Here is a 144,179-nt window from a genome sequence, read left to right on the forward strand (position 1 = left end):
GAATTTTCACTTGAAGTTACTGTAGGTGGTATGTGTATTGTGTTGTTGCATGTTCTTAAGGTTATACTGATATTTATTAAGTTAAATGGATGGACTATACATGAACTAGTAAATAAAGATTCTAACTGAAGATAGTTGGAGTTGTGGATTGTTTCCTTTGTCATAAATATGTGGTATAAGGATGGAGTCAATGAATGACTTTATTATCATGTTAATGATACTGTTAAGTTGCAGTAAGAAGTCTATAAGGGGTGATAAGGGGTATACAGATTCCAATTGGAGCTTGCCGCTCGTCGTGAAGTAGTTGTGACTTGTTGTTGTTATATGGTGTCTTGTTATTGATAATTATGTATTGATGGATTGCTCCGGTCATTTTTGTTGGTATATGGTATTGGAGGAATCTCTTGCTACAGGGGAGATGCTGTCCAAATTTACATAAACGAGCTACTAGTTTAAGTTGGGGACATAGCCTTTACTCAATACTGCTTTTGAATCTCCTCATGCTATAGTAGATTGAGTTGAATTGTTTGAAGAATTACTTGGAAGGTATTAAGGACTCAATTGAGTTAAGGTATGTTTAGGCACTTCCTTCTTTCTTTTCGCATGATCTAAAGTGGAATGAACATAAACGAAACGCTAATTCATAATGCATCTACTTCTAGGAACTAAGGTTGTCCATGTTATTCTTTCCTTATAAAGTTATTCTATGAAAGTGTGTATGATCCTTGAATCCTACTGAGGTTCACATTGAGGGTATGGATGTCTATAATGTTAATCGAAGGTGCAGCGACCTTACATCACTCCGAAAGGATTAGAACGTGATTCCATCAGTTTACCATGCATTATATATAATATCTATTTTATTCTACCGTGTCGGGTACTGAACCTATTGTGCAAACACTGATCAGTTGGGTTTAACGAGCTCCACATGGCCGGGTATGATTCTACCGACCCTTATGATGGCTGGGTACATTTTTACCGAGTCCTCTTTTAGGTCGGGTACAATATGATGATGATGATGCCCACAAAGGCATATATTTTTAAAAGTTTATGTATATATATGTATTATGCATTTTATGTCAGTAGCCCCCAGAGGCACTCAGATGTTACAGGTTGTATCTCCTCTATCTCTCATTTACATTACTGTTCTTGTTTATGCTTTCCTACCTTACATACTCGGTACTTTATTCGTACTGACGTCCCTTTTGCTTGGGGACGCTGCGTTTCATGCCCGCAGGTTTCGATAGATAGGTTGACATTCCTTCTAGTAGGCTATCAGCTCAGCAAAAGGTGTTTTTGCACTCCACTTGCTCTGGAGTTGCCTATTTGATCAGTATGATTTGGACATGTATTGATTTGTATGACGGGGCCATGTACCGACCTTTATAATGTGTATGTACTCTTAGAGGCTTGTAGATGGATGTCATGTATATGAAAGATTGTATGGCCTTGTCGGCCTATGTTCAGTGTACGAGTGTTCATTTTGGTCTTATAGGACCGTATGCCACATGTATAAGTTTGTATTACTTGTTGGGTCGTCTTATGTCAAGTATTCTCTTATGTTTTATTTTGTTTATATCATGACGGCCCTTACGGACCATTTACTCATGATGGTATGATAAGAAAGATATATTATATTGGTACTTGGTTGGGCAAGGCATCGGGTGGCCATTGCGGCCCTCCAATTTGGGTTGTGACAGAAGTGGTATTAGAGTAGTTCTTTCCTAGGGAGTCTACAAGTCGTGTCTAGCAGAGTCTTGTTTATGGGTGTGTTGTGCACCACACTTATAAGTAGGAAGCTACAGGGCATTTAGGACTGTCACTCTTTCTTCTTATTCTAGATCATGTGGTAGAGCTCAATTGTAAGAATTTAAACTCCTAAATTTGACTTTAGTCGTAATATAATGATACTTACATACACAAAGACAGTTGGTAAGAGATTTAATGTGGTTCTGGAAGAGCTGAGTTAGAGGAACTCGATTTTGCATCATACTTATGATGAGTAAATGTAAGGTCTTCAGCAGATCATGTGTGTACTAAGATATGTGAGCTTCTTGATAAGGAGCCCCAAGGCATGGATATCTATCCACCCATATGGTAAAGAGAGACGAGAGAATCAGGAGGTGGATTCAAGTTTCAATAAGTAAAAGAAGCAACTTGAAAAAGAGTCTGAGGTACCTAGCTAATGAAAAGTATCAGTATTTGCAATTCAAGAAGAGTAATATAAGCCTTTTGAGTTACCTTCAATAGTAATAGAGGTATGTACAATTGGACACACCCATCTCAGTTACGCCCTATTGGAGTTGACAGATATAGTTTAAGAGCAGAAGGGGATAGCAAGTACTATCTGGGGTTAGAGTACCCCATAATGGTTGATGGATTGTTAGCGTTAGCTGACATTTCCAAAGGATATTGCAAATGTGGTAATAGTTCTCCTTGTGAGACACCCCGATGGTGCAATCTAGAATAGTACATTTAGATATGAATACTAGAATGTCTGGAAATATTTAGAAGATTGGCACTGGAATCCTAGAAGAGATAAATATTTACCTTTGTATGGCTCCCATCCTTAGCAAAGAGAGAATATTAGGTGACCCGAAAAGCTAGTGAATGAAGCAAGGGGAGCTAAAAGTGAAAGAATATTTTGTTGAAGTTATCAGAATAAAGTGATAGACATAAATATTAATCATGGAATAAGAAGAGAATAATTGAAACATTATGAGTAAGATGTGATAAATGGATGATAATGATAAATCAAAATATGACAGAATGACAGAGTCTATAGTCTAGTGAAGGAAAAGACAAGTGGTAAAAGGCCTTGAGACAATAAAAGAGTATAGGCCAAAGGCTATATCCTCATTCGAAAATTGAGTTTGTGACTCGAACGTGATTAGCATAAGGAAAAATTAGACCACCGTAGTAATAGAATTTAGTATGGGATAGTAAATAACATTAAAAAATCGAACATGAATTAGGGATCGAAGGAATTTTAATAGTTGGCATTGTGAGAATTTCAGAGCTCGTGTTCCAACAATAATAGAATAGACAACAGACAAATAACCTTTAAAGGTCATTTAGGAAGACGCTTCCCTAAAGCAAACACTCTGAGCAGAGTTAATCTTAAGGGACTAAGTGTGCCAATTACATTAGGTGTCACCTTCGTGCATAAGAAATTTAGGTATCCTTGGTATAGAAGGGTTACCATAAGGCAAGTAAGGGTTATTGATAATGTGAAAAGATGCCAAAGATGAAGAGGTAAAATATCTATAGGTAGATCTTTGTCGCACTAAGTCTTAGTACTCTCCTAAAGGGGGAAAATGGTGTGATATGGTATTAAGTTTGAGTTATTGGTTCAGATAACTATGGAATAATAAAGGAAGAATGTGGTAGAAAGGTGAAAGGAATATTGCATTTATTCAGACCCTATAGATATGTTACAACTCTAGAACATTATGCAAGCACGTTGCCGGGGAGAGACAATAAGGGTTCCCACACCAGATGCTATTGATAAATAAGTTTGAATGAACAATTGATACATAAAGAGCCAGTACGAGTGGTAAGTTAAGACAAATAAAATAACTCAAGAGAGATTACGCGGAATATAGATATGAGAATGGACCAACGACTAGTTAGAAGTTGATTCGGGAAGAGCCTAGTTATGGCTAGATAAGAGGATATAGACAAATCATGAAGATTGTGCAAGGTAAACGTAGTGAACCCCAACATAGTGAATTCTGTCTCGCAGATATAGTGACATCGTGATCCTTGAGAAATATTTGGATAATATTTGGGGTAGTTAAAAGTACTGTATACGTGTTATGGAGATAAAAGAAAGTGCCACCAACGAGATAGCCAAAATTTCAGTTCAGAAGTAACCATATGAGCACAAGGGCGCGGAGGTAGGTAACTAAGGATAATTATATGCAAGCAAGAACATCAAAAAACTCCTTCGGGTATACCACGTAATCAGCTTGCAGCTTTAACGAAAGACTAGCTGAGGAAAAAGGAAGAAGGCTTCAACCTAAGCATAGTAACTTGAAGAAGAAATAGTCTTGTAACAATAGTTTCACTATAACATTGTATACACACCATAAGAAAGTGGTACCTATCGTGGATAATGAATGGGAAGTAAAAATCAGAAGCTGATATTTGAGAACATATGAGTTACAGGAAATTCCAGTATTCGTGGGCACTAAGCTAAGCCAAGCTTCCTGTAGCAAGTGGCAGAACGACCAGGAAAAGTAATTGCCTATGTTTAAAGGCAACTGAGAAGGAAAGAAAGGAAATCTATTGTGCTAGCAAGTTAAAGGAAGGTTGCGAGTAATATAAATAGATATGTGCAGGTCGCAAGATAAAGTATCATAGAGCGACAAGGTTTTAGGTAGATAGGAGTGAGGATAAGAAAAAGGTGAGTGAGATGGTGACAAGAATAGGTAAGGCTTTGGGATTAAGCCCATCAAAACAAGAGAGCTGATGGCTTCCGTAAGTTATAGAAAACTTGGTATATCTTGAATAAACTCTGAGGAGTCTAAGACTAGGTGCATTTAGAAGAGATGGAATGCTGCCCTGGTAGTAGAATAAGGGTGTAATTGTGATAGATAAGAGGATGACACTTAGGCCTTTGATTGAGTAATGATTTAACGAGAAAGGGATTTCATGAATTGCATGGGATTAGAATACCCCCATAAGATGAATCGCGTCAGGATGCTATGAAATGCAGTTATTGAAGTATAGTATAATCCCTAGGTGGATTAGGAAAATACTTCAGATGTTTCCTGATGAGACGTGAGCCCTAGTGACAGTGTATTATGTAAGAGGTTACAAGTTATCAGTGGTAGATTATAGATCAATATTACGGTGAATCAACAATAGTTGGATAAAAGTTCCAAAGTATGTGATGAGATTAGGCTTTCATTCTTAATATGAACATTAATGAGGAAGCATTAAAGGACATAGATTTATACATGTAGGATAAGCAGCGCGAGAATAACCTAGAGTTAGGTAATAGACCTCGATAATAATAAAACAAAAGTAAGAGTTATGGTATAGTTTGAACTGCCTAGATGCAGCAAAACCACAAGGATAGATATTTGAGGCTATGAAACAAGATATATTAATAGCCGTGAGTTCAACAAAGTACCAAGCGTAGAACATCAGTACACCTATAGATGCCTAGAGGGATAGTTTGTCATAATTCTGTATATGTTCATAAAGTGAGGCTTAGAGATTGGCTAAAAGATGGAGGAAAAAGGGGAGAAGAGTCTCTAGGCGCTCCTACAAGGACACAGTTATACATACTGCATGACATAAGGTAGCAACAGTTATGAGATTTCAAGAATTCTTACCACATGTCATGGCGTGAGAAAGATGCCTAAAGGGGGGATGCCCCAACATTTGTATTTATTCAAAAAACAGTTGCCTAGATGGTAAGATGAGCATTAAGGTAATCATAAGAGCTATAGTTTATGAAACTGATAAGCACATCAGTCAACATTCGAGGATGAATGTTCCAAGGGAGGAATGATGTTACACCCATATTTTCATACGTGAGAGTACGTCGTAAGCCATTGATGTAAGCTCGTAAATGAGATTATATTTGGAAGCAAATAAATTAAGTTAATCATGTTATCTTGGAGGTTACAGATATTTAAGATCATGTATAACGAGTACCAAGAGGGTTGGAAAGCTTAGAAGCTAAACCAATTAAAGAAAATAAGTTTCGTCGAAAGTCGACAAGTTTGGAATGTTATAACATGCACTTTGGGGTGAGGATAGGGTTCTTAACATGATAAGGAGGTTATGATATGAGTTATTTTAGTCGTATGATAGTCATTTTCTACATTTTAAAGGCAAGCAAGTTGTAGAACAAGAGTTGGCAAAGGTCATCACAAGTTACATTCATAAATGTGTTGAACATTAGGTCAAATGTAGCTGAGGTTTTCTCCAAATATACTTGGAATTATGGGATTATCTAGCTACCAAATTGAATATCTATGAGTCTAGTTTCTAACGCATTAAACCGTTTGTCAATCGATATCAGACTGCGCCAAACAGCTCCCTATGGGACCTACATAGGCGGTTTAGACATATGGATGTATATAAAAAGCCTCAACTCCGTTTTAACTTATGATTTTACAGTATTTTTAGACCCTAGAAACCTAAAAACACTCTCTCAAGGTTCTCTCATGATCCAAGACCCAAACAAAGGGCAAACAACACAAATCAAGCGTCGGAAATCCCGTCGCGATAAGAAGTTTCTTGTTTTTCTTGTTGTTGCTGATTTTTTGGTGGTTCCAGCTCGTGTGGGAGGTTGTTTTAAGTGGTTTAAGTTCTTTAAACTACTCTCCCAAGGTTTTCATATCAACCCTAGGTTATTTCAAGTCTTGCAAATGGATTATACCATATTTCAACATCAAATAGTGAAGAACAACACCTCTTTGAGGTTGTGCTGTCATTGAGGATAGTTGTGGGTTGTGTTTGGATGAAATTTCAAGTTGTTTCTACTGGATAAGGTGAGTATAACAGACTAATAATTGTGATTAAGCTTTTATGTATGTTGGTTAAGGTGTTAGGATGATAAACTATAAGATCCTACTTGGATTAGCTTAAGTCACTTCTATGGTGTTGTATTGCCATTGAGGGTTGTTGTAAGCTAAATAAAACTTGGATTTTCTCTTGAAGTTACTGTAGGAGGAATGTGTACTGCGTTGTTGCATATGATTAAGGTTATATTGATGTTTAGTAAGTTATATGGATGGACTAGACATGAACTAGTAAATAAAGTTGCTAATTGAAGATTGTTGGATTTGTGGATTGTTTCCTTTGTCATGAATGTGTGGTATAAGGATGGAATCATTGATGAATTACTTCATTATCATGTTAATGATACTGTTAAGGGGAAACATGCTGAGGGGAATATCAATTCTTGAAATAGTACAGTAAAGAAATGCAGTAAATAACATGCCTTACACGTGTGAAAGTAATAACATAGAAAACAAGTGCACGACATCACCCGTCGTGCTTTTACTCTCATTCTCACTATAAGAAGCAACAGAAATGGCACGACATCACTCTTCGTGCATTATCTCGTTCATAACATGGCACGGCAACACCCTTCGTGCATTAACTCTCTCATAGCATGACACGGCATCTCCCTTCGTGCATTATCACACTCAAAATACGGCACGGCATCAACCTTCGTGCAGTATCACTCACTCACAATATATTGCATGGCATCACCCTTCGTGCAATACACTTTTCCTCACCCATAGAACAGAACAATAACAAACCAGCAAGGGAATCATCATTAACCAACCCCGTTTCAATATTTAACTTCGCAATATAAATCTCAACATGAGTTAATACTCAAACGATATCTAGTTCCAGGAAAAACATGATAAGACATCTTTAACAAGAAGAATAACCAGTTTAAGCATGAACAATACGAATAAAGAATACAATAGTCACGAGTATAAGACTCACTCGCATGATATGACTCGACGACAATGTATATGTACTCGTCACCTCACCTATATGTCGTACTCAACAACCAAACACATAGCAAATAAGGCAATAACACCTACTCTCTCAAGCTAAGGTTAGCCACAACACTTACCTCGATTCAACGACCGAACTCAAGCCTCAATCACCCCTTTTCTTTTAGTTCCACCTCTTAACCACTCGTATCTAGTCATAATTAACTTAATAATATCAATTATCTCTAAAGAAATCAATCCCAATGCACAATTACAAGTTTCCCAACATTTTTCCCAAAAAGTCAAAAATTGACCCCAGGCCCGCTTGGTCAAAACTCAAGGTTTGGACCAAAGCCCATTCACCCATTCATCCCTGAGCCCAAACATGTAATTAGTTTCGGAATCGGATCCCAAATCAAGGTCTAAATTCCGATTATACAAAAATCCCTAATTCTACCTAAACCCCCAATTTCCACCATGAAAACCCTAGATTTTAGGTTAAAAATTTATGAAATGCAATGGGTAATTGAAAGAAAGTAGTTTAGAATCACTTAACAACACTTTGAGGAAGAATTTTTCTCTAGAAAATCGCCTCTATGCCTTCTAGTTTTTTAAAATATGAAAAAATGGCCTAATCCCATTTTTTATTCTGCTTTTAAACACTGGACATGTCTTTTTCGTGTTCGCGAGAAGCCTGTCACGTTAGCGAAGCTTTGGACCTATTGGCATTTGTGTTCGCGAAGGCATATCCCCCACCAGCCTCCGTGTTCGCGATCCAAGTGTCGCCTTTGCGATGAGTTAACTTCCCCTCCCCAGGTCCCATGCTTCGCGTTCGCAGTAGAGGGGTCGCGTTCGGGAAGGGTAAAGCCCTCGCTGCTCTACGTTCGCGACCTGTCCTTCGTGTTCGCAAAGAAGAAATTTACCCCTGCCCCTCTTTACCTTTCGTGTTCGCGAGGCTACCCACGCGAAAGAGAAGAAGGGCATATCAGAACAACTGCTGCAGCAAAATACCAAATTTTTCTAAGTCTAAAACATCCCGTAGCCTATCCGAAACTCACCTGAGCCCTCGGAGCACCAAACCAAACATGCACACAAGTCTTAAAACATCTTAAGGACTTGCTCGCGCGATCAAATCGCAAAAATAACACATAGAACTATGAATTTAGCATCAAATTTCATGAAATTTATAAAAAAGTTCAAAATTTCTATTTTCTAAACCAAAGGTCCGAATCACGTTAAATCAATCCTGTGCCACAAAAAATTTCCCAGATAGTGTATAATTATCATGACGGACCTGTACCGGGCTCCGGAACCACAATACTGACCCAGTATCAACAAAATCACTTATTAATCAAATTCTTAAAATCTTTGTAATTCCAGTTTAATAATTTTCATCAAAAATTCATTTCTTGGGCTAAGGACCTCAGAATTTGATTCCGTGCATACGCCCAAGTACCATATTTTACTCTAGACCCTCTGGAACCGTCAAAATACGGGTCCGGGTTTGTTTACTTAAAATGTTGACCGAAGTCACCTAAAATCAACTTTTAAAGGCAAAAATTATACTTTTCTCAAATTTTCACATAAAGGCTTTTCGGAAATGCACCCAGACTGCGCACGCAAATCGGGGAGAAATAAGATGAGGTTTTGAAAGCCTTGGAACCCCATATTGGGTTATAAAACACAAGATGACCATTCTGGTCACACATTCTCCACCTCTAAAACAATCGTTTGTCCTCAAACGGACATAGAAAAGTACCTGAGCTAGGGAAAATATGGGGATATCTGCTCCGCATATCGGGCTTGGACTCCCAGATGGCTGCCTCGACAGGATGACCTCTCCAATGAAGATGAACCGAAGGATAACTCTTCGACCTCAACTGGCAAACCTACCGGTCTAGAATAGCTACCCCTCATAGGTCAAATCCTTGTCCAACTAGACTGTACTATAATCTAACACATGGGATGGATTGCCGTGATACTTCTGAAGCATGGACACATGAAACACTAAGTGTACCGCTGATAAGCCTAGTGGTAACGCAAGTCTGTAAGCCACCTCTCCCACTCGATCAAGAATCTCAAACGGCCCGATGAACCTAGGGCTCAACTTGCCATTCTTCCCAAACCGCATCACACCCTTCACGGGTGACACCCGAAGCCACACTCTCTCTCCGACCATGAATGCCACATCACAAACCTTACAGTCAGCATATCTCTTTTTCCTGGACTGAACTGTACGAAGTCTATCCCAAATTATCTTAACCTTACCCAAGGCATCCTGTACCGAATCGGTACCCAATAACCGAGCCTTTCCCGGCTCAAACCATCCAACCGGTGATCGATATCGTCACCATACAATGCCTCATAGGAAGCCATCTGGATGCTCGACTGATAACTATTATTGTAGGCAAACTCTATTAATGGAAATAATTGATCCCAAGAACCTCCAAAGTCAATAACACAGACGCAGAGCATATCCTCCAAAATCTAAATAGTACGTTCGGACTGTCCGCCCGTTTGAGAATGAAATGTTATGCTCAACTCGACCCATGTACCCAACTCATATTGTACCGCCTCCAGAAATGTGAGGTAAACTACATACCTCGATCATAAATGATAGACACGGGCAACCCATGGAGACGAACGATCTCATGAATATAAATCCCTTGCCAACCACTCCGAAGAATAGGAAACTGCCACAGGAATGAAATGCGCTGACTTGGTCAGCCTATCCATAATAACCCATACCGCATCGAACTTCCTCTGAGTCTGTGGGAGTCAAGAACTAAGTCCATAGTGATATGCTCCCATTTCCACTCAGGAATATCTATATTTTGAATTAAACCACCAGGTCTCTAATGCTCGTACTTTACCTGCTGAAAATTCAAACACCGAGCTACATATGCAACAATATCCTTCTTCATCATCCTCCACCAATAATGCTGCCGCAATTTCTGATACATCTTAGCGACGCCCAGATGAATAGAATACCGGGAGCTATGAGCCTCCTTTAGAATCAACTCAAGAAGTCCATCCACATTAGGCACACAAACACGTCCTTGCATCCTCAAAACTCCATTATCTCAAACTGTAACCTGTTTGGCATCTCCGTACCGCACTGTTTTCCTAAGGACAAGCAAATGAGGATCTAAATCAAGCGGTCTCTCACTGACTGAAATATACGCGAGACTACCTATACTAGCTGACTTCTTACTCAAAGCATCGGCCACTACATTGGCCTTCTTAGGATGATACAAGATGGTGATATCATAGTCTTCCAATAGCTCCAACCACCTCCTCTGCCTAAAATTGAGATGTTTTTGCTTGAACAAGTATTGCAAACTCTTGTGATCTGTGAACACCTCACACGACATGCCATATAAATAGTTCCTCCAAATCTTTAGCACATTAACAATGGCTGTTAGCTCCAAGTCATGAATTAGATAATTCTTCTCGTAAATCTTCAACTATCGCGAAGCATATGTAATAACCTTGCCACCCTGCATCAATACCACACCAAGTCCCATACGATATGTGTCACAATATACTGTATATAGCCCTGAACATGTGGGCAACACCAACACCACTGCCGTAGTCAAAGCTGTCTTGAGCTTTTGAATGCTCGCCTCGCACTTGTCCGACCACCTGAATGGAGCACCCTTCTAGGTCAACCTGGTCATCGGGGATACTATAGATGAAAACCCCTCCATAAACTGACGGTAAGAACCCCCCAAACCCAAGAAACTCCGGATCTCTGTAGCTGATGTGGGTCTAGGACATTCCTTGACTGCCTCAATCTTTTTAGGATCCACCTGAATACCCTCTACTGATACAACGTGACCCAAGAATGCAACTGAACTCAACCAAAACTCACATTTCAAAAACATAGCATATAATTGGTTGTCTCTCAGAGTTTGAAGAATGATCTAAAGATGCTGCTCATGCTCCTCTCGACTGCGGGAGTAGATCAAGATATCATCAATAAAAACAATCACTAAGGAATCTTGGTATGGCTTGAATACCCGGTTCATCAAATTCATAAATGTTGCTGCGCATTTGTCAACCCAAATGACATCACTAAAAATGCATAATGCCCATACTGAGCGCAAAAAGTTGTCTTAGGGACATCGGATGCCCTAATCCTCAACTGATGATAGACAGACCTCAAATCAATCTTTGAAAACACCTTGGCACCCTGAAACTGATCAAATAAGTCGTCAATCCTCAGAAATGGATACTTGTTCTTAATGGTGACTTTGTTGAACTGCTGATAAGCTATGCACATCCTCCTCGATCCATCCGTTTTCTTTACAAACAACATTGGCGCACCCCAAGGCGAGAACTGGGCCTAATGAAGCCCTTATCAAGCAAATGTTGCAATTGCTCCTTCAATTCTTTCAACTCTAGCGGTGTCATTCGGTATGGCAGAATAGAAATAGGCTGAGTACCCGAAGACAAAGCAATGCAAAAGTCAATATTCCCGTCGGGCGGCATCCCCGATAGGTTTGCAAGAAATACCTCTGGAAACTCACAAACAACTAGTAGGAAATCCATGTAAGGAACCTTCACACTAGAATCACGAACATAAGCCAAATAAGCCAAACACCCTTCTCGACCATACGTCGTGCCTTCATATAAGAAATAACCCTACTCGTATAATGACCAGGAGTCCCACTCCACTCTAATCGAGGCTACCCCGACAAGGCTAAGGTCATGGTCTTTGTGTGACAGTCCAATATAGCGTGATAAGGTGACAACCAATCCATCCCCAAAATAACATTGAAGTCAACCATATCGAGAAGTAGGAGATCTACGCTAGTCTCAGGACCCCCAATGATAACCACACACGAGCGATAGACACGATCTACAACAATAGAATCACCCACCGGTGTGGACACATATACAAGAGTACTCAAAGAATCGCGAGGCACAACCAAATATGTAGCAAAATAAGACGACACATAGGAGTATGTAGACCCTGGATCAAATAGAACTGAAGCATCTCTACTGCAAACTGAAACAGTACCTATGATGACATCATCAGATGACTCAACCTTAGGCTTGGCTAGGAAAGCATAACATCGGGGATGAGCCCCACCACACTGAACTACATCCCTGGGATGACCTCCTGCTGGCTGGCCTCCATCTCTAGCGGCCTGACCTCCACCTCTAATACCTCGACCTACACCTCTAGATGTCTGACCCTTACTTCTACCATACTGAGCGGGCGGTGGAACACCCGGTACCGGGACCATGGAACGAGAACACTGATGTTGAGAACTGCTCGATGCTCGAGGGCAATACCTAGCAATATGTCTTGGATCGCCACAAGCATAACAAGACCTCGGCTACTGAGACTGCTGACCCTGAATTTGACCCTGACGGCTTGGGTAGCCACCCTGAAAACTTTGGAGCGGAGGTGCACTGATAGGAGCTGGTGGTGGAATGTAGGCTAGCTTATTAGAATACTACATGTGAGAGCCACAACTACCTAAATCACTGTGAGAAGTCTGAAGTGCTGAATGAAATGACCTGGAGGATGGCCTCTACCAAAAGAATTCCTACCTCCATATGAGGCACCACTAAACCTACCAGAGTGATGAGGCCTCTTATCAGACCCCTAACCACTCCCCTGAGCTAAAACCGCCTCAACTCACCTGGCCACATTGGCTGCATCCTAGAAAGAAATCTTGCTCCATGTCTCCTTAGACATATGCAATCTAATAGGATGGGCGAGTCCCTCAATAAACCTCCTCACCCCCTCTCTCTCTCTCGGTAGGAAGTATAAGATAAGCATGATGGGCCAAATCAACAAACCTAATCTCGTATTGAGTGACAGTCATAGAACCCTACTAAAGATGCTCGAACTGCCTGCGATAGTCCTATCATGAGTGATAGGAAGGAACTTCTTGAGAAATAGCTGAGAGAACTGGTCCCAAGTCAAGGCAGGAGACCTATCTTGTCTAGTCAACACAAAATCATTCCACCATATCCAGGCAGACCCTATAATCTAGAATACAACAAAATTGACCCTATCAGTCTCCACTATCCCCATGTTCCGCAACACCTCATGGTAGCGGTAAGATAATCCCATGGGTCCTCAGAAGATGCCCCATTGTAATGAACCAGAAAAAGCTTGGTGAACTTGTCCAACCTCAACAAAGCATCAGAAGACATAGTTGATCCATGACCGGTCTGTGCTGCTACACCCGGCAGAACTACCCTAACTAGCTAAGCTGCTAGAGTTTGAAATTGAGGATCCATCTGCTCTGGAGTGTGGGTAGCAGGAGTCTGGGCTCCTACCCCGGCCTGAGAGACGGCTGGTGCCACAGGAAATGTGCCGGTCTGAGCTACGCTCTCCATAAGGCCCACTAGACAAACCAAAGCATCTTGAAGTACCGGGTAGCAATGAACCCCTCGGGAACCTGAGCTGGCCCTGACGAAACGGTCTGGGATGGAACCTCGTCATCAAACCCCACCTAAGGCTCCGCTACTGGTGTTGCTGCTCGAGCTCTAGGTTTAGCCCTTCCCCTACCTCGGCCTCCGGCACGACCTCGACCTCGTCCTATGTGCCTTATAAGAGCTTCCACTTGGGGCTTGGGCTACTGATTAGCTGATGAAGCAGTACGTGTTCTCGCCATCTTCGAAAGAACAAGAGTAGAAAGTCCAATTAGCATTGAGAAATCAAACTGCATGACAGAGAATAATGGAAGTGATGTTATTCCTTAACTATGTAGCCTCTGGGAGATAAGAATAGACTCTCCATACCGATCACTCAGACTCTACCTAGCTTGTTCGTGAATTGTGAAACCTAAGCAACCTAGTGCTCTGATACCAACTTGTCACAACCCGGATTTCCCACTGTCGGGATCGTGATGGCGCCTAACTCTTCAAAATGCTAGGCCAGCCAACACATAAAGATCTAATATGCTAACCGCTATCCAAAATAGTAAATAACAATAATTAAGCCAAAACAAAGTAAAGTAGAGCAGAAAATTAAAATAATCCAAAAACTACTACACGACTACCCAAAATCTGGTGTCACAATCCACGAACTTCTAAGAAACACTACAAATACTGGTTTTAAGAAAATACATTTTTGCTCGAAATAAAAGAAAAAAAGGGAAACTAGGATAACTGGAAGGGGAGTCCTGGGTCTGCGAACACCGGAAAATCTACCTTGGGTCTCCTGATGGACTGAAGGCAGCAACCCAACTCTGATCAATGCGGTTGAGTATTGGAATCTACACTGAAAGTGCAGTATCACTACAACCAACCCAATGTGCTGGTAAGTGTCGAGCATAACCTCGGTGAAGAAGTGACTAGGCTAGGACATGACAATAACATGAACTTGTGTAGTTAAATCATATACGAGAAGATAATAATAAATAGAAATTTAGCAGATAATAACGGGAAGGGGGATAAACATACTGAGGGGAATATCAATTCTTGAAATAGTACAGTAAATAAACGTAGTTAAAAACATGCCTTACACCTATGAAAGTAATAACACAGCAAACAAGTGCACGCCATCACCCGTCATGCTTTTACTCTCATTGTCACCATAAGAAGCAGCAAAAATGGCGCGGCATCAGCCTTCGTGCATTAGCTCGGTCATAACATGGCACGACAACACCCTTCGTGCATTAACTCTATCAAAGCATGGAACAACATCATCGTTCGTGCATTATCACTCTCAAAATACGGCACGACATCACCCTTCGTGCATTATCACTCACTCACAATACATTACACGGCATCACCCTTCGTGCTTTACACTCTTTCTCACACAAACAACAGAACAATAACAACCCGGCAAGGGAATCATCATTAACCAACCTCATTTCAATATTTAACTTCATAATATAAATCTCAACTTAAGTCAATACTCAACCATTATCTAGTTCCAGGAAAAACATGAAAAGATTTGTTTAACGTGAAGAAAAACTAGTTTAAGCATGAATAGTACGAAAAAAGAATACAACAGTCACAAGTATCAGAATCACTCACATGCTATGAATCGAGGACAATGTATAGGTACTCGTCACCTCAGCTATATGTCGTAATCAACAACCAAACACATAGAAAATAAAGCAACAACACATAGTCCCTCAAGATAAGGTTAGCCACAACACTTATCTCGATTCCACATCCGAAGTCAAGCCTCAATCACCACTTTTCCCTTAGTTTCCACCTCCGAACAACTCGTATCTAGTCATAATTAACTTAATAATATCAATTATTGCTAAAGAAATAAATCCCAATGCACAATTACATGTTTCCCAACATTTTCCCCAAAAATGACAAAAACCGACCCGGGGCCCGCTTGGTCAAAACTCAAGGTTCGGACCAAAACGCATTCACTCATTCATCCCCGAGCCCAAATATGTAATTAGATTCAGATATCAGACCCCAAATCGAGGTCTAAATTCTAATTATACAAAAATCCCTAATTCTACCCAAACCCCCAATTTTCACCATGAAACCCCTAGATTTTAGGTTGAAATTTGATGAAATGCAATGGGTAATTGAAAGAAAGTAGTTTAGAATCATTCACCATAACTTTGGGGAAGAAGTTGTCTCTTGAAAAGCGCCTCTATGCCTTCTAGTTTTTTAAAATATGAAAGAATGGCCTAATCCTATTTTTGATTCTGTTTTTAAAACTTTGGACAGGTCTTCTTCGCGTTCGCGAAGCTTTGGCCCTATTGGCCTTTGCGTTCGCGAAGCTTTGGCCCTATTGGCCTTTGCGTTCGCGAGTAACACATTGTGTTCACGAAGGCATATCCCCCTACCCTCCGCATTTGCGATCCAAGTGTCGCGTTCATGATGAGTTAACTTCCCCTCCCCAGGTTCCATGCTTCGCGTTCGTGGTAGATGGGTCGCGTTCGCGAAGGGTAAAGCCCGCGCTACTCCATGTTTGCAACTTGTCCTTCGTGTTTGTGAAGAAGAAATTTCCTCCTACCCCTCTTTACTTCATGTTCGAGAGACTACCTATGTGAACGTGAAGAAGGGCATATTAAAACAATTGTTGCAGCAAAATACCAGATTTTCTAAGTCTAAAACATCTTGTAGCCTATCTAAAATTCACCCGAGCTCTCAGGGCTCCAAACCAAACATGGACATATGTATTAAAACATCATACAGACTTGCTCGCATAATCAACTCGCCAAATAACACCTAGAACTATGAATTTAGCATCAAATTGCATGAAATTTTTAAAAAAATTCAAAAGTTCTATTTTCTCAACCAAAGATCCGAATCACGTCGAATCAGTCCCGCTCCTCACCAAATTTCACAGATATGGTATAATTATCATAACGGAACAGTACCGGGCTCCGGAACCACAATACATACCCGGTATAAAAAAACCACTTATTAATCAAATTCTTAAAACCTTTATACTTCCAGTTTATTAATTTTCACGAAAAATTCATTTCTCGGGCTAGGGACCTCGGAATTTAATTCCGGACATACGCATAAGTCCCATATTTTACTACGAAGCCTCCGAGAACATCAAAATAGGGGTCTGGATCCGTTTACTAAAAATGTTGACCAAAGTCAACTAAAATAAACTTTTAAAGGCAAAAATCATATTTTTCTCAAAATTTCACTTAAAGGCTTTCCGGAAATGCGTCCGGACTACGCAGGCAAATCGGGGAGAAATAAGATGAGGTTTGAAGTCCTCGGAACCGCAAATTGGGTTCTAAAATACAAGACGACCTTTCGGATCATCACTGTGAGCATGTGATATTTGCCCCACATAAATTACTCCTACAAAATCCCAAAGAATTAGATTTTTCTTTTAATTTGTTTGTTAATTTAGGAATTATTTTAGAATTTGCTTAATTATTTGTATTTTTCTGTGCACGTTTAATTTTATTGAATTCATGAAAAATACAAAATACATTGCATTTGCATTTAGAATTTATTTTTATATTTTTAGGTTAATTAGTAAATTAGTTATTTTACAAAAAATAGAAAAAATCACAAAAAATAACTCACTTTGCATTTTAACTTTTAATTTTTGAAGTTTATAGTTTTTTCTTCAATTTAGGAGTTATTTAATTTTTTATAAATACTTTGACTAGTAATTAGACTAATTTGTTAAGTTAATTTAGTTTAGGAATTAAGTTACGTTTTTATTTTAATTTGAAAAGAAAAAGGTTTGAAATTGAAAAGAAAGGAAAGGAAATAAAAGAAATCTGATGTTGGGTTGTTCCAATTAAATCTCCCTAGCCCAATTAAATTCCACCCATTACCCGTTCAATCAAGCCCAGTTCTATCCCAACCCGTTCCGCCCTTACTCGAACAACGTCGTTCAGAGTTCTTTGAGTTTAAAACGATTTGAGCCCTCCGTTCCATCATATCCAACTGCCCCAAATTATTTCCCCATTCCCTTTATATATGTTCGAACCCCCTCATTAACCTAGTACATTATACTACTTCACTTTATCTTCTCCGTCTGAGACCCAAACCCTAGCGCCGCCCCAAACCCCCCACCTTCTCTGGTGGCGGCTCCAACTCGAACCACCACCAAATTCACACCCCAAGATCCTCACAACCTCCCCTTTCCCAATCCCTAACCAGTTTCCCTCGAATCCCCCTAGAAGCTCTGGAATCTTCAATCGAAACAGTTACGCCCCAAACCCTAAAACCCTAAACCTCCTGAATCGGCAAGTTTCAGTAATGGATTGGGGTCGAGTTTTATTTTATTCGTGTGTTCTCGTTGAGAACATAAGACTAATATCAATTTCGGCTAAAATTGAAGGTGTTGAAGAGCTTTTCAACTTCCACTGTCCAACCGCCCTCTTAGGTACTTTTTTTATTACTTTTCTTTCCTTCATTTTTCATTTTATTTCTCATCTCATCTTCTTCTGTTTCTTTCCTTTTCTTTCTTGTTTTTCTGTTTCTTAAACCATCGCTGCATGCATGTTAATTTTAGTTTATTTCAATCAGCATCTCTATTAGCTTGTTTGATTCTTCTATTTTAGTTTTCACTCAAATTTCCCTCATGTTTTTGTGTTATTTGGAATCTTTGGTTCCACCAGTTCATATAACTCTGAGTTGCCCTTTTCTCGACTTTTTTTGTTGGGTTCTCGATTGAATTGAGGCTCTGTGAATCAGAGGCCTAAAGAGAGGGATAAATCCGGGTTTTGAAAGCCCATGTTTGGTTTGTCTTGGGTCAGACTTGACCCATATGGTCTGTTGAGGTAATTGGGAGGGGTTTAAAGGGTAGTTTAGGGAATTTAAGTAAGGGAATCTTTCATAACTAATTTAGGAAGTTGCTATGAATGTGGGTTTGGGACTGTTTTAACAAAATGATTTTAAAATTAAGGACATGTTAGCAAAAATAAAAATTAAATAAGGAATAAAGGGCAAAAACTGAAATCATTTCTGCTGCCCTTGAGCTTCTCTATAAAAGGTTGTTACTTCCTAATCAAGTGACATTTTTAGAGACTAATAAACACTGAAAATTTTAGAAGCGGCTGAGTTCTCTTTCAAATTCCAAAATACTAAAAATTGCTTGAATTGTGCTTGATTCTTTTGGTTCTCTGAGTCCCCTTGTTAGTTAGAATTTCTAAAAAAGCTCTAAAATCATGCACTTGGGTTTAAAAATGGCTTGAGTTGGTTTTAAAGTTTGGTTTGATTTGCTGTCTTAGCACTGTTTCATTGTTGTTGGAGTACTGTTGTTGTGATTGAACTCCTCATTTTGCTGACTCTTAAGCACAACTTCTTTTTTTGTTTTGATTGTTGTATCCGGGTATATATTCCTGGACTCTACTGAATGTGAAGATTTATTTGAAGTATGAAATGGAAAAATGGAGTTTAAAGCATAGCATCAATTCATCTGTTTATGATTCGGCTGTATTTTCTACATTACATTATGTTTTTATTGCCTGATTCATTGTATCTTAGCAGATTTCTGGTTTTGATAGTTGAACTCTTATCATTGTATTTAATCTTAGACTGTTATAATATGGATATAACTTAGTTGAATAACATCTAAGTCGTATGGTAGAGTTTTTGTTCGTGGTTAATTTCTATGGCTTTGTTTGTCTTGGTTTGGATTTTCGAATGACTTCAGGTTTATTTGTTTGATTTGTAAATGTCATAGGCAGAGTTTGAAAGCCTTTACTGTTTAGATATTCTATTGAAAGCGTCAATGATGAACCTTAAATCAGTTTTCTAGGTTTGATTTGGTTCTTTCTTTAATGAAATTAGCAAATATTTGTTTTATTTTCAATGTATGGAGTCAGACAGCTTTAAGTCCATGTTAATAAATGAAGTCTTTCTAAAATTATGATTGGCTTTTGCTGGAAATTCGAACTTGTGATGCTAAAACAATCTGTGTACGAGTTGTTATCACATTAGGAATTGTATATTCGTTGTAGAATGTATGTTGGCCTAAAAAATGTGCTTTGAATTTGCTTAAAGATTGTCAGTATTTGTTCAAAGTCTAGATTTTCATGAAAATGTAGTCTCCCTCAAGTGTTAGTACTGAATCACGAAACTGGGCGGTTAGCGTTAGCCCAGTTGTGCCCAGTTTTTCCCTTTGTCGATTTTGCTCTTGATTTGGGCTTCACGTTGGGCCAACTGCTTCATGTAATTGTCATAAGTAGCTTTGCACATGACAATTGGGCATGTTAGAAATTCCTTTAGTCATTTAATCAATTAACTAGGTCCTTTTAGAATTAGATTTGAGGCGTGCCATAATAAGCAAGCAATAATTTATGGCCCTCAAAAGATTAGTTCGAACATCCTTTAAAATTAGACTTGAGGTGTACCATAGTGCAAAATTAGATAACCCATGGCCCTCACTTAACTATTTTAACTCTTTAAAAATTGTGGTGTGCCATCAATTGAATTTTTCATGGCCCTCGCAAACCATGTTTTAAATTCCAAATTTTGTAGTTTCTTTAGGCGCGCTATTTAAATCAATTTATTAAATTCGGGTGTGCATTTCATGTGACCATATTCCAATTCTCAGCAACGTTAAATAAAATGTGTCGTGGACCGCGGGTGCATTTCATGTGACGCGGTTCATGATGTGTTTTAGATAATGTTGAATCTTCCTAAAATTAATTAAAAGGGGGTAATAAGTTAAAATATACCATAGGCTAAAATATGTATTAAAATCAGATAATAGGCCAATTATAATAGTTTAAGCGACCATGTTAGAACCACGCAATCCGAGAATGCCTAACACCTTCTCCCGGGTTAACAGAATTCCTTACTTAGAATTTCGGGTTCGCAGACTTCAGAAGGAAAGTCGATTTTCCTCGATTTGGTATTTTAAAATAAACCGGTAACTTGGGACACCAAATAAACTATTCCAAGTGGCAACTCTGAATTAAATAAATAATCCCATTTCGAATAATGTTACTTAAATTAGAAAAATTCCCTTATATACCCTCGGGTGTGTAAAAAAGGAGGTGTGACAGCTCTGGCGACTCTGCTGGGGAACCAAACCCAAAACTTCGGTTCAGGGTTTAAGAATTCGAGCTTAGAATAACTGTTATAGTTGACTTGTTTTATCTGCTTTTACATGTTGAGCCTAATGTGCTAAATGTCGCTTTTACCTCTTTGATATTATTTGGATTGTATATAAATTGCTACGAAACCCTCCTCTCTCTGAGTCTTCTAAATCATCTGGGAAGTGTGCACTTCGTGTAACTTCTTTTTTGTTAGAGTCTTATCCGAAATTTAGAATGAGGTTTAGACAAGTTGCAAAGCCGGTGAAGATTCTATTTTCTCGGTACGCTGCCCCCCCCCCCCCGGCTCGAGATATCCACCCAGGTAAGCCAGGTCTAGAACGATACATCCAGGTTTTAAACCTAGTATAACAAAGCCTCATGTCGGATACCTACTAGGAACGCTTGTTTGCATCACGTGCATTTAACTTTGGAGACTCAACACAGGGGTTGGGTCTGTCTAGGACAGGTGTACCCGAAATGAAAAAACCAACCTGATGCATTCTACTTGCTACTTGTGCATTTATTTGCTTCAAATTTGCATGTTGACCGGCTTATGAATAATAGGAGAAAAGTTGAAAAATGAATTTGAGGTCTAGAGAGATAATTACCCGTTTTTTAAAAAACCGATGTCCAAAAGGTACCGAAACTCTGTCGAATTTTTGAAAAAAAGTGAAAATTTTGTTTTTTTTAAAAAAAATAATATAGTATTATTTTATGTCAAATCTGCCCGAACTACGCCAGTTTGATTCTCACCGGATGTGGGATACGTAGGCAACCCCCATCGGGTCCAACTTCATTTTTTGCAAAAATAACCCAAAAAAACAAAAAACTTTATTGTTTTGTCATAAATAAGTAAGGTGATGCCATTCTTGCCTAAAATAGCCAAATGTACCCAAAAAGGCACCAGAAGGCTGCTTTTGCAAGAACAGCCACATATAGTCTCTTTTTCAAATTTTTGGCTGGTTAGCAAATACAACCCTAAAATCTTCTTTCCTGAAGTGCTGAAGGGCCGTATTTGCAAACTCGAGTTTTTTATTTTTCAAATGAATTTTTTTTTGAAAAAACAAATTGATAACTTTTTCTAGGGTCAAAATGAGTCATGATCTTCTTAACTGAATCGCCCTAATAAATGTGTAGGATGAGCACAAATGAAATTGAACCCTTCGTAGCTCTTGAGGAAATCCCCTTACAGCTCCATATGTGGTAGAACGACTTAGAAAAAGTCAGCAGAGGGACTGTGGTAAAAGTTTTGGGTGGTCTCGTGGGACTTCTGAAAATCAAGCCAAGATTGGATGTGATTGAGGCCTTGATACCTTTCTGGGACCCGACTCACAATGTGTTTCACTTTTCTGATTCTGAGCTCACCCTCATGCTAGAGGAAGTTTCAGCCTATGCCGGCCTTGGTAGAAATCTTAGAAGTCGGTACCCGGTGTCACCAAGAACAGTATCTCCTCACAAGTTCCTAGATATGTTGAGTATTAGTCGGGAGGTTCAGGATGAGAATTTATCTGAAGGATTTTGCACTTTCCAATTCTTGTACCAGTGCTATGGCAATCCCTACGGTTTTGAAGCACCGGATACTGGTCTGACCCATGCAGAAAACAAAGATAAATGGCAGGCACAACGATGTTTGGCCTTTATAGTAGCATTCTTGGGTGTCATAGAAAAGATGGCAACATAGAATTGGGTCTCGTACAAAATTGAGTGGACTTTCGGATGGCTCCTTGTCACCGAAATCATATACATGTTAGCCGAGGTATGCTATCTTCTTCTATTAGGTCTCCGGAGCATTCAGCCATATGGTCCTCACCGGGTTTTGCGCCAACTGGGAAGGTTTCAAACTTTTCCCCATGACAAAGATCTGAGCCGACAAGTCATAGAGTTAGGTCCAAAGGCTGTATTCCTACAAGGGAAAATTCGTCAAATTTGGAATGAGTGCAGATTTCTAGAACCAAAGACCTTGGTACGAAATTTAACTAAAGGCAAGTTAGACCCTAATTACATGAATTGGATCGTAAAAGTTTCAAATCCCTCGAGAGCCCGAAAGGAATGCTAAAAGACCTTATGTCCAGCAATTCACTAATGACTCACGGGAGCAATGGGACTGGTTGACGAAAGAAGCAAGCTATAGGGCCAAGATAAGTAAATTGGATGGACAAATCAGGAACCTCAAATTTGACAATAGTGTCCAAGATGTTGCCGATGAAGGGGAAAAGAAGAAGCTGGCTCAGGAAAACGAGGCCCTTAAAGCTCATATCCAAAAGATGAAAATAGCCGCTAAAAACCAGGAAAGAAGCCGAGAAGATGAAAGGCTTATAAGTGGTCTTCGAAAGAAAGTAATTGAGTGTCAAGATGACTTAGAAAAATCTGAGGCTAGTCTAGCAAGAGTCTGAGCACAACTGGCAAAGAATGCGGAAGTACGGAGAGAATTTGTGCGCCAGTTGAAGAGAAAATATGAGGGGACAGTCACTGATTTGAGGGGAAAGTTAACTACCCTTGAAAATGAGGTGGCCAAACAAGCTAGGAAATTTAAAGCGGAAAGGGAACGTTGCTATGCCTTGATGTCCTAGATGGAGGAAGATATGCAACAGTTGCAAAGTCAAAACCATCATGACACCTAAGTGTTAGAAGCTCGGAATCAGCAAATCGGGTGTTTGCTTCAAGAAAAGGGTATTATGAGGGAGAGGGTTAGAGAAATTGCGAATTACATCGTCATGAAATGCCACGAATGTGAGGACATGACTCAAACCACTTTCTTTGCTGCAGTAATGACATTTGTCCGCCAAATAATGAGTGATCTGGAGCGTCTTCAAGGGGATCTCGCACATAGGCCTGTGGCAAGACCGAATGATGTCCTACGGGCCCAGGAGTCGAAGCACTTATATACTCTTGATTTTTCATTTATCGATTTTGTATTTCAGTTTTTAGTTTAAAATTTTTTTTTGAGTCTGTTTGTAGTTTTAATTCTAAGAAATGAGTATGTTGGAGTTTTTTGTAATAGAAAAGTTTAGGAGTTTTATTAATGAAAATTGAAAATTCCCAAAAAAATTGTTTCCTTATTTTTCGTACTTATTTTCCTTGAACTACATAATGATCTGATTCACGCTGTGTCATGATACGTAGGCAATCCTCATCGGATCCGATCATGATTTTTGTAAATAACTCAAATAAAAGAGGTATGTGGAGGGAAAGAACCAAAAGAAAAACCAAAAAAAAGAGAAAAAGAGAGCCAAAGAAAAACCAAAAGAAAAACTAAAAAAAAGCAAGAAAGGAGAGGAAAGAAAAGAGAGAAAAATGGGAGTAAAAGAGAAGCACAAAGAGCCAAAGTGGAAAGAAAAGAAAATTGGGAAAATAAGCAAGAGCCACGATGAAACACGCAACCGTTGTGAAACATGTAGAAACACATTTAATTGTATAGGTGCATCACACCCCAACGTGCAATTACCTATGTGTTAACTGCTTCAAACTGACCGGTTTGTTATCTACTGTTAAGTACATGTTCTATATTAAGGTGGTTAGTTTTGTGGTAGTCTGGCTTCACATCTGTACTTCACAAGGTCGAAAGGAAGTGTTGAAATGTCTTCGGAAAGTCATCTTCCAACAGTTCCTATTCTGGAGGATAGCCCGATCTCGGCCATCCCAACTTCTGAGTCAGCAACTGCTGAGGAAAATAGAATTCTGCTTCTCCGCATGATGGAAATGTGGGACGCCTAGGCCAACGATAAGGAACCACCAAGTGCGATACCTGGAATCCCTGAGCTATTTCCCAGGGCAAGTGGGACTTCCAACAACCCCATAAGTTATCCAAACACCGCACTAGGATATCCTACCATCTCAGTCCATTTTGCTGGAACACCTTCTAAGGCTCGCCCCCAGGTGTCAATGGCAGGTGCTGCCTCAAACATATTCACTGCGCCACCTTGTTCAGCTACGGCACAACCCACTCTACCCAGACCTAGCTTTGATCCATCATCTTTCACCTTTGAAGCACCATCTTTCCCAATGGAACCAACCCAGTTCACTACTAATTCTTATCCTCAGCCACCCCGATACGAGTTTACCGCGGGGCAGGAGAAAACCACAAAAAACCCTGAAGAAGAGGAGATTACCAGAAAGATAAGGAGCATGGAGAAGAGTTTAAAAAATATATAGGGTTTGAGCGGGCAAAAGAGCGTGTCCAACGCTGACATGTGTATGTTCCCACACGTGCACTTACCCTTATGTTTCAAAATAGCAAAGTTTGAAAAGTATGACTGGCATGGGGATCCCATAGCCCACCTCAAGAGGTACTGTAACAAATTGCGAGGAGTACGTGAAAAAGAGAAACTTTTCATGGCTTTTTAAGGAAAACCTGGTCGGTATTGCTTTTGAATGGTACATGGATTAGGATATATCTTGGTGGCATATTTGGGACGACCTGGCTTGGGATTTTGTTAAGAAATTTCAATATAATATCGACATTTCCCCTGATAGGAATTCGTTGTCGAACCTCAAGAAGAAGTCCTCAGAAAGCTTCCGAGAGTATGCTGTCAAATGGCGCCAACAAGCAGCCAGAGTCAGACGTCCAATGGATGAAACAGAGATAGTTAGTGTTTTTCTTGAAGCCTAAGAGGCTAATTATTATCAGAATATGATTTATGCGATGGGGAAGTCGTTTGCCGAGGCCATCAAAATTGGTGAGATGGTCGAGAATGGTTTAAAGACAGGGCGCATCTTGAGTCAGTCTGCTATAAGGGCTACCTCCCAAGCAATTCAAGGTGGTTCTGGAGGTGTAGCAAACCGAAAGAAGAAGGAAGATGCGGCAATGGCAACTTCAAGTGTAAGAAAACCTCGTCCACCCAGACCTTATTTCCCTGGAAGAACCCCACAACATTAATATCCCCATCAGGATGTGGCCTATGCTATGGTTCCTCAGCCATATGTAGTGATGAATGCTTAACCCTACGTTAGGCCACAATAACAATTCAGTTAAAACCGAGCTCCATTTCGTAGAAATCAACCTCCTCACCAAGCTCAGTATAATCCCCGACCTCCACAAAACAACTTCCCCTACAATGCACGTGCCCAGGAACCACCTAAAATGGCAAACTTCACATCTATTGGTGAGTCATATTCCAGCCTTTTCCCCAAACTTGTCCAGATGGGTTCGTTGCAGCCTGTACTTAAACAAGGCAAAACCCAACGTCGCTCACTAACAGAGCCGGTACTCGATGTGCTTACCATTTAGGGACGGAAGGGAATGATATAGATGACTATTGGACACTGAAAAGGGATGTGGAAAATCTCATAGAACAGAAGCGAATAGTGCTAAAGGACGAAGACGTTCCTAATGTAACCAACAATCCATTATCGGCTTACAACAACGAGCCGGTTATTCGAATGATTTGTGAAGATAGAGAGTTTGACCCAGCTCTAAAATCCATCATTGCCATAGCCGATGTGAAAAAGAATCCAAAGGCCATCGCAAAACAAGACAAGGAGGAGAAAAGAGTAAACCCACCCCTCAAAATATAGAAAAGAAAGTGGAAATAGAAACTAGGGCAGTGCCATCAAAAGAAGTCGTTATCTATGTTCTCCGAGGCCACAAGAAAGAATATATTTCATTGAGCCCTCCAAGAAGGTTTGACCTAAACAAGGGGTCTAAAATGTATGTGCCTAAAGGTACCTACGTGGTGCGGGGCCAATAATTTCACCAAGGCTGAATGAGCCCATGGTTATTGGCCGCGCACTGTAGAGGCCTATGACAGATCCCACTGCCGTTCCATGGAATTACAACAAGGTGGTAGTAACTTACAGGGGTAAAGAGATCTGGGGAGAAGCAAAGGAAAGTAGCCCGGCTGAGAAATACTTCAATTTGGAGGAAGTGAATAATTCCACGAAGAAGCGTTTCCCACTCAAGAAGCCAGTGAGTGCTGAGGAAGCAGAAGAGTTCTTCTGAAAAATGAAAATGGCGAACTACGAGATAATTGACCAACTCTGGAAGTCTCCTGCTCAAGTCTCTTTGTTGTCTCTGCTAATGAATTCAACCGAACATCAAAAAATGTTGATCAAAACTCTCAACGAAGCATACGTACCCATTGAAACCACTATAAAATAGCTAGAGAGGATGGCAGAAAGGTTTTTTGCAGTCAATCAAATCTCTTTGAGAAAGAATGATTTTCCACCAGTTAAATGCGAGGGATATTATGTGAAAAGGGTCATGTTGGATGGTGGTTTCGGAGTAGATATTTGCCCTATCTCAACCGTGCAACAAATGGATATCGGTACTGAAAGAATCAGGCCCAACAATATCTGTGTGCGTGCCTTTGACGGCATCAAAAGAGATACCATAGGTGAGATTGATTTGGTTTTGACTATTGGTCCGGTAGATTTCGAGGTGACCTTTAAGGTCCTGGACATGGATACCTCCTACAATTTCCTCTTGGAAAGACCTTGGATTCACGCAGCTGGGGTTGTACCTTCTACTCTCCACTAGATGGTAAAATTTGAATATGATGATCAGGAGATTGTAGTCCATGGAGAAGACGAGCAGTCGATTTGCTGGGACCCGTCAGTCCCATGTCTTGAAGCTAGGGAAGGAAGTGAACACATAGTTTATCAAGCTTTCGAGGTTGTGGTCGTAAACCAATGTGAAGAAGGAAACCCTTGACCTCAACCTTTTCTCTCAAATGCATCAATTATGGTTGCCAAGGAAATGATCTAGCATGGTTATAAACCCAGGAAGGGGCTCGGGACGGCCTTGCAAGGAATCACTGAACCTATCATTCTGGCTGCTAGCGAGAAGTTCTTTGGGGTAGGTTTCCAACCCAAACAATACCGCTGAGGTGCTGTATATGAGGCCCAATGCCAAATTGCAAAATTGGAAGGCTACTCCATTCCCAATCAGGCGGGAATCCCAGTAGTCCAGTCCTGCCACTTTTTCTGTATCACGAGTTATTTCAGGGTGTAATTCGGATGTTTTCTTTAGTTTCTTATCTTTAATTTCCAATGTAAACCCTGTTATCTTCAAAATTCAATGAAATGAAATCAATATTTCATGGTTCATCTCTCTTTATTCTTTTTGATTTTGTTACTTTTTCTTATTTCTTCTTTCAGTTCTAATAATGCGATTTTAAATTACATGACATGCTTGCGGACTTCATGCCCAGATCCAAACACGTTGTCTAATTGTGAAATAATGAACCAAGACCCAGAATATGATGAAAAAGAGGCTTTTAGGGAAATAAATCGAGAATTGGAACAATTTGTCAATAAACCTAAGCCGAACTTAAATGATACCAAGCCAGTTAATTTAGGTAGTTCTGAAGAAGTCAAAGAAACCAAGATAAGCATTCACACAGATGAAAAAACCCGGGACGCATTGATCCAACTTTTGTTTGAATTCAAAGATGTGTTTGCTTGGTCATACGATGACATGCCAGGACTAAGTGTTGATTTAGTGGTTCACAAGTTGCCAACCTACCTCGATTATCCCCCCTATCCAGCAAAAGCAAAGGAAGTTCAAAACTGGTATCAGTGACAAGATTAAAGATGAGGTCACAAAACAGTTGAAAGCGGGGGTGATCCGAGTGGTTCGATACACCACTTGGTTAGCCAATGTATTTCCAGTGCCAAATAAAGACGGGAAAACACGAGTGTGTGTGGACTACAGACATCTGAACAAAGCAAGTCCCAAGGACAACTTCCCTTTACCGAACATCCACATACTTGTTGATAACTGCGCCAAACATGAGATAGAGTCCTTTGTGGATTGTTATGCAGGATATCACCTGGTGTTGATGGATGAAGAGGATGCGGAAAATACAGCTTTCACCATACCCTGGGGCACCTACTGTTATAGGGTCATGCCTTTTGGTCTGAAGAACGTTGGGGCAACCTATATGATGGCCATGACTGCCATTTTTCATGACATGATGCACCAAGAAATTGAGGTGTATGTAGACGATGTGATCATCAAATCCAGGACCCAGGATGACCATGTTCGGGACTTGAGAAAATTCTTTGAGCGACGGCATAAATATGATTTGAAGCTAAATCCACCCAAATGTGCATTTGGGGTTCCATCTGGTAAACTCTTGGGATTTATAGTCAGTCAAAGGGGCATCAAGTTAGATCCAACAAAGATAAAGTCTATTCGAGAGTTTCCTCCTCCAAGAGCCAAGAAAGAGGTTATGAGCCTGTTGGGAAGACTGAACTACATTAGCCGACTCATTGCTCAGTTGACTTCTACATGTGAACCCATCTTCAAGCTGTTAAAGAAAGATGCAGTAGTTAAATGGACGGATGAGTGTCAAGAAGCCTTTGACAAAATGAAAGAATATCTGTCGAACCCGCCAGTCTTGGTCCCACCTAAACCTGGGAGGCCTTTGTTCCTGTATTTGACAGTCTTGGAGAATTCTTTTGGATGTGTCCTAGGACAACATGACGTGATTGGGAAAAGAGAGCAGGCGATCTACTAGTTGACCAAAATGTTCACAAGCTATGAAGCCAAATATACCCTGCTAGAAAGGACTTGTTGTGCCCTAACTTGGGTCGCTTAGAAGCTTAGGCATTACCTGCTGGCCTATATCACTTACCTCATCACCAGGTTGGACCCTTTAAAGTACATATTCTAGAAGCCAATGTCCACAGGGAGTTTAGCAAAATGGCAGATCCTGCTCAGTGAATTTGACATAGTCTACGTCACCCGCACGATAATGAAAGTCGAGGCTTTAGTAGACCACTTGGCTGAAAACCCTGTTGACGATGAATACCAGCCTTTGAACACCTACTTCCCGGATGAAGAGGTAAATTTAGTGGAAATAACATCAGAAGACACCAATGCTTGGAAAATGTTCTTTGATGGAGCTGTGAACGCAAAAAGCCTTGGAATTGGGGCAATCTTGATCTCACCCACTGGTCAGCATTATCTAGCCACAGCCCGGCTTCGGTTTTTTTGCACAAACAACACTGCCGAGTATGAAGCTTGCATTATGGGTATGAATATGGAAATCAACCAAGATGTCGAAGAATTGTTAATCATGGGTGATTCAGATCTGATTATCCGACAAGCTCAGGGAGAATAGGAGACCCAGGATGTCAAGATTATTCCCTAAAGGAAACATATGGAAGATCTTAATAGACGGTTCAAGTCAGTAGAGTTCAGGTACATTCCTCGTTTTCATAATGAGTTAGCCGATGCGCTCGCTACTTTGGCCTTGATGCTGCCATACCCAAACAATGCCCACATTGACCCATTGGAAATCCAAATCCGAGAAAGGTGCGGTTACTACATCATAGTTGAGGCAGAACCGAATGTTCAGCCTTGGCAGCAGGATATCAAGAGATTTATGAAAACTAAAGAATATCCTGAGCAAGCCAGTGGAGACCAAAAGAGAACCATTAGACGGCTCGCAAGCGGTTTCTTCTTGAGCGGTGAGGTCTTATAAAAAAGGACTCCAGATCTCAACTTATTAAGATGTGTGGATGCCGAAGAGGCCGGAAGAATCATGTATGAAGTGCACGCAGGAGTGTATGGACCCCATATGAACGGGTATGTTTTCACAAAGAAGATCCTTAGAGCAGGCTATTATTGGATGACTAAAGAAAAAGATTGCTTCAGTTTTGTCTGGAAATGTCATCAGTGTCAGGTGCACGGCGATCTAATTCATGCACCACCTACAGAACTGCATCCCATGTCAGCACCTTGGTCATTTGTTGCCTGAGGTATGGTCGCCATTGGGCCAATTGAGCCAAAATCTTCAAATAGGCATAGATTCATATTTGTCGCTATTGACTACTTCACAAAGTGGGTTGAAGCAATTACTCTCAAGTTTGTCACCAAGAAAGCTGTGGTAGACTTCGTGCACTCCAATCTCATTTGTCGTTTCGGTATTCCTGCAACTATCATCACGGATAATGCTGCAAATTTGTAGTAATTTGATGAGGGAGATAAGTGAGCAGTTTAAGATCACGCATCGAAATTATACTCCTTATCGGTCCAAAGCCAATGGTGAGTCCAAACAGCAAAGAAGAACATCAAAACGATTTTGAGAAAGATGATTCAAAGTTCCAGGCAGTGGCATGAAAAGTTATCGTTTGCATTATTGTGATATCGCACTATTGTGCACACATCAGTCGGAGCAACCGTGTATCTTTTGGTTTATGGCACTGAAGCCGTGATACCCGCAGAGGTTGAAATCCCATCTCTTCAGATCATTGTTGAAGCTGAAATTGAAGACAGTGAGTGGGTCAAAACCCATTTGGAACAGTTAACCCTGATCGATGAAAAGTGAATGGCCGTAGTCTGCCACGGGCAGTTGTATCAACAAAGAATGGCCCGTGCCTACAACAAGAAAGTGCGGCCTAGAAACTTTTGATGTGGGGTAACTCTTTTTAAGGCATATTCTCCCCCATCATCAGGAAGCAAGAGGAAAGTTTGCTGCTAACTAGAAAAGACCATACATTATCAGAAAGTTATTGCCAAAAAGGGCGTTATACTTGGGAGACGTCGAACGGAATGACCCCGAAACAACTGTAAATGCAGACGTAATCAAAAGGTACTATGTTTAATCCTTCTGCAGCAACATCATTATATGATTGGAATGACAAAGTCTTTCATTCTCTCTACCCCAAACACTCCAATCCTTTGCTAACCTTTGAGCCGGTTACCTTTCTTTTATTACCCTATTTGGACCTTGAAGACGTTTACCAAAAAAGAAAAAAAAGAAAACAAAATGTTCCCTGAACTACGTTCGACTTGATTTCGAAAGGATACATAGGCAGCCTCTCTCTGGGGTTCAGTCACACCAAAACAAAAATCTAGTTTCCCCCAAAAAGTGAAACCGGGGCAAATGTTATAATGGTTCGACGATGATCCCTCCTGAACGATTCCAAAGTTGTAATTCGATCCAAGTTCTTATACCAAACCTTGTTCAAGTCCTTCCGATCAATTAGTGAATGGTTTTCAAAATTAGAGAACGTAGTTGTTTGGATCCGATGTAATCAAAGATGAGAGAAATAAAATGAGAGAGTCTTATTGGTGAAAACCTACGGGCACCGTAAGGCGATGGTGAGCAGAGAAACTGAAAAATGAGAGAGTCTTATTAGTGAAAAATTGTAAAGAGAACTATAAGGAAATGGTGAGAAGAGAAATGAGAGAGGTCGATTGGCGAAAACCCGCAAAGGGCGCCGTGCTCAAAAAGAAGAAATCCCTCACCACCGTTGGCACTGAAAGAGTCATGGTAAGGTTTCTCGGTTTTAAAACATGGGTCGCAATGGGTTTATGAGAAGTTGGATAGTTGTGCAGATCGGGTATCCAGTTCAAGAAGCATGTCATGTCTATTGAAGTCTGCATACACTCCAGATAAGTCTTTCATTCCTCCCCGAAAGGGACACTTCTCATTAAATTCACTTTCTTGTCTTTTTTTTACTTTTCTTTGAATCCCTTTCGGCCTAACTCTGTTCCGAAACTAATACAAAGAAAACGTGACAAGCTTGGTTTTATAGGGGTTCTGCTTAATAAAAGCCAAGTCCAAAGTAAAATACCCAGCCTTAGCAGGTGCATCAAATCGATCCCGACTAGCCATGATGGCAATTGCTCTGAAATCAAAGTTATTGAAAATTAAAATAAATCCAACGTTATAAGCTCCTAGAGGCAGAATAAGGTAAAAGGGCCAAAGACCCACACGGGTGGACCACCATGTGAAAGTTTGGAAAGTTGAGTTCCTAGATTTTAGGAGATAGATTAATCTTCAGAAAATCCAGGAAATAGGAGAGGTTTTTCACCAAAAGAGTTGGACCTAGATCAAGTGATCAAAAACAATCAAGGCCACAAAACCAACCACCATTTCAAACTAACAATTGTTCTTTGTTGGAAAATTTGAAACAGGTTCAATCCAAAGCAACAGTATAAGAAGCAGGTGCAACCCAAAAAGAAAAATGCGTAAGTGCTAGAAACAGCTTTGCAGCAACAATCCATAAAAAGGGAAGTCCACTCTAATGTTTCTTTCCAGCATTTACGTATTCCTTGAAATACTTTAAAAAAAAAAGAGAAAGGAAACAGATTGAAAAAGAGGCAAGAAGAAAAAAATGGTAGTATAGGGTCCCCAATCTCAATCATTTACATTTTTCCAACATATGGTCCCCACTCCCTAGTTGAGATTATTTTTAGACATAGGATCTTCACTCCCTAGTCGCCTTTTGCCAACATAGGGTCTCCAATCCCTAGTTGAGATTATTTTAGACATAGGTCTCCACTCCCTAGTCGCATTTTGCCAACATAGGATCTCCAATCCCTAATTGAGATTTTTAGACATATGGTCTTCATCCCCTAGTCGCCTTTTGCCAATATAGGGCATCCAATCCCTAGTTGAGATTATTTTTAGATATAGGGTCTTCATCCCCTAGTCGTCTTTTGCCAACATAGGGTCTCCAATCCCTAGATGAGATTATTTTTAGACATAGGGTCTCCATCCCCAAGTCGTATTTTGCCAACATAAGGCCTCCAATCCCTAGTTGAGATTATTTTTAGGCATAGGGTCTCTATCCCCTAGTCGTCTTTTGCTAACATAGGGCTTCCAATCCCTAGTTTAGATTATTTTTAGACATAGGGTCTCCATCCCCTAGTCGCCTTTTGCCAACATATGGTCTCCAATCCCTAGTTGAGATTATTTTTAGACATATGGTCTCCATCCCCAAGTCGCCTTTTGCCAACATAGGGTCTCCAATCCCTAGTTGAGATTTTTATTCTCCATCCCCTAGTCGCCTTTTGCCAACATACGGTCTCCAATACCTAGTTAAGATTATTTTTAGACGTAGGGTCTCCATCCTCTAGTCGCCTTTTGCCAACATAGGGTCTCCAATCCCTAGTTGAGATTATTTTTTGACATAGGGTCTCCATCCCCTAGTCGCCTTTTGCCAACATAGGGTCTCCACTCCCTAGTTGAGATTATTTTTAGACATAGGGTCTCCACTCCCTAGTCGCCTTTTACCAACATAGGGTCTCCAATCCCTAGTTGAGATTATTTTTAGACATAGGGTCTCCACTCCCTAGTTGAGATTATTTTTAGACATAGGGTCTCCATCCTCCAGTCGCTTTTAGACATAGGGTCTCCATCCCCCAGTCGCCTTTTGCCAACATAGGGTCTCCAATCACAAGTTGAGATTATTTTTAGACACAGGGTCTCCATCCCCTAGTCGCCTTTTGCCAACATAGGGTCTCCAAACCCTAGTTGAGATTATTTTTAGATATAGGGTCTCCATCCCCTAGTCGTCCTTTGCCAACATAGGGTCTCCAATCCCTAGTTGAGATTATTTTTAGACATAAGGTCTTCATCCCCTAGTTGCCTTTTGCCAATATTGGGTCTCCAATCCCTAGTTGAGATTACTTTAGACATAGGGTCTCCATCCCCTAGTCGCCTTTTGCCAACATAAGGTCTCCAATCCCTAGTTGAGATTTTAGACATAGGGTCTCCACTCCCTAGTCGCATTTTCCAACACAGGGTCTGCATTCCTTGGTTGAGTTTTTATAGATATAGGGCTCCATTCCCTAATCTCTTCCTCCTAAAGACACACAATGTTTATTTTATTATTTTCAATAGAGAATAGTGTAGGATTTGTTACACTAACTCACAAAATTTTCCTAGTGAAAACTGGGGCAGAAAAATTTTGTTCGTTTATTTGTTTTGGTGTTTTAGTAGGTTTGACCTCGGGGCACAGGGTTCGAGACGACCAAAAGAATGAGTCTCAATCCGTAATAAAGAAAAGCAGAAAAAGTGCAAAAAGAAGTGAACTCAAAGTGCTGAAGCGGATAAGATGCGGACTGCTTAAGATATGATTGAAGTCACAAGCTTCGCATGTCCCGCTTTGATCCGAAAAACTGAAGAAGAAAGAATCAGCACCTACATCTGATGACCATCAAGATTCAGATTGGAGTCTGCAGCAAGAACTAGCTAAGACTCAAGATCAAGCTCCAAGAGATTTATAGATAGGAATCTTGTAACTCGTAGTTGATAAGCTTAACTAGTTTAGCTTTTTACTTTCCATTTTGGTGTAATAAGGAGTTCAGCAAGCAGTAACAGCAGCAGCAAAAGTGAAATCACAGCTTCCTGGTAGTCTCAGCTATCGAAACTTCCAGAACTACTCTAATCTGATTCCTTTATAGCCAAGTATATGTAGGCAACCTCTGAAGCAAGGTTCGGTTAGGCTCTTTCAAAATATGCTTCCCATGGTGTTTCAAATGGGCAAAAATCCCTCATAATTGCTCATTTTATCTTTGCCCGAAAACTCTTTGTATCTCCGAGCAAAGAGGGGCAACTGTGAGCACGTGGTTTTTGCCCTACATAAATTACTCCTACAAAATCCCAAAGAATTAGAATTTTCTTTTAATTGTTTGTTATTTTAGGAATTATTGTAGAAATTGCTTAATTATTTGCATTTTTCAGTGCATGTTTAATTTTATTTAATTCATGAAAAATACAAAATACATTGCATTTGCATTTAGGATTTATTTTTATATTTTTCAAGTTAATTAGTAAATTAGTTGTTTTACAAAAAATATAAAAAATCCCAAAAAATAACTCACTTTGCATTTTAACTTTTATTTTTTGAAGTTTATAGTTTTTTTCTTTAATTTAGAGTTATTTATTTTTTTATAAATACTTTGACTAGTAATTAGACTAATTTGGTAAGTTAATTTAGTTTAGGAATTAAGCCGATGTCCAAAAGGTACCGACACTTTGCCGAATTTTTGAAAAAAAAAAAGATAAAATTTTGTTTTTTTAAAAAACAATAAATTAAAAAAATAATATATTTAGTATTGTTTTATGTCAAATCTGCTCGAACTATGCTAGTTTGATTCTCACCGGATGTGGGGTACGTAGGCAATCCCCATTGGGTCCAACTTCATTTTTTGCAAAAATAACCCAAAAAGAACAAAAAATTTATTGTTTTTTCATAAATAAGTAAAGTGATGCCATTCTTGCCTAAAATAACCAAATGTCCCCAAAAGGGCGCTAGAAGGCTGCTTTTGCAAGAACAACCACCTATGGTTGCTTTTTCAAATTTTTGGCTGGTTAGCAAACACAGCCCAAAAATCTTCTTTCCCGGAGTGCTGAAGGGGCGTATTTGCAAAGCCGAGTTTTTTATTTTTGAAATGAAATTTTTTTTTTTAAAAAAAAAGAGATTGATAACTTTTTCTTGGGTCAAAATTAGTCATGATCTTCTTAACTGAATCACCCTAATAAATGTATAGGATGAGCACAAATGAAATTGAACCCTTCGCAGCTCTTGAGGAAATTCCCTTACAGCTCCATATGTGGTGGAACTATTTAGGAAAAGTTAGCAGAGGGACTGTGGTAAAAGTTTTGGGTGGTCTCGTGGGACTTATGAAAATGAAGCCAAGATTGGATGTGATTGAGGCCTTGATACCTTTCTGCGATCCGACTCACAATGCGTTTCACTTTTCTGATTTCGAGCTCACCCCCATGCTGGAGGAAGTTGTAGGCTATGTAGGCCTTAGTGGAAATCTTAGATGTCGGTACCTGGTGTCACCAAGAACAGTATCTCATCACAAGATTCTATATATGTTGAGTATTAATCGGGTGGTTCAGGATGGGAATTTATCTAAAGGGTTTTGCACTTTCCAATTCTTGTACCAGCGCTATGGAAATCCCTACGGTTTTGAAGCACCGGATACTGGTCTGACCCATGCAGGAAACAAACAAGCACGACAGGGTTTGGACATTATAGTAGTATTCTTGGGTGTCATAATCTGTCCGAGAAAAGATGGCAACATAGAATTGGATCTCGTGGGAATGGTTGATGTCATTATTTAGAAAGCTAATGGCACCCTTTTTTCTATGATCTTAGCTGAGATTTACCGAGCCTTAATAATCTGCCAAGAATGGGGAAGATTCTTTCAGGGCTGTAACCTGCTACTACAATTGTGGATACAAGAACATCTTTATCACCGTGTCGGGTATATGAACTACGGCATGACTGGTCTGAATTGCATCGAAGAGTATGAAAACCGAGTGGAGGGTATTGAATTTCCATAAGGTACAGATGCTTGGTTTGCACACATAAGTTCTTTAACTTTGGACAGAATTGAGTGGACTTTCGGATGGCTCCCTATCAACGAAGTCATATACATGTCAGCCGAGGTGTGCTATCTTCTCCTAATGGGTCTCCGGAGTATTCAGCCATATGCTCCTCACTGGGTTTTGCGCCAACTAGGCAGGTTTCGAACTATTCCCCATGACGAAGATCTAAGCCGACAAGTCATAGAGTTGGGTCCAAAGGCTGTATTCCAGAAGGGAAAATTCGTCAGATTTGGAATGAGTGCAGATTTCTAGAACCAAAGACCCCGGTGCGGAATTTAGCTAAAGGCGAGTTAGACCCTAATCATATGAATAGGTTCGGTAAAAGGTTTCAAATCCCTCGAGAGCCCGAAAGGCCTACTAAAAGACCTCACATCCAGCAATTCACTAACGACTCACGGGAGCAATGGGACTGGTTGACGAAAGAAGCAAGCTATAGGGCCAAGATAAGTAAATTGGAGGGACAAATCAGGAACATCAAATTTGACAATAGTGTCCAAGCTGCTGCCGATGAAAGGGAAAAGAAGAAGCTGGCTCAGGAAAATGAGGCCCTTAAAGCTCAGATCCAAAAGATGAAAATAACCGCTAAAAACTAGGAAAGAAGCTGAGCTGATGAAAGGCTTATAAGTGGTCTTCGAAAGAAAGTAATTGAGTGTCAAGATGACTTAGAAAAATCTGAGGCTAGTCTAGCAAGAGTCCGAGCACAACTGGCAAAGAATAAGGAAGGACGGACAGAATTTGTGCGGTAGTTTAAGAGAAAATATGAGGGGACAGTTACCGATTTGAAGAGAAAGTTAACTACCCTTGAAAATGAGGCGTCCAAACAAGTTAGGAACTTTAAAGCTGAAAGGGAACATTGCTATGCCTTGATGTCCCAGATGGAGGAAGATATGCAACAGGTGCAGAGTCAAAACCATCATGACACCCAAGTGTTAGAAGCTCAGAATTATCGAATCGGGCGTTTGCTTCAAGAAAAGGGTATTATCTGGGAGAGGGTTAGAGTAAGTGCCTTTTACGTCGTCATGAAATGCTACGAATGTGAGGACATGACTCGAACCACTTTCTTTAATGCAGTAACGACATTTGTCCGCCAAATAATGAGTGATCTGGAGCGTCTTCAAGGGGATCTTGCACATTGGCTCGTTGCAAGACCGAATGATGTCCCACGGGCCCCAGGAGTCGAAGCACTTATGTATTCTTGATTTTTCATATATCGAGTCTGTATTTCAGTTTTTAGTGTAAAATTTTGTTTTGAGTCTGTTTGTAGTTTTTATTCCAAGAAATGAGTATGTTGGAGTTTTTTGTAATAGAAAAGTTTGGGAGTTTTATTAATTAAAATTGAAAATTCCCAAAAAATTGTTTCCTTAGTTTTTGTATTTATTTTTCTTGAACTACGTAATGATCGGATTCACATGACGTCGTGATACGTAGGCAATCCTCATCGGATCCGGTCATGATTTTTGTAAATAACTCAAATAAAAGAGGTATGTGGAAGGAAAGAACCGAAAGAAAAACCAAAAAAAAAGAGAAAAAGAGAGCCAAAGAAAAACCAAAAGAAAAACGAAAAAAATAGAGCAAGAAAAGAAAGGAAAGAAAAGAGAGGAAAATGGGAATAAAAGAGAAGCGCAAAGAGCCAATCGTGCAATTACCTATGTGTTAAACATGTAGAAACACATTTAACTGTATAGATGTATTACACCCCATCGTGCAATTACCTATGTGTTAACTGCTTCAAACTGACCGGTTTGTTGTCTACTGTTAAGTACAAGTTCTATATTAAGGTGGTTGGTTTTGCGGTAGTCTGGCTTCACATCTGTACTTCACAAGGTCGAAAGGAAGTGTTGAAATGTCTTCGGAAAGTCATCTGCCAACAGTTCCTATTCCGGACGATATCCCGATCTCAGCCATCCCAACTTTTGAGTCAGCAACTGCTGAGGAAAATAGAATTCTGCTTCTCCGCATGATGGAAATGTGGGACGCCTGGGCCAACGGTAGGGAACCACCAAGTGCGATACCTGGATTCCCTGAGCTATTTCCCAAGGCAAGTGGGACTTCCAATAACCCCATAAGTTATCCAAACACCCCACTGGGATATCCTACCATCTCAACCCACTTTGCTGGAACACCTTCTGAGGCTCGCCCCCAGGTGTCAATGACAGGTGCGGCCTCAAACATATTCACTGTGCCACCTTGTTTAGCTATGGCACAACCTACTCTACCCAGGCCTAGCTTTGATCCATCATCTTTCACCTTTCAAGCACCATCTTTCTCAATGGAACCAACCTAGTTCACTACTAATTCTTACCCTTAGCCACCTCGGTACGAGTTTACCGCGAGGCAGGAGAAAACTACAAAAAACCCTGAACAAGAGGAGATTACCAAAAAGATGAGGAGCATGGAGCAGAGTCTCAAAAATATACAGGGTTTGAGCTGGCAAAAGAGCGTGTCCTACGTTGACCTATTTATGTTCCCACACGTTCACTTACCCTTGGGTTCCAAAACCCCGATGTTTGAAAAGTATTACGGGCATGGGGATCCTATAGCCCACCTTAAAAGGTACTGTAACCAATTGCGGGGAGCAGGTGGAAAAAAGGAGCTTCTCATGGCTTATTTTGGGGAAAGGCTGGTCGGCATTGCTTCTGAATGGTATATGGATCAAGATATATCTCGGTGGCATATTTGGTACGACCTAGCTCAGGATTTTGTTAGGCAATTTCAATACAACATCGACATTGCCCCTGACAGGAATTCATTGTCCAACCTCAAGAAGAAGTCCTCAGAAAGCTTCCGAGAGTATGCTGTCAAATGGCGCGAACAAGCAGCCAGAGTCAAACCTTTAATGGACGAAACAGAGATGGTTAGCATTTTTCTTCAAGCCCAAGAGGCTGATTATTATCAGAATATGATGTCTGCGATGGGGAAGCCATTTGCCGAGACCATCAAAATTGGTGAGATGGTCGAGAATGGTTTAAAGACAGGGCGCATCTTGAGTCAGACTGCTATAAGGGCTACCTCCAAAGCAATTCAAGGTGGGTCTTGGAAAACCCCGTTCACCCAGACCTTATTTCCCTGAAAGAACCCCAAAACATTACTATCCCCATCAGGATGTGGCCTATGCTATGGTTCCTCAGCCATATGCAGTGATGAATGCCCAACCCTACATTAGGCCACAACAACAATTCAATCAAAACCGAGCGCCATTTCACAGAAATCAACCTCCTCACCAAGCTTAGTATAATCCACGACCTCCATAGAACATCTTCCCCTACAATGCCCTTGCCCGGGAACCACCTAAGATGGCAAACTTCACACCCATTGGTGAGTCATATTCCAGTATTTTCCCCAAACTTGTCTAGATGGGTTTGTTGTAGCCTATACCCCAAACCAGGCAGAACCCAGTGTCGCCCGCTTATAAAGTCGGTACTCGATGTGCTTACCCTTCAAGGGCGGTAGGGCATGATACAGATGACTATTGGACCCTGAAATGGGATGTGGAAAATCTCATACAATAGAAGAGAATAGTGCTAAAGGACGAAGATGTTCCTAATATAACCAAAAATGCATTATCGGCTCACAACAACGGGCCGGTTATTGGAATGATTTGTGAAGATAGAGAGTTTGACCCAGCTCTAAAAGCCATAATTGCTATAGCCGATGTGGACAAGAACCAAAGGCCATCGCAAAACAAGACAAGGAGGAGAATAAGAGTAAACCCACCCCTCAGAATACAGAAAAGAAAGTGGAAACCGAAACTGGGGCAGCGTTCTCAAAAAATGTTGTTCTCTATGTTCCCCGGGGCCACAAGAAAGAACATATGTCATTGAGCCATCCAAGAAGGTTTGACCTAAACAAAGGGTCTATAATGTATGTGCCTAAAGGGACCTACATGGTGCGGGGCGAGTAATTTCACCAAGGCTGAATGAGCCCATGGTTATTGGCCACGTACTGCAGAGGCCCATGACATATCCCACTGCCGTTTCATGGAATTACAACAAGGCGGTAGTAACTTATAGGGGTAAAGAAATCTAGGGAGAAGCAAAGGAAAGTAGCCCGACTGAGAAATACCTCAATTTGGAGGAAGTGAATAATGCCACGAAGAAGCATTTCCCACTCAAGAAGCCAGTGAGTGCTGAGGAAGCAGAAGAGTTCTTCTTAAAAATGAAGATGGCATACTACGAGATAATTGACCAACTCCGGAAGTCTCCTGCTCAAGTCTCTTTGTTGTCTCTGCTAATGAATTCAACTGAACATCAAAAAGTGTTGATCAAAACTCTCAATAAAGCATATGTACCTATTGAAACCACTGTGGAACAGCTAGAGAGGATGGAGGAAAGGTTTTTTGCAGTCAATCAAATCTCTTTCAGCAGAATGATTTGCCCCCAGAAGGGGCCGCCCACAACAAAGCCCTTTATCTGACAATTAAATGCGAGGGATATTATGTGAAAAGGGTCATGTTGGATGGTGGTTCCGGAGTATATATTTGCCCTCTCTCAACCCTGCAATGAATGGAGATCGGTACTGAGAGAATTAGGCCCAACAACGTCCATGTGAGTGCCTTTGACGGCATTAAAAGAGATACCATTGGTGAGATTGATTTTGTTCTGACTATTGGTCCAGTGAATTTCGAGGTGACCTTTTAGGTCCTGGATATGGATACTTCCTACAATTTCCTCTTGGGAAGACCTTGGATTCACGCAGCAAGGGCTACACCTTCTACTCTTCACCAGATAGTAAAATTTGAATATGAAGATTAGGAGATTGTAGTCCATGGAGAAGATGAGTAGTTGATTTACCGGGACCCGTCAGTCCCATGTCTCGAAGCTAGGGAAGGAAGTGAACACATAGTTTATCAAGCTTTCGAGGTTGTGGTCACAGACCAATGTGAAGAAGGAAACCATTGTCCTCAACCTTTTCTCTTAAATGCGTCAATTATGGTTGCCAAGGAAATGATCAGGCATGGTTACAAACCCGGGAAGGGGCTCGGGACGGCCTTGCAACGAATCACCGAACCTATCACTCTGGCTGCTAGCAAGAAGTTCTTTGGGGTAGGTTTCCAACCCACGCCAGCTGATGAAAATGGGCAGATAAATGAAAGAATAATGGTTGGGTCTTGCCTTAGCCGATTCTGCATCTTTATAGAACCTTTGTCAGGCCCAAGTACAACGAGGAAGAGGAAGATGAGGTCTTCACGACCGAGAAAATTGAAGAAATATGTGGGGCTATGAGGCAGATGCTGTATGAAACCCACATGGTCCAACAGGGAGAAGGCTCGAGCACCGCTGAGGTGCTATATATGGGGCCCAATGCCAAATTGCAAAATTGGAAGGCTACTTCGTTCCCAATCAGGCGGTAATCCCGGTAGTCCAGTCCTGCCATTTTTTCTGCATCACGAGTTGTTTTAGGGTGTAACTCGGATATTTTCTTTAGTTTCATGTCTTTAATTTCCAATGTAAACCCTATTATCTTCAAAATTCAATGAAATGAAATCAATATTTCATCGTTCATCTCTCTTTATTCTTTCTGATTTTGTTACTTTTTCTTATTTCTTCTTTCAGTTCTAATAATGCAGCTTTAAATTATATGGCATGCTTGCAGACTTCATGCCCAAATCCAAACACGCTATCTAATTGTGAAATAATAAACCCAGACCCAGAATATTATGAAGAAGAGGCTTTTCGCAAAATAAATCGAGAATTGGAACAATTTGACAATAAATCTAAGCCTAACTTAAATGATATCGAGCCCGTTAATTTGGGTAGTTCTGAAAAAGTCAAAGAAACCAAGATAAGCATTCACACGGATGAAAAAACCCGGGACGCATTGATCCAACTTTTGTTTGAATTCAAAGATGTGTTTGCTTGGTCATACGATGACATGCCAGGACTAAGTGTTGATTTGGTGGTTCACAAGTTGCCAACCTACCCCGATTATCCCCCTGTCCAGCAAAAGCAAAGGAAGTTCAAAACTGATATCAGTGACAAGATTAAAGAAGAGGTCATAAAACAGTTGAAAGCGGGGGTAATCCGAGTGGTTTGATACACCACATGGTTAGCCAATATAGTTCCAGTACCAAAGAAAGACGGGAAAACATGAGTGTGTGTGGAATACAGAGATCTGAACAAAGCAAGTCCCAAGGACAAATTCCCTTTGCCGAACATTCACATCCTTGTTGATAACTGCGCCAAACATGAGATACATTCCTTTGTGGATTGTTATGCAGGATATCACTAGGTGTTGATGGATATCCTGGTGCCCCAGGGTCATGCCTTTTGGTCTGAAGAACGCTGGGGCAACCTATATGAGGGCCATGACTGTCATTTTTCATGACATGATGCACCAAGAAATTGAGGTGTATGTAGACGGTGTGATCATCAAATCCAGGACCCAGGATGACCATGTTTGGGACTTGAGAAAATTCTTTGAGCAGCTGCGTAAATATGATTTGAAGCTAAATCCGGCCAAATGTGCATTTGGGGTTCCATCTGGCAAACTCTTGGGATTTATAGTCAGTCGAAGGGCATCGAGTTAGATCCAACAAAGATAAAGTCTATTCGAGAGTTGCCTCCTCCAAGAACCAAGAAAGAGGTTATGAGCCTATTGAGAAAACTGAACTACATTAGCTGATTCATTGCTCAATTGACTTCTACATGTGAACCCATCTTCAAGATGTTAAAGAAAGATGCAGTAGTCAAATGGACGGATGAGTGTCAAAAAGCCTTTGACAAAATCAAAGAATATCTGTCGAACCCGCCAGTCTTGGTCCCACCTGAACCTAGGAGGCCTTTGTTCTTGCATTTGACAATCTTGGAGAATTATTTTGGATGTGTCCTTAGACAACATGACACAACTGGGAAAAGAGAGCAGGCGATCTACTATTTTAGTAAAAAGTTCACAAGCTATGAAGCCAAATATACCCTGCTGGAAAGGACTTGTTGCGCCCTAACTTGGGTCGCTCGGAAACTTAGGCATTACCTGCTGGCCTATACCACTTACCTCATCACCATGTTAGACCCTTTAAAGTACACATTCCAGAAGCCAATGCCCACATGGAGGTTAGCAAAATGGCAGATCTTTCTCACTGAATTTGACATAGTCTACGTCACCCGCACGACAATGAAAGCCCAGGCTTTAGCAAACCACTTGGTTGAAAACCCTGTTGACGATGAATACCAGCCTTTAAGCACCTACTTCCCGGATGAAGAGGTAAATTCAGTTGAGATAACATCAGAAGACACCAATGCTTGGAAAATGTTCTTTGATGGAGCTATGAACGCAAAAGGCATTGGAATTGGGGCAATCTTGATCTCATCCACTGGTCAGCATTATCTAGCCACATCCCGGCTTCAATTTTTCTACACAAACAACACTGCCGGGTATGAAGCCTGCATTATGGGTATGAATATGGCAATCAACCAAGATGTCGAAGAATTGTTAATCATGGGAGATTCGGATCTGATTATCCGACAAGCTCAGGGAGAATGGGAGACCCGGGACGTCAAGCTTATTCCCTATAGGCAACATGTGGAAGATCTTAGCAGGTGGTTCAAGTCAGTAGAGTTCAGGTACATTCCTCATTTTCCCAATGAGTTAGCCGATGCACTCGCTACTTTGGCCTCGATGCTGCCACACCCAGGCAATGCCCACATTGACCCATTGGAAATCCATAACTGAAAAAGGCATGGTTACTGCAACACGGTTGAGGCAGAACCGAATATTCAACCATGTTATCATGATATCAAGAGATTTCTGAAAACTAAAAAATATCCCAAGCAAGACAGTGGAGACCAAAAGAGAACCATTAGACGGCTCACAAGTGGTTTCTTCTTGAGCGGTGAGGTCTTATACAAAAGGACTATAGATCTCAACTTGTTAAGATGTGTGGATGTCGAAAAGGCCGGAAGAATCATGTATGAAGTGCACGCAGGAGTGTGTGGACCCCACATGAACGGGTATGTTTTGGAAAAGAAAATCCTTAGAGCAGGCTATTATTGGATGACTATGGAAAAAGATTGCTTCAGTTTTGTTAGGAAATGTCATCGTTGTCAGGTGCACGGCGATCTAATTCATGCACCACCTACAGAACTGCATCCCATGTCAGCACCTTGACCATTTGTTGCTTGGGGTATGGACGTCATTGGGTCAATTGAGCCAAAAGCTTCAAATGGGCATAAATTCATATTGGTCGCTATCGACTACTTCACAAAGTGGGTTGAAGCAATTACTCTCAAATCTGTCACCAAGAAAGCTATGGTAGACTTCGTGCACTACCATCTTATTTGCTGTTTCGGTATTCCTGCAACTATCATCACGGATAATGCTGCAAATTTGAATAGTCATTTGATAAGGGAAATATGTGAGCAGTTTAAGATCTTGCATCGAAGTTCTACTCCTTATCAGCCCAAAGCCAATGGTGTCATCGAAGCAGCAAACAAGAACATCAAAATTATTTTGAGAAAGATGATTCAAAGTTCCAGGCAGTGGCATGAAAAGTTGCCGTTTGCATTATTGGGATATCGCACTAATGTGCGCCCATCAGTCGGAGCAACCCCGTATCTTTTGGTTTATGGCACTGAAGCCATGATACCCGCAGAGGTTGAAATCCCTTCTCTTCAGATCATTGTAGAAGCTTAAATTGAAGACAGTGAGTAGGTCAAAACCCGTCTGGAACAGTTAACCCTGATCGATGAAAAGCGAATGGCTGAAGTCTCCACGGGCAGTTGTATCAATAAAGAATGGCCCGTGCCTACAACAAGAAAGTGCGGCCTAGAAACTTTGATGTGGGCAACTCGTTTTAAGGCGTATTCTCCCCCATCATCAGGAAGTAATAGGAAAGTTCGCTCCTAACTGGAAAGGACCATACATTATCAGAAAGTTGTTGCCAAAAGGGGTGTTATACCTGGGAGACGTCGAAGGGAATGACCCCAAAACTGCTATAAATGCAGACGCAGTCAAAAGGTACTATGTTTAATCCTTCTGCAGTAACAGCATTACCCGATTGGGATGACGAAGGCTTTCATTCTCGCTACCCAAAACACTCCAATCCTTTGCTAACCCTTTGAGACGGTTACCTTTCTTTCATTACCCTCTTTGATTTCGAAAGGATACATAGGCAGCCTCTCTCTAGGGTTCAGTTACACCAAAACAAAAATCTAGTTTCCCCCAAAAAGTGAAACTGGAGCAGATGTTATAATGGTTCGGCGATGATCCTGCTTGAACGGTTCCAAAGTTGTAATTCGATCCAAGTTCTTTTACCCAAACCTTGTTCAAGTCCTTTCGATAAATCGGTAAAATGATTTCTAATCAGAGAATGCAGTTGTTTGGATCCGATGCAATCAAAGATGAGAGAAATAAAATGAGAGAGTCTTATTGGTGAAAACCTACGGGAACCGTAAGGCGATGGTGAGCAGAGAAACTAAAAAATGAGAGAGTCTTGTTAGTGAAAACTCGTAAAGAGTACTATAAGGTGATGGTGAGAAGAGAAATGAGAGAGGTCGATTGGCAAAAACCCACAAAGGGCGCCGTTGATCAAAAAGAAGAAATCCCTCACCACCATTTGTCACACCTCCTTTTTTCGCACCCGGGAGGGTACGAGGGAGTTTTTCCGATTAAAGGACAATCGGAACGGGATTGGTTTATTTATTTCAGAGTCGCCACTTGGGAGATTTAGGGTGTCCCAAGTCACCAATTTTAATCCCGAATCGAGGAAAAGAATGACTCTATATTACAGTCTGCGTACCAGAAATCCGGATAAGGAATTCTGTTAACCCGGGAGAAGGTGTTAGGCATTCCCGAGTTCCGTGGTTCTAGCACGGTCGCTCAACTGTTATATTCGGCTTGATTATCTGATTTTATACAAGTGTGAACTTATGTGCAAAAATTAACTTTAAACCGCTTTTATCATTTACTGTTTTTTTTATCAAGAATTGCAACATTGTGAAAATGTATCTCGAACCGCGTTACAATCAATGTACCCGTGGTCGTCGACACACTTTGACTCCGTTGAGATTTGGATTTGGGTCACATCAATGTGCACCCGAGTTTAAGGAAGTTAAATTATTAAAGGCGCGCCTAAAGTGACTAGCATATGTATTTTGGGTAAGACCGTGAAATTTCACTAAGCGGTCAATCCCGAAGTCTAAACAATTTTAAAAGCAAATATTTACTGAGGGCCCCGCAAATTTGTATTTTTATTTGGGCGAGGCTCGTCTCATTCTTATTTTTTTTAAAAAGAATTTGCGACGTCATGGACATACATTTCGAACCACGTCACAATCAATATACCCGTGATTAGAAACGCATTTCGAATCCATCGAGATTCGGATTTGGGTCACATAAATGCGCACCCGAGTTTAAGAAGGTAAGATTTATTAAGGCGCGTCCTAAAGAGTCTAACGTATTGTTATTTTAGGAGGGTTGTGAGATTTTGCTAAACAACCCGTCCTGGAAACTAAATGCTTCGATAATATACATTTTAACAAGGGCCCCGCATCTGCGCGTTTCGTTTATTTCCGTCAAGGCTTATCTCATTCTTATTTTAAAAGGATATCCTACAGCAACTACGTTTCTTGTCGTGTTTGCCCCTATCGATTGAAAACAGTAGATAGTCCTAATTAATTACATGCTTGCAAGTTGTTTGTAATGGAATTCGGAAATGCTTAAAAAAATTAGGACCGAGGCTGCGTGCACAGTCAGTCGAATAAATAATCACGGGCCCAAATCCAACCCATGCGTGATGGGCCAGACCTGGGCCACTGCTCGTTCGACGCGGACCTGCCTGGTCTGTTTTGACCTGGGCTCGACCTTCATGAGGTTGAGGCCCTGAATTTGTGTTCTTTGTTTTAAAGGTGTGGTTTATCAATTATAATAGGGCAGTTTATCAAAAGAAATGAACTTAGCTAACAATGGATGGCTTCATGCTTAGCTGGTATTAAAGAACATGCTACACGATTAGACTAAGTCTAAGATACAACCCAACATATTGAGAATACTTTTAACTAGCAGCATACGTATACGAACTGATATTCAACTACCATGCATTGATATCTACTAGGCGTGCAAGCTACTTCCAGCATCCAAACAAGAATAAAATTATTCTACATTACATGATATTTAATGCAACAATCTATGTATAAAAAGACATTCTTCAAGTTTTCTCATTTGTATTCATCCTCAATTTTCCAATTACATCTGACAGTATATTAGGTGTGTACCTGGTATGGAGAACAAAAGAAGGAAGGAATGGTCAGTCGGGCAGTATGCCACAAACACAGCAGCAGCAGATACACAGCAACAGCACAGCAACAAACCCAACCAAATGTTTTCCACAAACCTCAGACGACCAATAATATTTCCCAGAACAAAGAGGACCAGCAAATAGTCGAGTACCAAACCAATGAACCCAGAAAAGAATGATGAAACAACAGCAACAACAGAGTATTCAATGCAGCAACACTACCAATTCAATAACCAGAAATAGCTCAGTCAATGCAAACAACAGAACTTGGCCAAGACAGCCTGATCAAAATGCACTCTTATACAACTTTCAGACAGTGTTTGGTTGAAGACTTACGGGAAACTACCTTATGTTTTTCAGTTTTCTTTACTCACTCGACCTTTTCAGACTAAAAAGTTCCAGCCTTGAGACTCAAAATCCTCCCCCAAGACTAAAAATTCCAGCCTTTCTTAGGTTTTCAAAGGACCTATTTATAGGCCAAATGACCCAGTGCAGCTGAGCTGCCCTCATGCTGCAACTTGCAGTCTGCCCATACTCTGTTAAACCCATGCTTGAGCATCTCTTGATGCCAGCCATTGGTTCCCCACGCCTGGTTTTGTTTAATCAAGAGTTATGGGCTCATTTTATTATTCATTTTAAGCCTCATACCCTTGTGTCTTGTTCCCCATTGGTATTAGTTTAATCTTAATTAGTACCCTACTTGCCAGCTTCATTTAAACTAACCTTTTCTGCCCTTTTCAAACCCCAGATTACCCCTGTTTAACCTTGATTATTACTGCCCTGCCTATTGCAGCATCAGGGCACTTTGGGCTTTGATCATTCGATTTCAGAACTGCCCCAGCCTGGCTTTTTAATTGTTTACAATGTAGTTACAAACTAACATTCATAGGTAATGCCCAACATTCAAATCACAATACAGGCCCATTCAGAATATTTGAACATTCAGTCGTAGGAAACTAATCGACGACATTTATCAGGTCGACTACACTAATTATAACAGGTAATAATCAGTCGCTCATTAAACAATACGTTCAGGGACCTAAAGGGCATCAAACAACTTTTGTTCAATTACTGGGGGGGCTATATGAATTAACTCATTTGACGACTAATCTAATTGACGCACATGTATGTCACAGAGTACATTTAGAACACAAACAGAAAACAAACTGACCAAATAAGAGGCCTTTGATAGAGATGGAAGAAATCCTAATGAAAATAACAAAATAACAAACAAACACAACGAAGCATGCTGACAACTTAATTAGAACCAAACAAAGAGAAAAGGAAACTTACCGAAAAAGTTTGAAATCAAAACGGACCCAAATCTGACTCAACTTCGAACTCTTGAGGCCGAACAAACTTTAATCAGGGTGTTCTCACATGAGAACACCTTGATTAAGGTCTATTAGACCTCAAACCCTTGTCAAGACCGGCCGGATTCCCCAGGTGCATGTGTTTCAAGTTCTGGATTTTCAGATCTGGATTTTTAGGAGTTGTGGGTAGATTCGGACCAAACCAAGCTTGGTTTGGTCACGAGGAAGGTCAGGGGAGTGTCTGGTATGAAGATGGGGTGGTTTGGCATAGTTCCGGGTTCGACTCAAATCTTCAAATGAAGATTCGAGACGAAGGAAGATGATTCGAGGCAAATGGATAGCAGATCCATGTTTAGGACAGTGAGGGGGTCTTAGGGTGTTCAGGAGGTGGCCACCGGCGTTCGTGCCGCCGGCTTTAATGGCGAGGGAGACTAGGGAGGCTTGCTAGGGTTTGGGGTTTCAGGTTTGATCTTGGGGACGAAGGGATGGGGTGCTGGTATAGGGGGCGTGGGGTGTAAGGGAAGGTTTATATATGGTCTATGGGATTGGATCTGAGCCGTTAGATCAGATGATCTCAACGGCTTGGATCTGAGGGTGAGAAATGAGACGGGGTCGTTTGGTAGTTAAACGGGGTCGTTTGGTTTAAGTGAGGGGTTGGGTCAGACCGGTTATTTGGGTCGGGTTTGAGAATGGGTTGCTGAAAGAGGTCCTGAGCCGTTGGATTGGCCTGGACGGACGGCTCAGATTGATTTGCCTGAAACGGCGTCGTTTCAGGAGGTGCCTGGGCAGGCCTGGTCTGGACCGGATCAGTGTTTTCGGTTTTGGGCCTTGTTTTGGGGCCCAATCAGATTTTCCTTTCCCTTTTTATTTCAACCAATTAATCCAAAAATTTCTAAAATAGGGTAAATAATTAAAATAAAACTTGCACACATATTGTGTAACACCTACAACAATAAACACACATAAATGGAATAAAATAAAAATAAAAAAATAAAGAAAATGGTTAGATCACAGCTTAGAACGAACGATGCATACATACGTATATTTTTTTGAATTTTCTTTTAACGACACATATATATTTTTTTTTTGTATTTTTGTTTGATAATGACTAGATGCAAAATGGACAGACCCACAAATGACTAACAACACATGTCACGGAAAGATCGAAAAATTGTACAGCAAAGCCATTTGTCACTATTTTTATTTTCTTTTGGAGCGATTGTCCGTGAAGCAAAAATCACGTGCTTACAGCTGCCCCTCTTTGCACGAAGACACGAAGGGTTTTCGCGCAAAGATAAAGCGAGCGATTTTTGCCCGTCCGAATACTCCGTGTGAAGCATTTTTTGAAAAAGATTTGACCGAACCTTTGCTTCAGAGGTTTCCTACATATCCTGGGCTGAACAGGAATCAGGTCAATGTAGTTCGGGAAATTTTGGTAGCTGGGACTACCGTGTGACTGTAGTGCTTGCTGTCGTTGTGCGCTGTTGCATGCTGCTGTATGATGCTACTGCTCAACCGATCTCCCTATTACATTGCTCTAAAAGGAAAAACAAGAAGCTAAGCTAGACTGAGGATCATGAGATCTCATCCATCTTCAACTTGTTCTTGTTGCCTTGCTTTCTTGTCGGCTAACGCTTTCCTCCGATGCCTTTATCTTGTGACTTTGGGAGATGATGCTGGTCCTTTGCTAACGTTTGAATGCCAGTTTTCATCACTTCGCTTGATCTGCTGGGAACATGCCCTCTTCTTCAAGCCTTTCCATTGTTTCTTTGGTGGTATGGCTTTTCATCAAAATTGTTATGTTGGGCATGCTATAACGTTCCCAAACTACTTCTTTTGAGACGCGTTCCTTTTTCCTTTTGAAATGCGCGCTTGCCTCTGCAGTTGTCTGCTTCTCGGTGCTGGGGATTTTATTGTTTCCTGTTTGGGGATCTCTGTTGTACCCTTCCGTCTTCAGGTGGGGTGACTGATTCCAAAATCTAGAGCTAAAAGGTATTCCCACATTATACTGGTGGGCGACCTAGAACTCAAATGTATTCCCGCATTATACTGGTGGGCGACCTAGAACTTAAAAGTATTCCCGCATTATACTGGTGGGCGACCTAGAACTTAAAAGTATTCCCGCATTATACTGGTGGGCGACCTAGAACTTAAAAGTATTCCCGCATTATACTGGTGGGCGACCTAGAACTTAAAAGTATTCCCGCATTATACTGGTGGGCGACCTAGAGCTTAAAAGTATTCCCGCATTATACTGGTGGGCGACCTAGAACTTAAAAGTATTCCCGCATTATACTGGTGGGCGACCTAGAACTTAAAAGTATTCCCGCATTATACTGGTGGGCGACCTAGAACTTAAAAGTATTCCCGCATTATACTGGTGGGCGACCTAGAACTTAAAGTATTCCCGCATTATACTGGTGGGCGACCTAGAACTTAAATGTATTCCCGCATTATACTGGTGGGCGACCTAGAACTTAAAAGTATTCCCGCATTATACTTGGTGGGCGACCTAGAGCTTAAAAGTATTCCCGCATTATACTGGTGGGCGACCTAGAGCTTAAAAGTATTCCCGCATTATACTGGTGGGCGACCTAGAGCTTAAAAGTATTCCCGCATTATACTGGTGGGCGACCTAGAGCTTAAAAGTATTCCCGCATTATACTGGTGGGCGACCTAGAACTTAAAAGTATTCCCGCATTATACTGGTGGGCGACCTAGAACTTAAAAGTATTCCCGCATTATACTGGTGGGCGACCTAGAACTTAAAAGTATTCCCGCATTATACTGGTGGGCGACCTAGAACTTAAAGTATTCCCGCATTATACTGGTGGGCGACCTAGAACTTAAATGTATTCCCGCATTATACTGGTGGGCGACCTAGAACTTAAAAGTATTCCCGCATTATACTGGTGGGCGACCTAGAGCTTAAAAGTATTCCCGCATTATACTGGTGGGCGACCTAGAACTTAAAAGTATTCCCGCATTATACTGGTGGGCGACCTAGAGCTTAAAAGTATTCCCGCATTATACTGGTGGGCGACCTAGAACTTAAAAGTATTCCCGCATTATACTGGTGGGCGACCTAGAGCTTAAAAGTATTCCCGCATTATACTGGTGGGCGACCTAGAACTTAAATGTATTCCCGCATTATACTGGTGGGCGACCTAGAACTTAAATGTATTCCCGCATTATACTGGTGGGCGACCTAGAACTTAAAAGTATTCCCGCATTATACTGGTGGGCGACCTAGAGCTTAAAAGTATTCCCGCATTATACTGGTGGGCGACCTAGAACTTAAAAGTATTCCCGCATTATACTGGTGGGCGACCTAGAGCTTAAAAGTATTCCCGCATTATACTGGTGGGCGACCTAGAACTTAAAAGTATTCCCGCATTATACTGGTGGGCGACCTAGAGCTTAAAAGTATTCCCGCATTATACTGGTGGGCGACCTAGAACTTAAATGTATTCCCGCATTATACTGGTGGGCGACCTAGAACTTAAAAGTATTCCCGCATTATACTGGTGGGCGACCTAGAACTTAAAGTATTCCCGCATTATACTGGTGGGCGACCTAGAACTTAAATGTATTCCCGCATTATACTGGTGGGCGACCTAGAACTTAAAAGTATTCCCGCATTATACTGGTGGGCGACCTAGAACTTAAATGTATTCCCGCATTATACTGGTGGGCGACCTAGAACTTAAAAGTATTCCCGCATTATACTGGTGGGCGACCTAGAACTTAAAAGTATTCCCGCATTATACTGGTGGGCGACCTAGAACTTAAAGTATTCCCGCATTATACTGGTGGGCAACCTAGAACTTAAATGTATTCCCGCATTATACTGGTGGGCGACCTAGAACTTAAAAGTATTCCCGCATTATACTGGTGGGCGACCTAGAACTAAAAAGTATTGAAATTGCTTCCCCGTTCTTTCGAGAAAATTTTCGACAATCGGCAGAAAATTTTCTGCCCCGGTTTTTGGTGATTTCCCTGACGTTGCATCTTGCTGCCATCATCAGTCCTTTGTTTTCCTGTAGCAGACAAAAGGATTTAATTAGTTTTCATTGTGGCGGTAGAGGGTGCCTTTTTGGCGGATAATTTTTCCTTTCTTCTCTTTCTTGCTCTATGTCCCATAATTGATTAGTGGGCAGGGCTGCCTGCTGGGGGTCTCTAGCCTGCTGGGGATGGGCTTTCAATTAATCCCCTTTTCCGCTTTTTTTTTTAAGCATATTCTGTGGGAGTCTGCTTTTAACTCCCGAAACCACTCCCTTTAGGAGCTTACTTCCTCCAAAATTGCCGGGCACGATCATTGCGTTGCCTGGGATCGGCCTTTAAGACTGTTTGTATTATCCTGCACTGGATGAATTCCCCTTCGATCTCTGGTAGTAAGCTTTGAAAAATCCTTTTCAAGACAAATTTTAGGAAGAGAAATAAAAGCTAGAAAAGGAGAAAATCTTTCTGAACCCATATTTTGGTGGGAAAAGAAACTCAAAAGAACTTATCTGTAGGACATGATTGGTTCCCGTGATCATGACGTGCACCATAGATTCCCGACCTAGTCTATTTGTATCAATCGATTTGCCCGGTGGTCTGACTTGCTGGGGATGATAAATGACTGTCCATTTCGTTGCAAATGTGGTCGTTTTTTTGTTGATCTATCTTGTCGCCTCATAGTGCCCTTCGAGGGGTTTTCACTAATGAGACTCTCTCTTTTCTCTCATCTCCCAGCGCCTTATGGTGCCTGTGAAGGTTTTCACCAATAAGACTCTCTCATTTCATATCCCTCATCTTACATCGCCTCTCGGTGCCTGTGAAGGTTTTCACCGATAAGACTCTCTCATTTTATTTCTTTCGAGGAATCGGGGCGTTGTAGATACGACCCTCTCTCCTGGAGATTCCTTTGACCATCAATTCATTCCCAGTCTTACGATCCTCCTCTTTGCTGGGGATTGGTGTATTATTCTCGGCCTCATTTGCCTGACTCGACATCTTTTGAACGTTGATCGGGAGGTCTTTTGGACGTTGATGTTGGTTTTGGTGTGGAGTTAAAGAAAGGCTATGAAAAAAGAAAATAATTTGATGGGTGGTGTGCTACAACTTTTGGAATCAAACCTTTGTTGGAACTTAAAACATAACCTCTGCCCCAGTTTTCTTGCTTGGGGAATTTATTTTTTACACTTATGTTGCGCTATGTGCGTTACGCACGCTGTGCCTATTATGCACACTATGTACCTTATGCATCCTATATTCACTATGATGCATACTATGACCGATCCGTGAGGCACCTACGTATCCTCTTTGAGGAATCAGGTCAAACGTAGTTCCCAACGGTTTTGTATTTCTTATGATTTTATCTTCTCTTTTTTTTCTTTTTCCTTCTTTTCATTTTTTTTTCTTCTTTTTCATTTTTTTTTTCTTTTCTTTTTCTCTCTTTTTTCATGTCTTTTCCATTAGTGATTCCAAAAGAGGGGTATGAAAGAATAACTTTAAGCTCAAAGGGGGAAACAAGGGTTAAAAAGTGTTTGGATAGAAGAAAGAATTGCCTCCGTCATCTCATTATCCAATAAATGCCAAATACAAACAAGTAAACCAAGAATTGCCATAATTAAATAAATTACGCATAATATCTCTTGACCGCATCTGAATTGATAGCCATGTCGACACATCTACCTTCGACATCTGTCAAACACAAAGCACCGTTGGACAATACTCTGGTCACGATATAAGGCCCTTGCCAATTTGGGGCGAATTTGCCTTTTGCCTCGACCTGATGTGGGAGGATCTTCTTCAATACCAGCTCCCCTACTTCAAACTTCCTGGGGCGCACCTTCTTATTATAGGTTCTTGCCATTCTCTTCTGGTACAGCTGACCATGGCACACTGCTGCCAATCTTTTCTCATCTATCAGGCTCAACGGTTCCAATCGAGCTTTGACCCATTCATCATCATCAATCCCGGCTTCAGCGGCAATTCGGAGGGACGGAATTTCGACCTCCGCGGGTATTACGGCCTCAGTTCCATACACCAACAAATAAGGAGTTGTGCCTATGGAAGTTCGGACGGTAGTGCGGTAACCCAACAAAGCAAAGGGTAATCTCTCGTGCCATTGTCTGGACCCTTCCACCATTTTTCGCAGTATCTTCTTGATATTCTTATTGGCTGCTTCAACTGCTCCATTTGCCTTAGGACGATATGGGGTGGAATTGCGGTGTGTAATCTTGAATTGTTGGCATACCTCTCTCATCAAGCTGCTATTAAGATTCGCACCGTTATCCGTGATGATCACTTTTGGGATCCCAAATCTGCAGATGATATGGGAGTGAACAAAGTCCACCACTGCCTTCTTGGTTACTGATTTGAAGGTTTTAGCCTCAACCCATTTGGTGAAGTAATCAATGGTCACTAGAATGAACTTGTGACCGTTGGACGCTGCTGGCTCGATGGGCCCAATGACATCCATGCCCCATGCCACAAACGGCCAGGATGCTGACATCGTATGTAACTCTATTGGCGGAGAATGAATCAAATCTCCATGTATCTGGCACTGATGGCATTTCCTCACGAAAGTGATACAGTCGTGTTCCATGGTTAGCCAATAACACCCTGTTCGAAGGATCTTTCTTGCCAATACATATCCGCTCATGTGTGGCCCACAAACTCCAGCATGTACCTCTGCCATAACCGACGTTGCTTGACTGGCATCTATGCATCTCAACAATCCCAAATCCGGGGTTCTTTTGTACAATACTCCTCCACTGAGGAAGAAACCGTTCGACAAACGCCGAAGGGCTCTTTTTTGGTCTCCAGAGGCATGTTCTGGATATATCCCCGTTCTGAGGTATTCCTTGATATCATGAAACCAGGGTTTGCCATCTGTTTCTTCTTCTACGGCATTGCAGTAGGCGTGCTGATCACGGACCTGGATGTGTAGAGGATCAACATACATTTTGTCAGGATGGTGCAGCATTGATGCTAAGGTGGCCAAAGCATCCGCAACCTCGTTGTGAACTCTAGGGATGTGTTTGAACTTCACCGATCGAAATTGCTTGCTCAGATCATGCAAGCATTGTCGGTATGGTACGAGTTTTAGATCTCGTGTTTCCCATTCTCTCTGAATTTGATGTATCAAGAGGTCCGAGTCTCCCAAGACCAAGACGTCTTGGACATCCATGTCAGCAGCCAGGCGCAGACCCAGAATGCAAGCCTCATACTCGGCCATATTGTTGGTGCAATAGAAGCGTAGTTGAGCCGTAACAGGATAATGCCGTCCTGTTTCAGAAATGAGTACTGCTCCTATTCCAACCCCTTTTGCGTTTGCAGCTCCATCGAAGAAAAGCTTCCAACCTGGTTCCTCAGGTAATTCCAAATCATTCGTATGCATCACCTCTTCGTCAGGAAAATACGTTCTTAAGGGCTCGTATTTTTCATCAACGGGATTCTCTGCCAAATGGTCTGCCAGTGCCTGGGCTTTCATGGCCGTCCTCGTTACGTAGATGATATCAAACTCTGTGAGCAGAATTTGCCACTTTGCCAACCTTCCCGTGGGCATAGGTTTCTGAAAGATATACTTCAATGGGTCCAAGCGGGATATGAGATAAGTAGTATATGAAGACATGTAGTGCTTCAACTTCTGAGCTACCCAAGTTAGGGCGCAGCATGTTTTCTCGAGTTGAGTGTACTTGACCTCATGCACTGTGAATTTCTTGCTAAGATAGTAGATGGCCTGCTCCTTCCTTCCTGTGTCATCATGTTGCCCTAGTACATAACCAAATGAATTTTCCAAGACCGTCAGGTAAAGGATTAGGGGTTTTCCGGGCTTAGGCGGGACCAATACGGGTGGATTAGACAGATACCCTTTGATTTGGTCGAAAGCCTCCTGACACTCTGCCGTCCAACCTACTGCAGCATCCTTTCTCAGCAGCTGAAATATGGGCTCACAAGTTGCTGTGAGTTGAGCGATGAACCTGCTGATGTAATTGAGTCTACCCAACAAACTCATTACCTCTGTTTTGTTCCTTGGCGGTGGCAAATCTCGGATGGACTCAATTTTGGATGGGTCTAACTCAATCCCCCGTCGACTGACGATAAATCCTAGCAACTTTCCTGATGGAACCCCGAATGCGCATTTGGCCGGGTTAAGCTTGATGTCATACCTTCGGAGTCTTTGGAAAAATCTCCTTAGGTCTGCCACATGGTCCTCCTGACGCCAAGATTTGATGATCACATCATCGACGTACACCTCGATTTCCTTGTGTATCATGTCATGAAACACAGCAGTCATTGCTCGCATGTATGTTGCCCCGGCGTTCTTTAACCCGAACGGCATTACCCGATAGCAGTAGGTTCCCCATGGCGTAATAAATGATGTCTTCTTAGCATCCTCTTCGTCCATTAGGATCCGATGATAACCCGCATAGCAATCCACAAAGGATCCGATCTCGCGCCCAGCGCAATTATCGATCAGGATATGAATGTTGGGTAGCGGAAAATTGTCCTTGGGACTTGCTTTGTTGAGGTTGCGGTAGTCAACGCACACCCTGATTTTTCCATCCTTCTTTGGGACTGGTACCACATTAGCCAACCACTCGGGATACCGAGTGACCCGAATGACCTTCGATTGCAACTGCTTAATCACTTCTTCTTTGATCTTTACACTCATTTCTGTTTTAAATTTCCTTAGTTTTTGCTTGATCGGAGGGTATGCCGGGTCAGTGGGCAATTTGTGAACCACTAAATTGGTGCTTAATCCAGGCATATCATTATATGACCATGCAAAAACATCTTTGAATTCCATGAGAGTTTTGATCAATTCTGCTCTGACATTCGGCTCAATGTGGATGCTAATTTTGGTTTCTTGGACGTTATCAGCATCTCCTAGATTCACAGCCTCGGTGTCATTTAGGTTAGGCTTGGGTTTATCTTCAAATTGGCACAATTCTCGGTTTATTTCTTCGAAGGCTTCACCTTCGTCACATTCAAATTCATCGTCACAAACGACCTCTTGCATCATTGAGTCGGTTTCATATTGATTTATTAGACTAGGTCGAAGATCCGCTGTGCATGCCATGTCATTAGAACCAGTAAAAAGAGAACTGTTCAGAAAGAAAAAGAACAAAACAAAATTAAAATGGAACAAAAGAAAAGAGCTTTATTAAACATTGCGGGATAAAAGGGTTCACACTTTTACAAAAACGAAAGTAAAAATTTGGATTACACCCTTGAATAATCCGGACAAACAAACAAACAAAACATTAATCAAAGCCTACTACCAAGACTCCCCTCGGACAGGAAGAGGAGTAACCGTCCAATTGTTGGTCTTGGCCTCAGGCCCCACAAATTGTATCTCTGCTCTGCTGGAACCTTCTCCAGCTTCCACCGTATTGACATCCGCGAATAGCCTCTCAAAACTCTGATTCAGGTCTTCATTTATACCGATCAAAGGTCCTCGAATCCTTGGGATCGGTGACCCCTTGGCACTTGCTTTAACAAAAGACCTTGAGAGGCGTGGCACTGGTTTAGGCAGAAACCAGACCCTCTTCTTCATTTTTCGCGCTTGCTTCCTGTCTGTTGCGGTTTGTTTGAACCCCAATCCGAAAGTTTCCAGATTTTTAGGAAGGGAAACAGGTTGGACTATCCCTTGAAGCTCGACTCCCAGGCCTTTTCCCGGCACAAATCCATTGCCCAGCATTTCTGAGACCATCATGACTGTTGCGGCAGCTACCCTAGGGTGTGGGATGATTTCTCCTTCAGAAATTTTGTTGGCCGACCCTGTATCGAAAATCTGGTAGACCCAAGGACCTTTGTCATCAGTGGTCTCTATGAAAGGTAGAATGGTTCCGCCCATGGTGCATGTTGTATCCTCGCCGTGCAACACGACCTCTTGTCTTTCCCACTCGAACTTCACCGTCTGATGTAGGGTGGAAGGCACTGCTTTGGCTGCATGAATCCAGGGTCGTCCTAACAGCAGGTTATAAGAAACTGTGGCATCTAACACCTGGAATTCCATGGTAAACAGGACTGGCCCAATGGTCAGTTTAAGTACAACATCCCCCACAGTGGCTGTTCCGTTTCCGTCAAACCCCCGGACACAGATGCTATTCTCCCGGATTCTTCCACGGTCAATCTTTAACTGGTTCAGGGTGGATAATGGACAAATATTGGCGCTTGAGCCGTTATCCACCAATACTCGAGTTACCACCGAGTCTTCACATTTGACAGCTAGGTATAGAGCTTTGTTATGCTCTGTACCTTCCACCGGCAGGTCATCATCTGAGAATGTTACCCTGTTCACCTCGAAGATCTTGCTGGCAATGGTTTTCAGGTGGTTTACAGAAATCTCACTGGGTACATGAGCCTCGTTCAGTATCTTCAACAGGGCCCGACGATGCTCCTCAGAATGGATCAGCAACGACAACAGTGAGATCTGGGCCGGTGTTTTTCTCAGTTGTTCGACCACAGAATAGTCATGTACTTTCATCTTCCTCAGGAACTCTTCGGCCTCTTCCTCGGACACAGGTTTCTTGGTTGCCACTGGGTTGGTTCTTCTTAGCTCCACCGGAGCAAAACATCGACCTGATCGAGTCAGCCCTTGCGCTTCACAACTGACTTCTTCCACCTGTTTTCCTTTATACGTCACCACTGCCTTTTCATATTTCCAAGGTACAGCCCTGCTGTCAATCATCGGCAGTTGGACCACAGGCTTTATGGTCACCCGTTCTCTACATACCCCTTTCAACACGACTGCCGGTGTGGGCAGGATCCCTGGTATTACCAACTTGCTTGGCTCGGGTTTGCTTGCTATGATGGACGGGCTCTTCCCCAATATCACTACCGGCTTGACGCCTTCTCCCTGCGACTGTACACTCGTTCCTCCACTGGTTAAGACTTCTTTTGGGGCGGCTTGGATCATCATCACTGTTTGTGAGGGTTTTCTTAATTCTCCTCCCTCACACACCAACTCAATCATGTGAGTTTCGTGGTGCGCTGGCAGTGGGTTTTGGTTGATGATAGGAGCCTCCGGTGTCTGGACCTCGATCTTATTGGTGTCAATAAGATCCTGTATGGCATGCCTTAACTTCCAGCACTTCTCGGTATCGTGCCCGAGCATCCCTGAATAGTATTCACAACTGATTGATCGATCTACATTCTGAGGTGGGGGATTTGGTTCTCGAGTCTGGACAGGACTAACCAAACCCAATTGCCGCAGCTTGTGGAACAAAGCGGTGTAGGTTTCTCCCAGCTCCGTGAAGGTTCTTTGCTTCCGCAACCTGTCATTCCTAGCATCTGGATTTCCCCGGAAGCCTGCCCCTAAAGGGTTTCTATATGCCCTTGGTGGAGGGTAGGTGTTTTGTGGTGGCGCATATATGTTCTGGGGAGCCGGTGCGCGCCATTGTGGGCGAACCGGAGGCTGAGTGTATACCTGGGCTTGGTGTACGGAACAATGTGGTTCTCGAGGTGGATAGAAATTTTGTGGTGGGTTGTATGGGTAGTTTGACCTGTGAGGCCTGGGTTGGTTGTAGTGCGGCCTGCCAGCCCTGGACCAACTGCCTGCCTCGATCGTGGCAACCTCTTCTTTCTTTCTTCTCAGCGCACCTCCCGTGCCGTTTTGAATAGCCTGGGTTGTGGCCTTGAGTGCCGAATAGTTCAAGATCTTGTCCGACCTCAAACCCTCTTCTATCATGACCCCTATTTTGACCACCTCGTTGAAAGATTTTCCAACCGTTGTCACCAAGTGACCAAAGTAGGTTGGATCCAATGTCTGCAAAAAATAGTCCACCATCTCTCCCTCTCTCATGGGAGGATCGACTCTAGCTCCTTGTTCTCTCCAGCGGAACCCGAACTCGCGAAAACCTTCCCCGGGTTTCTTCCCAGTTCTCAATAACGTGAGACGGTCAGGGACTATCTCCAGATTGTACTGGAAATGACCTGCAAAAGCCTGCGCTAGATCATCCCACGTGTACCACCTGCTGAAATCCTGCCTGGTATACCATTCCAGTGCAGATCCGCTCAGACTTTGGCCGAAATAAGCTATCAAAAGCTCGTCCTTGCCTCCTGCCCCTCTCATTTTGCTATAGAATCCCCGCAAATGTGCCATGGGATCATCGTGCCCTTCATATAAATCAAACTTGGGCATCTTGAACCCAGCCGGGAGTTGGACGTCTGGGAAAGGGCACAGATCTTTGTATGCCACGCTGACTTGATTGCCCAGCCCATGCAAGTTCCTGAAGGATTGCTCCAGGCTTTTGAACTTTCTCAACACTTCATCCTGTTCAGGGGCCTTAACCGGCTTCTCAATCTCTGCCGGTACTTCCAAACGGGGATTGTAAGCTTGTGGTTCGGGTGCATGGAATGTAGGCTCAGGGGGATAGTATTGGGTATCGTGAGCCTGAAACAATGGCTCACTGGTCGTTCTCTGCAAAGGGGCTGATGTAGGTCCCACAAAAATGGGAATGTTGGGTGTTGGGAGAGGTTGATGGGGTGGTGGAGCTTGGGAATCATGAGGGCTTCTTTCTTGATGATAGAGGGGATTTGGGCGGCTTGTGGAAGGGCCAGAGTGAGGGTACTCCGGCATGTGTCTTAGTGTTTCGGGGCTTTTTTGGGTTTTGGCTAGGGCTAGTTGCATTGCATTCATTTCTAGTCCCATCCTTTCAATCTTTTCCATTGCTTCTTTTAACAACTGGCTCATCGGCCTTTCTTCCTCGTTGCTATTCTCCGAAGTAGTCATGCTTGTTGCTACCGGTCCTTTGGATCTGGTTTGGTATGAATGTGTTGCCAGAATTCTTTAACCACTAACTGTCTGATATCAGACAACAACAAACTTTGTTAGCGTTAGAGCTTAACAGATTTGATCATAACACATAGAGGATGCAATGCACCTAGGCAGTTAACCGTTTCTACATGCTTTGCTTCAAACAACATGCGTCATCCCGGTTTGCTCATTCGTCTCTTTAAAGTATTTTGCGAAACCCTGCGTTTTATTTTATTTACATTTTCTTTTCTTTATTTATTAAAAGCGGTCGAATCTTATGGGGATTGCCTACGTATCACGTCCCCGCGTGAATCAGACCAGGCGTAGTTCTGCCTTAAAGTAAAGAAACACACAATTCTTGTGAAATCATTAAATTCATCCTCAAAATTTTGCTATTACAAATTACTTCAAGCAAGGAATAGCAATAGCACAGACTCCACAGTTCTTAACCCGTTTTGACTAAAAGAAAGGAAAACAACATATGGAAAAGCGACAAAGCCAAATAAACAGGACTCAACCAAAGATTAATTTTCCAACTTAGGGACCCGCGAGGCATCATTCGGCCTTTCCGCGGCCCTTGGTGTGAGGTCCCTCTGTAGGTTTTTCAACTCATTCATGATTCGGTGGACGCAACCCATGATGGAAACAAGGAGGGTCTTCCGAGGCTTTTGCTCGCATGCCAGGCATCTCATGTAGATATAATGCCCAATCTCGTCGATCTTTCCCCGAATGTTGTCCCTTTCCGCGAACAACTGCCTTATCTGTCGGTTCTTCAATCCTAGTGTTTGTGCATTGCTGGCAAGCTGGTCCTGGAACATCTCCATTTGCCTTTCCATTCTGGTCATTGCATCGTAACATTGCCTTCTGTCGGCTTGGGCATCTCGTGTTTGCTTGAAGACCCTCTCTTGAAGAGAGGCATTCGTTTCCCTTAATGTCCCGATGCTCAGTTCATAATCCCTTATGACTCGTTGCAGGCGCTGTTTCCGAGCTATCGCACCCTTTGCCCACTTGGTCCGCAATCTTGCTGTGCTGGCCTTGGCTCTTTCCAAATCTTCCTGGCATTCTGCAACCTGATCCTTTAACCCTGCTATCAATCTTTTATCTGCCCGGCTTCTCAGCTGGCTATTAGCCTCCTTTTTCATTCTCCGGATCTGAGCTTTGAGGATCTCGCCTTCTCTGATTAATCTGTTCTTTTCTCCCTTGTGGGCAGCAGACTGTAATTGGCACTCAAACCTCATATCCTGAACTTGTTGCTTCAGTTTGCCTGCTTCGGCAAGATATTCCCGCTCTTTGGCCAACCAGCCCCACTGCTCTTGTGAAGATTTGGCAAATTCTTGCAGGTGAGGTCTTTTGGTCGGTCTTCCAGATGATGTCTCCCCTTTGTACCAGGCCTGATACCCGGGCGAAACTTCCCTTTTTCCCGATTCATTACACAAGTATTTGCTTCTAAGTATTGACATTGGCTCCAAATTTGACGCACCCTTGCTTCGGGAAACTGGCCGTCGGGACTGATCTCGATCACCTGGGTGCTTAGATCCTCATCTTTCGGCACTATCTGATACCTCCCCAGTTGCCTTAAAACCCGATGCGGCGCGTATGGTTGAATGCTCTTGAGTCCCATTAAGAGAAAATGGGGTCTGGCTGCTGGCATGTATATGACTTCGTCGATCGGTAACCATCCTAGCGCCCACTGTATTTGACCGGCGTTGAGGGTATGGAAATATGAGGTCCATGCTGTGACTCCTTCTGGTAGGTAGGTCTTATTAACTCTGGTATAGAACTCCTCTATGCAGGTCTTTCCAGCGGATCCATGGCTCAGAAACTGGGCTCGGTGACATAGGTGTTCGGTCATCCACATTTGCAACAACAAATTGCAACCCTCGAAAAAGCTTCCTCCGGCTTTGCAAGATGTGAGAGCCCGGAACATATCAGATACTATCATGGGCGCCAACGTACTATCACTCTGTGTGAGCAACGTACTGACGACCCCTGCTATCTTTATGTCAATATTCCCGTCTTTTCTTGGGAATACTAGTAGTCCTAAGAAAGCTATCATGAAAGCAATCCGTCTATGTTCTTCCCACTTTTGGCGATTACCTTTGCTGCACAACTAGTTTTCTGGCTTGTCGAATCCTCCTATGTGACCATATCTTTGATATATGAAACTCATGCTGCAAAAACCTTTTGCCAAGTCAGGGTTATGAATTGTTCTGACTATCTTTAAGGAGTCCAGAAACCGGTGTATTGCTACAGCTCTTGGAGCAATCAGATATTTGTGCCTCAAAGGAGTCTCAGCGCTGCCGATATACCCTGCTATTTCTTCTAAAGTTGGGGTAAGTTCAAAATCTGAGAATCGGAAGACATTGTGCGCAGGATCCCAGTGGGGGACTAGTGCCCTTATGATATCTCCTCGTGGCCTGATATCCAACAAACTCGTGAGGCCTTTCAGATACTTCTTGATTTCGTCATGCCCTTCTTTGCCTAAATCATTCCACCAGAGCCGCAATTGGAGGGGGATTTTACTCATGATTGAAAAGGGTTCATTCGGAGTCATGCTCATTCTGCACATTTATTAATAAGATTTCAACAAACGACGCTTATTCTGATAAAAACAAAAATATATGCGATTTTTTGAATTTTGAATTTTCGTATATATATAAAAAAACTTTCTAAAGAAGTCAATAACGGAAAATATTTGGGATTTTTGTTTCGAAAACTGGGAGCCTAAAAGAACTTTTCTAGACCTTTGGCAAGACAAATACTTTTGCAACAAATAAAGATATATATACATTTTTTGAAGTAAAGAAAAACTTTTGAATTTTTCATATATATATATATATATACATATATTTGCAACAAATAATAAAAGTAAAGACAAAATAAGACTCCTTTTTTTTATTATTATTATTTTCGAATTTTCATAAAAAAAACCATTTTTAAAAAAAATAAGATTCTTTTTTTTTAAAAAAAAAATTTTATGACAAGACAAACTATATATTTCTATTTATATTTTATTTTTTGAAAAACAAAACAGAACAACGACTTTTCAAAATTTCGGCAGAGTTTTGACAGTATTTGTTTTTTTTCTCTTTTTCAAAAGTAAACAATCAATTCCTAACCGTTATTTCCCTTTTTTTTTTCATATTCCAAATATTCAAACACCGGTCAGCATGCGGGCATGAGACAAATAAATGCACGGAAAACAATAGGATGCATCAGAATGGCCTTTTCATATCAGGTCGCTAGTCCTAGACGGACCCAACCTCTGTGTTGAGTCCCCTAAGTCATATGCAACATGATGCAAATAAGCGTTCCTACTAGGGATCCGGCATGAAGTCACGTTATTCTATGTTCAAAACCTGGGTCGGTGTTCTAGACAGTGTACCCGAGCGGACAACTCGAGTTGAGGAAGGAGCTCATTTCCGGGAACCAAAAGGCCAGCCGGCTTAGAAACTTTCCGAGCCTCTTTTATTTAGGGTATGACACTAACAGAATAGGGAGTCTCAACCAGTGAGCACATCCCCGGAGGTAAGAAGAGAAAGGTTTCGGCACAGTTTATATACAGTTCAAATAATATCAAAGCGGTAAAAGCAGCATTTAGCACATTAGGCTCAAACATGTAAAAATCAGATAACAAATAAAGCCAAATAATAACAATTATTTTAAGCTCGAATTCTTAACCCTGAACCAGTGGTTCTGGGTCCACTTCCCCAGCAGAGTCGCCAGAGCTGTCACACCTCCTTTTTCCGCACCCGGGAGGGTACGAGGGAGTTTTTCCGATTAAAGGACAATCGGAACGGGATTGGTTTATTTATTTCAGAGTCGCCACTTGGGAGATTTAGGGTGTCCCAAGTCACCAATTTTAATCCCGAATCGAGGAAAAGAATGACTCTATATTACAGTCTGCGTACCAGAAATCCGGATAAGGAATTCTGTTAACCCGGGAGAAGGTGTTAGGCATTCCTGAGTTCCGTGGTTCTAGCACGGTCGCTCAACTGTTATATTCGGCTTGATTATCTGATTTTATACAAGTGTGAACTTATGTGCAAAATTTAACTTTTAACCGCTTTTATCATTTACTGTTTTTTTTATCAAGAATTGAAACGTTGTGAAAATGTATCTCGAACCGCGTTACAATCAATGTACCCGTGGTCGTCGACACACTTTGACTTCGTTGAGATTTGGATTTGGGTCACATCAATGTGCACCCGAGTTTAAGGAAGTTAAATTATTAAAGGCGCGCTTAAAGTGACTAGCGTATGTATTTTGGGTAAGACCGTGAAATTTCACTAAGCGGTCAATCCCGAAGTCTAAACAATTTTAAAAGCAAATATTTACTGAGGGCCCCGCAAATTTGTATTTTTATTTGGGCGAGGCTCGTCTCATTCTTATTTTTTTTAAAAAGAATTTGCGACGTCATGGACATACATTTCGAACCACGTCACAATCAATGTACCCGTGATTAGAAACGCATTTCGAATCCGTCGAGATTCGGATTTGGGTCACATAAATGCGCACCCGAGTTTAAGAAGGTAAGATTTATTAAGGCGCGTCCTAAAGAGTCTAACGTATTGTTATTTTAGGAGGGTTGTGAGATTTTGCTAAACAACCCGTCCTGGAAACTAAATGCTTCGATAATATACATTTTAACAAGGGCCCCGCATCTGCGCGTTTCGTTTATTTCCGTCAAGGCTCATCTCATTCTTATTTTAAAAGGATATCCTACAGCAACTACGTTTCTTGTCGTGTTTTCCCCTATCGATTGAAAACAGTAGATAGTCCTAATTAATTACATGCTTGCAAGTTGTTTGTAACGGAATTCGGAAATGCTTAAAAAAATCAGGACCGAGGCTGCGTGCACAGTCAGTCGAATAAATAATCACGGGCCCAAATCCAACCCATGCGTGATGGGCCAGACCTGGGCCACTGCTCGTTCGACGCGGACCTGCCTGGTCTGTTTTGACCTGGGCTCGACCTTCATGAGGTTGAGGCCCTGAATTTGTGTTCTTTGTTTTAAAGGTGTGGTTTATCAATTATAATAGGGCAGTTTATCAAAAGAAATGAACTTAGCTAACAATGGATGGCTTCATGCTTAGCTGGTATTAAAGAACATGCTACACGATTAGACTAAGTCTAAGATACAACCCAACATATTGAGAATACTTTTAACTAGCAGCATACGTATACGAACTGATATTCAACTACCATGCATTGATATCTACTAGGCGTGCAAGCTACTTCCAGCATCCAAACAAGAATAAAATTATTCTACATTACATGATATTTAATGCAACAATCTATGTATAAAAAGACATTCTTCAAGTTTTCTCATTTGTATTCATCCTCAATTTTCCAATTACATCTGACAGTGTATTAGGTGTGTACCTGGTATGGAGAACAAAAGAAGGAAGGAATGGTCAGTCGGGCAGTATGCCACAAACACAGCAGCAGCAGATACACAGCAACAGCACAGCAACAAACCCAACCAAATGTTTTCCACAAGCCTCAGACGACCAACAATATTTCCCAGAACAAAGAGGACCAGCAAATAGTCGAGTACCAAACCAATGAACCCAGAAAAGAATGATGAAACAACAGCAACAACAGAGTATTCAATGCAGCAACACTACTAATTCAATAACCAGAAACAGCTCAGTCAATGCAAACAACCGAACTTGGCCAAGACAGCCTGATCAAAATGCACTCTTATACAACTTTCAGACAGTGTTTGGTTGAAGACTTACGGGAAACTACCTTATGTTTTTCAGTTTTCTTTACTCACTCGACCTTTTCAGACTAAAAAGTTCCAGCCTTGAGACTCAAAATCCTCCCCCAAGACTAAAAATTCCAGCCTTTCTTAGGTTCTCAAAGGACCTATTTATAGGCCAAATGACCCAGTGCAGCTGAGCTGCCCTCATGCTGCAACTTGCAGTCTGCCCATACTCTGTTAAACCCATGCTTGAGCATCTCTTGATGTCAGCCATTGGTTCCCCACGCCTGGTTTTGTTTAATCAAGAGTTATGGGCTCATTTTATTATTCATTTTAAGCCCCATACCCTTGTGTCTTGTTCCCCATTGGTATTAGTTTAATCTTAATTAGTACCCTACTTGCTAGCTTCATTTAAACTAACCTTTTCTGCCCTTTTCAAACCCCAGATTACCCATGTTTAACCTTGATTATTACTGCCCTGCCTATTGCAGCATCAGGGCACTTTGGGCTTTGATCATTCGATTTCAGAACTGCCCCAGCCTGGCTTTTTAATTGTTTACAATGTAGTTACAAACTAACATTCATAGGTAATGCCCAACATTCAAATCACAATACAGGCCCATTCAGAATATTTGAACATTCAGTCGTAGGAAACTAATCGACGACATTTATCAGGTCGACTACACTAATTATAACAGGTAATAATCAGTCGCTCATATAACAATACGTTCAGGGACCTAAAGGGCATCAAACAACTTTTGTTCAATTACTGGGGGGGCCTATATGAATTAACTCGTTTGACGACTAATCTAATTGACGCACATGTATATCACAAAGTACATTTAGAACATAAACAGAAAACAAACTGACCAAATAAGAGGCCTTTGACAGAGATGGAAGAAATCCGAATGAAAATAACAAAATAACAAACAAACACAACAAAGCATGCTGACAACTTAATTAGAACCAAACAAAGAGAAAAGGAAACTTACCGAAAAAGTTTGAAATCAAAACGGACCCAAATCTGACTCAACTTCGAACTCTTGAGGCCGAACAAACTTTAATCAAGGTGTTCTCACATGAGAACACCTTGATTAAGGTCTATTAGACCTCAAACCCTTGTCAAGACCGGCCGGATTCCCCAGGTGCATGTGTTTCAAGTTCTGGATTTTCAGATCTGGATTTTTAGGAGTTGTGGGTAGATTCGGACCAAACCAAGCTTGGTTTGGTCACGAGGAAGGTCAGGGGAGTGTCTGGTATGAAGATGGGGTGGTTTGGCATAGTTCCGGGTTCGACTCAAATCTTCAAATGAAGATTCGAGACGAAGGAAGATGATTCGAGGCAAATGGATAGCAGATCCATGTTTAGGACAGTGAGGGGGTCTTAGGGTGTTCAGGAGGTGGCCACCGGCGTTCGTGCCGCCGGCTTTAATGGCGAGGGAGACTAGGGCGGCTTGCTAGGGTTTGGGGTTTCAGGTTTGATCTTGGGGACGAAGGGATGGGGTGCTGGTATAGGGGGCGTGGGGTGTAAGGGAAGGTTTATATATGGTCTATGGGATTGGATCTGAGCCGTTAGATCAGATGATCTCAACGGCTTGGATCTGAGGGTGAGAAATGAGATGGGGTCGTTTGGTAGTTAAACGGGGTCGTTTGGTTTAAGTGAGGGGTTGGGTCAGACCGGTTATTTGGGTCGGGTTTGAGAATGGGTTGCTGAAAGAGGTCCTGAGCCGTTGGATTGGCCTGGACGGACGGCTCAGATTGATTTGCCTGAAACGGCGTCGTTTCAGGAGGTGCCTGGGCAGGCCTGGTCTGGACCGGATCAGTGTTTTCGGTTTTGGGCCTTGTTTTGGGGCCCAATCAGATTTTCCTTTCCCTTTTTATTTCAACCAATTAATCCAAAAATTTCTAAAATAGGGTAAATAATTAAAATAAAACTTGCACACATATTGTGTAACACCTACAACAATAAACACACATAAATGGAATAAAATAAAAATAAAAAAATAAAGAAAATGGTTAGATCACAGCTTAGAACGAACGATGCATACATACGTATATTTTTTTGAATTTTCTTTTAACGACACATATTTTTTTTTTTGTATTTTTGTTTGATATTGACTAGATGCAAAATGGACAGACCCACAAATGACTAACAACACATGTCACGGAAAGATCGAAAAATTGTACAGCGAAGCCATTTGTCACTATTTTTATTTTCTTTTGGAGCGATTGTCCGTGAAGCAAAAATCACGTGTTTACACCATTGGCACTGAAAGAGTCCTGGCAAGGTCTCTCGGTTTTAAAACATGGCTCACAATGGGTTTATGAGAAGTTGAATAGTTGTGCAGATTGGGTATCCAGTCCATGAAGCATGTCATATTTATTGAAGTCTGCATACACTCCAGATAAGTCCTTCATTCCTCCCCGTAAGGGACACTTCTCCTTAAATTCACTTTCTTGTCTTTTGTTTACTTTTCTTTCAATACCTTTCGGCCTAACTCTATTCCGAAACTAATACAAAGAAAAGGTGATAAGATTGATTTTACAGGGGTTCTACTTAATAAAATCCAAGTCCAAAGAAAAATATCAAGCCTCAGCAGGTGCATCAAGTTGATCCCAACTAGCCACGATGGTCGTTGCTCTGAAATCAAAGTTATTGAAAATGAAAAGAAATCCAAAGTCAGAAGCTCCTAGAGGCAGAATAAGGTGAAAGGGCCAAAGCACCACACGGGTGAACCGCCATGTAAAAGATTGAAAAGTTGAGTTCCTCGATTTTAGGAGAGATTAATCTTCAGAAAATCCAGCAAATAGGAGAGGTTTTTCACCAAAAAGAGTTGAGCCGGGATCAAGTGATCAAAAACAATCAAGGCCACAAAACCAACCACCGTTTCAAACTAACAATTTTTCTTTGTTGGAAAATTTGAAACAGATGCAATCCAAAGCAACAGTTCAAGAAGCAGGTGCAACCCAAAAAGAAAAATGTGCAAGTGCTAGAAACATCTTTACAGTAACAATCCATAAAAAGGGAATTCCCCTCCAATGTTTCTTTCCAGCATTTACTCATTCCTTGAAATAATTAAAAAAAAAGAGAAAGGAAACAAATTAAAAAAGAGGCAAGAAGAAAAAAATGGTAGTATAGGATACCCAAACTCAATCTTTTACGTTTTTCCAACATAGGGTCCCCAGTCCCTAGTTGAGATTATTTTTAGATATAGGGTCTCCACTCTCTAGTCGCCTTTCTCCAACATAGGGTCTCCAATCCCTAGTTGATATTATTTTAGACATAGGGTCTACACTCCCTAGCCGCATTTTGCCAACATAGGGTCTCCAATCCCTAGTTGAGATTATTTTTAGACATAGGGTCTGCATCCCCTAGTCACCTTTTGCCAACATAGGGTCTCCAATCCCTAGTTGAGATTATATTTTAGACACAGGGTCTCCAACTCCTAGTTGCCTTTTGCCAACTTAGGGTCTCCAATCCCTAGTTGAGATTATTTTTAGACATAGGGTCACCATCCCCTAGTCGCCTTTTGCCAACATAGGGTCTCCAATCCCTAGTTGAGATTATTTTTAGACATAGGTCTCCATCCCCTAGTTGCCTTTTGCCAATATTGGGTCTTCAATCCCTAGTTGAGATTACTTTAGACATAGGGTCTCCATCCCTTAGTCGCCTTTTGCCAATAGGGTCTCTAATCCCTAGTTGAGATTATTTTTAGATATAGGGTCTCCATCCCCTAGTCGCCTTTTGCCAACATAGAGTATCCAATCCCTAGTTGAGATTTTACACATAGGGTCTCCACTCCCTAGTCGTATTTTCCAACACAGGGTCTTTACTCCTTGGTTGAGTTTTTATATATATAAGGCTCAATTCCCTAATCTCTTCCTCCTAAAGACACACAATCCTTACTTTATTGTTTTCATTAAAGAAATAGTGTAGGATTTGTTAAAATAACTCACGAAATTTCCTAGTGAAAACTGGGCAGAAAAATTTTGTTCGTTTGTTTGTTTTGGTGTCTGAGCAGGTTTGACCTCGGGGCACAGGGTTCGAGACGACCAAAAGAATGAGTCTCAATCCGAAATAAAGAAATGAAGAAAAAGAGCAAAAAGAAGTGAACTCAAAGTGCTGAAGCGGATAAGATGCGGACTGCTCAAGATATGATTGAAGTCACAAGCTTTGCATGTCTCGCTTTGATTCGAAAAGCTGAAGAAGAAAGAACCAGCACCTACAGCTGATGAGCATCAAGAGTCAGATCGAAGTCTGCAGCAAGAACAAGCTAAGACTCAAGATCAAGATTTAAGAGATTTATAGATATGAATCTTGTAACTTGTAGTTGATAGGCTTAGCTAGTTTAGATTTTTACTTTCCATTTTGGTGTAATAAGGAGTTCAACAAGCAGTAACAGTAGCAGGAATAGTGAAATCACAGCTTCCTGGTAGTCCTAGCTACCAAAACTTCCAGAACTATACTGATCTGATTTCTTTATAGCCAAGGATCTGTAGGCAACCTCTGAAGCAAGGTTCGGTCAGGCTCTTTCAAAAAATGCTTCCAATGGAGTTTCAAATGGGCAAAAATCCCTCATAATTGCTCATTTTATCTTTGCCCGAAAATACTTCGTGTCTCCGAGCAAAGAGGGGCAGCTGTGAGCCCGTGATTTTTGCCCCACATAAATTACTCCTACAAAATCCCAAAGAATTAGAATTTTCTTTTAATTGTTTGTTATTTTAGAAATTATTGTAGAATTTGCTTAATTATTTGCATTTTTCTATGCATGTTTAATTTTATTTAATTTATGAAAAATATAAAATACATTGAATTTGCATTTAGGATCTATTTTTATATTTTTAGGTTAATTAGTTGTTTTACAAAAAATAGAAAATATCACAAAAATAACTCACTTTGCATTTTAACTTTTAATTTTTGAAGTTTGTAGTTTTTTCTTCAATTTAGGAGTTATTTAATTTCTTATAAATACTTTGACTAATAATTGGACTAATTTGGTAAGTTAATTTAGTTTAGAAATTAACTTAGGTTTTTATTTTAATTTGAAAAGAAAGGGATTTGAAATTGAAAAGAAAGGAAAGGAAATAAAAGAAATCTGATGTTTGGGTTGTTCCAATTAAATCTCCCTAGCCCAATTAAATTCCACCCATTACCCGTTCAATCTAGCCCAGTTCTATCCCAACCCGGTCTGCCCTTACTCGAACGACGTCATTCAAAGTTCTTTGAGTTTAAAACGATTTGAGCCATCCGTTCTATCATATCCAACGACCCCAAATTATTTTCCCATTCCCTTTAAAAATGTCTGAACCCTCTCATTAACCTAGTACATTATACTACTTCACTTTATCTTCTCCGTTTGAGACCCAAATCCTAGCGCCGCCCCAAATCCCCCCCCAATTCATTACTCTCTCCGGTGGCGGCGCCACCTCAAACCACCACCAAATTCACACCCCAAGATCCTCACAGCCTCCCCTTTCCCAATCCCTAACCAGTTTTCCTCGAATACCCCTAGAAGCACTCGAATCTTCAATCGAATCAGTTAGGCCCCAAACCCTAAAACCCCAAACCTCCTGAATCGGCAAGTTTCAGTAATGGATTGGGGTCGAGTTTGATTTTATTCGTGTGTTCTCATTGAGAACACACGATTAATGTCAATTTTGGCTAAAATCGAAGGTGTTGAATAGCTTTTCAACTTCCACTATCCAACCGCCCTCTTAGGTACTTTTTTTTTTGCTTTTCTTTCCTTCATTTTTCATTTTATATCTCATCTCTTTTTCTTCTGTTTCTTTCCTTTTCTTTCTTGTTTTTCTATTTCTTAAATCATTGCTGCATGCATGTCAATTTTAGTTTATTTCAATCAGCATCTCTATTAGCTTGTTTGATTCTTTTGTTTTAGTTTTCGCTCAAATTTTCCTCCTGTTTTTGTGTTATTTGGAATCTTTGGTTCCAACAGTTCATATAACTCCGAGTTGCCCTTTTTTGACTTTTTTCATTGGGTTCTCGATTAAATTGAGGCTCTGTGAATCAGAGGCCCAAAGAGAGGGATTAATCCTGGTTTTAAAAACCCATGTCTGGTTTGTCTTGGGTCAGAATTGACCCATGTGTTCTGTTGAGGTAATTTGGAGGGATTTAAAGGGTAGTTTAGGGAATTTAAGTAAGGGAATCTCTCATTTCTGCTACGCTAGAGCTTCTCTATAAAAGGCTGTTACTTCCTAATCTAGTGAGATTTTTAGAGACTAAAAAACACTGAAAATTTTAGAAGCGGCTGAGTTCTCTTTCAAATTCCAAAATACTGAAAATTGCTTGAATTGTGCTTGGTTTTTTGGTTCTCTGATTCCCCTTATTAGTTAGAATTTCTAAAAAAGCTCCAAAATCGTGCACTTGGGTTTAAAAATGGCTTGAGTTGGTTTTACAGTTTGGTCTGATTTGCTGCCTTAGCACTGTTTCATTGTTGTTGGAGTACTGTTGTTGTGACTGAACTCCTCATTTTGCTGACTCTTAAGCACAACTTCTTCTTTTGTTTTGATTGCTATATCCAGGTACATTTTCCTAGACTCTACTGAATGTGAAGCTCGATTTGAAGTATGAAATGGAAAAATGGAGTTTAAAGCATAGCATCAATTCATCTATTTATGATTCATCTGTATTTTCTGCATTAAATTGTGTTTTTATTGCCTGATTCATTGTATCTTAGCTGATTTTTGGTTTTGATAGTTGAACTCTTATCATTGTATTTAATCTTGGACTGTTATTATATGGATATAACTTAGGTGAATAACATCTAAGTCGTATGGTAGTGTTTTTGTTCGTGGTCAATTTCTATGGCTTCGTTTGTCTTGGTTTGGGTTTTCGAATGACTTCAGATTTATTTGTTTGATTTGTAAATGTCATAGGCAGAGTTTGGAAGCCTTTACTGTTTAGATATTCTGTTGAAAGCGTCAATGATGAACCTTAAATCAGTTTTCTGGGTTTCATTTTGTTCTTTCTTTAATGAAATTAGTAAATATTTTTTTTATTTTCAAAGTATGGAGTCGGACAACTTTAAGTCCATGTTAATAAACGGTCTTTATGAAATAATGATTGGCTTTTGCTGAAAATTCGAACTTGTGATGTTAAAACAATCTGTGTACGAGCTATTGTCACATTAGGAATTGTATTTTCATTGTAGAATGTATGTTGGCCTCAAAAATGTACTTTGCATTTGCTTAAAGATTATCAGTATTTGTTCAAACTCTAGATTTTCATGAAAATGTAGTATGCCTCAAGTGTTAGTACTGAATCACGAAACTGGGTGGTTAGCGTTAGCCAGTTGTGCCCAGATTTTCCCTTTGTCGATTTTGCTCTTGATTTGGGCTTCATGTTGCGCCAGCTGCTTCATGTAATTGTCATAAGTAGCTTTGCACATGACAATTGGGCCTGTCGCCGGTTTAGGCCTCATTTACCAACCAAATGCCTGGTTTTACTTATTGTCAATCCACTAGTTACTAAAATTTAGCTTAAACATTTGCTTAAAATAAATTAGAAATTCCTTTAGCTTTTAATCAATTTACTAGGTCCTTTTAGAATTTGATTTGAGGCGTGCCATATTAAGAAAGCAATAATTTATGACCCTCAAAAGATTAGTTCGAACATCCTTTAAAATTAGACTCGAGGTGTACCATAGTGCAAAATTAGATAACGCATGGCCCTCACTTAACTATTTTAACTCTTTAAAAATTGAGGTGTGCCATCAATTGAATTTTTCATGGCCCTCACAAACCTTGTTTTAAATTCGAAATTTTGTAGTTGCTTTAGGCACGCTATTTAAATCAATTTATTAAATTCGGGGGTGCATTTCATGTGACCCTATTCCAATTCTCAACAACGTTAAATAAAATGTGTCGTGGACCGCGGGTGCATTTCATGTGGCGTGGTTCATGATGTGTTTTATATAACGTTGAATCTTCCTAAAATTAATTAAAAGCGGTTAATAAGATAAAATATACCATAGGCTAAAACATGTATTAAAATCAGATAATAGGCCAATTATAATAGTTTAAGAGACCGTGCTAGAACCACGAAATCCCAGAATGCCTAACACCTTCTCCCGGGTTAACAGAATTCCTTAGAATTTCTGGTTCGCAGACTTCAAAAGGAAAGTCTATTTTCCTCGATTTGGGATTTTAAAATAAACCGGTGACTTGGGACACCAAATAAACTATTCCAAGTGGCGACTCTGAATTAAATAAATAATTTCATTTCGAATAATGTCACTTAAATTGGAAAAACTCCCATATATACCCTCGGGTGTATAAAAAAGAGGTGTGACAGCTCTGTCGACTCTGCTGGGGAACCAAATCCAGAACTTCGGTTTAGGGTTTAAGAATTTGAGCTTAGAATAAGTGTTATAGTTGGCTTGTTTTATCTGATTTTACATGTTGAGCCTAATGTGCTAAATGCCGCTTTTACCGCTTTGATATTGTTTGGATTGTATATAAATTGCTACGAAACTCTCCTCTCTCCGAGTATTCTAAATCATCTAGGAAGTGTGCACTTCGTGTGACTTCTTTTCTGTTAGAGTCTTATCATAATTTTAGAATGAGGTTCGGACAAGTTGCAAAGCCGGTAAAACTTCTGTATTCCCAATATGCTGCCCCCCTCGGCTCGAGCTGTCCGCTCGAGTAAGCCAGGTCTAGAACAATACACTCAGGTTTTAAACCTAGTATAACAAAGCCTCATGCCAGATCCCTAGTAGGAATGCTTGTTTGCATCACGTGCATTTGACTTTGGAGACTCAGCACAGGGGTTGGGTCTGTCTAGGACAGGTGTACCCGAAATGAAAAGACCATCCTGATACATTCTACTTGCTACTTGTGCATTTATTTGCTTCGGATTTGCATGTTGACCGGCTTATGAATAATAGGAGAAAAGTTGAAAAATCAATTTGAGGTCTAGAGAGATAACTACCTGTTTTTGAAAAAACCAATGTCCAAAAGGTACCGAAACTCTGCCGATTTTTTTTTAAAAAAAGTGAAAATTTTGTTTTTTTAAAAAAAAAATAAAAAAAAAAGTAATTGCGAAATTAACCTAAAAAGAACAAAAATTTTATTTTTTTGTCATAAATAAGTAAGGTGATGTCATTCTTGCCTAAAAAAGCCAAATGTCTCCAAAAGGGCGCCGGAAGACTGCTTTTGCAAGAACATCCACCTATGGTCTCTTTTTTAAATTTTGGGTTGGTTAGCAAACACAGCCCTATAATCTTCTTTCCTGAAGTGCTAAAGGGTCGTATCTGCAAAGCCGGGTTTTTTATTTTTGAAATGAAAAAAATTTTGAAAAAAAAAAGAAATTGATAACTTTTTCTTGGGTCAAAATGAGTCATGATCTTCTTAACTGAATCACCCTAATAAATGTGCAGGATGAGCACAAATGAAATTGAACACTTCGAAGCTCTTGAGGAAATCCCCTTACAGCTCCATATGTGGTGGAACGACTTAGGAAAAATTAGCAGAGGGACTGTGGTAAAAGTTTTGGGTGGTCTCGTAGGACTTCTAAAAATCAAGCCAAGATTGGATGTGATTGAGGCCTTGATACCTTTCTGGGACCCGACTCACAATGTGTTTCACTTTTCTGATTTTGAGCTCACACCCATGCTGAAGGAAGTTGCAGGCTATGCCGACCTTAGTGGAAATCCTAGAAGTCGGTACCTGGTGTAACCAAGAACAGTATCTCCTCACAAGTTTCTATATATGTTGAGTATTAGTCGGGAGGTTCAAGATGGGAATTTATCTGAAGGGTTTTGCACTTTCCAATTCTTGTACCAGCACTATGGCAATCCCCACGGTTTTGAAGCATCGGATACTGGTCTGACCCATGCAGGAAAGCAAGATAAATGGGAGGCACGGCGGGGTTTGGCCTTTATAGTAGCATTCTTGGGTGTCATAACCTATCCGAGAAAAGATGGCAACATAGAATTGGGTCTCGTTGGAATGGTTGATGTCATGAGTAAGAAAGCTAATGGCACCCTTGTTCCAATGATCTTAGCTGAGATTTACCGAGCCTTAACCATCTGCCGAGAAGGGGGAAGATTCTTCCAGGGTTGTAACCTGCGACTACAACTGTGGATACAAGAACATCTTTGTCACTGTGTCGGGTATATGAACTACAACATGACTGGTCTGAATTGCATCGAAGAGTATGAAAACTGAGTGGCGGGTGTTGAATTTCCAGAAGGTACAGAGGCTTGGTTTGCACACTTAACTTCTTTAACTTCGGATAGAATTGAGTGGACGTTCGGATGGCTCCCTATTACCGAAGTCATATACATGTCAGTCGAGGTGTGCTATCTTCTCCTAATGGGTCTCCGGAGCATTCAACTATATGCTCCTCACCGGATATTGTGCCAACTGGGCAGGTTTCAAACTATTCCCCATGATGAAGATCTAAGCCGACAAGTCATAGACTTGGGTCCAAAGGTTGTATTCCCAGAAGGAAAAATTCGTCAGATTTGGAATGAGTGCAGATTTCTAGAACCAAAGACCCTGGTGTGGAATTTATCTAAAGGCGAGTTAGACCCTAATTACATGAATTGGTTCGGTAAAAGGTTTCAAATCACTCGATAGCCCGAAAGGCCTGCTAAAAGGCCTCACGTCTAGCAATTTACTGACGACTCACGAGAGCAATGAGACTGGTTGACGAAAGAAGCAAAATATAGGGCCAAGATAAGTAAATTGGAGGGACAAATCAGGAACCTCAAATTTGACAATAGTGTCCAAGCTGTTGCCGATGAAGGGGAAAAAAAGAAGCTGGCTCAGGAAAATGAGGCCCTTAAAGCTCAGATCCAAAAGAGGAAAATAGCCGCTAAAAATCAGGAAAGAAGCCGAGCAGATGAAAGGCTTATATGTGGTCTTCGAAAGAAAGTAATTGAGTATTAAGATGACTTAGAAAAATATAAGGCTAGTCTACCAAGAGTCCGAGCACAACTGGAAAAGAATGCGGAAGGACGGACAGAATTTGTGCGGTAGTTGAAGAGAAAATACGAGGGGACAGTCACCGATTCGAAGAGAAAGTTAACTACCCTTGAAAATGAGGCAGCCAAACAAGCTAGGAACTTTAAAGTCGAAAGGGAACATTGTTATGCCTTGATGTCCCAGATGGAGGAAGATATGCAACGGTTGCAGAGTCAAAACCATCATGACACCCAAGTGTTAGAAGCTCGGAATCAGCAAATCGGGCGTTTGCTTCAAGAAAAGAGTATTATCCGGGAGAGGGTTAGAGCAATTTCCGATTACATCGTCATTAAATGCCACGAATGTGAGGACATAAGTCAAACCACTTTCTTTGCTGCAGTAATGACATTTGTCCGCCAAATAATGAGTGAACTGGAGCGTCTTCAAGGGGATCTTGCACATAGGCCCTTGGCAAAACCGAATGATGTCCCACGGGCCCCAGGAGTCGAAGCGCTTATGTACTCTTGATTATTCATTTATCGAATCTGTATTTCAGTTTTTAGTTTAAAATTTTGTTTTGAGTCTGTTTGTAGTTTTTATTCCAAAAAAAAAGTATGTTGGAGTTTTTTGTAATAGAAAAGTTTAGGAGTTTTATTAATGAAAATTGAAAATTCCCAAAAAATTGTTTCCTTATTTTTCGTACTTATTTTTTTTTTAACTACGTAATGATCTGATTCATGCGGTGTCATGATACGCAGGCAATCCTCATCGGATCCGGTCATAATTTTTGTAAATAACTCAAATAAAAGAGGTATGTGGAGGGAAAGAACCGAAAGAAAAACCAAAAAAAAAAAGAGAAAAAGAGAGCCAAAGAAAAATCAAATGAAAAACGAAAAAAAAGGAGCAAGAATAGAGAGGAAAATGGGAATAAAAGAGAAGCCCAAAGAGCCAAAGTGGAAAGAAAAGAAAATTGGCAAAATAAGCAAGAGCTGGGATGAAACACGCAACCGTTGCGAAACATGTAGAAACACATTTAACTGTATAGGTGCATCACACCCCAACGTGCGATTACCTATGTGTCAACTGCTTCAAACTGATCGGTCTGTTGTCTACTATTAAGTACAAGTTCTATATTAAGGTGGTTGGTTTTGTGGTAGTCTGTGAGTACGTGATTGTTTCCCTATACGAATTACTCCTATAAAATCCCAAGAAAATAGATTTTTTCCTAATTATTTGCCATTTTTAGGAATTTTTGTAGAATTTTATTAATTGTTTACACTTTCTATGCATGTTTGATTTTTATTTAAATCAGGAAAAAATGCCAAAATATCATGCATCGCATTTAGGATTTGTTTTTACATTTTTAGAATTAATCAGTAACTATTTGCTTTATAAAAATTTGAAAATCACAAAAATAGCTCTTTTTTACATTTTTTTGTCTTTTAATTTAGTTTATCGATTTTTCTCTTTCAATTTAGAATTATGTATTGTTTAAAATTTTTATAATAAGTTAATTAGTTTAATTTCACATTTTTAGATAATCTAGGATTTTTAATTTTAGAATTTTTAATTAAAGAAGAAGAAAAAGAAAAACAAAGGAAAAAGAATGAAAGAGGGGTTTTAATATGAATTGGGCTACTTCTTGTACCCAAATCAGGCCCAAATCCCAGCCTAAAAACTACCCAAACCCGTCCAAACCACCTAGGCCCAAAAACCGACCCGCCTAGCCTGACCCAATAACCCATTCCCATCTCATTAAATCCCAACTCTAAAGACTTTACCCATCAGATCCCTTCCCCATTTTTGGAGACCTAGCACAACTTTCCCTTTTTTCTTCGCTACAAAGAATTAGATCCCATACACAAGAGAAGGAGAATTTCCCCTCTTTAGAAAAATGAAAAACGACGGCTCTCTCATCTTGAAGGAGACCGAGCAGAACCTCTGACTCCTCTCTTCTTCAGCAACAGACGAACCGAGTTGTCACCTTCCATCCCCAATTTCCCATAGAAGTGAGACCATTTCCCTTCTACAACCAAAATCGAGCAACCCCATTCCAAAAGAAAGGAGCAATAGAGTTTGAATGAGATAGTTCTATGATTTCTCAAGTTATTGGGCTATCAAGGCTACTGTGTTAGGTTCAAGGAATTTTCTATGCGATTTCCTAATTTTTTAAGTTGAAAACTGAGTTCAAAATCGGCTGCTTCTGCTGGAATTTACTGTGCTCCTACCCGCTGGTGTCGTTGCCTTTATTTGGCTTCCCTTTGCTTTCTAGATTTAATCTTTGTACCATTAGGTATGTCTTCTATGAACTATCTTATATTTGTTTTTGTTATGGAGTTGTAGTTGATGTTTAATCGCCTTTTATTATAAAGATTGAGGGGGTGTTTAATTCGTCTGCTTTGTTATTACAATTGATGGTTGGCTTATCTACTATTGTCATATGGATCTATTAGTTACTTGAGCCTTCAGCAGTTTCAAAAAATCGATCCTAGGGCTAGTGTTATAATTGATCTCATGTGTTTAATTAGCATTCAATCTGTATATCCTAGCATCAAAGTTTGGCGCATGGTATGACGAGATGTTTTCCAACAGTTATAGTTTGGAATTTTGCGAGAAGTTTGGAGCTTCTTTTCCAGAGATTTCATCTTCTGCCTTTTGTTTTTGAGATGAGCAGTAGATTGTCTAATTTATGAGTTACAAGAATCATAAGCATGAAGAGCTATTAATTATTTGATTTTGAGTTCTATCCTTGTAATATATTTCATTTTTAAAAATTTTAAGACGTTCCATGTTCCCAGGTTCTCATTTTTGAAGGTTCACAAGATTTAATTAATATTTTTATATATACCTTACCAAATACATGAATTACGTAGTTCTTGTACTTCCACATCAAACCATGATCCATACATTAGTACTCGAATTAGTTCAGAAAGATGATTTATAAACACATGTAACATGAGTATGGGTGTATGTTAATTATAGGTTGTGCTAACATAGCTACTGAGTTGGAAGATGATACGGAGGCAAGTTTTCTTGGCATCTTGACTAGTATTTTGTTTCTTTCGCTACTTGTAGATTAGCTTAATGCTTTCATGTTAATGTGCAGTGTTGTGTATTTTTCTCAAAATGTAGTCAACAGAAATCAGTTTGGTTTTGGAATTTGATTGCTTAAATAATAGTCCTAAAATCGAGGTGTGCCATTAGTTGAATTTCCATGGCCCTCGCAAACTTGAAAGTGCCTAGTTGCTTTAGGCGTGCTATTTAAATTAATTTCCTTAAACTCGAGTGTGCATTTCATGTGACCCAACTCCAATTCTCAACAATGTTAAATAAAATGTGTCGTGAATTGCGGGTGCATTTCATGTGGCATGGTTCAAGGCGTATTTCAAATAATGTCGAATCTTCCTAAAAATAATTAAAAGTGGTTTAATAAGTTAAAATATACTATAGAAAAAAACATATATTAAAATCAGATAACAGGCCAATTGTAATAGTTTAAGCGACCGTTCTAGAACCACGGAACTCGGGAATGCCTAACACCTTCTCCCGGGTTAACAGAATTCCTTACATAGAATTTCTGGTTCGCAGACTTCAAAAGGAAAGTCAAGTTTTCCTCGATTTGGGATTTAAAATAAACCGGTAACTTGGGACACCAATAAATATTCCAACTGGCGACTCTGAGAAATAAAATAAAATAATTCCATTTCGAATAATGTTACTTAAAGTGGAAAAACTCCCCTTATACTCCTTCGGGTGTGTAAAAAGGAGGTGTGACATAGTCTGGCTTCACATCCGTACTTCACAAGGTCAAAAGGAAGTGTTGAAATGTCTTCGGAAAGGCATCTGCCAACATATCCTATTCCGGAGGATAGCCCGATCTCGGCCATCCCAACTTCTGAGTCAGCAACTGCTGAGGAAAATAGAATTATGCGTCTCCGCATGATGAAAATGTGGGACGCCTGGGCCAATGGTAGGGAACCACCAAGTGCGATACCTGGATTCCCTGAGCTATTTCCCAGGGCAAGTGGGACTTCCAACATCCCCATAAGTTATCCAAACACCCCACTGGGATATCCTACCATCTCAGCCCACTTTGCTGGAACACCTTCTAAGGCTCGCCCCCAGGTGTCAATGTCAGGTGCGGCCTCAAACATGTTCACTGCGCCACCTTGTTCAGCTACGACACAACGCACTCTACCCAGGCCTAGCTTTGATCCATCATCTTTCACCTTTCAAGCACCATCTTTCTCAATGTAACCAACCCAGTTTACTACTAATTCTTACCCTCAGCCACCCCGATACGAGTTTACCGCGAGGCAGGAGAAAACGACAAAAAACCTGAACAAGAGGAGATTACCAGAAAGATGAAGTCTTATCAAAAATCCAAAAATATTTTTCTTTAGTTCCTTCTTTAAAAATCTTTCCTTAGAAAATTAAAAAAAAAAGGAAGTCTTTTTTTTAACTCAAAATAAATAGTATGTGGAAATGTGTTACAAGTCGAAAATCCAGGAAAAAAAAAGAAGAAATTTTGCGTTTTTGTTATAAGAAATAAAAAAAAAATCTCCTTTGAGATTGTTTTTCCTTTAGGCAATTAATATCTAGGACTTAAAATGAATTGTTTTTATATTTCCTCTACTATATTAGGACCAAAATTCAAAAAAAAAAGAGAATTTTCTTTTAGTACTTCTTTAAAATCCTTCTTTAAGGTATTAATTCCAAAATCCAAAAAGATTTTCTTTTGAGGTATTTCTTGGGGAAATTAGTGAAAAATGAAAAAAAAAATTCTTTTTATTTTCATTAGAACTTTAGGATATTGTACATAGAAAAAAAACATACTTTATCCTTTGTTTATCATTAGAATTTTTCCTTTAAACAATCAAATTGAAATCCAAAAAATATTTTGTTTTATTTTGTTTATTGCTTGTTTCGAAATCTTGCGTCAGGATATCAAATGAAAATTCAAATACTTTTCTGTGGTTTACTCTTTAGATTTTTTTCATAAAAAAAAAAAGAATAAAAAAAGGGGTTTTTCTCTTCTAGGATTTTTCTTAATAACAAGTTTTTCTCGTTAAACTTGAGTTTAGAATAGGTTATAGGGCATTCAGTCTAGGAAATTCAAAAAAAGATTTGCTTCTTTTATTTCTCTTTTCTCATCGGAATAGTCACTAAGGTAAAAAGGAAAATAAAGAAGAAGAAAATGAAAAAGAAAATGTTAGTTTATGTGTTTTACTCTCGATCTTTCCGAACTACGCAAAGATCGGATTCATGCGTGTCACGACCCAAACCGAAGGGCCGCGTTGGGCACCCGGTGCCTTACTCAACCGAGTACCAACGTAACATATCTTTCTTATTATACTATCATGAGTAAATGAGCCAGAAAACCCGTCATGAGATAACAAGAATAAAACATAAGGGAATACTCAACATATGAAGACCCAACATGATATACAAATTTATATATGTGACATACGGGGCCGACATGACCATTTGTAAATTCAAATCATAGGCCGACAAGGCCATATAGGTATCCATACACCTGACATCTGTCTACATGCCTCTAAGAGTACATAAAATCATAAAGGTCGGGACAGGGCCCCGCATACCAATCAATACATATCCAAAGCATACTGACCAAATAGGCAACTCCGGAGCAAGTGGAGTATACCAACACCTTCGCTGAGCTGATAGCCTACTAGGAGGACTATCAACCTATCAATCGGGACCTGCGGGCATGAAACGCAGTGTCCCCGGGCAAAAGGGACGTCAGTACGAATAAAGTACCAAGTATGTAAGGCAGGAAAGCATAAACAAGAACAGTAATGTAAAGAGAGATAGATGAGATACAACCTGTAACATTTGAGTGCCTCTAGGGGCTACTGATATGAAATGCATAATACATATATATACATAAACTTTTTAAAACATTCGCCTCTGTGGGCATCATCATCATCATATCGTACCCGACCTCAAAGAGGACTCGGTAAAAGCGTACCCGACCATCATAAGGCTCGGTAGAATCATACCCAGCCACGTGGAGCTCGGTAAACCCAACTGATCAGTGGTTGCACAATAGGTGTCGTACCCGGCCGATTATAGCGCGGCTCGGTAGAGTAAAATAGATACTATATATAATGCATGCTAGACTCATGGATTCACCTTCTAAACCTTTTGGAGTGACTTAAGAATATTATGGACATCCATACCCTCAATATGAACCTTAGTAGGATTCAAGGATCATACACACTTGCTTAGAATAATTTTATAAGGAAAGAACAACATGGACAACCTTAGTTACTAGGAGTAGATCCGCTATGAAGTAGCGTATTCATTTCACTTTAGATCATGCCAAAAGAAAGAAGAAAGTGCCTTAACATACCTTAAACCCGTTGAGTCCTTAATCCCTTCCAAGAAACTCTTCAAACAAGTCAATTCAATCTATCATAGTATAAGGAGATTCAAAATCAGTGTTGAGCAAAGGCTAAGTCTATAACTTAAGCTAATAGCTCGTTTACATAAATTTGGGTAGCATCTCCCTTGTAACAAGGGCCTCTTCCAATACCATATACAAACAACAATGACCAAAGCAATCCATCAATACATAATTATCAATATCAAGACACCATATAACAACAACAAGTCACAACTACATTACGACGAGCGGCAAGCTCCGATTGGAATCCGTATACCCCTTATCAATCCTTATAGACTTCTTACTTTAACATAAAAGTATCATTAACATGATAATGAAGTCATTAATCAATGATTTCAGCCTTATACCATATATTTATAACAATAAAAATAATCCACAACTTCAACTATCCTCAATTAGCAACTTTATTCACTAGTTCATGTCTAGCCCATCTATTTAACTTAATCAACATCAAGATAACCTTAGGCACAAGCAATAACACAATATACATACCTTCTACAATAACTTCAAATCAAAATCCAAGTTATATTCAGTTTACAAAAACCCTCAATAGCAATACAACACCATAGAAGTGACTTAAGCTAATCCAAGTATTATCTTGTAGTTTATCATCCTAAAAACTTAACCAACATACAAGAAAGCTTAAGCGCAATTAGTAGGCTGTTATACTCACCTTAGACAGCAGCAGCAACTTGGAATTTCATCCAGTTACAGCCCGCAACAATCCTTAATGACAACACAACCTCAAAGAGGTGTTGTTCTTCACTAGAACTAAGTTTTGATGTTGAAATATGGTGTAATCACTTTGGAATCACTTCAAACCCTTGTGGTATATATTTAGGAGGGTTAGGAGAAGTTTGGAGATGAATTGTAGTTGAAAAATGAGCAAAAATAGGCGTCCAAATCGTTTATAAATTGAAGTAGGTCAACCACCGCCTAAGTGGGTCCCATTGGGAGCTGCTTGCGCGGTCTCGCAAAATAGGAATATCTCTCTACTCCGATGTCGAAATGACGAACGGTTTAATGTGTTAGAAACTAGACTTGTAGATCTTCAATTTGGTAGGTATAACACCCTATGATTCCAAGTATATTTGGAGAAATTCTCAGATACATTTGACCTAAATTTTAGCAAATTTATGAATGTAACTTGTGATGACCTTTGCCAACTCTTGTTCCACAACTTGCTTGCCTTAAAAATGTAGAAAATGATTATCATACGACTAAAATAACTCATAGAATAACTTCCTTATCATGTTAAGAACCCTAGTCTCACCCCAAAGTACATGTTATAACATTCCAAACTTGTCGACTTTTGACGAAACTTATTTTCTTTAATTGGTTTAGCTTCTAAGATTTCCAACCCTCTTGGTACTCGTTATTCATGATCTTAAATATTTGTAACCTCCAAGGTAACATGATTAACTTACTTTATTTTCTTCCAAATACAATCTCATTTCCGAGCTTACATCAATGACTTACGATGTACTCTCACGTATGAAAACTTGGGGTGTAACATCATTCCCCCCATTGGAACATTCGTCCTCGAATGTTGACTGATGCGCTTATCAGTTTCATAAACTATGGCTCTTACGAATACTTTAATGCTCATCTTTTCATCTAAGCAATTGTTTTGTGAATAAATCCAAACGCTTGGGCATTCCCCCTTTTAGGCCTCTTTGTCACGCCATGACATGTGGTCGGAATTCTTCCAACATCGTAACATTTGCTACCTTATGTCATGCAGTATGTACGACTGTGTCCTTGTATGAGCGCCTAGCGACTCGTCTTCTCTTTTTCCTCCATCTTTTAGCCAATCTCTAAGCCTCACTTTATGAACATATACAGAATTATGACAAGTTGTCCCTCTAGGCATCTATAGGTGTACTGATATCTTTCGCTTGGTACTTTATCGAACTTAAGACTATTTCTATCTCTTGTTTCATAGCCTTGTATATCTATCCTTATGGATTTACTACATCTAGGTAGGTTATACTATACCATAAAACTTACTTCGGTTTATTATTACCGAGGATTGCTACCCAACTCCAGGTTAGTCTCTCGCTGCTTATCCTATATGTATAAATCTAAGTCCTTTAGTGCTTCCTCATTATTATTCATCTTAAGAATAACAAACAAATCTCATCTCGTACTTTGGAACTTGTACCCATCTATTGTTTATTCACCTTAATGTTGATCTATAATCTATCATTGATAACTTGCAACCTCTTACGTAATACACTGTCACTAGGGCTCACATCTTATCGGGGAACATCTGAAGTGATTTTCCTGATCCACCTAGGGATAATACTATACTTCAATAACGTATTTCATTGCATCCCAATGCGATTCATCTTATGGGGTCTCTTTGTCACAATGCGATTCATCCCAATGCGATTCATCTTATGCGATTCATCAATAACGTATGCATTCCCCCTTTTAGGCCTCTTTGTCACGCCATGACATGTGGTCGGAATTCTTCCAACATCGTAACATTTGCTACCTTATGTCATGCAATATGTACGACTGTGTCCTTGTATGAGCGCCTAGCGACTCGTCTTCTCTTTTTCCTCCATCTTTTAGCCAATCTCTAAGCCTTACTTTATGAACATCTATAGAATTATGACAAGTTGTCCCTCTAGGCATCTATAGGTGTACTGATGTCTTTCGCTTGGTACTTTATCGAACTTAAGACTATTTCTATCTCTTGTTTCATAGCCTTGTATATCTATCCTTATGGATTTACTACATCTAGGTAGGTTATACTATACCATAAAACTTACTTCGGTTTATTATTACCGAGGATTGCTACCCAACTCCAGGTTAGTCTCTCGCTGTTTATCCTATATGTATAAATCTAAGTCCTTTAGTGCTTTCTCATTATTATTCATCTTAAGAGTAACAAACAAATCTCATCTCGTACTTTGGAACTTGTACCCATCTATTGTTTATTCACCTTAATGTTGATCTATAATCTATCACTGATAACTTGCAACCTCTTACGTAATACACTGTCACTAGGGCTCACATCTTATCGGGGAACATCTGAAGTGATTTTCCTGATCCACCTAGGGATAATACTATACTTCAATAACGTATTTCATTGCATCCCAATGCGATTCATCTTATGGGGGTATTCAAATCCCGTGCAATTAATGAAATCCCTTTCTCGTTAAATCGTTACTCAATCAAAGGCCTAAGCATCATCCTCTTATCTATCATAATTACACCCTTATTCTACTGCCAGGGTAGCATTCCATCTCTTCTAAATGCACCTAGTCTTAGACTCCTCTGTGTTCATTCAGGCTGTACCGAGCTTTTTATTACATATGGAAATCATCAGCTCCCTTGTTTTGATGGGTTTAATCCCGAGGACATACATATTCTCGTCACCTTCTCACTCACCTTTTCATATCCTTACTCCTATCTACCTAAAACCTTGTTGCTCTACAATACTTTACCTTAGGACCTACACCGATCTATTTATACTACTCGCAACCTTCCTTTAACTTGCTAGCACCATAAATTTCCTTTCGTGCCTTCTCAGTTGTCCTTAAATGTAAGCAATTACTTTTGCTGGTCGTTCTATCACTTGTTGCATGAATACTTGGCTTGTCTTTTTGCCCACAAACATCACCTTTGATGGCTTTTTTTACCATTCATTAGCCATGTTAGGTGCCACTTTCTTATGGAGTGTATACAATATTGTAGTGAGACTGTTTTACAGGATCATTTACTCTTTAGCTCACTATGCTTAGGTGGAAACCTTCTTCCTTATTTTCTCAGCTAGTCTTTCATTGTAGTACTTAGGGAGACCTTCTGGCTCTTGTAAAGTTGCGAGCTTGATATATCGTACACCCAAAGGTAATTTTCGTTATTCTTACTCGCCTATAATAATCATTAGTTACATAAATTTATGCCTTTGTGCTCGTAGAGTTAATTCTAAGCTCAAATTTTTATTGTCTCTTTAGTGGCACTCTTTCTTAGTTTCATAAACCTTAAAAACGGTACCTTTAACTGCCTCAACTCCTATCTGAATTTTTTTTTCAAATGATTGCGATCTCGTATTTGCGAGACTGAATTCACTATGCTGCAATTCACTACATTTATCTTGCATGATCTATTGATTTATCTGTGGTCTCTTGTCTAGCCATAATTGGGCAAATAAGAATATGACTTTATGGCTTATACTCTTTTATTGCCTTAAGGCTTGTCACCTCTTATATTTTCCTTCACTTGACTATAGACTCTGTCATCGTGTCATATTTTGATTTACTGTTATCACCCATATATCACATCTTACTCATGATGCTTCATTTATTTTCTTCTTATTCTCCGGATAATATTTTTTTGTCTATCACTTTATTCTGAAAACTTCAGCAAAAAGTTCTTTCCCTTTAAGCTCCCCTACCTTCATCTCACTGGCTCTTTGGAATGCCTAACATTCTTTTTTTTACTCGGGGCTAGAGTCATACTAAGGTAAATATTTGTCCCTTCTAGGATCCCACTGCCTATCTTCTGAAATTTCTGAATATTCCAGTATTTGTATCTGATTGTACTACTCTAGAGTTCACCATCTGGGTGTCTTAGAAGGAGATCTATTACCACATTTGCACCATTTTTCGGAAACTTTAGTTAATGATAACAACCTATCCACAATTTTTGGGTTACTCTAACTCCAACTAGATCCTGATATCCCATCTTTCTCTTAAATAATATATGTTAGCTCCCATAGAACATAACTAAGATGGGTGTGGCCAATTGTACTTACCTCTGTCATTGATGAAGGTACCAAAATGCTTATATTTCTCTGCCTGATTTGAAAATATTGCTAATCTTCATTATCTGGGTGCCTCGTACCCCTCTTCACCTTACTTCTTTTACTTGTTGAAACTTGTATCTAGCTTCTGAATTCCTCATAGATTTTCACCATATTCGTGAATAGATATCCTTGCCTTAAGGCTCCTTATTAAGAAGCATACACATCTTAGTACACACATGATCTGTTAAAGACCTCACATTTACTCATCATAAGCATGATGTGAAATCGAGTTCCTCTAACTCAACTCTTCCACATCCACATGCAATCTCTTGCCAACTATCTTTGTGGATGTAGGTATCGTTGTATTACGACTAAAGTCAAATTTAGGAGTTTGAATTCTTACAACTGAGCTCTACTACACGATCTAGAGTAAGAAGAAAGAGTGACAGACCTAAATGCCTTGTAGCCTTCTGCTTATAAGTGTGGTGCACAACACACCCATAAACAAGACTCTACTAGACACGGCTTGTAGGCTCCCTAGGACAGAACTGCTCTGATACCACTGCTGTCACGACCCAAACCGAAGGGCCGCAATGGGCACCCGGTGCCTTACTCAACCGAGTACCAACGTAAATTATCTTTCTTATCATAATATCATGAGTAAATGAGCCAGAAAATCCGTCATGAGATAACAAGAATAAAACATAAAGGAATACTCAACATATGAAGACCCAACATGATATATAAACTTATATATGTGACATACGGGCCTATAAGGCCGACATGACCATTTGTAAACTCAAAACATAGGCCGACAAGGCCATACAGGTATCCATACACCTGACATCTGTCTACAAGCCTCTAAGAGTACATGAAATCATAAAGGTCAGGACAGGGCCCCGCATACCAATCAATACATATCCAAAGCATACTGACCAAATAGGCAACTCCGGAGCAAGTGGAGTACACCAACACCTTCGCTGAGTTGATAGCCAACTAGGAGGACTATCAACCTATCAATCGGGACCTGCGGGCATGAAACGCAGCGTCCCCGGGCAAAAGGGACGTCAGTACGAAAAAAGTACCGAGTATGTAAGGCAGGAAAGCATAAACAAGAACAGTAATGTAAAGAGAGATAGATGAGATAAAACCTGTAACATCTGAGTGCCTCTAGGGGCTACTGATATGAAATCCATAATACATATATATACATAAACTTTTTAAAACATTCACCTCCGTGGGCATCATCATCATCATATCGTACCCGGCCTCAAAGAGGACTCGGTAAAAGCGTACACGACCATCATAAGGCTCGGTAGAATCGTACCCGGCCACGTGGAGCTCGGTAAACCCAACTGATCAGTGGTTGCATAATAGGTGTCGTACCCGGCCGATTATAGCGCGGCTCGGTAGAGTAAAATAGATACTATATATAATGCATGCTAGACTCATGGATTCACCTTCTAAACCTTTTGGAGTGACTTAAGAATATTATGGACATCCATACCCTTAATATTAACCTTAGTAGGATTCAAGGATCATACACACTTGCTTAGAATAATTTTATAAGGAAAGAACAACATGGACAACCTTAGTTACTAGGAGTAGATCCGCTATGAAGTAGCGTATTCATTTCACCTTAGATCATGCCAAAAGAAAGAAGAAAGTGCCTTAACATACCTTAAACTCGTTGAGTCCTTAATCCCTTCCAAGAAACTCTTCAAACAAGTCAATTCAATCTATCATAGTATAAGGAGATTCAAAATCAGTGTTGAGCATAGGCTAAGTCTATAACTTAAGCTAGTAGCTCGTTTATATAAATTTGGGAAGCATCTCCCTTGTAACAAGGGCCTCCTCCAATATATATATCAACAACAATGACCAGAGCAATCCATCAATACATAATTATCAATATCAAGACACCATATAACAACAACAAGTCACGACTACATTACGACGAGCGGCAAGCTCCGATTGGAATCCGTATACCCCTTATCAATCCTTATAGACTTCTCACTTTAACATAAAAGTATCATTAACATGATAATGAAGTCATTAATCAATGATTCCAGCCTTATACCATATATTTATAACAATGAAAATAATCCACAACTTCAACTATCCTCAATTAGCAACTTTATTCACTAGTTCATGTCTAGCCCATCTATTTAACTTAATCAACATCAAGATAACCTTAGGCACAAGCACGAACACAATATACATACCTCCTATAGTAACTTCAGGTGAAAATCCAAGTTATATTCAGTTTACAAAAACCCTCAATAGCAATACAACACCATAGAAGTGACTTAAGCTAATCCAAGTATTATCTTGTAGTTTATCATCCTAAAAACTTAACCAACATACAAGCAAGCTTAAGCACAATTCGTAGGCTGTTATACTCACCTTAGACAGCAGCAACAACTTGGAATTTCATCCAATTACAGCCCACAACAATCCGCAATGACAACACAACCTCAAAGAGGTGTTGTTCTTCACTAGAACTAAGTTTTGATGTTGAAATATGGTGTAATCACTTTGGAATCACTTCAAACCCTTATTGTATATGTTTAGGAGGGTTAGGAGAAGTTTGGAGACGAATTGTAGTTGAAAAATGAGCAAAAATAGGCGTCCAAATCGTTTATAAATTGAAGTAGGTCAACCATCACCTAAGTGGGTCCCATTGGGAGCTGCTTGCGCGGTCTCGCAAAACACGAATATCTCTCTACTCCGATGTCGTATTGACGAACGGTTTAATACGTTAGAAACTAGACTTGTAGATCTTCAATTTTGTAGGTATAACACCCTATGATTCCAAGTATATTTGGAGAAATTCTCAGATACATTTGACCTAAATTTTAGCAAATTTATGAATGTAACTTGTGATGACCTTTGCCAACTCTTGTTCCACAACTTGCTTGCCTTAAAAATGTAGAAAATGATTATCATACGACTAAAATAACTCATAGAATAACCTCCTTATCATGTTAAGAACCCTAGTCTCACCCCAAAGTACATGTTATAACATTCCAAACTTGTCGACTTTTGACGAAACTTATTTTCTTTAATTGGTTTAGCTTCTAAGATTTCCAACCCTCTTGGTACTCTTTTTTCATGATCTTAAATATTTGTAACCTGCAAGGTAACATGATTAACTTACTTTATTTTCTTCCAAATACAATCTCATTTCCGAGCATACATCAATGACTTACGACGTACTCTCACGTATGAAAACTTGGGGTGTAACAATGCGGCGTCATGATACGTAGGCAACCTACATAGGGTTCGATCGAATCATTTTTCATTTATTAAAAGAAAAGAAAAAAAGAAAAAAGATGGTGAAATTATAGGATGTGAGAATTGAGAAGGAAGAAAAGAGCGACAATCATAAAGAAAAAAGGGGAAAGAAAATGAGCAAGCTAAGAAGTGCGAGGAAAGAAAAGAAAAGAAAAGAGAAGATTCAAATGGACAAATTGGGATGATGTCAAGTGACCTTATGACCCTCGAAGTCATTCTAGAACCATTAATTGTTGCTAGGTGCATTGCACGCAATGTGATATTTTTGTTGTTAAATGCCCTAACGCTAACGGTATGACTCCATTTTGTTCATTTTGATATCTTCATAGTAGAAAGGTGGTTGGTTTGTGGTTCTCGAAGTAGTGACTCCTCTCCACAACATAAAGTCAAAAGGCAATGGTAGACAACAACAAAACTGAGTTGGTTGATACAGGTGCCCAAAAGCGATTGGTCGAACAGGACAATGGGTTGGTTAAAGAGGTGAGGATGTTAAGACAACACATGACAGACATGTATCAGGCATGGATGAATGGGAAGGCACCACCCCCGCCACCACCTAGCTTCCTAGATGCTACCCTTACCCAAACACCGGTCATAGTGCCAGATGATCCCCCATATTCTCCTGAACCACCCGCTTATCATGGCTTTCCCAACCACCCTAGTAGCTCCATCATTCATCTTCCAATTACCTTTCTCAAAAATTGCCCTACTGTCTTATCCACCATCCCCAACAATGAACACCCACTCAAAGCTCACGATGCCCAATATTACCCCTCAGAGGTTTCCCACAAGGTTCCCAACCCATACAAGCAGGGCCCGCGGGTGAGCCTCATGTTGAAAATGAAAAGTTCACAAGAAGAAAGGGGCGAGATGGGATACCCAGGAGGCTGAAAGGCATAGAACAGTCCTTAAAGAACAAACAAGGAACGGGAGACCATGGTAGCATGTCTTACAAAGAATTGTCTATGTCCCCCGACGTTCGTCTACCTGCGGGGTTTAAAGTGCCAAAGTTTAACTTGTATGATGGGTGTGGGGATCCGGTAGCCCATTTGAGGGATTATTGCCGTAAAATGAGAAGTGTTGGTGAGAAAGATGATTTGTTGATAGCGGATTTCAGTGAGAGCCTGACTGGGGCAGCTTTGGACTAGCATAATCGTTAAGATGTTGGTAAGTGGCCTACATTGGGTGACATGGCTCAAGATTTTGTTCGGTGCTTTCAATACAGATCAGGTGTTACCCCAGACCGCTCCTCCCTATCTAAAATGGAAAAGAAGCCGGAGGAAAGCTTTAGGGAGTTTGGGCTCAGATGGAGGGAGCAAGATGCTCGAGTCAATACCCCGATTGGTGAAGAAGAAATGGTTGAGCTTTTCCTACAAGCCTAGGGGCCCACCTACTTCAGTCATTTAATCCCGGCCTTGGGAAAGACTTTCAATGATGTGTTAAAAATAGGGGAGCTAGTAGAAGAGGGAATCAAGTCAGGCAAAATCATGAGTTGTTCGAAAGATATTCAGAACATCCTAGTAAGCTTGGGTGGAAGAAAGAGAAACAGAAAAGATGATCCGATGGGCTTTCCCGATCAACACTTCCAGCCTTGACATCGTCCCCATGGATATCCTTGTGCGCCAGATGATCCTCCTCAATGCCACTTCTCTCCACGGAACTCCAAAAATCGTACATCACTTTCCCAGTACCCAGCTCCACAAAATGCCTATCTACCCCCACGAGACTACAGAAAACCTCCCGGATCAGGTTTTCGGCCCAATCAAGCATTTAAGAATGAGAGGTTGCTGAAAAAAGAAAAGGCTTTCACCCCTATTGGAGAATCATACGCCAGTTTTTTCCAAAAGTTGAAGCAATTGGACATATTGAAGCCGATTCATATAAAAATGCCAAACCCTCTGTCAAAGAAGTTTGATTTTTCTCAAAGGTGTGCATATTGCTCAGATGCCCAGGGGCATGACATAGAGAAGTGTTGGAATCTAAAGAAAGCAATTCAGAAGCTTATTGATGCAGGTGACATTGTCATGAAAAATCCAGATGCAGCAGACACTAGCCAAAGTCCATCGCCTGTTCGTGATGAGATGCATATGGTGAGTATGATTTGTTTTGAAAAGGAATATAAGAATTCTTCTGAGATCCTCGAAGGTCCACGCACTGCAGAGTTTTCAGTGCTATCAGAGGTTGATCTTAAGAACGAGCCAGCAAAGGGGACCCAAAAGCAATTTATTAAGAACAATGTGATGGAGGTTTGTGAGGGTCCTAGTAATGTTGATGCGGAATTCAGTGGCTAAGATGCCGAGCTTGACAATTGGAAAGACGCTCATTTCTTGGTTAGTCAGGGAGGAGTTTTGGTGGTTTATTTTGTTGTCATTTCTGTTGTCCGGGTTATTTCAGGGTTGTAATCCGGATATTGTCTTGTGACTCAAACCCTTCTATCCTTTTATTTAGCCTAGTTTGTTTAGTCATAGTAGCCCGTCTAGTGTTGTCTAGGTTTGTTCTAGGTTTGTAACCCCAGTTTAGTTTGTTTGTTTTGTTGTTCAAACCCTTTCACCATCTGTCTAATGCAATTTTTTGTTTTCTGTAATTTCTAGTTATTTTCATTTAGTTCCCTTTTCTTTTTATAGTTCTTTTCCTGATTGACTCTAGTGACATGACATGCACGCGTAATTCTCAACCTGGTTTTAAAAATCAGTTTAGTCACGAAGCAACGAAACAATGTTGAAGATGTAGGGACATTTGAGGGAAATAAGTGAAGGCATTTTGAGATCACTTCAAGCCCCAATTGTGTGAAACTGGGGCAGATAGAACATAAAAATACACTATTGAAATGCATCATGCTGCATCGGGTGAAGATAACGGCAAGTTTGCCCCAAATTTGTAGGGGGTCGTTCGTGGTAGTGAGAGTGAGAGTGTTGTCCAATGGTGCTTTGTATGTAACAGATGTAGAAGGCGAATGTGTGGATATGGTCATCAAGTCTGGCGCAATCAAAAGATGTTACGAATGTTTTCCTTGGTTTGTTTAATTGTGTTGTTTGTACTTGGCATGTTTTGAAGATTGGAATGACGAAGGCATTTTGTTCTGCTATCTAAACACCTTATCCTTCGTCACCCATTTGAGCCTTATTTATTTTCTTTCATACCCCTCTTTCGAAATAAGTAGCAAAGATTAGAAACACAAGCGTGAAAGATAAGTAAAGGAAAAGGAGAAAAGAAAAGAACGAAAAGGGAGAGAAGAAAAATGAAATAAAAAAAGAAAAAAGGAAAAAAAAGAGAAAGAAAAGAATGAAAAGAAAAAAAAAAGAAGAAAAACAACAAAAAGAGAAAAAGAAAGCAAAAAAGAGAAAAAAAAAGAAAGAGAAAAGAGAAAATCACAACAACAAAATAATTCCTATGTCATGAATTACGTTCGACCTGATTCCTTTTAAGGATACGTAGGCATCCTCACGGTTCGGTCCCATCAAAATAAAATCCAAAAGTCCCCAAGCAAAGAAATTGGGGCAAAAGCTGCAGTCGTTGCAAGAAGTCCGATTCCGAAAGTTATAATTTTTAACCCATTTGAATCGTTTTGAACCTTTTATATCCTTTCTTTCTAACCTCATACAAAAGCCCATAATACGGTCCAAAGAAAGACCTTCCTATCAGTCTTCGAGAAATGCCAAGTCGAGCAGGCAGAGTTGATTCATATCAGGGGCAACACTCTGGTCCAAACAGGAAAAAGAATAAAAAATGAGAGAGCCTTATTGGTGAAAACCCTCACGGGCACCGTAAGGCGACGGGAGCTGATAGAAATCAAAAATGAGAGAGACTTATTGGTGAAAACCCTCGCGGGCACCGTAAGGTGACGGCAAGTTGAGAGAAAAAACAAAATGAGAGAGGCTTGATGGTAAAAACCCTTCGGGCACTACAAGTCGAATAAGGATTGTGAATCAGATTGGATAATCGGAGCATTAAAGCCCAGTTTCACAATTTAGGGGTATAACAGGAGTTGAACATCAGACTTGCTCAACAGAATAGGCCACAGGTGCATGTCATGGTCATTAGAGTTGGTATCCACATCTAATAGGTTTCTACTTTGAAGCTTTCTTGTTAGGAATCATCCCCTTCTTTTGTCCTTTATTCTGTTCCTTTTGTCTTGTTTACCTCCTCTTTCCGAGTCTGTTTGGTCAGAACAAGTGAGAAATGACTTCAAAATTTGCCACCAGCTTTTCAATTGCACAAAACGGGATCTGGCCAGTACATCAAAGTGTCATAAGTCAGGAAAGAACAACATGCGCACTGAGCTGGTAACAATCAATGATTTGGGACCCTTGTGAAATACAAAGGTTTGGTACACATCAATTCAGGAATAATGCAACAGATGGAGGGTGTTAGGTAAATGGATCAAAGGTATTTCCGGTGAAACACGAGGGTTTTGTACATATCAATTCATGAACAATACAACAAGATGGAGGGGTTTGGTGAATGGATCAAAGGTATTTTCTGTGGTAAGATTGACAAAAGGTGTTTAATCAGTGACAAGCGAGGTCCTCCGAGCAGAAATCAAAGTTATCGTGGCAAGTGAAGGAGCAACAGACCTCAAGGCCAGGGCCAGTAGTTTAAGTCAAGAAAAACAACATGCGCGATGAGTGGGTGGCAATTGTCGTGCTTTGAGATTCATGAGAAACACAAAGGTTTAGTACATGTCAATGCAAGATCACAATGCAATAGATGAAGGGTATTGGGTTGGAACGGATCAGAAGTATTTTCCATGATAAGGGTGACAAAGAAAGTGGTTAATCAATAAACAAGCAAGGTCTTCGAGTGGAAATCAAAGTTATCATGGGAAGTGAAGGAGCAACCGTCCTCAAAGTCAAGGCCACAAACCAACCACCATATTTTTAAACTGACAAGATTTTTCTTTGATTTGAAACAAGGGCAGAAAATTTCGTTTGTTTTGGAGAAACCTTCCGTAAGGAAAGGCAAACACCAAACAGGTTTGACTGTAAATTTTCAGGACCCTCCTGGAAAATGGGACCTAGTTTAAAATTCAAAACAATCATGAGTAGCATAATCTAGCATAAATGTAACCCCAAGGAATATAAGTTGGCTTCAAAGTTTGCATGTTTGAGATAGGATTCAATTAAGAGTTGTCAGGACCCTCCTGAATAATGGGACCTAGCTTTAAAATTTCCATTGGATAACAAAATCTAGCGTAAGTTCTGGTGTAGGGTAATATAATTTAGCCGTGAAATTGTCACTCTTAAGATAAAACTTGACTTTTGATTTTCTGGACCCTCCTGGATAATGGGGAGTAGTTTATGACCTTCTTAGATAACAAGATTTAGTAGAAGTCACACCTTTAGAAGATATAACTTAGATTTAAAATTGTCGTTTAATTAAGAGTTGTCAGGACCCCCCGGATAATGGGACCTAGCTTTCAAATTCTTAGTAATATTTGGTAATATGATTCAGTTTAACACTCACATATGTGCCCAGTTACCAAACTTGGGCAGAAAATTTTCTTTGTTTTGTCTATTTTTTGTTGAAATCAGGTACCCACTTGGAGAATAGGGAGAGACAGTTCAAGTCTAGCAGTCAGGAGCCCGCCTGGAGAGCAGGGAATACATTTCAAGTCAGCAGTCAGGAGCCCGCCTGGAGAGCAGGGAATACATTTCAGGTTCAGTAGTCAGGAGCCCGCCTAGAGAGTAGGGAATACATTTCAATTCAGCAGTCAGGAGCCCGCCTGGAGAGCAGGGAATACATTCAAGTTTAGCAGTTAGGAGCCCGCCTAGAGAGCAGGGAATACAATCAAGTTTAGCAGTCAGGAGCCCGCCTGAAGAGCAGGGAATGCATTTCAAGTCAGCAATTAGGAGCCCGCTTGGAGAACAAGGGAGTACAATTCAAGTTTTATCTTTCAAGTTCTTATTTATATTTGGTAATATGATCTGTTTTACACTTACATGTGTGCCCAGATACCCAAACTGAGGCAGAAAATTTTCTTTGTTTTGTCTATTTTGTTGAAGTCAGGAGCCCGCCTGGAGAGTAGGGAATACATTTCAAGTTCAGCAATCAAGAGCCCGCCTGGAGAGCAGGGAATACATTTCAAGTTCAGCAATCAGGAGCCCGCCTGGAGAGCAGGGAATACATTTCAAGTCAGCAGTCAGGAGCCCGCCTGGAGAGCAGGGAATACATTCAAGTTTAGCAATCAGGAACCCGCTTGGAAAGCATGGGAATATAATTCAAGTTCAGCAGTCAGGCGCCCACTTGGAGAGCAAGGGAATACAGTTCGAGTTCAACAATCACGCATCCACATGGAGAAAAGTAAAACATCTCAGATTACAATTCAAGGCGGCAACAAAGGGATTCCACTGGGAGAATACAAGTCAACAAGGCAACAAGAACCACAAGAGCAAATTTGAAGATATAGATAGGGTTTTGTAATGCATAGATCATAGTCTAGTCTAGCTTCTTTTATTTTATCATAGTGTAATAAGGAGTTCAGTAAGCAGTAGTAGCAGCAGCAACAACAGTGAAATTACAGCTTCATGGTAGTCCCAGCTACCAAAACTTCCCGAACTACACTGACCTAATTCCTTTTCAGCCAAGGATATGTAGGCAACCTCAGAAGCAGGGTGCGGTCAACTCTTTCAAAAAAATGCTTCCCACGGAGTATTCAAACGGGCAAAAATCGCTCGTATCCGCTCACTTTATCTTTGCACGAAAACTCTTCGTGTTTCCGGGCAGAGAGGGGTAGCTGTGAGCAAGTGATTTTTGCCCTATATGAATTACTCCCATAAATTCTACACAAAATAATTTCTTTCAGTAGTTGCAATTTTGTGAATTTTCGTGGCATTTTATGTTAAATGTTTACATTTGTCTGTGCATTTTTATTTTTTGTTTAATTAATGAAAAATACAAAAATTTGCTGCATTTGCATTTAGGATCTAATTTTGCGTTCTTGAATTAATTAGTAATTTAGTGTTTTATAAAAATGGGAAAAATCAAAAAATATATATATAGTTTATTTTGCACTTTTAATTTTAATTTTCGAATTTTGGTAGTTTTTCCTTGAATTTGGTTTTTAATTATTTATGGTAATTTTATTTAGAGTTAATTAATGTAATAGGATAATTTGATTAGTGATTAATTTATGATCATTTTTAATTTTAATTTAAAAAAGAAACTAAAAGAAAATTGGAAAAAGAAAGAAAAGAAAAGAAAAACAAGTAAAGTAAAAATAGAGGCTGAATTTGGGCCAAATCTGTGTCAGCCTAAACCAGATTTCCCCTTCTTTTGCCTCAAATACCCGCCGACCTAGCCCAATACCCTTCCCCTAACCCGGTCCGCCCCACCTTAGAGTCAAACGACATCGTTTCACCCATTTCGATCTGGGTCGTTGATCATAGTTGATCAAATGGTCCGGAACTAGTTTGTTTTTAGTATATCACTGTCCAAACGCCTTTCCCCCCCAACCTATCTCCCTCATCCGCTTAACCTTCAGAGACCCCTCTTTAGAACCCTAGCCCGCCGCCCTAATTCCCACCGCCATTAATGGCGGCGCCACCTCCGTTCACCACCAAAATTACACCACAGGACCACCACATCCCCTCGTTCCAAATCCCTGATTGGTTTCTCTCAAATCCTCACCAGACTCGTCGAATCTGGATTTGAAGATGAACCCTAAAAATTGCAAACCGAAATTCTGCTGAAATTTCGAGTCTAATTTGATTTTGTTCGTGTGTTCTTTATAAGAACACACGATTAACATCAGATTTGGCCGGAAAATCTGAGGATTTGAAGATTTGTCACAACCTTTTATTGTCTGAGGCTTTTAGGTATTTCCTTGTTTCTTTTATTATCTTTTCTTCGATTTTCTATTTTTCTGCTTCTTCTCTTCTTCTTGATTCTTTCTTTTTATTTTGCTCCAGAGTATGGGGTCATGCATGAGTAATTGTGAGCATTTTCCTAATTAGTATAGTCAGTTTGTAACTAAATTAGTGTAAATCTGTTAGTATTGGTTAATTTTGGTAAGTAAATCATTTAGGCTAAATTCTTAATGGTTGAAACATTTCGGCATGTGTTACTTGGTTATTTAGATAATTTCTAGTTTGGGCTGAGTGGTTCTTTGATCTTGTGGGTTGAGTTTGGGTCAATCCCGACTCATTTTGGTTCTGGACCGTTGGGTCTAAGATGACCCATGACTCCTTTTGATTGCAGGAGTTATTTTCAGGGGTTATAGGGGTAAGTTGGAAAAATTGGATAAAGGAATCTATGGGTAACTGATTAGGAAGCTTCTAAGAAGCTGGGGAAGGGAACTTATTTGAACTTCTGAATTTTTAACCAAGGTTATCTAGGCAAAAACAAAAATTGGAAAAGGGGCAAGGTGTAAAATCTGAACCTTGAGTACTGCCCTACTTTCCTTGCCTATAAAGGCACTCTTACTTGGGAAGAAAAAAAGAACTTGAGAGATAAAAAATACAGAAAAGAGAAACGGCTAAAATTTTTAGTGAAAGAGACTGTTCTATTGAACTTCATCAGTGATTTTTTTCAATTTTTGAAAACAATAGTTACAGGTTTTTTGATTTGATGGATTGACATTGGGCTTTGAAAAGCTGTTGTGGTTCAAGTTTGTTGAGGTTCACTATTCCATTGGGTTTTCGAGTTGATTTTATGGTTCTAATTGCTGAATCTGGGTTTAATTATGGGCTAGAAATGGTTTGAAAATCGTTTTGTTGTTTGGGTCTTGGGTTGAAATCATTGCAGTATAGTTCATTTTCACTGATTTCGAGCTGTTTTCCTCCCTTGGAATTTCTATTGTTTCATTGGCTTTATGAATTGATTTCACTGCTCAACTCGTTGAATCTGGGACTGTCATCTGCTGCTGTTTATTTGCTGATTGTTCACCTCTATTCTTCTTTGTGCAAATTCCAGGTACATGTTCTGAAACCTGCATAATGTGATCTTCAAGTTGAAAGTGAAATGAAAAATGGAAGTCAGAGGTTTAATATTCAGTCGTATGTGTTGTTTATGTGTTAACCTCAATATTCAAATCTTCTTCTCTATGTAAATCTTTGCTTGTCATTCTAAATACTACTGCCGTTTAAGTTCTTATGCATATAATGTGTACAATGTATAGATCCTGTTAGTTAGGTTTAGTAGTAGCTTATTCAACTTGAATGGATTCTTCGATTACTGAAATCACACAGATGTTACTACTGTTGTAGGTGCAGCATTGGTATTGCCCTTTTAATAGTTTGTTAGAAATACATTTTGGTTATAATAGTTGAATTCTTATCACTCCTGAAGCATGGGAACTATTAAGGATTAATTGTAGGCTACATGGTAGCATAGTATTGATTTTCAAGTGTTAATGAGGCTTACTATCGTGTTTGATCACATAAGGGAAAGCACGTTCTAGTAATTGTCACATCTGGAAGTGTTAGTTTTAAATTTCGGGTTTGATGTTGGTTGATAGTTATTATCTCAAATGTTGGTCTGAAATCAACATTGGTTCTTGTTAGGCCACAGATCTGAGCGACATGAACAATGGAATTGTGGGCAATACTTACTCGTTTGCGGGTTCGAGTTTTGGATTTTCATTCTTCACTAAGACTTGGGCTCATTAAGGCCCAATCTTGAAGGCTTGATGTTGATTACTTTATCGGTAGTCAACTAGGTTCACGTAGTTACCCCTGGAATTTTCAGACGTCGCTTATGTGCCGTGGGGACTCGACCTCGAGTCCTGCACTTACTGATCTCAGTTTCCAAAAGAAGTGGGCTCATCTCAGGCCCAAGCCTTAAAGGCACTTGTAAATGGGGTTATGCACTTCATGTTATTTGAGTTTGTTCAATGTCATTGAATCCATTATTCTTCTTTGTTTAGTCAGCGTTGTTGAAGCAATTTTTCTTTAAATAATTTGGCTATTTAACGCAGCACCTGTCAGCTACAAAGTAGATTCGAATTCTTAGTTTTAAAAGGTAATTAGAACTCCTTTAAGCGCCCTTTCACCGACTAGGCTCCTAAAATGGGTTTGAGGTGTGCCATTTTAGCCAAGCATATAATGCATGGCCCTCAAAAGAATAATTCAAACATCTATTGAAATTAGAAATCGAGGCGTGCCACTTAGCGAATTTTTCATGGCCCTCGCAAAGTTGCAAACGCGTGGTTGCTTTAGGCGCGTTATTTTAATAACTTACCTTCCTAAACTTGGGTGCGCATTTATGTGACCCAAATTCAAATCTCAACGATGTTAAAATATGTCAAAATCACGGGTTCATTTATGTGACGTGGTTCGAGACGTGTTTTAATAACGTTGCAATTTTCTGTAGAAATGAATAAAAGCGGTTAAAACTAAAATTTGCACATAGGTTCAGAATTGTTTAAAATCAGCCAATTAAGCCGAATATAACAGTTGAGCGACCGTGCTAGGACCACAGAACTCGGAAATGCCTAACACCTTCTCTTGGGTTAACAGAATTCCTTACCCGGATTTCTGTGTTCGCGGATTGTTAAACAAAGTCAATCTTTTCCTCGATTCGGGATTGGAACCAGTGCCTTGGGATACCATAAATCTCAAGTGGCGACTCTGAATCTTTTAATAATAAATCTCGTTTTGATTGTCACTTTAAGTTGGAAAAAACTCCCTTATATACACCCCTTCCGGGGGTGTAGGTAAAAAAGGAGGTGTGACAAGGGGTTCTCCCACACAAGGTTAGGCAAGCCACTTACCTCAAATCAAGCTAAATCAATCAGTCATAATGCTTTTTCCACGAGTATCCAGCTCCGAATGGCCCAAATCTAGCCAAAATCAATTACATAACATAAATATAACTACAAGAAACTAATCTAGCCAATAAAATCAAAGCTAACACAAGAAATTAGAAAATCGCCCTAAAAGCCTTCCCGGGCCCACGTCTCGAAATCGGGTAAAAGCCACAAATTATGAACACTCATTAACTCACGAGTCTAACCATACCAAATTTACTCAAATCCGATACCTAAATCCCAATTAAAACTCAGAAATTCGGTTGAAGAACTTTTCCCCCATGTTTACAAACTTTTCACCCAAATTCCTTAATATAATGAAGAAAACAACTATGGATTAATGGAATACAACCAAAAACGAGTTAGGAATCGTTACCCTAAAGCTCTCTCTGAAAATCCTTTGAAAAATAGCCAATTTCCGAGCTCTCAAGTCCAAAAATGAAGAATGAATTCAAACCCTCGTACTTAGCCCTTTTTCTGCTAGAGGTTTCGCTTCTGCGAGCCTTCAACTGCATCTGCGGTCCCGCACCAAAATCCATCGCAGGTGCAAGGGCAACTTAAATGGGCTAGGACCGAATCTGCGAGCACTGGGCCGTACCTGCGATCCCGCTGTTGCGGTCCTCTACCGCTTCTACGTGTCCGCACCTGCGGTCTATCGCCGCATCGGCGGCCCCAGCTGGACAAGGCCAAAACCACATCTGCAGCTCCATGGCCGCTTCTACGGCACCGCACCTGCAGCCCAAAGTGCGCAGGTGCGATTACACCAGGTGCAGCAGCTTCAGAAACTGCATAAGTCCCAAACTCAATCCGTTGAACATCTGAAACACACCCGAGGCCCCCGGGACCTCAACCAAACATACCAACCAATCCTAAAAGACCATGCGAACTTAGTCAAGCCTCGAATCACATCAAATAACGCTAAAAACACAAATCACTCTCCAATCCAAACTTAATGAATTTGAAACTTCAAATTCGACCACCGATGCTGAAACCAACCAAACCACGTCCGATTGACCCCGAATTTGGCAGACAAGTCATATTCAATACTGCGGGCCTACTCCAACTTCCGGAATCGGAATCCGACCCCGATATAAAAAATTCCACTGTCGGTCCAAATCTCCAAAAATTCGATTTTCTCCATTTCAAGCCTAAATAAGCTACAGAACTCCACAACACAATCCGGACACGCCCCTAAGCCCAAAATTACCCAACGGAGTTAACGGAACTCCATTCCGGAGCCATCTTCATACAGTTCCTACTACGGTCCAAATCCTATGGCTTAAACCTCCGTTTAGGGATTAAGTGTTTCAAACACTTCCAAAAACCAAAACGAAACCTCACGGCAAGTCACAATAGCAGAAATAGATATGGGAAAAGCAGTTAATAGGAGATCGGGGCTCTAACTCTCAAAACGACCGGCCGGATAATTACAATTTTAGCCGTTTATATTTTCTCTTTTATTATGTAATAAATATAAATAAGACAAAAATACATTCTGCATCATCAACAGTGAACTGATATCTCTTTCGTTCTCTCTTTCTCTTCTGTATGATTCTAAGGTTTGTCTACTTTGTTCCGCTTGTATACTCGAATTTTCAATCCTAACAAAAATACTAATTAGGAAGCAATCATGGAGGTGAGAAAGAGAGGGAGGAGAAAGGGGAGGGACGGTCTTTCTAGGTGGGTATGGGAATCATGTTAAGAAGTTTGTGTAGCAAAGCCAGAGGAAAAAAGTAGAAGGAAATTTACGATAGAAGAGTGGATAAGCATCGTTCAGTGCATGAATATCCGACATGATCCGCGTATTTTGGGAAACATGATGGAATACTTCAATTCCCAAATTTTCTTGATCAATGCAAATCCCTATATACCTTAATTCTCAAAACTTTTCTGACCCAAAGTTGGGAGAAACCCGTGTTTGACCTTGTCCACCTGTTCTTCTTCGTCTTTTTAAACTTATATATTTATTTTATTTCTGTTTTATTTTGGTGCATGTACTCTTTGCACGAGCACACTCTACTACAACAGGTTTGAAAGAAAAAAAGAAAAATAACATTCTTCTTTTTAAAAAAAATACTTCCTCCCGCCTCATGAACAAGTTAATTCAGGCGGTCTTCCGAAAATAGGAGGTCTTATATCAAATCTCTGTCTACTTTTATCTGATATTATAAAAATTATGTAGAAATGGAAAACCAATAAAACCCCAATTGACTAGTTTAAGAAGCTGTATAAAAGAACAAAAAGATTTAAGGTGAAGATGGTGATTTTTTTTCTTTGTCCAATAAATCTCTGGTTCAGTATTTTTTTTAAATACGTAAAAATTATAATATGCATGTTTTTTATTTTGTACCCTATATAGGCATGCAAAGAATAGGCTAGACAATGGATATACTAAACACCATCCTAATCTCGACAAAAAAAAGTAAATACATTCTTAATGACCTCTATTTATGATGTGATGGCTGCTTTATGAGAACTAATTCATAAGCACTTTCTATTAACTAGACTTCATACATTATATAAATAAATAGTTGAAGTGTGTAATAGAAAGCAAAAAAAATGGAATGATTGACTATTGGAGAAAGGGAGACATTTACTTTATTTGTATAGTGTCATAAAAGATTTCCTATTTACTGATCAAGTAATATGAAGATATTATTTACAATATTTAGAGACAGTCCAGCAACTGCAAATTAAAACACTATGGGCGTGATTGGTACGAAAGAAAATGTTTTTCAGGGAAAATATTTTCTAGAAAATGAGTGATTTTATCACTTATTTTCCCTTATTTGGTTGATGAGTAAAAAAGAAAGTACTCTTAATAATACTTCTATTTAAGGTGGGTGGTGGGCGAGGTTGGGTGATTTGGGGGTGGGATACATTGGTGGACATAGGGAATAGAGTGGAGAAGTTATCAATAAGAGTTTTGGAAAATGTATTCCCTCCTTTTGATAGGTAAAACATTTTCCTCCAATTAGAGGAAATGAGTTAACAAGAAAAAAAAATTCAAAATATTTAAGTCAACCAAACAAAAAAAATTCCAAAATATTTAAGCCAGCCAAACATAAAAAAATTAGAAAACATTTTCCGAAAACTATTTTCCTTCGTAGCTAACACACCCTATATCTTGCATCAATAGCGAGTACCAATTACCCACATGTGAAGGGGAACACAAGGTACTGATTCAGTGAGATAAATCTGGTATCTCTTGTTTTAAACATCTCTATCACACACACTAGCAGAGACAAAAATGTTTAATGGGTAGGATTTGGGTTCTAATAGATCCAATTCCCAGATAACGACCAAAAAAGATCAGAAGACAAAAACCACGGTTATAATCAGAGGAACAAAAGCATGTGCTTTTGTGCTCAACAAAAATGTTGACCACGAGTATAGACAAATAATTCGAAAGGTTTATTTATATCATATATAGATCCAAAAATTGAATAGCCACTAGCAAATAAATGTTTTCGATTATATGTGTGGTTAGTGCTAAAGCAGAGAGTCCAAGAATATATAACAATCTATATATTCTCTATTATTAAATTAATATTCATCTAATCAATTTTTTAGATAATCACAAAAATTATGTACTGACAACGGAGAGCACAGAATGTCTCTGAAGGGGTATGGACTGGTGCCCACATGCATGATTTGATTCACGTATAGCTATTGCATGATATAGACTTCATTAATATTTTATTTGCCATCTTTGCTCCGTAATTATTTTCCAATAAATCTGGCTCGTTGACTGATTAAAACTCGATGTTTAAAAATAATTATATATTTGGAACAATCATTTTCCAGAAAAAGAAGAAACTAAGAAAGCGCCTTATTCACTTCCGTTCTTTAAAACTAAGCACTGATTTGCAACTTTATTTAGGTCAGTTGACTCTAGTCAACTCAAATTTGTTTTTGTCAATTTAACTACTAGGTACATCGAATCATAATATTAAGAGTTTAAATACAATGGTACGTTGCTTGTTTCGCTATTAAGGAAATTCCACACTTTTTCCCTCCGCCCCCTCAATCTCCTTAGCAATTACTAGTAAGTAGTAACTATTTGGATTCACCATATATGTAGAGAGTGTCATGTCTGGAAATGACAATTCTACCTCACCAAAAAAGAGATAAATAGATTTAACCTGCCTTCTGAAATTCATTGAATTAATTAATCCCAAGATAAAAAACAGAAAGAGAAAATAAAAGATGGCCAAGAAATTGCTAGAGAGTTTCATCAAATCAAACACAGTAGAGGGTCAGGGGGAACATGTAAACAATTACATGTGATTGCCAACTAATCATTTATCATCAACTAAATTATACTCCATTAATGGAAACATCAAATGTTCATATGCTATTTGTCTTTATGGCGTCGGACCCTTGTTAATTAATGTTCATGGACCATTCAATAACTTTTAACAAAAAGCTACTTCAACCTCTAGCTAATCCATAAAATAAAGTAAAAAGACATGATGAGTGAAGACCACTACTAATTATCTCTTTTTATCAAGTAAACTTATCTTTCTTGATCCCTACTTTTATTTACCACTAAGCAAAAATGGCTTCAATTTTCCTCTGTGTATTTTTCCGTCTTCTTTTGAAGATCACACATGGTTACTCCAACATTCAAGATTTAATGATAAGCAAGAAGTATTTGCACATATAAAAATACATAGATATCTAATTTAGTAACTTTGAGTTTTGACCCGACTCCAATAAGTACTGAACTCCTTTTTATTTTTTTTGTTGGGTAAGAAGGATACTTGCTGTTTACCGTAAAAATGGTAATAACTGTTAGGTGTTTGTCCAGACTTTTTTACCATAATTGATTTTCTTATATCTTGAAGAAAAAGGGCAATATAATTACCTTAATTGAGTTTTCCGTCTTTTAGAAGGAAATTATAAATCTCTCATATTTGGCTAGTCCTTTTTCTTGTAGGAAAATGTTTGGAGTTCTATAAATTGAGGATTTGTCCTTCTCATTCAGTAGCATCCACAATGTAGCCATATGAGGTTTGAGAGTCGTGCTTAAGGGGAGAATTTATGGGACAAGTGTTAGTATGTCACTTGTGTTTGCCTCTTCGTGAGGTTGTTCTCTCGATATTTTGTACTCTCTTTTTATTATAGTGGATTGCTCATCTCCGCCATGGACGTAGGTCAGTTGACTGAACCACGTTAAATATTTGTGTCTCTTTTGGTAGATTTCTCTTTTGTTGTCTGACTTATCGTCGTTCAAGGTTTGCTTTGCTAGCTTCCGCATGACACCTGATTTTTTCGGTCCTAACAAGTGGTATCAGAGTGAGGTTCAAGACAGGTTCATCTTGGTGGGTTCAGTTCTAGTTGCAACATATTTGACGATAATCGTGATATTTGTCAGAGAAATTTGACCGGTGTGCTACGCACGTTGAGACAAACTTTGTGGTGGAGATTTGGAGATCCTACCTGTTGAAGGCTATGTGAAGAAGGTGGATCAATTTTATTTTGTCAGAAAATCCAGGCCAATGGGAAGAATTGTTAGGTGTCTGTCCGGATTTTCTTACCATAAATGGTGTCGCACCTCCTTTTTCCGCGCCCGCGAGGGTGCAAGGGAGTTTTTTCCAATTAAAGGACAGTCGAAACGGGATTTATTTCTTTATTTCAGAGTCGCCACTTGGGAGATTTAGGGTGTCCCAAGTCACCTATTTTAATCCCGAATCGAGGAAAAGAATATGACTCTGTCTATTTAACAGTCTGCGCACCAGAAATTCGGATAAGGAATTCTGTTAACCCGGGAAAAGGTGTTAAGCATTCCCGAGTTCCGTGGTTCTAGCACGGTCGCTCAACTGTTATATTCGGCTTGATTATTTTGATTTGCTAAATACATTTTTTATTGCATGATTTTATTGTTACCGCTTCTATTTAGATTTAAAGTCCCTTCTTTGAATCGAATCACGCGTACGTATATTCGTGTTATAAATTATATTTTTAAAACATGCGGAGTTGTGTCACGCGCACGTGTACACAATAATATAGATAATATTTTTATTAAAATAATTATTTTCGAAATTATGCTTTAAATAAAATCAAGAATATTCGCCCTTTTTGTATAATTAAGTAGTGAACCTCACATCTCGGGTTTTTATGAAATTAATAATGATATTCTCCGAGAAATCCCTTTTATTAAATATTCGATCGAAGTTGCGCGAACGCATAATCCGAATTGCCTTTAGAAATATAATTAGGTTACGCGAACGTATCCCTAATCACAAAAATATTCTTGATGGTAGTATAAATTTGTTTACAAATTGTTTATTATATCCACGTATTTTTATGTGAACATCATGAGAAATAAATATTCTTTTAGTCTCTAAATTCCTTAAAAAGAATTTACAATTTATTGGACGTTGGTCGCAATTTATGTTTTTCGCGTATGAATTATATTCCTCAAACCATTTGAATTTGTGGAGTAAAAATAAATGTGTGATTAATACTACCATTTAGTGAATACAATATTTGCCTACCCAAATAGACAACATGCAAATTACGTATAAAAATTGGGAAAGAATGGATGTAAGGAAGTGATATTTTTGAAGAATTTTCATTGTTCTATTTGAAGCGAATGCTAAAAAATGTTATAATCTATAAACCTAATCACCTTCTACATTAATTGATTTTAATCCAAAGTTATAATCGTTTGATTAATTTTGCTTACGAAGATTGGGTTTGAGATAAATAAACCAATTCTTATATTCTGCCTATGCGAATATTTGCAAACACTAACTCTATATTTTGTAAAAGAATCATTGACATTATTTCATATATTAAAAGAAATGAGTTGATCGCGTTCCTAAAATAACTAAGCCATTTGTTATTAAGAAAGAGAACTAATCTACCAATTGATTTAATACTATATTAACCAACTAAAACAAAACTGAAACTTAAACTAATAAAATTTAAATGAGTAGAAGGCATCCTTATAATTCCAAACTTCATTTACTTGCCATGTTGAAGCTCTTCACAACATGAGTTTTAAAGATATGTACCTGATATTTGGAAGCAAAAGAAAATGAAGATGAAAATCAGCAACAGTAATAACAGTGTAACAGCAACAACTGCCCAGCAACAATAACAACCCAGTAACAGACCGGTGGAGTAGTAATCCCAAAAAACAAAAGCTTTAAGCTTTGAATGAAACAACAACCATTGATACTAATTTCAAACAAAGAAAAAAAAACAGAAGATTTTTAGCTTTTATTTTTATTTTGAAAGCTTAAATATTTTTTCGAAATTTTTCTTTCTCTTAAATGTTCAGCCTTTTTTTTTCTCTCTCTATCTGTATCTGTGTATTTTTCTCTATCTCTATCTATTTCTGTTCTCTCTGTATTGTCTTGTTATGTCTTGTGTTCAAGACTTCACATATATATAATCTCATCCCATAAATCTTTTAATCAATTAAATCAATACTTTTTCTCTACCCAACCCATTATCTTTCCACTCATCCCCATTACATTAAATAAACATATCACACCACCCCATTATATTTTGTCCCCCATGCTTTATTTAAAATAATGTAAGATTCCCCTTTAATTTAAATCTTGTCCCCCCTTTATATTAAATAATCATATCACAACCCACCCCATTTCATTTTGTCCCCCATGCTTCAAATAAACAATTTCAAAATGTACAATTCCTAAATTACCCCCTCCGACCTTACTGAAATTACCAAACTACCCCTGAACGTACTACAAATTTACCAAACTACCCATCAGCTATAACACATCAATTAATCAAACTTAACCAAAATATAGACAATATTATCAATTTCTAACAATGTTTAAACAACAATATGAACATGGATGAACATCATAACAACAATATCACATGAACACGATTTTAACAACATTTCAAAAACAAATCACATGAACATGAATTGAACAACAAAGAACAACTAAAATTTGATTGAACAATATTTTAGCAACAAACAATCCTATTTTCGGATTCAACAACAACAACAAACAAAGTATGAAGATTTCTAAATTCAATCATATTGAACTTAAAATCAACTCTAACAACATTACAACAAACAATTCTTATATTAAACTTTAAACAAGATTATGAGAACAATTCAAGCAATAATCATAAATGGTAAACAAGAAATCAAACTATACAAAATTCGGATTCAAGATCATCCAAAAAAAGTATGAACATGAATGAATCTATTTTAAGACAACAAACATGACGGATTAAACGATTAAAACAATATATTCCTTTAATACAACTAAATTCTTTAAACAAATAACAAGATCGACGAAGAAACAATTATGAACTTAAACTTGAACTTAACAATATTAACAATTTCTAACAATACATAAACACATGAAACAAATTGAAGAAATAGTTGATTAAATTTCAATTTGAATCTAACAAACATCAAACTAACAAATACTTATTTAAACAATAATACAAACATGAAATAAACATGAAAACAACTAATTAAACTTCCATTTTAAAATCTGAAAATTATTTTAACAAACAACACATGAACATGAACTAAAAATTAATTCAAACGATAAACAAAACAAACATTTGTTGATTTTAGATTCGAAAATATCAAAACAAAATACGGACAACATAAAACTCAAAAACTACTAACCGGATCGAAATGAAATATGTACGGATTGTTTCGACGAACCTCGAATGGGAATGAATCTGTCCGGATTCGACGACAAACTCAACGACGAACTCACCTTCCTTGTAAACTTTGACGAACTCAAGACGAAGCTTGACGACCTCGGCTGAAACTCGACCAAACGATATGGTGGCAGCAGCATAGCTGAAACAAAATAAGCTGCTCGTCGTGGCAACAACGCAGCAAAACAAGGCGGGTTTGGACATAGCGAAGCAGGAGGAAGACGCTATGGTTTCAGAGAAGGGACTGAAGCAACACCAAGGAACGGACATCAGCAGCCATGTGCGATGGAGGTCGAAGCTAAGGCAGCAACTCGACGCCGGAGAAGACGAGACAGTAGCCATGAGGTCTGTTTGGATGTAGCAAAGCTGCTGGGCAGCGACTGAAGAAGGTGAAGCAGCGGACGACGTTACAAATCGTGGTTGAGCTTTGGTGTTAAAGGACTGTGGTCGTTTGGGGTTATGTCCGGCGGTGAGGGGTTGTTCGGAGGTGACGAACGTGGAGTGGGGTTTACTTGGAAGCTTGGCCGGCTGTGTGGGGGGGGGGGGGAACAGCCATGGCTGCTTGAGGTTGGGGGTTGGAGGTTGGAGAAGGAGAATAGGGGGGCGGATGCTTTTTGTGTTTTTAGGGTTTTCTCTTTTTTTTTTTCTTATTTTGTTGTTTTGTAAGATAATAGGATGTTGGGTTATGGACTGGGTCGACCCAGTTCGAAATGGACTGGGTCATAGGGAAGGTTGGGCCATTTTTTGGGCCTATAGCTTGAAATTGAAGAAGAGGCCCAATTCCGACTTTCTTTATATTTTCGCTCTCTTTTCTTCTTTTATTTTTTCTAAAACTAAATTATAAAAATACTTAAACTATTATTAAGAACTAAATTAAGTTATAAAAGCGCAAATTAACTCCCAATAACAATTAACGCACAATTAAGTATTAATTAAGCATAAAATTGTATATTTGGACATTAAATGCTAAAAATGCAAACGATGCCTATTTTTGTAATTTTTAATTTTTGTAAAACAAATTTAATTACTAACAATTGTAGAATTAAATCCTATATGCAAAATGCGACATATTTTTGTATTTTTTATTAATTTAGCAAATAAACATGCACAGATAAATACAAATAATTATTCAAAAATATCACAAAAACACTCAAAATTGCACATCAAGAAAAATCATTTTATTTTGCATTTTTTGGGAGTATTTCTCATATTGGGCAAAAATCACGTGCTTACAGCTGCCCCTCTTTGCCCGAAGACACGAAGGGTTTTCGTGCAAAGATAAAGCGAGCGATTTTTTGCCCATCCGAGTACTCTGTGTGAAGCATTTTTTGAAAAAGATTTGACCGAACCTTTGCTTCAAAGGTTTCCTACATATCCTGGGCTAAACAGGAATCAGGTCAATGTAGTTCGGGAAAATTTTGGTAGCTGGGACTACCGTGGGACTGCATTGTTACTGTTGTTGCATGCTATTACTACTGCTTACCGATCTTCTTGTTACACCATGCTTAAAAGAAAACAAGAAGCTAGGCTAGAGTACAATTTGTTTTTGTTGCCTTGCTTTCTTGTCTGCTTGCATTTTTTCCCGATGCTTTTCTTCTTTTTGACACATGCACTTGAGTTTGTGCTGTGACCTCTTGTTGCAACCTTCTGTTTCCCGGTGCCGGGGAATTTTATTGTTTCATGCTGGGGATTCCTATTGTAACCCTCTGTTTTATTGTCCTCTGACTTGATTTTGAAATGTATGCCTCTGTTATCTGGGCGGGCTCCCAACTTCAATACTTGAAAATTAAAGACTAGAAATGTATGCCTCTGTTATTTGGGCGGGCTCCCAACTTCAACAACTGAAATGTAAAGACTGATATGTATGCCTCTGTTATCTGGGCGGGCTCCCAACATCAATAACAACTTTAGAAATAAACGCCATTCCTCTCTTCAGGCGGGCTCCTGACTTCAACCAATACAATCGCCATTCCTTTCTTTAGGTTGGCAAGATTTCAACAACTTTTAAAAATGCCTTTCCTCTCTTCAGGCGGGCTCCTGACTTCAACAACAACTTTGAAAATAATCGTCATTCCTCTCTTCAGGCGGGCTCCTGACTTCAACCAATACATCGCCATTCCTTTCTTTAGGTTGGCAAGATTTCAACAACTTTTAAAAACGCCTTTCCTCTCTTCAGGCGGGCTCCTGACAACAACTTTGAAAATAATCGCCATTCCTCTCTTCAGGCGGGCTCCTGACTTCAAACAATACATCGTCATTCCTTTCTTTAGGTTGGCTCCTAACTTCTTCTTAAATTCTTCATCCTCGTTCTCCAGGTGGACGCCTGACTTCTTCTTAAATTCTTCATCCTCATTCTCCAGGTAGATGCCTGATTTCTTCTTCAATTTTTTCATCCTCATTCTCCAGGTGGACGCCTGACTTCATCTTCAATTTTTTCATCCTCATTCTCCAGGTGGACGCCTGATTTCTTCTTAAATTCTTCATCCTCATTCTCCAGGTGGACGCCTGACTTCTTCTTTAATTCTTCATCCTCATTCTCCAGGTGGGCGCCTGACTTCTTCTTAAATTTTTTCATCCTCATTCTCCAGGTGGATGCCTGATTTCTTCTTCAATTTTTCATTTTTTTTTAATTATTATCCTAGGAGAAAATTCATCAGACTAGGATTTGATATCTTATCTTAGGAGAAAGATTCATCTGACTAAGATTTTATCTTGGGAGAAAAATTTCATCAGACCAAGATTTTGACTCTAGGAGATAAATCGTCAGACTAGGTCCATTTGTTGTGATCTTAGGAGAAAGATTCATCCGACTAAGATTTTATCTTGGGAGAACAATTTCATCAGACCAAGATTTTGACTCTAGGAGATAAATCATCAGACTAGGTCCATTTTGTTGTGATCTTAGGAGAAAGATTCATCCGACTAAGATTTTATCTTGGGAGAACAATTTCATCAGACCAAGATTTTGACTCTAGGAGATAAATCGTCAGACTAGGTCCATTTGTTGTGATCTTAGGAGAAAGATTCATCCGACTAAGATTTTATCTTGGGAGAACAATTTCATCAGACCAAGATTTTGACTCTAGGAGATAAATCGTCAGACTAGGTCCATTTGTTGTGATCTTAGGAGAAAGATTCATCCGACTAAGATTTTATCTTGGGAGAACAATTTCATCAGACCAAGATTTTGACTCTAGGAGATAAATCGTCAGACTAGGTCCATTTGTTGTGATCTTAGGAGAAAGATTCATCCGACTAAGATTTTATCTTGGGAGAACAATTTCATCAGACCAAGATTTTGACTCTAGGAGATAAATCGTCAGACTAGGTCCATTTGTTGTGATCTTAGGAGAAAGATTCATCCGACTAAGATTTTATCTTGGGAGAACAATTTCATCAGACCAAGATTGTGACGGGAGGTAAATTCATCAGACTAGGACTTTTTATCCTAGGAGAAAAATGTAAAGATCAATGATTTGTGAAACTTACCTTCGTAATTCCTTCTTTTCTTTTCTCCTTCCTTTGCGCTGCTTTGTTCTTGCTTGCTGGGGATAATACCACTGTGGGAGTCTCCTTTCTTCCCCTCCTTCAAATTTGTTTTTGGTTTTTTTTTTCTTCAACACTGCTGGGGATAAAAGTGTTATCTTCTTGGGATAACGTTGTTGAGGATAACGCTGCTGGGGAATTTTATCCCTTAAAATCGATGCTTCTTTCTTTTGGAAGCTGTTGGGGATGATAATGGCTCTTTGCTTTTCTGAGCACAAGTGTCATCCCTTTATTCTGTCTGCTGGGGATAACTTCCTCCATTGGAAACTTATTATGTTGGGGGCAACCCTGGTTCAAAGACCACTTCCTTAGTGCTATTTTTATTCTTCCCCAAATGGGTACCTGATTTTCCAGAAAATTTTCTAACTGAAAAGAAAATTTTCTGCCCCAGTTTGACAATCTTTCTTGTGGCATGCATTTCCGACATCAATGCCATTTCCTTTACCTGTTTTAAACAAAATTTGTTAGTTTAAAACGCGGTGGTTGGTTGTGATACTCCTACTTGGGATGGCTTTCCCCTTTCTCCTTCCTTGCTCTGCATTCCACAAGGGACGATATTATTTGCTGAGGATAATCCTTTTCTGCTAGGGATATCCCTCTTCTTTCGTGGCATGGCTCGGAGACTTGCATTTTTCCGACCTTTTAGTCTCGCATGAATTTTCCAAGTCATGCTTATTGCTCTCCTTATTTGTCCACGGGCCTTGGCCTTGAGGTTTTAATAACCTCTGATTTTGGCAAGGATATCCCTCTTGACACTCGTCAATCCTTTTGTCAATTCCCTTTTGCTGGGGATATCTTTCTTGACACTGGCCTTGTGCTTGTTCCTCGCTGACTATACCATTTGTATGTACTAGTCAGATCTTATCTTGGAAAGCTGATGGCCTATTTTGAAGTCATTTCCCACTGGTTCTGACCAAACAGACTCTACTGGGGAAATTTCTATGAAAAGAAGAGATAAAAGGAAACAGAATAAAAGACAACGGAAAAAGATGACTCTTTAACAAAAGAAACTATAAATAAAAACCTATCAAACACCGACTCTAATGGTCATGACATGCATATGTGGCCTATCCTCCGTCGTCAATCGTCTTTCAAGATCTTCACTTGACTATCCTCCATCTGATTCCCAATCTTATTCGACTTGTAGTGCCCAAAAGGTTTTCACCATCAAGTCTCTCTCATTTTGGTTTTTCTCTCATCTTTCATCGTCTTATGGTGTCCGTGAAGATTTTCACCGATAAGACTCTCTCATTTATATCACTTTCCAGCTGGGGATTTGGAGTGTTGCCGGTATGACTCTCTCTGCTGGAGATTAGAGTCCTTTCTGTTGTGGAACAGAGTGTTATGTTCACCGGTAAGACTCTCATTTGTCTGACTTGGCATCTTTTGCAGACTGATCAGAAGGTCTTTCTTTGGACCGTAATGTGAGTTTTTTGGATAGGCTTATAAAGAAAGGGTATTAAAGGCTAAAAAAACAAATCAATTTGGGGTTCAAAATTACAACCTTCGAAATCATATTTGTTTATAACAAGCGCAACCCTTGCCCCAGTTTCTTGCTTGGGGATTATTTATTTATTATTTATATATTTTTTATTTTATTTATTACACCATGCATACCATGCACATTATGCACACTATGCACCCTATGACCGAGCCGTGAGGCGCCTACGTATCCCCTTTGAGGAATCAGGTCAAACGTAGTTCCCAATTCCTCTTTTTTACTTTCTTTTGTTTTTTTTTATTTTTCTTTTTCTTTTTCGTTTTTTTTTTTGATTTTTTTCTTTACCTTCCAGACTCGTATTTCCTAGTCGTTGCTATTGATTCCGAACGAGGGGTATGAAAGAAAATAAATAAGGCTCAAAAGGGGTAACGAAGGATAAAGTGTTTAGGTAGCAGAATAAAATGCCTTCGTCATTCCAGTCTTCAAAACATGCCAAGTGCAAACAACACAATTGAACATAGATTTATAGTCTCTTCCGATGGTGCTGGACTTGACAATTATGTTAAACACTTGCTTTTTCATTTGTCATTTCTAAAGCATTGCTGGGCGACACTCTCACTCTCATGCACGACCCTCATGCCAATTTGGCGAATCTTGCATTTAACGGTTTTCTTTATGTTTTACTTGCCCCAGTTCCACATGACTCGGGCTTCAAATAATCTCAAACCGTTCTTATTTCCTTTAAATGCTTTGATCACCTTCCCAGGGTTTTATGATTAACTTTATAGACTAGGCCCAAACTGTGTGCGCATGTCATGTCACTAGAATCGGCGCTTGAATAAAAATGATAAAAGGACTAATCAAAAGAAAACTGGAAATAATAAAAGACCGGCTTTTGTATTAGACTACTGGAGAAATGGTTTGAATAATAAAACAAACAAAACAAGCAGAATAAAATCCTAACACAACCTTGACAAAACTTAAACAAACTGATATGACAAAATGGAAAGATAAGAAGGTTTGACAAAAGACAATATTCGGATTACAACCCTAAGAATAATCCGGACAACAGAAATGACAACAAAATAAGCCACCACAAGCTTCTCTCTTGCTAACCAAGGAACGGAGCGTCCTCCCATTTTATCAAAGTTGGCATCTTTAGCCACTGAGCTTTGCAGTATTGTCCAGACCATTTCCAACTTCGATATCATTATCATCAGTTAGTGGCTTTCCGGGATGACTCTAAAATCCCATGTTACCAGGCATCCTCCCCATAAAGTGTGCATCATGATGTGCAGGTAAAGGATTCTGCGCGATATTCTGGGTGTCATTACCTTGGATCACAATCAGATTTTCCTGGATCATCCTTTCTATTTCTTTTTTCAAATCCCAACAACTTTCAACATTGTGCCCCTGGGCATTGGAATGGTATTCACACCTTTTAGAAGGGTCAAAGCTTCTTGCACGTGTGTCCAGATGATTTGGAGGAATAGATGCAATCATGTCGTGATGCTTTAACCTCTCAAATAAGCTTTCATAGGACTCTCCTATTGGTGTAAAATTATCTTTCAACCTTCGTTCCCCTTTATACTTCTGGCTTGGATGTGGGTTATAGGGCACCTGAAAGTTATGTGGAGGCTTCTGGAGATTTTGTGACGCTTGTGCTCGCCTTCTGGGGCGTTTTGGTGGCCAGGCAACATACTGAGGTGGAACAATAGAGTGTTGTGGGTTCTGAGGGGGATAATATTGCTCAGGGAATTCATAGATAACTTTAGGAGGCTGCTCATACCTTCGAGATGTTCTCCTAGGACCTCTTCTTGACCCTGATGTCATCATGATTTCTTCAATCTTCTCATTTGTGTCGCAAAAATTATCAGACTCAACCCGGACAGCGTGAGTTGCAGCTTTAAAAACTGATTGACTCATAATTTTTCCTGTCTTAAGACCATTCTCTATTATTTCTCCCATTTTGATTGCTTCCGAGAAGGATTTGCCAACTGCGGACATCATGTTCTGAAAGTAATCTGGCTCTTGCGCTTGAAGGAAGACAGTTATTAGCTCGTGGTCATCCATGGGTGGCTTAACTCGAGCTGCTTGCTCTCTCCATTTAATGGCATATTCCCTGAAACTTTCACTTGGTTTCTTTTTCAGGTTTGAAAGGGAAATGCGGTCTGGGGCCATGTCGACGCTGTATTGGAACTGTTTAAAAAATGCTTGTGCCATGTCGTCCCAGACATACCAGCGAGACGTGTCTTGATCCATAAACCATTCGGAAGCTACTCCCGTAAGGCTTTCCACAAAATAAGCCATCAACAATTCTTCATTCTTCCCGCACCTCTCATTTGATTGCAATACCTTTTCAGGTGGGCAATGGGATCTCCATGTCCATCGTACTTTTCAAATTTGGGAGTCTTGAAACCAGGCGGCAAGTGGACATCGGGGAACATACATAGATCTTTGAAGGCAACACTCTTTTGACCAGACAACCCTTGCCTGTTTTTCAACCATTGTTCTAAGTTTTTCACTCTTTGGGTCATTTCTTCTTGTACCATCTTTCGGGCAGGCTCTTCAATCTTTGCAGGAAGATCAAACGAGTACGGGTGGTACTTAGGAGAGTGGTACTGCTCTTGTTGTGTCGCAAATTGTGACTCATGACAAGGCTGTCCTTGCCCACTGGCCCATGCTTGACACACTCCGGTCATTTGCTGTTTCAGTATTCTATTTTTCCGGCACAGTAGACTCTTGTTGAACCCTCTGAACAAACCGACCAACTCAACTTTCTTCACAATTCAAAACAAAACATGTTAGAATGGACTCAGTCGGTTCTTATTACTAGCAACATCTTTTTCCCTTTTTTTTCATTTTCTTTTTCATTTTTTGTTGTGGTCGAATCTTATGGAGATTGCCTACGTATCATGACCCCGCATGAATCAGACCTTGCGTAGTTCGGACCAATAAAAGATAAACAATACTAATCATTTTTTTTCAATTTTCATATTAAACAAAACTGGGTTTCAAAGGTTTGAAGATGACCTACAAACTCGAAAATCAAACAACCCACATATTCTAATTAAAAGATTTACAAACTCCAAAAACAAACGACCAGCTTCTTTTCCCGTTTGACAAAGACAACCAAACAGTTATTTTTCAAATGTGGCCTCTTCCAAATTTTGAGGCCGGAGAGGATTATTTTACGACACTTTACAAACTTGTTCATTCTTTTACGAAAATAGACTTTCAACAATTGAAAGATACTCTAGGGCTATTTCGGCAAGAACGGTTTAAGACGCGGCCGAAGCTGGCTCGGCTTATTTTGACCAAAAATCTAAAGGGTATTCACCTGACCGTTGACTCTTTTTTTTCAAGTTATAATAAAACCGGGTGTTTCAAACATGGCCCTTCAGCGCCTCGGGGACGAAGATTTTTAAGGCCGTGTGGGTCGACTGGACCAAAATCCTACACATGACCCAAAAAGTGGTTGTTTATGCAAAGTCAACCTTCCGACGTCCCTTTCGGGAACATTCGGCTGTGTCTTGACAAAACAGCGTCACCCGACTTCTTTATTAAATTTGACATATTTTTTTGGCTATTTTTTTTTAGGAAAAGGGGAGGCTGGACACTGCCCGACTTATTTATGACAAAATTAAAATTTTGACACGTTTTTTATTTATTTATTTATTGGTTTTTGGCTATTTTAGCAAAAATGGGGGTTGGACCCGATGAGGGTTGCATACGTATCTCACATCCGGTGAGAATCAAACCCGCGTAGTTCGGGCCTTGTGAATAAGTAAATGAACTAATATTTTTTTATTGGAACTGTGAAAGAACTGCTCAAAGGAAGTATATATATTTTTTTGATTGATTTCTTTTTGAAAGAAAAACTCGTAAAAATTCCTTTTCTTTTGATTTGAACTTTGAGAATTTCAAAAGTAAAAGGAAGTTTTTTTTTTCGAATTTCCATTTGTCTCTTTTTTTTTATTCTAAAGAAAAAAAAAATATTTTTGGAATTTTACTTTTGATAAAAGAAATGCTTCTAAAAAATATTTTTTGAATTTTGAATTTTCTTTTCAATTTTGAAAGAGGAATCAAAATATTTTCGGATTTTTTTTCTTAAAAGAAAATATTTTTATTATTTTTGTTTTATCAACAATGGAAAATAAAGATATTTATATTATTTTTTGCAAGACATATTTTTTGGAATTTTATTTTGAATTTTCTTGGCAAGACAAATACTCTTTGCAACAAATAAAGATATATATATCTTTTGGAAATAAAAAAAACTTTTCAGATTTATATATATATATATATATATTTGCGACAAATAATGAAAGACCTTTTTATTTTTTTTTATTTTTTGCGTTTTCATAAGCAAATAAAATAAAAAAAACCATTTTAAAAATAAGACTCTTTTTTTATTTTCATTTTCTATTTTTCCTTTGCTTTTAATAAAACAAACTAATAAAACATTTTTTTTTCATTTTCTCAAAATTTCGGCAGAGTTTTGACAGTTATTTGGGCATTGGTTTTTTTTTCAAAAATAAACAGTCAATTCCCTAACCGCTATTTTTTTTCAATTTTAAAATATTATTCATGATATTCAAAAGTCAGTCAACACACAAATCCGGATCAAATAAATGCGCAAGTAGCAGCAAGTAAGATGCATCAGGATGGTCATTTTTTTTTGGTACACCTGTCCTAGACAGACCCAACCCCTGTGTTGAGTCTCCAAAGTCAAATGCACGTGATGCAAACAATCGCTCCTACTAGGGATCCGGCATGAAGCTGAGTTATTCTAAGTGAAAAACCTGAGGCATATTGATCTAGCCCTGGCTTACCCAAACGGACAGTTTGAGCCGAAGCGGGGGCAACGTACCGGGAGCACGAAAGTCTACCCGGCCTAGTTACTTGTCCCAACTTCGTCTTATTTGGTATGACTTTAACAGAAAGGTGGGCCACGCGCACGTGTGCACCATAAATTTAGAAGACTCAGAAAGAAGGGGGTTTCGTAGCAGTTGTATATATTCATAATTCAAATAATATTAAAGCGGTAAAAGTGTCATTTAGCACATTGGGCATATATCATGTAAAAAAAATCAGATAATAAATAAAGCCAACTATAACAATTATTTTAAGCTCGAATTCTTGAACCCTGAACCAGTGGTTCTGGGTTTAGTCCCCAGCGGAGTCGCCAGAGCTGTCGCACCTCCTTTTTCCGCGCCCGCGAGGGTGCAAGGGAGTTTTTCCAATTAAAGGACAGTCGAAACGGGATTTATTTCTTTATTTCAGAGTCGCCACTTGGGAGATTTAGGGTGTCCCAAGTCACCTATTTTAATCCCGAATCGAGGAAAAGAATATGACTCTGTCTATTTAACAGTCTGCGCACCAGAAATCCGGATAAGGAATTCTGTTAACCCGGGAGAAGGTGTTAGGCATTCCCGAGTTCCGTGGTTCTAGCACGGTCGCTCAACTGTTATATTCAGCTTGATTATTTTGATTTGCTAAATACATTTTTTATTGCATGATTTTATTGTTACCGCTTCTATTTAGATTTAAAGTCCCTTCTTTGAATCGAATCACGCGTACGTATATTCGTGTTATAAATTATATTTTTTAAAACATGCGGAGTTGTGTCACGCGCACGTGTACACAATAATATAGATAATAGTTTTATTAAAATAATTATTTTCGAAATTATGCTTTAAATAAAATCAAGAATATTCGCCCTTTTTGTATAATTAAGTAGTGAACCTCACATCTCGGGTTTTTATGAAATTAATAATGATATTCTCCGAGAAATCCCTTTTATTAAATATTCGATCGAAGTTGCGCGAACGCATAATCCGAATTGCCTTTAGAAATATAATTAGGTTACGCGAACGTATCCCTAATCACAAAAATATTCTTGATGGTAGTATAAATTTGTTTACAAATTGTTTATTATATCCACGTATTTTTATGTGAACATCATGAGAAATAAATATTCTTTTAGTCTCTAAATTCCTTAAAAAGAATTTACAATTTATTGGACGTTGGTCGCAATTTATGTTTTTCGCGTATGAATTATATTCCTCAAACCATTTGAATTTGTGGAGTAAAAATAAATGTGTGATTAATACTACAATTTAGTGAATACAATATTTGCCTACCCAAATAGACAACATGCAAATTACGTATAAAAATTGGGAAAGAATGGATGTAAGGAAGTGATATTTTTGAAGAATTTTCATTGTTCTATTTGAAGCGAATGCTAAAAAATGTTATAATGTATAAACCTAATCACCTTCTACATTAATTGTTTTTAATCCAAAGTTATAATCGTTTGATTAATTTTGCTTACGAAGATTGGGTTTGAGATAAATAAACCAATTCTTATATTCTGCCTATGCGAATATTTGCAAACACTAACTCTATATTTTGTAAAAAAATCATTGACATTATTTCATATTGTAAGCACGTGATTTTTGCCCTATATGAGAAATACTCCCAAAAAAATGCAAAATAAAATTATTTTCCTTGGTGTGCAATTTTGAGTATTTTGTGACATTTTTTGGATTATTATTTGTATTTGTCTGTGTTTGTTTATTTGCTAAATTAATGAAAAATACAAAAATATATCGCATTTGCATGTAGGATTTAATTCTATAATTGTTAGTAATTAAATTAGTTTTATCAAAATTAAAAAAAAATTACAAAAAATATGCATCTTTTGCATTTTTAGCATTTAATGTCCAAATGAATAATTTTATGCTTAATTATTACTTAATTGTGCGTTAATTGTTATTGGTAGTTAATTTGCGCTTTAAGTTTTATTTGTCCATATTTTGTTTTGATATTTTCGAATCTAAAATCGGCAAATGTTTGTTTTGTTTATCGTTTGAATTAATTTTTAGTTCATGTTCATGTGTTGTTTGTTAAATTAATTTTTCAGATTTCAAATGAAGGATTAATTAATTATTTTTCATGTTTATTTCATGTTTGTATTGTTGTTTAAGTGAATATTTGTTTGTTTAATGTTTGTTAGATTCAAATTGAAATTTGATTAATTATTTCTTCAATTTGTTTCATGTTGTTATGTATTTTCCAGAAATTATTAATGTTGTTTGAGTCATGTGAATCCGTCATGTTTGTTGCTTAAAAACAGATTTAATTCATGTTCATCTTTGTTTGAAGTTCATGTTTAAATTCAGTGATTTAATGTGAGTTTATGTTTGTTTTGTGATTTGTTGATTTAATTTGAATCATGCATATTGTTGTTTGTATTGTTGTGTTCTTGCTCATACATTCATGGTCTAAATTAACCAGGATTGGTTCCCGATATGGTTAATTCATTCCATTAATTTGGAGTTTGTGTTGTTCATCATGTTCATGTAAATTGTTGTTGAAGATTGTTGAGAAATTGGTCATCTTGACTATATTTTGGTTGAGTTATGATTAATTGATTGTTTAGAGCAGAGAGGTAATTTGGTAAATTGCATTGCATTTGGGGGTAGATTTGTAATTGCAATAAGGTCGGAGGGATAGTTTGGTAATTGAACATTATTTTGATTCTTTATGTTAAGCATGGGGGACAAATATAATGGGGTGAGGTTTTTGAGGTATTTGTTTAATATAATGGGGGGACAAGACAAAACATAATGGGGAGGAATCTTGTACTTGTTTAATATAGGCATGGGGAACATATTGTAATGGGTTGAGAATCTTGTACTTGTTTAATGTAGGCATGGGAACAATATTTAAAATAAAGAAGACATTTAATAGTGGGCCAAAACATGCCATTGGGGGAATAATTTTGGGGTTGGGAATTGAAGACTTGTCTTGCTATATATATAGAGGACTATTCTTGACATTAAAGGAAGAAGTTTTTTTTTTGGGGAGAACTTGAACCTTGAGAGGATTTTTTTGGGAGAGAAAAAAAGAAGAGAATTTTTAGAACTTGAATATTAAGAGATACTTGAGAGAGTTTGTGAGAGTAAAAGAGAAATCCAATTTGAACTTCACTCGAATAATTTCTGTTTGCTTTTCTTCGAGTGTTATTCAAAAATCCGAAGCTACTGCGTCTCGTGTCTTTTCTCTCTTCTGCTTTGACTGCGATTGTACTTTTTTTCACTGCTGAGTTTTCAATCTGTCACTGGGTTATTCTACTGGTTGTTACTGGTTTTGCGGTGTTGCGGAACCTGCTGTTGCTGCGTTATTACTGTTGCTGACTCCTACTTCTTTGTTCTTGTACTGCTGTTTCCAGGTACACATTTGTACACTCTTGGCTTGAAGCGAAAAATGAAATATTAATCAGGCTCCTGTTCCTGTTGAATTCTTTTGTTTGGATCTGTGTTTGAATATTAATTTTCCTCTCTTCGTATAAAAATGTAGTCGATTAATTAATGAGTAATGAGGCTGCATATGTATGATTTCTTCATCTAATAATGCTAGTTTAAATTATTTGAAGAATAGTTAATCGGCTTTGATATTATTGTGTATTTATCTCATGTTCTAGCAAATAATAAAATGTGGAATGAAAGAAGTTTTTCCTTGTACAAACGCGGTCGCAATTTTCCGTTCACATAAGCCGTAACTTAATAACTAATAAGTTGCGTTTTTCAGCATGTAAATAATTAGGAGATTTTTCTTTTATTTTAGAGACGAACTTAATAGAAAATGTAGTCGCTATAGGTTTATCCTTTTAAAATAAAAATGAGATGAGCCTCGCCAAATAAATCACAAACCGCCGGGGCCCTCAATAAAATACATAACCATTGACTAGACTTTGGATTTGGCCGTTTTAATGGACCTTCGCGGCCTCTTCCTAAAATAACAATACGTTAGACTCTTTAGGACGTGCCTTAATAAATCTTACCTTCTTAAACTCGGGTGCACATTTATGTGACCCAAATCCAATTCTCAACGGAGTCGAAATGTGTTTCTAATCACGGGTACATTGATTGTGACGTGGTTCGAGATGCGTGTCCATGACGTTGCAAATTCATTTAAAAAAAAATAAGAATGAGATGAGCCTCGCCAAATAAAATACAAATTGCGGGGCCCTCAGTAAATATTTGCTTTAAAAATTATTTAGACTTCGGGATGGACCGTTTAGTAAAATTCCACGGTCCTACCCAAAATAAATACGCTAGTCGCTTTAGGCGCGCCTTTAATAATTTAATTTCCTTAAACTCGGGTGCACATTGATGTGACCCAAATCCAAATCTCAATGGAGTCAAAGTGTGTCGACGACCACGGGTACATTGATTGTAACGCGGTTCGAGATACATTTTCACAACGTTGCAATTCTTGATAAAAACAGTAAATGATAAAAGCGGTTAAAAGTTAAATTTTGCACATAAGTTCACACTTGTATAAAATCAGATAATCAAGCCGAATATAACAGTTGAGCGACCGTGCTAGAACCACGGAACTCGGGAATGCCTAACACCTTCTCCCGGGTTAACAGAATTCCTTATCCGAATTTCTGGTACGCAGACTGTAATATGGAGTCATTCTTTTCCTCGATTCGGGATTAAAATTGGTGACTTGGGACACCCTAAATCTCCCAAGTGGCGACTCTGAAATAATTAAACCAATCCCGTTTCGATTGTCCTTTAATTGGAAAAACTCCCTTGCACCCTTTCGGGTGCGGAAAAAGGAGGTGTGACACTATGTAACCTAGAGCTGGGGATTGATAGGACCCAGAACCACTGGTTCAGGGTTCAAGAATTCGAGCTTAAAATAATTGTTATAGTTGGCTTTATTTATTATCTGATTTTTACATGATATATTCCTAATGTGCCTAAATGATGCTTTTACCGCTTTAATATTATCTGAATTGTGTATATAAAATTGCTGCGAAACCCTTCTTATTTCTGAGTCTTCTAAATTTATGGTGTACACGTGCGCGTGACCCACCTTTCTGTTAAAAGTCATACCAAATAAGACGAAGTTGGGACAAGTAACTAGGCCGGGTAGACTTTCGTGCTCCCGGTACGTTGCCCCCGCTTCGGCTCGAACTGTCCGTTTGGGTAAGCCAGGTTTAGAACAATACGCCTTAGGTTTTTACCTAGAATAACTCAGCTTCATGCCGGCTCCCTAGTAGGAACGTTTGTTTGCATCACGTGCATTTGACTTTGGAGGCTCAACACAGGGGTTGGGTCTGTCTAGGACAGGTGTACCAAAAATGGAAATGACCATCCTGATGCATCTTACTTGCTACTACTTGCGCATTTATTTGATTCAGACTTGTGTGTTGACTGTCTTATGAATATCAGGAATAATATTTTGAAATGCGAAAAAAAGAAGAATGAAATAGCGGTTAGAGAATTGATTGCTTATTTTTTTTATAAAACCAAATGCCCGAATACTGTCAAAACTCTGCCGAAATTTTAAGAAAATGAGAAAAAAAATGTTTAGTTTGTTTTATTAAAGGGAAAAAATAGAAACAAAATCATCATTGTTCTGTTTTGTTTTTTTAAAAAAAAAATAGAAAAGAAAATAGTTTGTTTTGCCATGAAAAGAGTCTTATTTTTTTTTTAAAAAAATATGTTTTTTATTTGTTTATGAAAATGCGAAAATAAAAAATAAAAGAGTCTTTCTTTATTTGTCACAAATATATATGTATATATATATAAATCCAAAAAGTTTTTTTATTTCCAAAAAAATATATATATGTCTTTACTTGTTGCAAAAATATTTGTTTTGCCAAAAGTCTAGAAAAGTTTTTAGACCCCCAATTTTCAAAACAAAAAATCCAAAAATATTTTCTATTATTAACTTCTTTAAAAAGTCTTTTTAATTATTTTAAAATATATATATATATATCCGAAATACCTTCCTTCTTCCTTCAAGATTGAAAAGACGAAAATATTTTGATTCTTCTTTCAAAATTGAAAAGAAAATTCAAATTCAAAAAACATTTTTAGAAGCATTTCTTTTATTAAAGGTAAAAATCCGAAAAATATTTTCTTCTTTTTCTTTAGAAAAAAAAAAGAAAAACAAATGAAAATTCAGAAAAAATATATCTTAGAAGTCTTTCTTTTAAAAAGAAAATCAATCAAAAATCCAAAAATATACTTCCTTTAAAGTGGTTCTTTCACAAATTCAAAAAAAAAAAAAAGTTAGTTCATCTACTTATTCTTGATTGCCCGAACTACGCGGGTTTGATTCTCACCGGATGTGAGATACGTAGGCAACCCTCATCGGGTCCAACCCCACCTTTTGCTAAAAAGCCAAAAAAAAACAAATAAATAATAAAAAAATAAAAAAATATATATGTCAAATTTTAATTTTGTCATAAAGAAGTCGGGTGACGCTGTTTTATCAAGACATAGCCGAATGTTCCCGAAAGGGACGCCGGAAGGCTGACTTTGCATAAACAACCACCTTTTGGGTCATGTTTTGGATTTGGTCCAATTGGCCCACACAGCCTTAAAAATCTTCGTCCCTGAGACGTTGAAAGGCTGTGCTTGCAATATTGAGTTTTCTAATTTGAAAAAATGATAAAAAGAGTCATAAATAAGTCAGGTGATGTTGTTTTGCCATAAATAGCCGAATGTTCCCGAAAGGGACGCCGGAAGGCTGACTTTGCATAAATAGCCACCTTCGGGTCATGTTTAGGATTTTTGGTCTAGTTGACCCACACAGCCTTATAAATCTTCGTCCCCGAGGCGCTGAAGGGCCGTGTTTGCAATACCAGGGTTTTATTATAATTTGAAAAGAAAAACAAAAAAAAACAAACAAACAAAAAAAAACTAGTCAACGGTCAGGTGAATACCGTTCAAATTTTGTAATAATAAGCCGAGCCAGCTTCGGCCGCGTCTTAAACTGTTCTTTCCGAAATAGCCTTAGAGTATCTTTCAGTTGTCGAAAGGTTATTTTCGTAAAAGAATGGACAAATTTGTAAAGTGTCATAAAATAATCCTCCCCGGCCTCAAAATTTATATGAAATTTGGAAGGGGCCACATTTGCAAAGAATAACCGTCTGGTTGCATTTGGCAAACGGGGAAAGGAACTGGCCGTTCGTTTTTGAGTTTGTAATTGTTGATTAGAGTATGCGAATTATTTTGATTTTCGAGTCTGTTTGTTGTCTCTTGTCAAAAGTTTGTTAGTTAGTTTTTAAACTTTTGCAATCAAGTTTGTTTTAATTTGAAAGTTGGAAATTCCAAAAAAAAAATGTGTGTTTATTATTGTTTATCTTTTATTGGGCCGAACTACGCAAGGTCTGATTCATGCGGGGTCATGATACGTAGGCAATCTCCATAAGATTCGACCACAACAAAAAATTTGAAAAAAGAAAGAGAAAAGAAAAAAAAATGAAAAATAGAAAGAAAAAGAAAATACAAAATAGAATAAAATACATGGGTTCCCAAAGTACTTCAAAGGACCAAATAAGCAAGCCAGGATGACGCATGTTGTTTGAAGCAAAGCATGTTGGAAATGGTTAACTGCCTAGGAGCATTGCATCCTCAATGTGTTGTTATCAAATCTGTTAAACTCTAAACGCTAACAAGTTTGTTGTTTTCCGCATCTCAAACAGTTAGTTGTTAAAGAATTCTGGCAACACACCCTTACCAAACTAGATCCAAAGGACCGATAACAACAAGCATGACTACTTCAGAGAATAGTACCAAGGAAGAAAGGCCGGTGAGCCAGTTGTTAAAGGAAGCAATGGAAAAGATAGAAGGGATGGGACTAGAGATGAATGCAATGCAGCTAGCTCTAGCCAAAGCACAAAAGAGCCTTGAGCCACTGGGGCACATGCCGGAATACCCTCATTCCGGCCCTTCAACAAGCCTTCCGAATCCCCGTTATCATCAGAAAAGAAGCCCACTTGATTCCCAAGCTCCACCACCCCATCAACCTCTCCCAACACCAAATGTTCCCACCTTTGTGGGACCCACATCATCCACCTTGCAAAGAACGACCAGTGAGCCATTGTTACAGGCTCACGATACGCAATACTATCCCCATGAGCCTACATTCCATGCCCCCGAACCACAGGCCTACAATCCGCACTTGGAGGTACCGGCAGAGATTGAAAACCCGGTTAAAGCCCCTGAATAGGAGGAGGTATTGAGAAAGTTCAAAAGCCTGGATCAGTCCTTCAGGAACCTGCACGGATTGGGCAACCAAGTCAGCGTAGCTTACAAAGATCTATGCCCTTTCCCGGACGTCCAACTCCCGGATGGGTTCAAGATGCCTAAGTTTGATTTGTACGATGGGCATGGTGATCCCATGGCACATTTGCGGGGATTTTGTAGAAAAATGAGAGGGGCAGGTGGCAAAGATGAGCTGCTGATAGCTTATTTCGGCCAAAGTCTGAGTGTATCGGCGCTAGAATGGTATACCAGGCAGGATTCCAGCAGATGGTACACTTGGGATGATCTAGCGCAGGCTTTCGCAAGTCACTTTCAATACAATCTCGAGATAGTCCCTGACCGTCTCACATTGCTAAGGACCGCAAAGAAGCCTGGGGAAAGTTTTCGTGAGTTTGGTTTTCGCTGGAGAGAACAAGCGGCCAGAGTTGATCCTCCCATGAAAGAGGGAGAAATGGTGGACTACTTCTTGCAAACACTGGATCCAACTTACTTTGGTCACTTGGTGACAACGGTTGGGAAATCCTTCAATGAAGTGGTAAAGATAGGGGTCATGATAGAGGAGGGTCTAAGGTCTGACAAAATCCTAAATTACTCAGCACTCAAGGCAACGACCCAGGCTATTCAGAGCAGCGCGAAAGGTGCGCTCGAGGTCGCATCAGTCGAAGCAGGTACTGGGTCCAAATTCAAAGGTCCTTCTCCTCACTACCAGCCCAGGCCCAGTCATCCAAATTAACCACACACTCCATACAACCTTCCACAACCCTACTACCCACCATCAGAGCCACTCTTTTCAGCCCATCATGCCCAAGCCTGCCCCCGAGCTCCATATAATCCGCCTCAGTATTATCCTCCGAACAAGGCCCGGTCGCAGGGTCAACCATCAGGTCACCCCCAATGGCGAAAGCCAGCACCACATAATGCATTCTTGCCTTCACAACGCTTTCAAGCACCCAACGACCCTGGAAAACAGGGGCATGGGGGAAAACAAAGGCAAGGAAACAATTTCACGTCAATTGGGGAGTCCTACACAAGTTTATTTGAAAAGCTAAAGCTTTCAGGACTGATTGAGCCACTCCTTGGCTATACTCCAGATCCATATGCAAAGGGGTTCAATCCTGCTGTACGATGCATGTACCACTCTAATGTCCAAGGACATAGCATTGAAGACTGTCGTTCTTTGAAAAAGGAAATCGAAAGAATGATTCAGGAAGGGGCAATTGTGATCGACGACAGTGACATGGAGCAGGTGAATCATCTTAAGAACTTGTTGATTGATGTTGATAACACTGAAGTTGGGGATGGCCTTGGCAGTGTTGATATAGAGCTCAATGGCTAAAATGTCATGCTTTGCAATTGGAAGATACTCCATTTTGGGTCAGCCCGAGATGCCGTGCTTGGATAGTTGGAAAGACATTCCATTTTTGGTCAACCGGAGAGGATCTTTGATTGGTCTATTTTGTTGTCATTTCTGTTGTTCGGATTATTAAGATTGTAATTCGGATGTTGTTTTGTGTCAATGTGTTTCCGCTTATCTTTCCGTTTTGTCATAGCGGTTTGTTTAAGTTTTGTCCAGGTTGTTTAGGATTTTATTTCGTTTGTTTTATTATTCAAACCATTTCACCGGTAGTCTAGCACAAAATCCGGTCTTTTATTATTTCCAGTCATCTTTTTGTTTAGTCCTTCTATCATTTTTGTTCGGCGCCGATTCTAGTGAGATGACACGCGCACACATTTGGGCCTAAGCTTAAAAGTTAATCATAAAACCTCGGAAAGGCGATCAAAGCATTTAAAGGAAATAAGTACGGTTTGAGATTATTTGGAGCCCGAGTCATGTGGAACTGGGGCAAGTTAAACACAAAGAAAACCGTTAAAGAAAGATTCGCCTAAATTGGCATGAGGGTCGTTCATAATAATGAGAATGAGAGTGTCGCCCAACGGTGCTTTAGAAGTGACAAATGAACAAACAGATGTTGAATATAATTGTCAAGTCTAGCACCATCAGAAGAGACTACAAATTTAAATTGTGTTGTTTGCACTTGGCATGTTTTGAAGACTGGAATGACGAAGGCATTTTGTTCTGCTACCCAAACACTTTATCCTTCGTTACCCCTTTTGAGCCTTATTTATTTTCTTTCATACCCCTCGTTCGGAATTAGTAGCAACGAATAAAATACGCAAGCATGGCAGGTAAGAGAAAAGAAAGAAAAGAAAACAACAAAATGGAAAAAGAAGAATAAAAGAAAAAAGAGAGAAAGAAAAAACGACAAAAAGAAAGGAGAAATGAGAAAAGAAAAGAGAAAAGAAAAGAAAAGTGATAACAAAAAAGAAAAAAGAAAAAAAAAAGAAGAAAGTCAAATGGAAAAGAGGAATTGGGAACTACGTTTGACCTGATTCCTCAAAGAGGATACGTAGGCGCTTCACGGCTCGGTCATAGTTTTGAAAAATAAAATAAAAAATTCAATTAAGATATTCCCAAGCAAGAAACTGGGGCAGAGGTTGCGTTCGTTGTAAATAAATCTGGTTCCGAAAGTTGTAATTAATAACCCAGAATCGATGCACTTTTGAGATTTTAATACCCTTTTTTTTCTAGCCCTATCCAAAAGCCACATTACGGTCCAAAGAAAGACCTTCTGATCAGTCTTCAAAAGATGCCAAGTCAGACAAATGAAGAGTCTTACCGGCGAACATAACATTCTGTTCCACAGCAGAAAGGACTCTAATCTCCAACAGAAAGAGTCATACCAAAAACACTCCAAAATCCCCAGCTGGAGAGAGATATAAAACGAGAGAGTCTTATTGGTGAAAACCTTCACAGGCACCATAAGGCTATGAAAGCTGAGAGAGGAACAAAAAAATGAGAGAGACTTGATAGCGAAAACCCTTCGGGCACTACAAGTCGAATAAGATTAAGAATCCGATGGGGAATCGCCAATTGAAGATCTTGAAAGATGATTGACGGTAAAAGGATAGGCCACATGCGCATGTCATGGCCATTAGAGTCGGTATCTGCATTTGATAGGTTTTATTTATAGTTTCTTTTGTTAAAGAGTCGTCTTTCCCTTGGTCTTTTTATTCTGTTCTTTTTTTATCTTTTTCCTTTCATAGAAAAATCCCCAATAGAGTCTGTCTGGTCAGAACAGGTGTGAATTGACTTCAAAATATGCCATTAGCTTTCCAATTATGCCAGATGAGGTCTGACTAGTGCACCCAAATGGTATAGTCGTCAAGGAACAAGCGCGAGGCCAGTGTCAAAAAGATATCCCCAAAAGGGAGTTGACAAAAAGATTGACAAGTGTCAAGAGGGATACCATCGCCTTTACCAAAAGTTATAAACCTCAAGGCCAAGGCCCATGAACAAAGCAAGGAAAGCAGTGTGCATGATTTGGGGAAATTCATGCTAGACTAAAAGGTCGGGGAAATGCCAGTTTCCGAGCTATGCCACGAAAGAAGAGGGATATCCCCAGCAGGAAGGGATTATCCCCAGCACATAATATCATCCCCAACAAGTTGTGGAGCACAGAGCAAGGAAGAGAGAAAGGGAAAGTCATCCCAATAGGAGTATCACAGCCAACCACCATGTTTTAAACTAAAAATTTTGTTTGATTTGAAGCAGGTAACGGAAATGGCATTGATGCCAGAACTGCATGCCACAAGGGATATTATCAAACTGGGGCAGAAAATTTTTCTTCCATTTAGAAAAATTTTCTGGAAGTTAGGTACCCCCAGCTGATAACATTTTATCCCCCAGCAAGTGTTGAGGTAAGACATTTTCAAGCCTTAAGGATATTTTGGGTTCATCCGCCCTCAAATAGGATATTTTGGGTTCATCCGCCCTCGAATAGGATATGTTGGGTTCATCTGCCCTCGAATAGGATATTTTGGGTTCATCCGCCCTCGAATAGGATATTTTGGGTTCATCCGCCCTCGAATAGGATTCTATTTTTAAAGTTGTTGTCCATGCCAGGCGCCCACCTGTATAACGAGAGGAATACTTTCAGTCTTTAAATTTCTTACCAGGAATACTTTTCAGTCTTTAAATTTCATACCAGGCGCCCACCTGAATAACGAGAGGAATACTTTTCAGTCTTTAAATTTCATACCAGGCGCCCACCTGAATAACGAGAAGAATACTTTTCAGTCTTTAAATTTCATACCAGGCGCCCACCTGTATAACAAGGGAATACATTCCACGTCTTTACCCATAGGAGAGGCATTTCCTCCTAAGATTGTTTTAGTTTCATTCATAGGAGATGCATTTCCTCCTAAGTTTGTTTTAATTTCATTCATAGGAGAGGCATTTCCTCCTAAGTTTGTTTTAGTTTCATTCATAGGAGATGCATTTCCTCCTAAGTTTGTTTTAGTTTCATTCATAGGAGATGCATTTCCTCCTAAGTTTGTTTTAGCTGCACTCATAGGAGATGCATTTCCTCCTAAGTTTAGTTTCACCAATAGGAGACGCACTTCCTAAGAAGTTTCACCAATAGGAGACGCACTTCCTAAGTTAAGTTTCACCGATAGGAGACGCACTTCCTAAGAATAGTTGTACCAATAGGAGACGCACTTCCTAAGTTCAGCTGTACCAATAGGAGACGCACTTCCTAAGATAAGTTTCACCAATAGGAGACACACTTCCTAAGATAAGTTTTACCAAGAGGAGACACACTTCCTAAGTTCATTGTACCCATAGGAGACGCATTTCCTATGTTTATTGCACCAAGAGGAGACGCACTTCCTAAGTAAGTTTCACCAAGAGGAGACGCACTTCCTAAGATAAGTTTCACCCAGAGGAGACGCACTTCCTAAAAATAATTTCACCAATAGTAGACGCATTTCCTAAGGAGACGCACTTCCTAAGCAAGTTTCGCCAATAGGAGACGCACTTCCTAAGTAAATTTCACCAAGAGGAGACGCACTTCCTAAGATAAGTTTCACCAGTAGGAGACGCACTTCCTAAGTTAATTTCACCAGTAGGAGACGCACTTCCTAAATAGGAGACGCACATCCTAAATTGAGTTTCACCAATAGGAGACGCACATCCTAAGTTCAGTTTCACCAATAGGAGACGCACTTCCTAAATCCATTGTACCAATAGGAGACGCACTTCCTAAAAAATTTTCACCAATAGGAGACGCACTTCCTAAGTTCAGTTTTACCATAGGAGACGCACTTCCTAAGAATAACTCTACCATTAGGAGACGCACTTCCTAAGCCAAGTTTTACCAATAGGAGACGCACGTCCTAAGTAAGTTTTACCAATAGGAGACGCACTTCCTAAGAATAGTTTTACCAATAGGAGACGCACTTCCTAAGTTTAGTTTTTCCCAATAGGAGACGCACTTCCTAAAGTTATTGTACCCAATAGGAGACGCACTTCCTTAAGTTTAGTTTTGCCCATAGGAGACGCACTTCCTAAGTTTACTTTTACCCCATAGGAGACGCACTTCCTAAGTTTACTTTTACCCCATAGGAGACGCACTTCCTAAATTAAGATTTCACGCATAGGAGACGCACTTCCTAAATTATTTTCATTCATAGGAGACGCACTTCCTAGTTCAAAATCATTAAGGTTTCACCCATAGGAGACGCACTTCCTAAGACTATTTTACCCCTAGGAGACGCACTTCCTAAGTTTAATTTCATGCACAGGAAACGCACTTCCTGAATTAAGTTTTCATTATTAGGAGACACACTTCCTAGTCTGGTTCGCTCAGGTTATACTTTTGCTTTAGGAGACGCACTTCCTAGTTTGGCTTTTTAGATTATATTTTAGTTCAGGAGACGCACTTCCGGAATTGAGATTTCATCCCTAGGAGATGCACTTCCTAGTTTGATTCATTTTGAGTTCGACCATAGGAAACACCATTCCTAGTCTAGTTCTTTGAAGTTTTCACCCTTAGGAGACGCACTTCCTAGTTTAGCTCATTCCGATTCAACCATAGAAGAAGCACTTTCTAGTTTGAGTCATTGAGGTTTTTTTTTAGCAGACACATTTGCTAGCAAAAGTTTTGGTTTTACTCATAGGAGATGCACATCCTAGCCTAGTCTTTAGTTTACTCTCATCATTGCATCAGTAGTATAAATAGGTTACAATTTTGCTAACGACTCACAAATCTTCCCAGTACAAACTGGGTTAGGAAATTCTCGTTTGTTTTGTTTGTTTTGGTTGTAGGATCCCACCTGGAGAATAGAGGTTGTTAAATTCAAGATGATGAAGCCAGGAGCCCGCCCAGATAACAGAGGCATACATTCCAGTCTTTACTTTTCAAGTGTTGAAGTTGGGAGCCCGCCCATAATAACAGAGGCATACATTTCAAGATCAAGTCAGAAGACAATAAAACAGAGGGTTACAACAAGAATCTCCAGCAGGAAACAATAAAATCTCAGCACCGAAAACAGAAGGTTGCAACAAGAGATCCTAGCACAAATTCAGGCGCCTGAGTCAAAAGGAAGAAAAGAGGCGTCTTGAAAGAAGCAGCTGGTGAACATTAAATCATGCCCAACATAACAAGTCTGATGAAGAAAGTCGTACCCATCAGAGGAACCGCCAAAAAGCTTAATGAAGAAAGCCATGTCCCCAGCGGACCGAGCAAAATGATATTAAGAAAAGCAAATGGCCAGTATCATTCCAAGTTCAAGGAAGAAAAGCACCGGAAGAAGCACAAGCCGACAAGAAAGCAAGGCAACAAGAACAAATTTCAATCTAGCCTAGCTTCTTATTTTATTTTAAGCACGGTATAATAAGGAGATCAGTAAGAAGTGATAACAACATGCAACGACAGTAACATTGCAGTCCCACGGTAGTCCCAGCTACCAAAACTTCCCGAACTACATTAACCTGATTCCCCTTTAGCCAGAGATATGTAGGAAACCTTTGAAGCAAAGGTTCGGTTAAATCTTTTTCAAAAAAAAAATGCTTCACCCGGAGTACTCGGATGGGCAAAAATCGCTCGCTTTATCTTTGCACGAAAACCCTTCGTGTCTCCGGGCAAAGAGGGGCAGCTGTAAGCACGTGATTTTTGCCCTATATGAGAAATACTCCCAAAAAAATGCAAAATAAAATTATTTTCCTTGGTGTGCAATTTTGAGTATTTTGTGACATTTTTTGGATTATTATTTGTATTTGTCTGTGTTTGTTTATTTGCTAAATTAATGAAAAATACAAAAATATATCGCATTTGCATGTAGGATTTAATTCTATAATTGTTAGTAATTAAATTAGTTTTATCAAAATTAAAAAAAATTACAAAAAATATGCATCTTTTGCATTTTTAGCATTTAATGTCCAAATGAACAATTTTATGCTTAATTATTACTTAATTGTGCGTTAATTGTTATTGGTTGTTAATTTGCGCTTTAAGTTTTATTTGTCCATATTTTGTTTTGATATTTTCGAATCTAAAATCGGCAAATGTTTGTTTTGTTTATCGTTTGAATTAATTTTTAGTTCATGTTCATGTGTTGTTTGTTAAATTAATTTTTCAGATTTCAAATGAAGGATTAATTAATTATTTTTCATGTTTATTTCATGTTTGTATTGTTGTTTAAGTGAATATTTGTTTGTTTAATGTTTGTTAGATTCAAATTGAAATTTGATTAATTATTTCTTCAATTTGTTTCATGTTGTTATGTATTTTCCAGAAATTATTAATGTTGTTTGAGTCATGTGAATCTGTCATGTTTGTTGCTTAAAAACAGATTTAATTCATGTTCATCTTTGTTTGAAGTTCATGTTTAAATTCAGTGATTTAATGTGAGTTTATGTTTGTTTTGTGATTTGTTGATTTAATTTGAATCATGCATATTGTTGTTTGTATTGTTGTGTTCTTGCTCATACATTCATGGTCTAAATTAACCAGGATTGGTTCCCGATATGGTTAATTCATTCCATTAATTTGGAGTTTGTGTTGTTCATCATGTTCATGTAAATTGTTGTTGAAGATTGTTGAGAAATTGGTCATCTTGACTATATTTTGGTTGAGTTATGATTAATTGATTGTTTAGAGCAGAGGGGTAATTTGGTAAATTGCATTGCATTCGGGGGTAGATTTGTAATTGCAATAAGGTCGGAGGGGTAGTTAAGCATGGGGGACAAATATAATGGGGTGATGTTTTTGAGGTATTTGTTTAATATAATGGGGGACAAGACAAAACATAATGGGGAGGAATCTTGTACTTGTTTAATATAGGCATGGGGAACATATTGTAATGGGTTGGGAATCTTGTACTTGTTTAATGTAGGCATGGGGAACAATATTTAAAATAAAGAAGACATTTAATAGTGGGCCAAAACATGTCATTGGGGGAATAATTTTGGGGTTGGGAATTGAAGACTTGTCTTGCTATATATATATAGAGGACTATTCTTGACATTAACGGAAGAAGTTTTTTTTTGGGGGAGAACTTGAACCTTGAGAGGATTTTTTTGAGAGAGAAAAAAAGAAGAGAATTTTTAGAACTTGAATATTAAGAGATACTTGAGAGAGTTTGTGAGAGTAAAAGAGAAATCCAATTTGAACTTCACTCGAATAATTTCTGTTTGCTTTTCTTCGAGTGTTATTCAAAAATCCGAAGCTACTGCGTCTCGTGTCTTTTCTCTCTTCTTCTTTGACTGCGATTGTACTTTTTTTCACTGCTGAGTTTTCAATCTGTCACTGGGTTATTCTACTGGTTGTTACTGGTTTTGCGGTGTTGCGGAACCTGCTGTTGCTGCGTTATTACTGTTGCTGACTCCTACTTCTTTGTTCTTGTACTGCTGTTTCCAGGTACACATTTGTACACTCTTGGCTTGAAGCGAAAAATGAAATATTAATCAGGCTCTTGTTCCTGTTAAATTCTTTTGTTTGGATCTGTGTTTGAATATTAATTTTCCTCTCTTCGTATAAAAATGTAGTCGATTAATTAATGAGTAATGAGGCTGCATATGTATGATTTCTTCATCTAATAATGCTAGTTTAAATTATTTGAAGAATAGTTAATCGGCTTTGATATTATTGTGTATTTATCTCATGTTCTAGCAAATAATAAAATGTGGAATGAAAGAAGTTTTTCCTTGTACAAATGCGGTCGCAATTTTCCGTTCACGTAAGCCGTAACTTAATAACTAATAAGTTGCGTTTTTCAGCATGTAAATAATTAGGAGATTTTTCTTTTATTTTAGAGACGAACTTAATAGAAAATGTAGTCGCTATAGGTTTATCCTTTTAAAATAAAAATGAGACGAGCCTCGCCAAATAAATCACAAACCGCCGGGGCCCTCAATAAAATACATAACCATTGACTAGACTTTGGATTTGGCCGTTTTAATGGACCTTCGCGGCCTCTTCCTAAAATAACAATACGTTAGACTCTTTAGGACGTGCCTTAATAAATCTTACCTTCTTAAACTCGGGTGCACATTTATGTGACCCAAATCCAATTCTCAACGGAGTCGAAATGTGTTTCTAATCACGGGTACATTGATTGTGACGTGGTTCGAGATGCGTGTCCATGACGTTGCAAATTCATTTAAAAAAAAATAAGAATGAGATGAGCCTCGCCAAATAAAATACAAATTGCGGGGCCCTAAGTAAATATTTGCTTTAAAAATTGTTTAGACTTCGGGATGGACCGTTTAGTAAAATTCCACGGTCATACCCAAAATAAATACGCTAGTCGCTTTAGGCACGCCTTTAATAATTTAATTTCCTTAAACTCGGGTGCACATTGATGTGACCCAAATCCAAATCTCAATGGAGTCAAAGTGTGTCGACGACCACGAGTACATTGATTGTAACGCGGTTCGAGATACATTTTCACAACGCAATTCTTGATAAAAACAGTAAATGATAAAAGCGGTTAAAAGTTAAATTTTGCACATAAGTTCACACTTGTATAAAATCAGATAATCAAGCCGAATATAACAGTTGAGCGACCGTGCTAGAACCACGGAACTCGGGAATGCCTAACACCTTCTCCCGGGTTAACAGAATTCCTTATCCGGATTTCTGGTACGCAGACTGTAATATGGAGTCATTCTTTTCCTCGATTCGGGATTAAAATTGGTGACTTGGGACACCCTAAATCTCCCAAGTGGCGACTCTGAAATAATTAAACCAATCCCGTTTCGATTGTCCTTTAATTGAAAAAAACTCCCTGCCCCCTCGGGTGCGGAAAAAGGAGGTGTGACACATATATTAAAAGAAATGAGTTGATCGCGTTCCTAAAATAACTAAGCCATTTGTTATTAAGAAAGAGAACTAATCTACCAATTGATTTAATACTATATTAACCAACTAAAACAAAACTGAAACTTAAACTAATAAAATTTAAATGAGTAGAAGACATCCTTATAATTCCAAACTTCATTTACTTGTCATGTTGAAGCTCTTCACAACATGAGTTTTAAAGATATGTACCTGATATTTGGAAGCAAAAGAAAATGAAGATGAAAATCAGCAACAGTAATAACAGTGTAACAGCAACAACTGCCCAGCAACAGTAACAACCCAGTAACAGACCGGTGGAGTAGTAATCCCAAAAAACAAAAGCTTTAAGCTTTGAATGAAACAACAACCATTGATACTAATTTCAAACAAAGAAAAAAAAACAGAAGATTTTTAGCTTTTATTTTTATTTTGAAAGCTTAAATATTTTTTCGAAATTTTTCTTTCTCTTAAATGTTCAGCCTTTTTTTTCTCTCTCTATCTGTATCTGTGTATTTTTCTCTATCTCTATCTATTTCTGTTCTCTCTGTATTGTCTTGTTATGTCTTGTGTTCAAGACTTCACATATATATAATCCCATCCCATAAATCTTTTAATCAATTAAATCAATACTTTTTCTCTACCCAACCCATTATCTTTCCACTCATCCCCATTACATTAAATAAACATATCACACCACCCCATTATATTTTGTCCCCCATGCTTTATTTAAAATAATGCAAGATTCCCCTTTAATTTAAATCTTGTCCCCCCTTTATATTAAATAATCATATCACAACCCACCCCATTTCATTTTGTCCCCCATGCTTCAAATAAACAATTTCAAAATGTACAATTCCTAAATTACCCCCTCCGACCTTACTGAAATTACCAAACTACCCCTGAACGTACTACAAATTTACCAAACTACCCATCAGCTATAACACATCAATTAATCAAACTTAACCAAAATATAGACAATATTATCAATTTCTAACAATGTTTAAACAACAATATGAACATGGATGAACATCATAACAACAATATCACATGAACACGATTTTAACAACATTTCAAAAACAAATCACATGAACACGAATTGAACAACAAAGAACAACTAAAATTTGATTGAACAATATTTTAGCAACAAACAATCCTATTTTCGGATTCAACAACAACAACAAACAAAGTATGAAGATTTCTAAATTCAATCATATTGGACTTAAAATCAACTCTAACAACATTACAACAAACAATTCTTATATTAAACTTTAAACAAGATTATGAGAACAATTCAAGCAATAATCATAAATGGTAAACAAGAAATCAAACTATACAAAATTCGGATTCAAGATCATCCAAACAAAGTATGAACATGAATGAATCTATTTTAAGACAACAAACATGACGGATTAAACGATTAAAACAATATATTCCTTTAATACAACTAAATTCTTTAAACAAATAACAAGATCGACGAAGAAACAATTATGAACTTAAACTTGAACTTAACAATATTAACAATTTCTAACAATACATAAACACATGAAACAAATTGAAGAAATAGTTGATTAAATTTCAATTTGAATCTAACAAACATCAAACTAACAAATACTTATTTAAACAATAATACAAACATGAAATAAACATGAAAACAACTAATTAAACTTCCATTTTAAAATCTGAAAATTATTTTAACAAACAACACATGAACATGAACTAAAAATTAATTCAAACGATAAACAAAACAAACATTTGTTGATTTTAGATTCGAAAATATCAAAACAAAATACGGACAGCATAAAACTCAAAAACTACTAACCGGATCGAAATGAAATATGTACGGATTGTTTCGACGAACCTCGAATGGGAATGAATCTGTCCGGATTCGACGACAAACTCAACGACGAACTCACCTTCCTTGTAAACTTTGACGAACTCAAGACGAAGCTTGACGACCTCGGCTGAAACTCGACCAAACGATATGGTAGCAGCAGCATAGCTGAAACAAATAAGCTGCTCGTCGTGGCAACAACACAGCAAAACAAGGCGGGTTTGGACGTAGCGAAGCAGGAGGAAGACGCTATGGTTTCAGAGAAGGGACTGAAGCAACACCAAGGAACGGACAGCAGCAGCCATGTGCGATGGAGGTCGAAGCTAAGGCAGCAACTCGACGCCGGAGAAGACGAGACAGTAGCCATGGGGTCTGTTTGGATGTAGCAAAGCTGCTGGGCAGCGACTGAAGAAGGTGAAGCAGCGGACGACGTTCCAAATCGTGGTTGAGCTTTGGTGTTAAGGACTGTGGTCGTTTGGGGTTATGTCCGGCGGTGAGGGGTTGTTCGGAGGTGACGAACGTGGAGTGGGGTTTACTTGGAAGCTTGGCCGGCTGTGTGGGGGGGGGGGGGGGGGAACAGCCATGGCTGCTTGAGGTTGGGGGTTGGAGGTTGGAGAAGGAGAATAGGGGGGCGGATGTTTTGTGTTTTTAGGGTTTTCTCTTTTTTTTTCTTATTTTGTTGTTTTGTAAGATAATAGGATGTTGGGTTATGGACTGGGTCGACCCAGTTCGAAATGGACTGGGTCATAGGGAAGGTTGGGCCATTTTTTGGGCCTATAGCTTGAAATTGAAGAAGAGGCCCAATTCCGACTTTCTTTATATTTTCGCTCTCTTTTCTTCTTTTATTTTTTCTAAAACTAAATTATAAAAATACTTAAACTATTATTAAGAACTAAATTAAGTTATAAAAGCGCAAATTAACTCCCAATAACAATTAACGCACAATTAAGTATTAATTAAGCATAAAATTGTATATTTGGACATTAAATGCTAAAAATGCAAACGATGCCTATTTTTGTAATTTTTAATTTTTGTAAAACAAATTTAATTACTAACAATTGTAGAATTAAATCCTATATGCAAAATGCGACATATTTTTGTATTTTTTATTAATTTAGCAAATAAACATGCACAGATAAATACAAATAATTATTCAAAAATATCACAAAAACACTCAAAATTGCACATCAAGAAAAATCATTTTATTTTGCATTTTTTGGGAGTA

The sequence above is a fragment of the Nicotiana tabacum genome, chromosome 7 (assembly GCF_000715075.1).
Source record: "Nicotiana tabacum cultivar K326 chromosome 7, ASM71507v2, whole genome shotgun sequence".
In the NCBI taxonomy this organism is placed as follows: Eukaryota; Viridiplantae; Streptophyta; class Magnoliopsida; order Solanales; family Solanaceae; genus Nicotiana; species Nicotiana tabacum.